The following is a 136,022-nucleotide window of genomic DNA, read 5'->3' as shown; positions in this document are numbered from 1 at the left end:
TAGCTACCACACGTCAACATCAGCTCTGATGTCCGGCACAGCTGGTTTCATTTTTGCATGTTAGCTTCCATTTGCAGGCACACTTTGCAAAGTTGCATGTCAATGCTGCAATAGAATTTTCTAGTCTCCTTTATTCTCCTATACTCTATAAATATCTCTTCTACCTACATAATAGCCAAAAATTTTATTTTTATAGCTAATAAAATAATCAGACACATTGATGCACCTAAATGAATCAAACATTTTGTTCTAATACAGCATAATTTTTTAAAAGATTTATTTTATTTGAAAGTCAGACAGAGAGAGAAGGAGAGACAGAGAAACAGATCCTCCATCTGCTGTTTCACTCCCTAAATGGCCACAACAGCCAGGACAGGGCCAAGCTTCCCAGGAGCCAGAAGCTTCACCCGGGCCTCCCATGTGGGTGCTCAGGCTGTCCTCTGTCGCTTTTCCAAGAGCATTAGCAGGGAGCAACTTTGGAAGTAGAGTAGGGACTTGAACCAGTGCCCACATGGGACGCCGGCACTGCAGGCAGAGGCCCAACCCACTGTGCCACAACATTAGCCCCTATCACAATGACTTTTTCTGTAGAGAGTGACCTCATACTTCCGATGAGTTGCTTTTTCAGGATAAGCTCCTTGTAGAGGGTGGGAGGTCTGTAGTGTGCGCACTTGGCTAGGCTGGACTGCGGTTCCGGGAACTCTCCCTCCCATGGGTTTCTGGTTAGGCTGGACCCCAGGAGAGGTTTGGAGGGCAAAGTGACACCCACACACATTGTCACTGGTCTCGTCTCCCCAGTATATGTCCTCCTTCAGCTTCTCCAGCCCCTGGTCCCCACGCGTGGGGGTTCAGTTCGGTGGTGGGGCCGTGACTCCTACAGCCTTCACATACTCATCAGCAAGGTCATGGCGACCAGAACGACAGAGCCGCACGCGTTCTCACGGGCTCCGGCACAGGCTGGCGAACCCCAGCGCGTCCTCGCGCTTCTCCCCTGACGTCTGTCATCCGCTCCCCACGGTTCTCACTGAACTTCCAGTTCTAGCATCAGGCGCGCAGGCGGCACCTGTCGAAGAACCGGTGAGGAGCCAGGTCACCACCTGCAGCAGGTGGGCCCCGGTAACAAATCCCTAATGCACATTCCAGTGGGTCTACTCGGAACTCCGAGTACCGCAGCATTCGGTACTGAGAGCGGGTCTAGAGAGAAAGCATTCTGAAGGACAAGTTTCCTGAATTGGTCTGGGTTTCCGGAATTGGTTCTCCGATCTGATTAGATGTGAAAGCACTGATGACCCCGTTTCCTGGAGTTAAAAAGAAAAAAAGGGCTCTGGTAGTGCATCACACGCAGCAGCAAAGCAGCTACGCAGGCCATCATCTTCTGTCCTTAAAGCCAGGGAAAGCAAGCATCCTGACGCCCAAACATTTGCTACCAGAGAACCCAGCTGGGAGCGATTTCCCCCCTTCCCTAATGCGTAACGGGAATACAGATTCTCAGCGACTGGCAGAATCCTCACGACGTTGATTCTCAGGCCCAATAGAGTGAGAGTCGAGCAGGAGCCATGGGAACCGCACCACCGGCCAAAGCAGGAAACCGCGGGACACTGCACACTGGAGGACGTCCTACAGCAAGGACTGGAAAGAGGAAGGCTGCGGATGCCACCACCTCCGTGGCCTGTGCAGGAGTGGAGCTTGGAGAACGACCCTAGACCATCGGAAACTTAACTGAGAGAAGACACCAGAGCAGCTGCACTTTCAGATGTGGCTTCGCTGCTGGGGCCAAGCAACACGAACCCTGGCACCTGGCTTGCAGTGGGCAGGTGTCTTTTCTCTAATCCTGTTTGCAAAACCCATCAGAAGCTGATTGGTTTTTGTTGGTAAGGCCAGAAGCCAGGAGCAGAGCCGTCTCAATCTCAGATGGTACCGGACGTCTGCGGATGCAAAGGACTGGTCTCCTTCCCCTCACTGTCTCCAGCCAAGTCCAGCCCGGGAGCTGCTGCCAGAGAGGCCTACGCATTCTGAGCTCTGCCAAGAAAATGCCTGCCCAGTGCCCTGGAGACCTGCTCCCTCCCTCCGGGCCACAGCAGGAGCTGTTTTGTTTTTAACCACAGGTACTCATATGCAAAGCATAGTGCTACTATTTTCAAAATTAGGTACATAATCTCACAATGTCAGTCCTTCTGCAACCAGCTCATTTTGCAGTATCTACAACGATCTGGACAGACTCATTCTTGTTCACTCCTGGATCTACCGTGAAAACAGACCACAGCTCATGTCTCTTCTGACGGCAGGCACTGAGATCCCCATCATCTCTGGTGCCCTGTAACGCTCAGAACAGTCTTACACACATCTCCTTGTGCACCCATGCAGAGTTCCTCTTGGGCAATGGTTCACAAATTTCTTGGATATCAGAATCCCTTTACAAGGCTGGCATTGTGACACAGTGGGTTAAGTCACCACCCGCAATGCCGGCATCCCATATGAGCATCTATCCAGCTTCCTGCTAACGGACCTGGGAGAGCAGCAGGAGTTGGCCTAAATGTTTGGGCCCCAGCCCCCCATGTGGGAGACCTGGATGGAATTTCAGGCTCCTGGCTTCAGCCTGACCCAGTCCTGGCCATTTGTAGCCATTTGGAAAGTGAATCAGCAGATGGAAGATCTCTCTCTAGCTAGCTGGCTAGCTATCTCTCCCTCTCTAACTCTGCCTTTCAAATAAAATAAAAATAAATCTTTAAAGAAAGAATCCTTTTGCAAACTTAAAAACTGAAGAGACCAAAAAGCTTTTGTGGATGAGAGATTTAAACACAAAAAAAATTTTAGATCTTTGTATTAGTGGATTTTTGAAACAATAAACCCATTACATATTAACCTCAGTAGCATACTTTATGAACAATATCTGTATTCAGAAAAAAATTCAGCAACAATAGAAGTATTGTCTTACATTTTTGCAAATCCTTTTCATGTCTGACTTAATAAAAGCTGAATTCTCTGTTTTTCTTTATCTAATCTGTTGGAATATCAAAGCTAAAGAGCCTCTGGAAAACTCCACTCCTTAAGAAAGGGGAGGGAAGATAAAGACCTCATATCACTATGCAAATGGTTGGTGCTCCTGGGCCCACTGAAAGGTCCACACCCGGAGACCAGCTGTAGGCTGTACACCAGAGTCGCACGGCTGGCCCACAGGATGTGCACACGGGCCTACTCACTGGATGCTTCCAAGTGGCTCCTACAGCGGCCCTACTGACACTTACCTTCCAGCTCCCCAATCTGACCAACTCTTCGATTTGGCAAGCTTTTTAAAAACCAGACCACACAGTATTTTTTGAATGTTTGGGTAGGAAAAGATGGTCATTTCATTCCAAGTATTGGGTCCTTGAGATATCTCTATGGGGAAAAAAACGTTGACCTCTATTTTTGGCATCAGCAATGGAGGCGCCAACATGACATGGAAGAATCTGCACTCTGTCATTCCACTTACATAAACCGCAAAAGCAGGCCAACTAGGTGATAGTGTTAGAAGTCAAAATAATGGGGGGCCGGTGCTGTGGTGCAGCGGGTTAACGCCCTGGCCTGAAGCGCCAGCATCCCATATGGGCGCAGGTTCTAGTCCCGGCTGCTCCATTTCCCATCCAGCTCTCTGCTATGGCCTGGGGAAGCAGTAGAAGATGGCCCAAGTCCTTGGGCCCCTGCACCCGTGTGGGAGACCCGGAAGAAGCTCCTGGCTTCACATCGGTGCAGCTCCGGTAGTTGCGGTCAATTAGGGAGTGAACCAGTGGATGGAAGACCTCTCTTTCTCCTCTCTCCCTCTCTCCCTCCCTCTCTCCCTCCCTCCCTCCCTCTCTCCCTCTCTCCCTCTCTCCCTCTCTCCCCTCTCCCTCTCTCCTTGCCTCTCCTTTCTGTGTAACTCTGATTTTCAAATAAAATAAATAAATCTTAAAAAAAAAAAAAGAAGAAGTTAAGATAGTGGTTGTTTGGAGAGGGGAAGTTGCGGGTGGGGAGAGGCTGAATAGACGTGGCAGGTCTTCCAGGGCCCTCGTAATGTAAGCATCGTGACATCATTCTTAAAGCATCCGGAAGACACTGGGAAATATGAGCATAAACAGGATAGCAGATGCTACGGATTGATCAGTGTCAAATGGAACGGTGACAGGACAGTGATGTGGAGAAGGTCCCTGTGCTTGGGCTCACTGAGAAGTGAAGTACTGCCTTTGTTCAGGCCGCCATGATCAAAATACCACCAAGCGGGCCGCTAGAGCAGCGTGTATTTCTCACCGTGCTGGGGCTGGCAAGTCCAGGACGCAGGCACCAGGAGCTCCAGGGTTTGGTGAGGGCCGACGGCTACCTGCTCCACGCGTCCTCCCACGGCTGAGAGAGAACAGAGAAGAGGAGAGCCAGGCCTCTCGTGTCTGCCTCCCAGGTCACTGGTCCCGTCCTGAGCCCCCCACCCTCACGACCTCGTCCCCGCCCACAGACCCCAGCTCCAAACGTGCGTGGTAGTGGTTAGGTCTTCAACACATCAACGGAGGGGCACACACACACACACAGTCCACAGCAAACATCATGGAGGCTGCCACTTAGGCGCCGATACTTTGATCACACACACAGCGCACACACAACGGGAGGAAAACACGTCAAAGTGTTACAAATTGCCAGATCCAGAGAGACGAGATACAGAGGCGCATTGAACCTTTCTTTGACTTAGTCTGCGTGAATGGAAATTTCCATAAAGAGATAAAGCTGGTCTTTGAGTCCACGCAGGCTGCTGTCACCAAATACAACAACGGGCAGGATGCACAGGGTCAGAAGCCACTAAGAGGTGGGGGGAGGGGTCACAGCTGACACCCCCACAAGCCTGGTAACTGTGATGGGGCTCCCTCAGCCTTGCCAGAAGCAGCCCAGGGGAGCAGGCAGGGTGGGGTCCAGTCGCAGTGGGGGTGGGAAGAGAACAGAAAGGAAGAAAGTGAAGCCAGTAAGCGCAGGTGCTGCCTTGAAGAACTTGGGAGAAAGGACAGCAAAACCCAGAGCCTAGCGCTCACCTGGAGGTTGAGGGCCAACAGCGCCAAGGAGCACACGATTTCACACATTTCCTATTTTGTCCGAGTTCGTGCAGTTACTCTACTGGAGGCTGTTTATTTCAGGTATCCAGATGGGCACTGGGATGCAGTGGGTGAAGCCACGGCTTGGGATGCTACATCTGTCTCAGAGCCAGCTTAAGTCCTGGTTACTCGGCTTCCAATCCAGCTCCCTGTGAACGCACCCTGGAAGACAGCAGATGACGGCTCAAGTACTTGGGTTTCCATCACGCTTGGGTGAGACCCAAATGGACTTTCTGGTTCCTGGCTTCAGCCTGGCTGAGCCCTGGGTGTTCCAGCCATTTGGGGAGTGAACCAGCAGATGGAAGATCGATCGATCTCTCTCTCTCTCTCTCTCTCTCTCTCTCCCTGTTATTCTGCCTTTAAAATACCTAAATAAACAAGTAAGTCTTAAAAATACCAAGTCATCACAAATGTTTCTGATAGTCTCCATTCCTTGCCTACTTTGGAAGCACACACATACACACACACATGTGTGCACACATCCCTCAGGGCGCACGCATACACATGAGTTTGCAGGCACACACACTTCCAGGCACAGCCTGGCACACACGCACAGACAGCTCTGAATAGCCAAGCAGAGGCCCTTGGGGAGAATGGTTGCCTGGCCAGTCTCTTCATTCCAGACCCTCGGGCATCCCACCCCAGACCACAGCACACAGAGGGGCTGGACCTCAACGATTTGATAGAAGAGGGCCCCCCGTGCAGGGACTGGCTCAGACACGGGATTCTAGAAACGGCCAATGACACTTGACAAGGACAGAAAGTCAGCAACACTCCTCGTCTTACTGCTTGCTGATTTTATTTCTTGCAGGGAACTGTGAAAGCAGATGGGCTGGCAAACCCCACCCTCAGCAAGGGAAGACAGAGGTGGGGGTGGGGCTGAGGACCGGAGGGCGGGGCTGAGGATGGGGGGGTGCTGAGGACTGGGAGGGCCTGAGGCTGAATCGGCAGCAGCGAGGCAGAGCCATCTTCTTCCTGGGCTTTACTTCCTAAGGAAGGCGCAGGCTTCCAGGAGCGCTGTGGGACACAACAGAGCAGTGGAGTCAGAAGCTCATTTCTTTTTTTCATCAGTAAGTCAGTTTTGCACATCAATACATCACGAAGATTTATTAACAACATAAACAGTTCCCTCCGCCCTTCCCCATGAGAGTCGGTGCTGGCCACACTGAGCCTCCCTGCACACACACACACACACACACACAGATCCACCTGGCCCCGCTCTGGCCTCGGGCACAACCACCCAGCCGACCCGTGTCTGACGGGATGTAGCATCAGCCCCTCAGCTCCAGGGATCATAAGCGATCCCGTAACTCCTTCCGGAATGTGAGTGGTTAACGGCATCTCCCATCTTCACCCGATCCTCTCGGCAACTCTGCTCATCTACGCCTTCGTGCATTTGCTCACACACACTTGCTGAGCCCTGGGAGTCTCTGCACTCGCATCTGAGGACACAGCACAGGCCGGGCCTGCCTTCCAGGGGCCCTGGGCTCTGCAGCAGGCTCCAGCCGCAGCTCTCCAAGTGGGGTCCTCTCCTGCCTCACACTGACCCGAGATGCTGATGAGCGCATCACAGGGCTCCTGCGCCATCCGAGGCCTTGCCGGGTGGTGGTGGTGGGCTGTCCTGTGCATTGTGCAGCGGCAGCTCTGGCTCAACTCAGAAATTCCAGCAGCACCTCTAAGTTGTGAGAATCGGCATGGCTCCTTGGGAACTCCGTGCCCAGCCCTGGACCAAGAGCAGCCCCGGGCCTGGGGGTCCCTGGGCGAGGGTCCGCGAGCCCGGGTGAGGGGCCACAGAGCCTGGGCAGTCTGTGTGTGCTGCAATGTGGGAATCCTCACCAGGAGCCTTACCACGCTCTGCGGATCATTTAATCTAAGGATTAAACGACTGCCAATTGCTCCTCCTCGCTCTTTCCCTACACCTGCTCTCCTTGATGGTGGGCGTCCTCCCTGGTAACTGCCCCAAAGCCAGATGCTGTCATTTCTCACTGTGTTTGTGAGTGCACCTGCTCCACTCCACTGAATAAACCGGAATCGATGTCATTATCAGCTTGACACAACCTTAGCCTAGTAACACACTGCTTGGTTTTATTCTCCAATTCTTACACCTGGCCAGTGAGATTGTAACTTCCTGGGGTAGAGAGATCCGACAGTGCCTCAACACTGGAACGCCCGGCTTCATTCCCGGGTGGCCCTCGGATCTCCTCATCCACCCGTGGTGGCTCCTCAGCGATGCCCCCTGGGTCCACTTACGAGAGCTCGAGCAGCGTCTCAGATGACCGATGGCCGCCACATACTGGGGTCCCAAATATTTTTCATATGTTGTTCTGCCTTGGAGCCTGGCCAGACACTCCGTGTTGTCATTGAACAGAAGGTTTGGGGAATCGGACTTGAACAAGCAGAACTCTCCCAGGCACCTGGCTCCATTCTTTCCAAACTTAGCCTGTGTGGAAAGGGCGGATGCTAAGAGCGTAGCTGAGGCAAACAGGGGAGAGCGTGGGCTGGCGGAGGCCAAGGGCCTTTCTCTCAGCCAGTACCAGCCTGGCGATGACCGTGGGGCAGAGGAGTCGAGTGCCGGAGTCACCCCATTGCCCTGGTGACTGTTCCCCTGCCGTGCTCCTGGGGACAGGCCCAGGCTCCACACTGCTGCTGGTCTCACCTCCCACCATCCCCCCCTCCTAAAATTGTGACCTCTCTGCACAGACCTTCTTCCAGGTAACTGGGTGACCACTGACGATTTGTGAGATCTGCCCCAGAAGTTGACCACCTGGAACATTCTCACAGGCCAGCCTCCCCAGGGAGGCCACGTGCACGGGGAAACCAGGCTCTGCCACAGAGCAGGAGGTAGCCCCGGGCCGGTCACTCAGGCTCCCTTACCCACGTCTGCTGTATATCCAGGACCCCGGTGTGGGTGAGCCAGGAGACCAAACACTGTGGTGATGGCACCTCACTTCCCAGCACCGGCAGTCGTGGTAAGGGCTCGGCCAAGGACCAGTTACTGTGCCCACTGTCGCTACCCCAGGGCTGCTGGCTCATCAAGCACACCTGTGTGGCGTTTCCACACAGACAGAGTCCTAACAGCAGATCCAAGATTTGAAGAACATTTTAGGATTTTTCCCCACCACACTCCCAGAGAGTGCTCAAAATCTATGGAGCAAGTTCCGGCTGTCTCATTGTTGGGCCTTGTCCAGAACACATTCAGGCTGCCCAGGCCTGGGGAACAGCTTCAGAGTAAACCACTCTGACCGGAAGCTGTGCCTGCAGGACTCGGCCACCTCCCCGTTTGCCTAATAACAGCAGAAGGGAAAGGCCAGGCCCCTCTGCAGAGGACTCGTCCAGGGGCGCAGAGATCCCAAGGGGAAGTGAAGGCAGCCCGGGAGAGCGCACACTCAGAGGCTCCCAGTTCCCGCCGGGACGCTGGGCAGGGCCACCGCTCCGTGCTGCCCCCACCTAGCCAGGGCCCACGCAGGGACGAAAGCGCGCGAGGCCAGGACGGCGATACCTGCTGCTCCAGCAGCACCTGCTCCAGGCGCTCCACCTTGTCCTTGCGCGACACCACCGCGTGGCTGGGGGCCATGGCCAGGTGGCAGTTCTTGGCCTCGGCCACAGGCCGCCGGGTGCCGTCCAGGCACAGCAGCTCAAAATCCTCCTGTTTCAAGTGCCTGGCCCAGGGCTCCGGGTTCTTCCCTGGTAAGAGAAAGCAACATCAGCACCGAGCGCCCTGCTTGGTCGGGGGTCTTTGCTGGGTGGAGGGAATCATCCCACTGGCTGCTCAAAATGGACATAAAATGCCCCCAAATCGCCCCCATGTGTAGCAGGTGGCGGAGCAATCTAGAATTGGGTCTCTTTTTTGTTTTCTGGAGGACAGAGTGAAGGTTCAGACCCTGGTTGGTAGATGCCTCCTGTCATCTGTACCAGCCCATGATTTTGTCCCCGCCAGGAAAGCAGCGGAAGATGACCCAAGTCCTTTGGCCCCTGCACCCACGTGGGAGACCCGGAAGAAGCTCCTGGTTCCTGGCTTTGGACCAGCACAGCAAAAGAAAAATGTCAGGCCACCTTCCAACTGCAAATCTGAACACCAGGATGTGCTATGATGCAGAAACACTGCTCTGTGGCCCTACCGTTGGTGTTCTGCAAGACAGTGACAGCTTTTATGAATGCAACATCTCCAGCATTTTCAGCCAGGCATCTAGAATGTTCCAGAAAATAAACACACCATCAGATAATAGAAACTATTAGAATTTTCATAAATATTTGTAATATACATCACAAATACCATCACAAGATAAAATATTTCCAGGAATTCAGAGTTTTTACATAGCAGATTAAACAGAAATGTCCACTTTCTGTCCTTTTAAAATCCTAATAAAATTATATTAATGAGAATTTTTTTAATAGCCGCACACCCAAGAAAGAAAGAGAAAGAGGAGATGACAGTGACAATGTTCAGAAGTTAAAGAACAAACGGACAAGCCGGACCTGACCCCACAGAGCCGAGAAAGCCATCGCCCAGGCTGGAGGTGGCGGAAGCCCGGAAGCGAGCCACTTGTACTGTGGGCAGTAGCGCAGCACGGCACAGCAGTCAGAGGCCGGAGCCCGTGTGAGGCGCAGGGCAGGTGCCCTGGCATTCCGCTCACGCAGAAAGTGCACAGCGCCATTTTGTGGGATCTGAGCCACACTGTCGGCTCAGAGCTCAGTAGCTGAGGGCAGAGGCGCAGCACTGAGAACCGAGGGGACTGAAAACTCTGTGTCCCGCAAAGTCGCAGCAGAGCCTCTGTCCCCGCTCAGCTATGGAAGGCCGGGCGCCACGGCAATGCCCCCCCAGCTGCAGACCACAGGATGTTGTCTCTGGGGAATGTGCAACTGAGGAAATACCCTTGATCCTTGGACACCCGCAGTGAAATGACTCAAACCGAGCGAGGCCAAGCGCTCGCCAAGAGCACGACACGGAGCCGAGAAGCAGCGCCAGGGCTTCGCTGCGGCTGGCAGGGCTCCCCCGCGATGCGGACCAGCAGCGCGAGGTGATCAGGTACTGGAGGGAGACCCTCAGATACGGAGAGCAAGACCACTACGACCACTACACAGAAAGCGTACAGAGACCACACAGGGAAGAAAACTGAAACTCTTCCAAGATTGCAATTAACGCCATCAAAGAAAGCACAGCATTTGTAAAGTAAGGCCAGAAAACTCCAAAACAGGACACTCAGAACACAAAACGTTATTTGAAAGTAAAAAAAAAAAATCATAAATTCATTTAAATGATATTTAGAGTATTAAACTCAGCAAACATCCCAGAAACCAGAAGATAAAGAGCAGATAATTTAAAAGATGATTCTTCAAGATGGTCCACAATTGAAGAATTAAAATATAAACAGAAAACAGAGAAAAGAATAGAAATTCAAAATAAAAATTCTCAAAACTGCTCCACTTCAGTTTCCAGATAAAAAGAACCCACACAACGCCCACTTTAAACTTTCCTGACCCGTGACTCACACATTTGATGGAGGCCTCTTCTAGTTAGCTTTTAAGATTTTCAATACGCAACATTCTCTTTTTATCTTTCTAGGCTAGACCCGGATTTTTATCTTCCATTTCACCAATTCACTTTCTAGCTGTCTGATCTGTGAAACTTATCAAATACGTGGTTAATTTCAATTGCTGTATTGTTTTTCCTTTCTAAAAGTTCTGGTTTTTTTTTTTTCCTTCTTAAAAACGCTAATTATTTGCTTTGGTAACTTCTTTCTGCTGTGTGTCTGGTCAGTAGCGTCATGATTACTCTGCCCTGCCATTGCATCAAACAGTATTTCTGAGCTGTCCTTGTGGACCAGCCCAGAGATGGCGACCTCAAGAAGGTTCCTAAAGAGACAGCCTGCGACCAACTAAAAATAAGCTATCGAGGAGTTAAGAATTTCTGGATCACCCCGGGAGACACAGTGTGAACTGGAAATCCACGCAAGAACGCGCGTGCTTTCCGCTTCTCCGGGACGGCCCTCCTCCCTGTTGGCCTCAACACCCAGGCAACGTGAAGCCCTGGGGGTGGAGGTGGACGGAGTTCTGGTTCCCTCTGAACCAAAGGGTGCCCGCAGCCCTTGGGTGCGGTGTATCAGAGCAGGTGTCGTCAGTACAAAGTGGCCTCCCCTCACTCTGACCCCTACGCCCCATTGGATCTTCCTCTGACCACGCCCTGTACCGTGCCAGTTATTCGACGCCTCCAAGAACAAACGTGTGCGAAGGCGTCGTGTGCACGTAAGCCAGCAGCTTTGCTTATTTTCAGTGACAGAGTTGAACAAAGTAGCCTAAAGCTGTCATTTCCCACAAGCAGAAATTCTGTCCAAACCCCGGGGAAAACGTTTTCCAACACAGACGCAGTCACTCGGCCAAGCCATGAATCATCGCAAAGGGAGGATAAAGATGTTTTCCAACTCAGCGCTCCAAAGCCAGCGACTCCCATTCGCCACTTCTCAAGCAGCTGTGGGGGCTGTGCCCTGTTCCAACAGAACCAAGAAAGCGGAGGGCACAGGATCCGGGAAACAGGCTGCGTGAGGTGAAACAACAGAGGGAGCCTCCGGAGGCCGGTCGCGGGGAACCCCAGGGCCATGCAGGACCGGTGGCCTAGAGCGCACCCCTCAAGGACTGCAGGGGACCAAAGGCCTTCACAGCCAATGAGGATGCCAAGATGGCCCCCAGTGCCTGTGAGCGCAGACTGGTACCTGAGCAGCAGGCCGTTTGGAGGGGAATTAGTGAATGACAATTTGGAGATGAATTAGTGAATTCTGTTCCAAGCAGAGAACGTTTTAAAAATTCAGACACCCACGAGCTGCAGAGTAAGTAAAAAGTCTATGCCATAAGGGAAACACAGTCCTATCGTGCCACATCCGTAATCTGAGAATAGCGTTGGCAATGAACGTGACCACTGTGTGTGGTGTGGCCTGGAGGAGGCACGGGGGGCAGGAGGGAGCAGACGGCCACAGCCACAGTGAACAGAAAACAGCTGGGAGTCAAAAATCAAGAACCAGCATATGGGGTGTCAGAAATACAGGGGTACATGAGACTTCCGGTTCCAGTGTTCAGCTACTTTGTTATAGATTTCCCCCAGCACATTTGAATAAGACAAAGCAGCATCTTCTAGCACAACAGAAAAGTCTAAGTGTCTCCAGGGAAAAAATGCCTCGCTGCCGGTCTAAGACGGGACCCACAGAACGCTGCACTTTGCCACTGTCATTCTCAGGTACACAGCGCCATCTGGTGGAGGAAGCTACCCCTGGCAACTGGAGGAGAACGGACTGGGAAAACCTGAGCCCTACACAGCCCCTGAGCCACCCCGCTGAGAAGCAAGGCCCAGCTGCCAGCAGCTGCCAGGGCGGGCTGTGGGCAGTCATTACTGTTTGCTATGATCTTCCACTTCACCACTGGAGAGCAACACTGCCAGACTGCTTTCTCTTTGCCACGTCTAAGGCCAATGTCAAAGATGCACGTGAAAACGTCCCGCACTGGTGACCTAGGAGACCGGAAGGGGCCATGGCTACAGGAAGCTGACTTGTAGAAAGCACGTAGGGTGCCACAGACCCTGCCCGTTCGATTCCAACCGTGAGGCCAGGCCGCCGAGGCCCACAGCAGGTGAACAGCTCAGGCCTCTGCAGGGGGGAGGTGAGTCGGCCCCGTGCCAGGCTCCACTCTGCAGTGGTGGCTGTGATGCACCCCCCAGTGGTGCTGCCCACTTGCCAACCCACAGGGTGACCTCACCGGCCACATGCGACTGAAGGACCAGGGACACGGCCCTCTCCTGGCGGTGCCGGGCCACACGCTCACCTGAAGGCGCCGTTGTAGCCGTAATACCTCTCGTTGCCGTTGGGCACACACTTCTCCTCGCCCCTCTCGTTACCAACACACAGAGCGCAGAGTCTGGATCTCGGGTCAGAGCCGGGGGCGCAGCTCTGACTGAAGAATTCATCTGGAGAGAGAAGCGTGGGAAGTCAGCCCTCGCGACCCGAGTCGGCGCACGCGGCCTGGACCCGATGGCTGACACAGCCCTGTGGTTGGGCCCCAGCCAGGGAGAACGGAGCGCGAGTGTCAGATGCCAGCCTCCTGGCGACTCCCTTGTACCCCTTCTCCTTCCTTTCCTCATCTTGCACACGGAACACAGAAGCAGGGACCAGCTCCGCGGCGGCTGGGATGGGAGCCCGAGGTGCCCTTGAGCGTGGAATCCATCCAGGGCAGTATGTCGTCACCAGCTAGCTCAGAACAACCAGCTCTGGACTGCACGCACGTGACAGGGAAATAAACGCCGGCTTGTTTAGGGGCAGCTGACCCTACTCTAACTCGTTGTGTGATCTCACCCCAGCAAAGAGGGAGTGCAGAGGTAACAAGAAAGGCCTGCCCCATTGAGCTCCTGTCACCCATTGTCATGCCCCCTTTAGTCCCTGCCCCTGGAATAGCCGCTCTATGCCAACCTTGGGAAAGGCTGGGGAGCTTCCCGCCCCTACAGCCTAGAGTCCCCTGTGGGCACTGGGGGAGGGGCAGCATCCCATAAAAGCCCCATCCACCCGTGCAGGACAACCCTGCCCCAGGAGACGTCTGCAGGAGAGAGCTGCAACAGCAATGTGCTGTACTCCTCACACCCCCAGCCCACAGCTTACGTTGAGTCAGCGGGGAGAGGGCTCCCAAGTTAGGCTGAGCCAGCCCCCTTCAGGTCTGATTTGGGGTCTCGTGCAGCGCAGAGCAAGGAGTCAGCTCTGTCAGTAACAGAGCTCACCTCTCAGGAGGCAGGCAGGTGCCTCCCCGGAGCCGGGAAGCTGCCTATGGGGGATTTGGACCCAGAGCTCCAAGAGGCGGGGAGAATCCTGCACCCGTTCCTAGGGTACAGGAAACGGGCTGAGAGCCCAAGGTCTCGTCTTGGAGGGGGTGAATGGACCTTGAACAGCACTGGGTGGGAATCTCCCAGGTCAGCCGTGACTTCTACCCAGACTCAACAGCCCACAGGCAGCCTGCCAATACCCTCCACTCCCTTCCCTGGACTTCCACAGCACCACGCCCCCACCCCCCACCCCGGGGTGCCCGTCCACAGCATCCGCGGCACACCTTACCGAACCTGCAGGAGCCTGTCTGGTTGAAGAGCAAGCCCACAGGGATGTTCCAGCCCGCGGTCCTGCCCACGGCCGTATGGCAGGACTTCCTGCCCCTCAGAGAGTTCCAGGTGATGTCAGGGTCCGATTTCCTCACCACCGCCACGGCAAGATACCCTGGCACAGCGCATGACAGACAAGCAAGGCTGAGTGTCCGGGAGCCAGACCCAGGCCAAGAAGCACCACGGGGCAGCCACACCCCAGGTGACCAGCCCTGGCTCTGTAGACTGTAAAAAGCCTAAGCTGTCGCCCCTATACTCGGATTGCATGGATCTGAGCTATGAAATAAAATCCTAAGAAAAGCTGATCTTTGGGGCTGGCACTGTGGCACAGCGGGTAAAGCTGCTGCCTTGTGAAGCCAGCATCCCATATCGGTGCCAGTTCAAGTCCCAGCTGCTCCGCTTCCAATCCAACTCCCTGCTAATGCACCTGAGAAAGGAGCGGAAGATGGCCCAAGTGCTTGGGGCCCTGCACCCACGTGGGAAACCCAGAAGAAGCTCCTGGCTTCAGCCTGGCCCAGCCCCGGCCATTGCAGCCATCTGGGGAGTGAACCAGTGGATGGAAAATCTTTCTCTCTCTAATTCTGACTTACAAATAAATAAATAAATTTTTAAAAAAATCAAAGAAAAGCAGATCCTTTAGTGATGGCCGGGAAGTGTCCCTGGCAGCCACACAGTGCCTGTGCTGCAAACCAGCAACTCCCCTTCACCTGCCAGCTACAACACAACAAGCACCCAGCGGCAGGTGGGACCCACCGTGCACAGGGCAAGCGCAGTGACAGCCACCAGCCCAATGGCGGTGGATGCAGGCCCGCCCTGTGCTCAGTCCAACCCAGCCCTGCACTGAGGGGACTTCACGTGGGTTCCGTCCAGGGAGAGAGGCACCCGACAACAGCCCCTGGGGGCAAGCACTGCACCCCTTCTAAAGAGCGGCCACCAGCAGCCCGGAGCACCTGATTTGGCGCAAGAGCCCAGGTTCAAAGCCGAGGTCTGCCACAATATCACACGTGGCTGTGACTGAGATCCTGGGTGCTGGGGGAACCCGCTGGGCCGCTGCTTCCACATCCACAAAAGATGGGAGTGACGCCCCTCCTCCTACATGGTCAGGACACAGTGCGGAACTATGCGAAAGTTCTCTGCCGAACGGCAAAGTTCACACAAGCATCGATTCTGATTATTCCTCGATGAATTACTTGTATTTCTAAAAGTACTTCCGGCTCCTACAGTTGCATCTCTTTCTGTAAGTTTTTCTAAGTTCTATTTATTTTCATTTTATTTGAGAGAGATGGTGACTGACCTCCCACCCACTGGTTCATTCTCCCCAATGTCTGCAACACCCAAGGCTGCACCAGGCCAAAGCCAGGAGTCCTGAACTCAGTCCAGGTCTCCCAGGCGAGTGGCAGGGCCCAAGCACTTGGGCCATCACCTGCTGCCCCCCAGGAAGCTGGACTGGAAGCGGAGTATCCAGGACTCTAATCAGGTGCCCTGGTGTGGGATGTGGACGCCACAAGCAGTGAGCTAACTTCTCCACCAAATGCCCACCCCACCTGTGAGTGTTTTAAAGTCCCCACCACCTCCTCCTTCAACAAGAACGTGACCCTGAAAGTGACCAATTCCAACTCACCTTCCGATCGTCTGTTCACACAGTCAGAGCTGACACCTTCTCGGGATACTGAAAGAATGAATTCAAGCAAAACATCATCACTCAGATTTATTAAGAAGCCATGAACTTGAATTTCAATGACGCTGAATCAAATCCAAGGAGACCGTCCCAGCAGTTCCATGCAAAATAAATGAATCTATCAGAGTGTTTCAAAAAGCTCATGAAAATACTTATTATCGTTCGATTCAACTGTTTGAACTTTTTTGATGTACCCTCATAGGTGTTCACCGGCTGGAAATTACTCAAATACCCGGCCACACCCTCATGGAAGGAAAAGGTTGGCAGAGTCCCAGGGTAGGATGATCTACAACAAAGGGGTTGAGTTGTCTCCAACTGCACATGTGGGTGGAGACCCCCAGCAGACAAGCGAGCCAGAGAAACCAGACCCTAACAAAAAACATGCTGTGAGACTCCTCTCACGGCACGTCTCAAAGCAGGCAGAGCCGATCCTGCACTGTTGAAGTCGGGAGGGGCAGTATCCCAGCAGGACGCCAGGGCACTTCTGAGACCTGCTGTGTCTTCATCTGGGCGTCAGTGCACGGGGACGTGCGGTCTGTGAGATGTCTGGGCAACACCGCCCCTTCTGCTGACTGCTCTGCTGGAATGTGTCATCTGTCCATCGTAACTCCTCCACCCGGATCCACGGAGCAGGTTCCTCCTCCCGACTACCATCCCGTGAGCCAGAGGAAATCAACCCCAGCGGTCATTAAGTGCACTCACTTGAATTCTCCGCCAGGACGGGCACCAGCCCACACTTGCCCGCGGTGTAGATGTATCCTCCATCCAAACTCATGGCGTCAGCGTCTCCCTTCTGCAGAGACAAAGCAGGTCACCGCGCGGCAGCGAGGCTCTCTCCTGCTCTGCCCGTCTCTCCAGAGCTGGCGGGCCACCTGCTGTCCCGGTGCAGCAGGACTCAAAGGAAACACCACGTCCACTGCCGACCCTCTGCCGGCCCCCCTTGCTGTCTGCTTTCTGTCCGTTCAATTGGAAAGAGTACAGGTTGCCTTAACTATGTCCTCAAGGACTCAGGACAGCTCCCACTGAGGGGACAAAGGGGGACAGCTGGCTGCTCGAGGCTCAGCCCGCTGCCACCACACTCCGCGAGCCGCGTGGAAATCATCGCACACCGGGCTCCCTCCCCTGTGAACGAGCCCCCTCCCCACACAGGGGCGTGGTCTCACCAAGCCCAGAAAACTCCCTCTGCAGCCCAGTAATCCTTTCTTCACAATTATATTAAAAATGACTGGAGATGTGGCCAAAGATTGCCATTCAAAAATGCACATCGCGGGGTTATGGATAATAGCAAAGTCGGGGGCTGGAGAACAGGGTCTTGGCTACACTGAGCCATGTCCACGAAGAAGCTATCTTGAAGCCACTTAGTAATACGTGGTTGCCAAGAATAAGGATTCACGTGGGAAGATGCCCATGACGCACACGCCCGGCAGAAGCTACCGAACTGACGCAAGCCAGCGTCACTGTGTGCCTGACCCAGGACACGCAGGGAAATCCTGGCCTGGATAACAATTGAAACGTGGCTGCCTCTGGGTGCAGTCCCACATGGATGGGGGTGGGGAGTGGGGTGCAATACCAGATCCTTTTCCAGTTCTCCAAATGGCCCTGAATCATAGGAGTGCAAAGCTCAACTTAAAACTGCACCTGTCATCACCAAGCTGGCTCCCCCTGAGCACACCGCTCCAGGCCGGTCCGGCTTCCCCACACCCCGCCGTGGCCTCTGGGACCCCCCAACTCCACTTTGAGCAGGAGCCCATGACCTGGGTGGTCTCAGGAGCACCCGGCCCCGAATCTGGCCACCACATACCCTGCACAGGCCACCTACCAGGATGAGGGCGATGCAGTCCTCCGTGGTGGGTGCCACGGCACAGGCCACGCTGCCCTGGCTCAGGCGGCTCCACTGGCTGCACTTGTGCTGCTCCTTGCTGCCCACGGCGCACCACACGACCAGGGACTGCCGGGCTGCCACGGCCATCTCCGCTGCCGAGGGATGACGCAGGTCAGCAGGGGCCCCGAGCCCCGCCAGGGACCCGGGTCCCTCATCATGGAAGCCCAGGCTCCCAGGCAAGCCTTCCCTTGGTCAGGGGTAACCCATGCTGGCTCCTCGCCAGCCTCTCCTGGCCTGTGGCTCCCTTTGTTGCAAATTCCCATTCCTTTGGGTTCTTTCCCTGGCTTGCCACCCCACCCAGTATCACTCCTTAATGTAACAAGGAGCCTAGCACCTGTGTCTTGAGGCCAAAGCCCAATGACACAGAAAGCAGTGTCCACCGCAGGAGATGGCCTGGGAGAGCTGGACCCATCCTAAGGCCTCAAGTCTCCATCATGAACCACAGCGCAGTCCCTGCTCCACCCTGACCCCCGCCAAGCCCCACTGCGCTGTCTGCAGCCAGGTTCAGGGCCCTGCCCAGGGGCACGCACCACCAGCCTCTCGCTCCCTCTGGATTCCCACTCGATTTCCCACTCAACAGAGGCCAAACTGATTTTTCTATCAGGGCTGGGAACACACACAGGTGCATACCGAAGCAGTCTCTGACTGGGACGCTCTTTGCGAGACCCCTCCCCCAACTGCCTCGACTCGGGCAACAGAAGACACTCACAGCCCCATCAGGCCTGCCCTGGTGTAGCCCCCACAGTGGCAAGAAGACACAGACAGTCGTGTGCCCACCCCAGAGCGGGCCTCGCTCACCACACTCGGCGGTGCCACCAAGGACCCTGCCTGCCGCCCACTTACTTTTCCCCAGGTTCTGGATGGCAGTGACGTAGCTGTAGCCAAGGTACAGCCCAGCGTCTATCTTCTCGGGGACCCTCAGGAACCCGATGGCGGAGTCCTTGAACAGCAGGTCCTTCTGCCCTGCGGGGGAGCCGAAGAGCTGGAACGACTTCGACTTGTTCTTCCCAAACCTTTCCTGATTACGGAAAAAGAGAAGGGCGGTGTTGCTCGTGAACAGGGCATCCTTGGGATGATTTGAACTAGGGCGGGAACCTTGGCAGACACCTGCCAAGCTCAGGTGTGCCGAGCTCAGCTTCGGCTTGGGCTCTGGAACATTGCTGCGACCAGGCCCCCTAGGGTCCTAGGAGCTGGCTGCTGCCCCCTGCTTCTGCAGCAGCCCCTAAGGTACTGTCTTGGCAATGCCAGAGGGGTCGTCCCTGTAGCTGCTGTCCAGGGTATGGCCCAGGCAAGCAGCCGGACTAATCAGACAATCATCTGCCATGAGGCTATGGGACTTCTTGGGTGACAGCAGGTGTGGAGGACAGGGGCAGGGTGGTACCTGCGCCTGGCGAAGAAACTCCCAGATGGCATCTTCCCTGCCATTGACACTGCGGGCCACAACAGCGTGGGAAGGCACTCGGGCCAGGTGGCACCGCTCGTACTGGTCCACCGGCCTCCGGGTGTTGTCCGGGCAGAGCAGTTCGAACGCGTCCCTTGCGGCCTTGTCCGGCAGGTCCTCTGGGGGCCAGAGAGGTGGCAGGGGACTCAGGAGAGCCACTCTTAGCAGCACCCATGAGCTCCCCTTCTCACCGTAGAGCCTGAGCTGCCGGAGGCGTCCCACCCAGGTAGTGAGCTTCCCCCAGAACTCCCAGAAAAGGAAGCACAGTGGCCAGCCAGCCTCGGCCAGCTGAGGGGTGACCACTGGGCCAATCACCCCCGGGTGCATCTGCTGCCTGGTGAGCCAGGGAGAATGAACCCCATGCGTGTCCCGGGCAGCTCTGCAGAGGGTGGCAGCCAGTGGGTGCTGCCCCACCCACGTCTCCGAAGGGAGTACCAATGACAAAAGTGTTAGGGCAGAAAACACAGTCAAGTCACCTCCCAGCACTGGGTCTATCAAAAGAAGGGAAAAGAACGTTTATGTAAGTGAATCCAGCCAGAGTTTGGAAATGTTCACCAATGTTAATCTATATAAAGTGCTTCAGAATATATAGTAATATAATAATCTCTTACTAGGGTGACCTTGATGTCAAAATCAGAGGAAGAAGAGGGAAATTCCTGGGCCTGTTTTACTTATGACCAGAAATGCCAAACTCCCATATTTGTAAGATTGTTATTACATATTAGCTAACTCAATCTAATGGTATTTTTTTTTCTTTGACATGCAGAGTTAGACAGTGAGAGAGACCGAGAGAAAGATCTTCCTTCTGCTGGTTCACCCCCCAAATGGCTACCATGCTGTGCTGATCGGAAGGCAGGAGCCAGGTGCTTCTCCTGGTCTCCTATGGGGTGCAGGGCCCAAGCACTTGGGCCATCCTCCACTGCACTCCTGGGCCACAGCAGAGAGCTGGCCTGGAAGAGGAGCAACCGGGACAGAATCCGGCACCCCAACCGGGACTAGAACCCGGAGTACCAGCGCCGCAGGTGGAGGATTAGCCTAGTGAGCCACCGTGCCGGCCAATCTAATGGTATTTTAAGACACTTATAAATCAGGATTAAGGTTTATTGGTTTACTCCGTTAACGAAAGAATGACGGAATGTGGGAATCACCACACTGATGGAGTAAGGAGGAACACTGTGGATCCTCTCCACCTTGGCAGGTGCAGAAAAAGCAGGTGTGTGCTCAGCATCTATCTGTGTGGTATTTTCTTTTGTTTCAGAAAAATAGTAATTTAGGGTGTTTGGTAAAATTATTGAACTGAATAAATTCCATTGATTGAAATGTCTATAGCAAAGTCCACCAAAGGAAGAAAACTGGTGGCGGGCACTTGGCACCTTGGTTCGGCTGTCACCTGGGATGCCCACAGTCCTCATCTGAGTGCTGTGCTGGCGTCCCGGCTCCACTCTCCACCCCAGCCTCCGACCACGTGCACCCAAGAGGCAGCAGGTGATGGCTCAAGTGCTTGAGTCCTTGCCACCCACTGGGGGACCCAGACTGTGTTCCTGGCCCCTGGCTCAGGCCTGGCCAGACCCAGCTACTGCAGGCGACTGGGGAGTGAAATAGTAGATGAGAGCTCTCCGTGCATCCATTTGTTTCTCTCTGCCTGTGTCTCCCATTACGTTATAATCTGTAAATTACATTAGAAATTGTTCATGGATCAATTTAAATTCAATATGATTCCAATCAAAATTAAAGTGTGAATCTTTTCAATAAAGTAATTCTAAATTTTTAACCAAGAAAGTTGAAAGCAACACCAAAGTGAGAGAAAGAGTTTTCTCTGTCCAGAAAGTGAAATCTCACTCCAGCCTGGATAATGAACAAAAAAATGCAAATATATCAATGGAACAGAACACTTCAGAAACTGATCCCCACATAAACCAGCTGCACACATCACCCGGAAGTGGTTCAGTTGCTACCACCCAGAAACAGGGCAAAGTGCAAAAGCCAGGTCCACACCTGGCTTGCAAGGTAGGGTTCATACAGACAGGTGTGTGGGCACAGGGTGGAGGGACCTTTAATCTTGACACAGGAAATCCTTATGATTTGGAGTGAACACAGACATCTTTAAAAGACTCCAAAACATAAATTGATTGGGAAAAAATGATGGAGTTGAGCCCATCAATAATAAAGATTTTGGGGCCGGCACTGTGGCATAGCGGTGCTGCCACCTGCAGTACCGGCATCGCATATGGGCGCTGGTTCGTGACCCAGCTGCTCCACTTCCGATTCAGTTCTCTGCTATGGCCTGGGAAAGCAGTGAAAGATAGCCCAAGTCACTGGGCCCCTGTACCGGCATGGGAGACCTGGAAGAAGCTCTTGGCTTCGGATCAGCACAGCTCTGGCCGTTGCAGCCAATTGGAGTGTGAACCAGCAGAGGGAAGACTTCTCTTTCTTTCTCTTTCTTTCTCTCTCTCTCTCTCTCTCTCTCTCTCTCTCTCTCTCTCTCTGCCTCTCCTTCTCTCTGTGTGTAACTCTGACTTTCAAATAAATATTAAAAAAAAAAAAATAACCAAGATTTCTGTTCTACAAAGGGTGCTGTGGACAGAATCTTGGCTGAGAAAGAACCTTCCTAATGCCTAAAACAATCAATTATATCAAGAGAGAAAGACTCCTACTTCACTCAACAAGGCATGAAACAGCAGACAAGGTCATTGTTTATAAAGCCAGAAAGGGAAACCCAAAGGACTGAGCCACTCACGGGATGGCACAGAAATGCAAATTAAACCACAAGGGTATCTATTGCTTCGCAGCCACGATTTTAAACCAAAGTAACAGCAACAAAGTCAGAAACCCCCAAGCTGAAGTCAGGAGAAAGTAAGAACAGGTGCAGAGGTGGTGAGAGCCGAGTTTTGGGATGCGGTGGCCTCTCGGTGGGGGTGCGGCTGAGGGTCACACAGCGGGCTGTGCTAGGGAGAAGGGCATCCCCGGGCTGTCGGTCCCAAGGGTGACAGGGCAGGACAAGCTGCTGGACATGTGGCAGGGGACAGCCCTGGGCCACTGGAACCACACAGCTGCCCCAAGCCAGGGACCCAGCTCTGATGCCAAATGCCTCTGGGGAAGCCTGGTTTTCCCAGGGGAACGGCTGTGAACACAGAGCCCAGCTACTCACGCTCCGTTTTGCAAGCCCACATACACCTCTGGGGGATGCATGTGATGCGCCTTGGCGCAGACGTCACCCCAGAGGGAGAAGGCAGGCGGGAGCTTGGGACATCATTAGAAATATGAAAGAACACAGAACAGCTGAGCCCTGTGGGGCACTGCGGTTCGCTCCACGGTCAGAATTAGCACGAAAGCAGATCACAGGGGCAGAGCCGTGTTCTTACCAAACACCGTAGTCTCCCTGATGAAAGCCACATCTCCGGCCCCGTCTCTCAGACACCTGTGGAAGCAGAACGCCCCAGAAGGTGAGCGCCGCAGTCCCTCCCTGGCCCTCCTTGTGCCCCACCTGTGGGCCAGCGGCCCTGACCACTCCACTTCCAAGGGCAGCAAGGGTCTATGGGAGGAGGGCTGGGGTGCTAACGGGAGACCCCTGACTTCTTTGAGCGAACAGAACTTTGTTCTCTGCAGAGAGCGTTTCGAAGCAGAGAAAGGCGTGGAACCCCAGACACGGGGCTCTCTCTCGTAAGAATGAGGGAGCTGGGGAGGCCCCCTCTCTGCAGGGTGCCCGAGGCTGCGTGGGAAAGGGGGTACTTGACCTTGGCTGAGAGGGCACCAGGCAGAGCCTACTGTCTGTCTCTGGTTGGGCGGAGGGCCATCAGCCTGGACACTGTGGCTGTCCTGTCCCACACGGACATCTCATGACAAGTCCATGTCTGTGGTTAGGGGAGGGGACAGGAACTAGCAGGAGAAGTCCAAGGCAGCAGAGGAGCAGAGCCAACTTCAAGGTTCTCAGGGAAACAGAAGTGGCCGCCGGATGGCAACTGCCCACCAGGCTGGCGTAGAGGCAGGGGGCCCAGCTGGAGCCAGCGTCTGTAGGACGTGGCCATGCACTCCAGGTCCCCCAGCTCTGAGCTTGGTGGCAGGCTGGGCTCTGTAGCAGGCCTGGGCCCCTGGGTAAGGGCCAGGATGGCTCACCTGAAGGCGCCGGAGTAGCCAAAGTATGGCTCCAGGGAGGAGAAGGCACAGTGGTTTGGGCCCCTCCCTACACACAGCTTGCACAGGTTGGGGAAGCGCTGTCCGTCTGCCCCGGGCACACAGCTGCTGGAGAAGAACTCGGCCACAGCTGTGGAGAGCAGACAATGGCTGGAGCGTGAGTCGGCCTGGGTCGAGACATGCCCTCCCCCTAGAATGCATCCCCTGAGGCCCAAGGGAGCCCACTGCAGCCCTGCAGGCGGCCTCCGTGTGAGGACAGCAAGTGCAGATACCCCTGCTGAGAGCAGACCCGCGGCCACTCGGGTCTGCCGGTGCCAAGGGCCCTACCGCCACCCAGCTCAAACTGGTTCACCCCACCCCCACCTGGATTCTTCCCCCACGGTCGCCCGTGGGATCCCAAAGTGGCCTGTGCTTGCCCCCAGAGCCCCCGGCCTGAGACTGCCCTCTGTCCCCGGCCAGCTCACCAGCACTAAGGGGCTTGGGGGGCCCCGTCCAGTTCAAGAACGGGCGAAGCGTCCCTATGGGGATGTTCCAGCCAGCAGTCCGGCCAAAGCCCGTGTGGCAGGACTTCCGGCCCCGGAGCTGGTTCAGCTGGAAGCTGCTGCCCTTCCTGGCCACGGCCACGGCATAGTAGTGGGTCTGTGGCTCTGCAGAGAGAATTCAAAGCTCTTAGCCCAGACCAGAAGGAGAACCACCCCACCGCCACCCCCGAACAAACCCCTGGTGGGAAAGGGACAGCAGCAGTGACCTTCACCTGGCCCAGGCAGTCCAGCCACTCCCTTCCCTGACCCACACACCCGTCCACTCAGACTCCACGGGGCCCAGGGCCAAGGCCAAGGCCACCTTTCCACTGGGCTCCCAGGGAGGACTCACTCGCTTCTGTCCCGTAGACCTCCACGGCGACAGGTCGCAGTTTGTAGGGGGCCTGGCTGGCTTGGAACACCAAGCCGCTATCCAGGGTCATGGCATCCGCCTTGCCTCCCTGGAAACAGAGGCCAGAGCACTCAGGCGTTCCCTGCCCGCAGCCTTGTGGAGCAAGTTTTCTGCAGGCTGCTTCACTCATTTAAAACTGCACGCCCGTCCTCACCGCCCCCCCGAGCCTTGGCTGACTTTATCGGCTGCAGAGGTTATGGTCACACAGATGCGATGTGATTTATTAAATAATCCCTCAGCACGGGCCCCTTCCGACTTTGGGCTCCCAGGGATGCCTTTGCTTTTTCCCTTCTGCCTGTGTTCCTGGAGACAAGCCCACGGGGGCGGAATCGACCAGGCAATGAGCCCGGCACTCTTCACCACCCCAGCCGCTGCAGCCCACCCCGACCGTGCACACGGGCGAAGCACCCACAGCTCAGGTGGTCATTCCACGCACTGTGATTGCTCTAGAAAATGCCGGGGCCAACACATCTCTTAAATCTGATTCCTGAGTTTGCATTCTTTTTAAATTTGTATTCCTTATGAATTCCCTCTCACTAATTGCCCCCCAAGCACAGACTCCTGACCTCAGCTCTTCCTTTGGTCCTCACTAGAGCACCATTTCCTAGGGAAGAGGACTGCTCCCCACTTCCCAGCGCCCAAGCAGCAGCCCCGGGAGGTCGTGGGGAGCACGGTCCATTGTCTCCCGCCGACAGGCGGCGCTCACTCACCGCGATGGCCTGGATGCACCCCAGGGCGGTCGGCTTCCGGATGCAGCTCAGCGGCGGGCCGCCTTGCTTTCTCATGTTCTTCCGCAGCCTGGAGCATTTGGCTGTCTCTGGCGGGGACTTGGTGCACCACCGAACGCTCTTCCTGGGCGCAGCCGGACACAGTCCTGGGAGAAGGGCAAGGAGGCAGCGCTCAGCTGTGCCCGGGGGCGAGACCGCCACGCCTTCCAAAGGGGCTTTTCAGCCGTTCGCCACGCTCACGGGGCTGGGATCCTCCGTAGAGGGGACAGCGCACCGGCTTCCTGGCCCTAAGAGCAGGATGATGACCTCTCTACCCTGGTCATGGGATTCTTCCACCTGCTTTGTCCCACAGGAACCAGCAAGGGGTCATTTCTCCAGTTTTACCAGCGTGGAAACTGGCTCTGCAGAAGGCGTGGAGACTTGCACTGAGCGGGCCTCTCCAGCGAGCTGTGGCCATCGGCACCTCCCCAGAGAGCGCTAAGAATGCGGACCCCCACTCCTGGGAGGCCCTGACCTTGAGCTGCAGGTGGGAGGGGAAATATCAGTCTGGTCCTGGCCAATCCAGCTTCCAGAAGAGAGGGGTGACGGACACCCCAAGAGAGGACTTGGAAGAAGCGGCTGGAGGGCAGGGTCAGAGACACACTGCCACTCCCCGGGGTTGGGACTGCAGGATTATGGTGCTGCTACCCACTGCCCCCCTCCACTGAAGAAGCCCCCAGCCCCAGAAGACCCCCTAATCCAGGGAGAGGCTGCAGGGCTGTGAGCCGGTGGGCTAGGGCCCTATCCTAGCCCTTCCTGGCCTTTGGGAAGCACTCAGCAGTGCTGGCCATGCCCTGGGAGACACTCTGCCCCGTTCCTCCCCAGGCCAGCAGGCGGGACGTCCCCACACCCTGGCCGCTGCCCTGGCAGCCTCCCAGGCTGCAGGCTCAGGGCTGGGCATGCACCAGCACTCACCCAGGACCCCCAGGAACAGCAGGGTGGGGAAGAGGAGCCTCATCTCTGCGTCCTGAGGCGACTTAGCAATGAAGGCTCTGCACCTGCACCTGCCCTACGCCCCTTTATCGGGGGCTTGGTGACCGCAGAGGTTTCGCCCTGCCCTGTTGCCCAATGGGCATCCCCTTCCCTCTCCGCCCTCCTCCCCCCACCACCACCACCCCAGCCCTGCTGCCAGTTCTGCTTGTTCCTTGAGGCTCAGAAAAGCCCTTGGGGGTGGGGAGGAGGGGGCTGGGTACGTGGCCAGGACTCCACCTCCCCAGAGGAGACCCAGTCCACTCCCCACCTGCAAGTCTGCCCTGCTCTGCCTGCTTGTGGAATGTCCTTTCTCATCCGCTCATCTGCAGCACCCCTGCCTTCTAGAAGCAGGACACAGAGCAGAGGATCTTGACCAGTGGTGCCCTTGACCTGGGACATAGTAAAAGTCATAATTTTAGTAAGTGTCATGAATTTCACATTTGGAGGAAGCTGCTTAAGTTCAAAGGTAGAGTCCGGCTTCTGAGACTACATCTGGTGGGTACACTCCCATGATGCACAAGGGCTCGGCGAGAGGCTCCCTCCAGGGCATGGCCACTCGTCCTTGACCAATGACAAACTAAACGCCCACTTCTGCAGGGGTGCCCTGGAGTGGGGTGCCTGGGCACACAGAGAGACAGGCTCAGGACCCCAGGAAGAGCCAGGCAGCCTGTGAGTCTGGATGCAAACTCAGCGCAGGTGACCCAGTGAGCGAGCAAGACACATGGATGCCGAGGGAAACCACAGCCTCCCAGACGGCAGGACTGGCAGGTGGTTTGGCCCATGTATGACTCTCAGAGCTGTGTGTACTAAAAGCCTGGCCTTGATCCTCTGCTTAGACTCCTGGGTACTGAACGGCATCCCCTGGTGCAGAGGGGCAGTGCCCTAGGGAGCCAGCACTGCCTGGGACAGGCCAGCAGCAGGCACCTGGCCTGGAGGAGGGAACCCACCTGAGTCTGAGCGGAGACCTGAGAGGCTGGGGGCTGCTCCGCCCCCACACGTGAACCCTGCCAAGGCCGAGGTGGGGTCTGATCAGGGGTCCTGCGTCCCTGGCACAACAGTGCAGTCTGAGATTCGCTGCCAGAATCCCCAGCTGGGTTTGGGGGCAATAAATCCAGGGTCTCTCGTTGTCTGGCAACAGGGTATTGCAACAGTGAAAGTGGCTTTCATCAATAATTGCAATCAGCTCTTACAAAAATCCTGAAGAAATACAAAATTGACAAACTCTCAGGAGTGCTGCAGTACCTCTGTCCCTAAATTAGCAACCAAGCCTTGCCCGTTCACGGTCATAAACAAACTGAGAAATACCACCAACATGCTTCTGTCTGGGAACACAAATTAGAAAGGGCACTGAGTCGGGCAGTCAGAGGCCCCCAGACCTGCTCGTGTGTGTCACAGTGCTGGTGAGGAACACAGCATCTGGGGCTACAACCAAGAGGCTGAACTTCAGGGGTGCCCTGGAGGCATGCCGGGGGTAGGCAGCCTATTTTCCTGCTGTCCCTGCTGGAAATGGCCCAGCCCCAGCTGTTGCAGGTATTTGGGTGTGAACCCGTGAGTGGAGCAAGCCCCTGCCACTCTGCTCAGATCCGGCTTCCCGGAAGGCAGCAGGTGGCAGCTCAAGTGATTCTGTTTCTGCCACTCATGTGGGAGACCCGGATGGAGTTCCCAGCTCTTGGCCTCAGCCTTCCAACCATTGTGGGCATTTGGGAAGTGAACCAGAGGATGGGTGTCCTCTCTCTCTCTCTCTCCTCTCTCTCTGCCTCTCAAATAAATATATCTCTATTTTTTTTGAAAGGAAGAGAGAGAGATCTTCGATCCACTGGTTCACTCCCTCCCAAATGGCCACAATGGTTAGGGCTGCACCAGGCCAAAGCCAGAAGCCAGGAGCTTCATCTGGTCTCCCATGTAGATGCAGGGGCCCAAGGTCCTAGGCCATCTTCTGCTGCTTTCCTAGGTGCGCCAGCAGGGAGCTGAATCGGAAGTAGGGCAGCTATGGCTGAAACTGGTGCCATACGGGCTGCTGGTGTCGCAGGCGGTGGCTTACCCTTATATACAACGCCAGCCCTCAAATAAATATTTTTCAAAAATCAGATGAGAGTTCATTATAAACAATAATTAACCAGGAAATTTGGTTCTTTCCATGGCATACAACATATAATACCAGAATTTCAAAAACATAGCCTAGCCATAGGCTGCCTACAAAAAAATTTGCTAAGGGGCTGGTGTTGTGGCACAACAGGTTAAACCACTGCTTGTGGTGCCAGCATCCCACATCTGAGTGCTGGTTCCAGTCCTGGCTGCTCTTACAACATTCTGAAAAATATTTAAGTAACCCACAGAACAGTAGGAAAAACACAACAGTGAAATGTAAAAACAGAAAAAATGAAAATTGGCAGACTTAACACATCAATAACTATATGAAAGATTAATAGCCCAAATACCACAATTAAAGGACTGAGATTAGAGGCCGGCACTGGGGGACGGCGGGTTAAGCCACTGCCTGCGACGCCAACATCCCAGTTCAGACTGCTGATTCGAGTCCAGGCTCACTTTAACACTTTTAGCTCCAGATTAAACTGACTGTGACTTTGTCTCATTTGACTGACAGCAGTTCTGTGCATTGAAACAGGTGGACCGAGGGCTGCCTGCGGTCACACCGTGGTGAGATACAGAGATGGACCTGGTCACCCTGCTGTCTCTCTGTAGCACCTGGGAACGCTCTGGGAGCTCAGGAGGTGAGGATGAAGGCCCAGGGGTAGGCTCGACTGTTGTAACACCTGCAGGAAGGCAGACTGGTAAGGACGAGCCCCTGCTGTGGGCTGGGTGCTGGCCAGCCGCACATCAGACATGAGTGGCCTGATTAGACCAGACACGTGGGCTCAGACACTACGATGCAGCCACGCTCACACAGCTGGCGAGTGGCAGATCTAAAACCACACAGCTGACCCCCAGGCCCCATCCAGAGGTACTTGTCACTCCTTTGCCCATCATCCTGATGAGAGAGGCGGAAAATGACAATGATGGGTGGGCAGCTCCCTGCCTCTCCACCAAGTCCTCCCACAGCCCCATCCCAGAGACCACGAACTCCAGAGAAGGACTGTGGGGAGCAATTCGGACTAGACTGTTACTGGAATTAAGACTTATTCTATGCATCTGCTCTCCCACAATATGGCGCTGGGAGAGAAGAAAGAGGCTTCTACACAGCTGCCTCCAGTTCAGCCAATAAACTGTAGGACTTGCTCCTGATTGGAGAGCAGCGTACTCGGCGTGTGGGCAGCCGAGTTAGGATTGGCGGAGGAGGACTATAAAGGAGGAGAGAGACGGCATGCACCAGGAACATCTAAGGGGAACATCTAGCTGAAGGAACACCTGTGCAGCCCCCGAGAGAGCCGGCCGGCGGTGTGCTGCTCCCCTGCGGAAGTGGGGAATGTGGCCAGGGGGAACTGCCCTTCCACGGAGGTGGAAGGGACAGTAGCCAACCCGGGAAGAACCAGCAGCAAACCCGGGGAGGGCCGAGCAGACGAAAGAACAGCGCAGGGTCCTGTGTCGTTCCTCCACGAAGAGGGGGAGCGACAAAGGACCTTAGCATGTGGCCCTTCGCTGGCCCCTTGAACAGAATGGAGGCCCAGGGGACTCTGGCCCGTCTCTGGGGTGGGGGCAGGGGGCTGCCACCAGAAGGAAGCTCAGCTGAAGGGTGACAGGCAGGAAGGAGAAGAGCGGCTTTATTAACCAATGTGTCATCTTGCCAAATGTTGCCCAAGTCCCCAAGGAGCCGCAGAGACAAAGAGCTTCTGTCTGCTTGGATCCCCCCTCCTCTTCCCGTTTCTCCTCCTCCTCGCTCTCCCCTCCTCCTCATCAGGACCCCCTGCCCTGCTCGTATCCCCTCTCAGTCCTCTGTGGGCTACTCGTCCCAATGACCTGCCGAGCACTGCCCCCCCACCGCCGCCCGGGGCTCAGGGACCAGGAGAAGCCCCTTGGGTCTCAGGTCTCTTCCGCAGCTCTGACATTCCAGTTCTCCTGGGCGGGGAGTGCGTGTCCCTGGCAGAAATCTGAGCATCGTATGTACGGTACAGTGAGCAACGCACCGCAGCCAGCCCCGAGGAGGGGCCTCCAGGAAGGAGCCAGCCGTGGTCAGCTTGGAGGCCAGCCATGCGCATTTCTTCCCAGAAGGAACAGGCCCTAGCCCTGGGAAGCCCCAGACAGGAAGCACCTGAGCCCACGGCCCATTTTTCTCTCCCTCCCTCGGGGCAACTTCTGTGCCCGTCACCTCAGTCCTGCAAGCACATAGGCGGTGAGCCATCCGCAAGTAGGAGCTCCAGATGGACACGCAGGGAAGTGGGCAGCCAAGGTTTTGCTCCATTTCCCTGGGCGAGGTCAGCACTGCCCCGCCCGCAGCTCCCCAGGCCCCTCCAACAGGTCCCCCCGCCCCGTCTTGTTCGCTGCAGTACACATCCTTTTCCCTACATTCATTCGTTCCCCTGACACTGGGCAGCTGAAGGCCCAGTAGGAGGTGGGTTTGGGGGCTTGGTTTGAGTCAGCTCCGGCCTGGACAGCCTGGACCTGGGCCTGTCTCTCAGCCTACCAAAGCCTCAGTTCCCCGTGTGTAATAAAAGGATGCATACGACAGGCAGCTGGCGAGACGGGTGCAGCAAAGCCTGATGTTCAGAGCTGGGGGAGTCTGACCCCATTGCCCTTCTCCCCCGGCCAGCCCTGCAGAGACCTCCCAGCAGATGGAGCGGTAGTCTTGGCCCTGACCTTGGGGAAGCAGGAACAACAGACCCAAGTAGGACCCCAGACCTCCTCCTGTGGAACAGAGCAGGCAAGCCCTGCACAGAGGCACGCCAAGATTTGAGAAGGGAGGGAGCCAGCGGTGCCCCGTGCCCTGCCCTGTGTCCCGAGGATGGCAAGCCCTGGTGAGGGCCTTCCATCACCACCGCCAGCTTCCAGCACCCTCAGGGAAGCTACGGCCTATGCTACCAAAGGGCCTTCCCTCCAGCCCCATCCACTGCCAAGGACGAGGACCAAGGTCACAGGGAGAACACCAGGGCAGTGCTGGGGGTGAGGCGGAGGACTCTGGAGTCCGAGAGTCAAAACCCTCACATGCTGTCCCCTCCAGGCCAGAGGCACTGTCCCCTTAGTCAGTTAGGCATGCAGAGGCTTGGTGTGGTCTCCAGAGGGGCCCTCGGCCCCCGTGGCCTGGGTCCTCCCTCAGCACGCCCCCCCCATTCCTGCCTCCTCCTCCTCCCTGCCCTACACCCCATCCTCGTCCTTCCGTCCACTCTGGTTCAGTTGAACCTCAAAGTAGAACCGGGGGCCTTTAGGAGCTGTGTGTCTGCAACTCCATGTGTGTGTTTCCCCTGAGTTAGACCCTCCCAGGGCCACAGGGCAGGCGAGCTGCAGTGAGGGCAGGCGAGTCCAGGGCCCCCTGCGGGGCATCCTGTCCACTCCACCTGCTGGGTGTTCCTGTTGCAGAGCAGAGAAGCAGCAGGGAGGGGGGGCCAAGCACCCCCTTTGCTCATCTACCCGCAAGTCTAAATTCTGAGCAGTCTTCCTCAGACAGCATTAACTTCAAGAAACAGAGATTGGACAAGAGTCTTGAAGTTCAGCCACCTGGATGGTCCTCTTCCAAACAGGGCTGACCACCCCCCAGCGTGAGCTGCTCCAGTTGGGGGCAGGGGGCAGGCACCAGGAGGAAGCCAAGGGCCTGGGGCCACAGGACAGCAAAGGCTGTGAACTGGTAAAGCAGTAGAAGATGTCCCAAACGCTTGGGCCCCTGCACCCACCTGGGAGACCCAGAAGAACCTCCTGGCTCCTGGCTTCAGATTAGCCCAGCTCTGGCTGTTGTAACCATTTTGGGAGAGAACGAGCAGATGGAAGACCCTTCTCTCTGTCTCCCTCTGTCTGTAGCTCTACATCTCCAATAAAATAAAATGTTTAAAAAAAAAAAAAAAACAGAGATTGACAGAGTGAATTTTGAAAACATAGTCCAGCCATAAGCTGCCTACAAAAGTTTTGCTAAGGGGCTGGTGTTGTGGCACAACAGGTTAAACCACTGTTTGTGAACCAGCATCCCATATCGAAGCGCCAGTTCAAGTCCTGGCTGCTCTGCTTCCAATCCAGCTCCGTGCTAATGCTGAATTTGAAGGTGGATTTACCTAATATTCCCACCACGCAAGCACAAAGGGATGCTTAACCCCTCAAGAGCCACGGGAACTCGAGGAAGGAAGGAAGGTCAGAGTGGCACACGGTGCGCCAATTCCCGACACTTCCTCCAGCAGCCCTCATGAGCCAGCCTGAGCCGGCTCCAGCGCAGCCCAGCCTAGGACCCGCGACGAAACCAAACCTGGTGGCTCTTTGAAAATGGAGGGAAGAGTTGGGGAAGTGGGCAATGTCCAGGATGTGTAGAAATACTGTCTTGAGGTTGCTCCTGTAACATAACTTGACCAGAAAGAGCGGACAATGATTCCCCTGATGCCGTCTCACAAGTGAGGTCTCCAAGCCCAGGAGGGGCGTGTGGCCGGCTCCCACCTGCCCTGGGTGGGGTGGGTAGCTTCAGGCTTGCTACTTCCTGCACTAGGGGTAGGGCTGGGAGTTCCCTTCCAGTGAGAGCATCCTGGGCCAGGTCCTTGCTGGGTACTGGGGTCACCTACGTGCGTCAGCCTTGGTCGCTGTCCCCAGTGACACCAGGAAGGGAGCAGGCAGGTGCCAGCCCGGGAGATGGGCACGTGCAGTGGTCACAGCGATGGAAGGACCACACCTGTGGCCAGTGCCCTGCTCGGGATGGGGTCCTGCCCTACAGCAGGCAGCGAGAGCCTCCCACCCCTTCCCTCCCCTGAGATGTTCCAGCAACCTCCTCAAGGCGGGGCTTGGCTGGAACCAAGTGGCTGGGGGCGAGATTACAGGGACCGTGTGGATCCACTTTGACTCCAAGCTGGCCACACGCTCTTCCTGGGCTCGGAGACCCCACTTGTGAGATGGCATCAGGGGAACCATCGTCCAGTGGAGCATGGTGAAGCCCCCCACTCAAGCCCTCAGCGACAGGGGCCTGTGGCTCGCCCGGCCCAGCTCCTGTGAGCCATTTTCTCCCTCAAACATGGACTCAGAGGGGCCTGCACTTTTCTCAGCACCGCCCACATCGGGTGCTGAGCCTGCACCCAGGGGCCCACGAGCAAAGCTGGATTGTGGCTGGGTGGTGACCGTATCCCACAAGAGCGGGAAATAGACATCACAGCTTCTGGGGAAGACAACGGGCACCTTCTCCAATAGGCTTTCATGCAGATGGGAGCCATGTTTATTCATGATTTTGTAGGCCACTGGCCTTGTCCACAGGTGTCAGTGCACAAAGGGGCTCAGCCAGACCAGATCTGGGCGGGTGAAATTCACCTTCAGAGAGAAGCCTTGAGAAGGGCGCACAGTTTCCTCAAAGTGGGTGACAGCACGTGCAGGCCTCCCTGCCTGGTGGGCAGCGGGGGCCGACACATAGAGGACAGGAGCCTTGGACAATGCCTGCCGGGGAAGAGCCCCCCACCTCTGCTCCTGCCACTGCAGAGGGGCGTCAGTGTTCCCGGGCTACCTGTGCCTGGTGCCTCTCCCTCCCCGCACAGCTCCCAGGACGCCCTGTGTGCAGCCCAGCCTGCTCTGTGCCTGGTGCCTCTCCCTCCCCACACAGCTCCCAGGACGCCCTGTGTGCAGCCCAGCCTGCTCACGGAGATGTGGAGTTGCCCTCCTGCAACCCACTCACCCACCTGGACCCAGTGCAAGGTAGCGCTCGCCCACAGAGCCACCGGCGTTCGCCTGTTTCCTGAGCCATCGCTTCAGGGTCTGGCAAAGTCCTGAAAAGCCAAGTACCAAGTACAGCTGAACTTGGTTTGAGAATGCACCAGCCCACGCCACCGCTGGAGCACCATCTGGCAGTGTCAGTCCCGGCAGAGGGTGCCTGGTGGGCAGTGCTGGTTGCTAAGTGCTTCCTTACCACCTCTGAGAACACAATTCCCTCGTGAACCCTGAAAACAATATTGACTGAAATACAGGAAACAAAACTGAAAAACACTGAGATTTTTATGTCTGTTCAAGAATAAGGTGAAAACAAACACACAGAACAGCACTCGTTAACCAATGACCTGAGCAACTTTTTCCCCCCGAATGAAATAATAGCTTTTCTAGGGTGGGCACTGTGGCACAGCAAGGGTCACCCACATCCCATATTGGAGTGCCTGGGTCTGTGTCTCCCCTCCTCCTCCCATCCACTTCCCTGCCAGTGCACATCCTGGGAGGCAGAAGGTAACAGCTCAAGTCCCGGAGTCCCTGCCACCCACATGGGAGACCTGCAGGAGCTCCTGGCTCCTGGCTTGCGCTTGGCCCAGCCCCAGCTATTGCAAGCATTTCGGGAGTGAAGCGCCAAATGGAAGATCTCTCTCTCTCTCCCCCTCTCTCCCCCTCTCTCCCCCTCTCTTCCTCCTCTTTCCCCCTCTCTCTCCCTCTCTCTGTTGCTCTGCCTTTCAAATAAATAAAAAATAAATTTTTTGTGTAGCCTTTAAAACACAAAGATAATAGCTCTCCCATGCTAGGAATTGCTTTCTCAATACTCTATGCGAAGTCACGATGTCACAGCTGCAGTCAACACATTTACAAGTTTACTCTACAAGACTAACATTTGCTCTATCACTTCCTTAACAATCAACAAACAAACAATGTCTTAAGACCCAGTTGGTAGCATTTGCCAATTTCCATGGCGTAGAATTTCCCCTTACGGTAAAGCGACCGATGCAGGTGGACGGCACTGAGTTGGGAGTAGGAAGGAAAGGAGCGGTATCGCATCACTATCTAAATCCCCACCTCGCAGGCACAGCAGAGATGAGTAAACTCCAGAGCCACAGGAACGCAAGGCAAGAAGGATCAGAGTGGGACAAAATGTGGGGTCCCCGACGAGTCCACAGCCAGCTCAGCACAACCTGCAACCCAGAAAAACACTCCCCGAGGCAGACGCTCAGCAGGACTGTGTGCGCCGCAAGCATCAACAGGAATATCCACGGAAGCATTGCCCATAGACGTCCCCAGTGTCCGAGGGCAGTGCCACGCATCAGTTATCACTCCCTAAGTGGGAATGCGCGGACTGCTGCTCCCCACGACTGCATGGTGAACCTCGCAGGTATAAAAAGGGGTGAGCGAAAGCAATCAGACACAGCAGAACACCTGGTACCTGTGGACTCGCTACGAGGCTCAGGAGCGGATCAGAGGAGCACCTGGGATGTTACGAAGTTAGGCCAATGTTAACTTTGGCAAGAGTGGGGCTTTGGGGGCTGGTGGTGTTTTCAAGTCTTAACTTGGTGGTGATGATGGGGGAGTGTTTGTTTTGTGATCATTCATCCAATGGATATTAATATGTATATTTCCAGGTGTGGCGGTGGGGGCTAGGGACTGTCTCCGTTGGTGGGAAATGCCTATTATGAAAATACTATGTATGGGTTTCAAACTTTTCCTGCAAAAATAAACTTTTTTTTTTTGACAGGCAGAGTGGACAGTGAGAGAGAGAGAGACAGAGAGAAAGGTCTTCCTTTTTTCCGTTGGTTCACCCTCCAATGGCCGCCGCGGCCAGCGCACCGCGCTGATCCGATGGCAGGAGCCAGGTACTTATCCTGGTCTCCCATGCGGGTGCAGGGCCCAAGCACTTGGGCCATCCTCCACTGCACTCCCGGGCCACAGCAGAGAGCTGGCCTGGAAGAGGGGCAACCGGGACAGAATCCGGCACCCCGACCGGGACTAGAACCCAATGTGCCGGCGCTGCAAGGCGGAGGATTAGCCTAGTGAGCCGCGGCACCGGCCTTCCATGACCTTTTTCAAAACCCTTCGTAGATTTGTTCTTCAGAGCCGCCAGCAGGAAGGCGTAAGATGACTTTGGCCTTGTGAATTTCCCCGCACTGCCCCAGAGCTGCCCTCTGAGTTTGGGAGGACCCGGAACACCCAGAGCAAAGCTTTCTTTGGAGCCCGACCTTCTCTCTTAAATGCCAGCACCTGCCAAAGGCTACAAAGGAGACGCCAGAGCGGGGAAGAGCCGGCTGGGAGTTCACGGACAATAGTCGTGGCTACGCAAGGCACAGGGGATAGGCATGTGAGCTGGAGAAGGAAGCAAGCAACGGGGCTGCTTCCTGAGCCACCCCTGTGAGTTGGCTACCCCGTGAGGTCCTGTGTCCCTCATGCCCATCTCACAGATCCGGGGGACTGAGGCTCCAGCAAAGAGTGAAGCCAGGGTGTCCCCCAGACAGCCACGGGTCCCCCAGGGCTGATGCTTCCTTCTCTTACCCTGGAAATTCGCCTGTCACTGCTGGGAGGGCCGTGCCAAGGCTCCAGAATGTTCTGTCCCAGAATGCTCTGCCAAAGCCCGCCCTCCTCCCGCATTGGAGCTAAGCCCGCATGATCTAAGCCTCCGTTATCACTGCTGATCAAACTCAGCTGTGGTTGCTGAAGCAGGCGCATCAGAGGTGCCCGCAGGGGGACTAAGGGAAAATCACACCAAACTCTCCCAGCTGGCGCCGCTCCGTCTCATCCCAACTCCTGGAGAAAGGGTCCCAGGAAGCAGGCCCCCAGCTGCCGTCCTCTGCTTGCTTGCCCACCGACCCCTCCAGAACGTGACAGCACCCAGGCGAGCGAGCTTTCTTCCTTTCGTTCTGGTGATCAAATCCTGAATCCAGTCTGACCGCAGTCCAGGGCACCAGCTACAGTTTCGGGGATCAGGGAGCTCGGGGTGCCGAGCCACAGGCAGGCGACCGATGGCAATGACAAGGTCAGCTGGCTGCACCCCAGGCCTTGTTCTGCCTGGTGCCGGCTGGGCTTCGGGCCCAGGTACCTGCTGGAAGGTACCATGCACTGGGGAGCAAGAGTGAACAGAAGTGAGGGTGCCTCGGCACTCCCATGTGGGAAGCCTGGGGGTGGAGGCAGGAAGGAAGGCTGGAGGGGAAGGAACTCCACAGCGTGGAGTTCTGTGGCAGCAAGGGGGGTGCCGTCTACATGCCAGTCACAAGGATGCTAAGATGACAGGTCAAGGCTAGGGGGTGGGGGCGGGGCAGAGGGCCCAAATTGCTTCCCAGGAGGGTGATGGGCCTCAAAGGAACAGGTTGAGGAGGTGCCTCAGCCCCGCAGGCTTGCTGTGGTGTGCAGAGGGCTTGCGCGCGTCCTGTGACTCGGCACAAGTGGAAGGATTTAATTTCTCAACAAGCACCATCGAGTTCAGGGAGAGTTACACAGGGAAAAGCAGGATTAGCTTTCTCGGTAGGGGGTGCTCGAGGGACATTGTAGGAGGAAGGGGCCCCCCTGCCACTTCCCGCGTGCACTGGAGTGGGGGGGGGGGACCTAGTTATTGTGACTGCTTTTATCAGCATTCTTCCTGCTTTTCATTTTCCGACTGTTGCTGGTTTGTACGAATGCACATGGCTTCGGTGGCTGCGGCTCATATCCGGAGAGCTTACGGATCTTGTATTAATTCTCACCATCTCTCCTGGGTTCTTTGGGTTTCTATGATTGTATGTGTATGTTCTCTTTTCCCAGTCTCCGTAACCTTTTCAGAACACCCCATTGGCTGCTAAAACCTCTCATTGCAAGGCTGAGCAGCTCAGTGACGGGCTACCCTTGTTGGATCTCTGCTTTTAGAGGGTGAGATTCCATTTCCCCTCCTGCATTATTTTGTCATTTTGCTGAGGGTTTTTATTAGAAACTCCTTATCAGACTAGGTAATTCCCTTCTATTTTGAGACTGTCTGGTCTTTGGGAGGTTGGTTGGTTTGCTTCCGGCCTTCCACAGCCTTTGATTTGACTGAAAGCCTTTGATTTCCCAACATTTTCGAGATTATAGTTTGGTGTGGGGAATTACAAGAATACAGTTCCTCCTGTCGAAACGTCCTTACATTCCTTACAAGCTCCCTGGAAAGGCTAAAAATTTAACTTGGTCTTTTTTTTTTTTTTTTTTTTTTTTTTTTTTGACAGGCAGAGTGGACAGTGAGAGAGAGAGAGACAGAGAGAAAGGTCTCCCTTTGCCGTTGGTTCACCCTCCAGTGGCCGCCGCGGCCAGCGCACCACACTGATCCGAAGCCAGGAGCCAGGTACTTATCCTGGTCTCCCATGCGGATGCAGGGCCCAAGCACTTGGGCCATCCTCCACTGCCTTCCCGGGCCACAGCAGAGAGCTGGACTGGAAGAGGAGCAACCAGGACAGAATCTGGTGCCCCAACCAGGACTAGAATCCGGGGTGCCAGCGCCACAGGCGGCAGATTAGCCTAGTGAGCCACGGCACCGGCTGGTCAAAATATATCTTAAAATATATGGCTAGACTCATCTTGCTAAGTTGTTTTGTCTTGTTTAGTAATTTGCTAGGTGATATTGGCTTATAATTTTTCTTCTTGACTGCTTTTAGAATTAAGTTTATACGAGCCTAATAAAACAAATGATTAAGAGTGACTTTCATTTCTATGATACATAGTGGAGGAAAAGGAATTTTCTGTTCCTTGAATGCTTTGTAGAGCCTAGACTACAACGCAGTCCACACAACCTAGTGCCAGTTTTTATGGTTTTCTTGAAGAAGCAGAGGATTGTTCAGACATTAACTCTTCTCCAATAAGTTCTAGAACTTTAGGAAGCTGTTCTTTGTCTCCAGGTTTTCAAATTCATTGTTAGAGAGTCTCCAAAGTAGAAAGACAGGTTGCAAGTCACTCATACAGTAGAGCCAGTATGAAAACTATCTTAAAAATTCCAACAAAGCAATAGAGAAGAGATAGGAGGAAAAGTCTGATCAAAAGCTTTCCAAAAGGGGTTCAAGAAAAGCTCCGTGTCAATCAGCATTGCAAAAGGACGCTCCGTCTCCACTGTAGTCAGGGAAGCCTGAGCCTCGCGCGCGCCCCCAGAAAGGCTGAGTGCGGAAGGAGGACCAGACTGAGTGCTGGCGAGGGCGAGGAGCGAGGGAAAGGCCCGCACGCGGCTGAGGAGGTGGGGACGGCAGCCCCACTCTGACACTGGTGTGTCTGCACAAGGGCCCGGCTGCGCGTGCCCACAGCTCCCTACGCCTAACGGGCAGCAGCGAAGCGGCCACGCCTTAACCACTGCACCCACAGAAGGGCACTGACGGCAGCACGCACGCCACAGAAGGCACAGGGTTGAGGAGGAATCCGTGATGGCCGTGTGGAACAGCGTAGGGGAGCTCACCTGGGTGCCTGGGAGCAAAAGACGACTCCCAGGAACACAGAGTTTGATTCCATTTGTCACACTGCTAAACCTTGGCTTATTTCAGAGAGACGCAGGGACGAAGAGGAACATCCTTCCTAGGAAAGAGAGAGACGGCCAAGGAAAACCTGGACTGAGAGGTACCCCAAGTTCATTACCATCAGACCTGCCCTTTGGTCCTCACTGTGTCTTGGACACCAGCCACTTCTTCAGCACTCTGGCATAAGCTTTATCTGTTCCTTCATCTCTGAAAACTGCCAAGTCACATACAACACACATTAAACACGTTTACGTGCTTTTCTCTTGTTATCTGTCTTCTGTGATGGGCGCCTCAGTCACGAACCTAGTAGTGGGTGGGAAAAGAAATCTGTTCTCCCTAAACTTCCAGTGTAAAACAACAGGTAATAAACACATTTGCAGAACCAGGATGTTTCTCTTCTAAGAAGAATATTCTAAGAATATTCTTCCACTCATATTAATGTTCATAGATAATGTTCTATGTAAATAACTTTTGTAAAGTATGTATTAATCTGTAAACATCATCTAAATTTTCAAATAGGATATTTCCACAAAGATGAACATTCTGTAGAATCTTTTGTATTTTTATATTAATATGAATAAGTTTAATAGTGTCTCTACAAACATGTTCAAATATATTTGTATGTAATACATTACATATGTAATACATATATGTATAATATATTTTCACTTTTTTATGTATGACATGAAGACAAGGCTTTTACATACGATTGCTTTTACTGAAATAAAATGTACATAAATTACAGACAGTCTATTTGTGTGAAAGTTTCCCCTTCCCCCTTTCAAATATAGTTTCCATTTGGCTACCTATAACATGGACCTTGGCATGAAATCAAAGTCCAGAATCAACCAAGGAGTACAACTCATAATCTAAATTGCATTTTTAAGTCTTAAAATAAACCTACAGTTCACTTAAGGTTCAGTTAAAGTGACCGATTTCTCGTCGCTCTAGGTTCCTCTGTTGACCTGCTTCTCAGCGAAGCAGTGCCCTAGAGCTGTCCCTCGGGGTTTCAGACGCCTCTGCCTGCCTCACACCTGCAGCACTTAAACCTCTGAGCCCAGGGCTGAGCCCTCAGAGACAAAACAGTGTCACTGTGACCCTTTCTAAACGTGAGCCCTGAAGACCGACCTGCTCTTAAGATGAAAGAAAATTAAAATCCCCATTTCAAACACCAGCTTAACGTCCCCAAACCCCGACTGGCTAGATCCCATGTGGCTACTCAGACCCCATCATGCATGAAATTTAATTCTTGAGTCACACCAGTCACTGCTCAGAGCTCAAGAAGCTCGCATGCCTGGCAGTTACTGCACTGCACAATGCAGGTCCAGCGTCTCCTTCACTGCAGAGAGCTCTACTGGTTGGCACTGGGCTGGACCACAGAGGAGAATCCGCACACCTTTACACGAATTTACATATATCCCCCTACTTAGTCACAGAAGCTACTCCTCTAAGCTTATCTTGAAAACAGTAAGCCACCATTTGCAACGATGGCATCCCATATACCAGCACTGGTTTGAGTCCCAGCTGCTCCACTTCCCGTCCAACTCCCTGCTAATGGCCTGGGAAAGCAGTGGAAGATGGCCCTAGTGCTTGGGCCCCTGCACCTGCGTGTGAGACCCTGATGGAGTTTCTGGCTCCTGGCTTCGGCTTGGCCCAGCCCCAGCAGCTGAAGCCATTTCGAGTGTGAACTAGTGGATAGAAGATCTTTATCTCTCCCTCTCTCTCTCTGTCACTCTACCTTTAAAAAAATAGATAAATCTGTAAAAAAAAAAAGACCCTAAGCCACTAAGCCACGTCCTGTTTTTGAGTGTTTTAGCACAACAGAATAGTATAAAAATAGAGACTTTGTACAAATTCCACACATCCTGTGATGCAATGTAGGCGTCAAAGACTTGTAATGAACCCCTCCCTTGCCAATCTAAAACAGCCACGAGGCCCCCTTTGGCCCGTAGCATCTTTGCTAGGGTCACAGACTCTGGTGGTGCCCACAGGGGAGCCTTGCTGGGGTCTCCCTGTCAGTGTGAAGTCATCCCCCTTGTCACACAGGGCCACCTTTGGGGAGAGAGCCCTAAGGACACTGTCTTTACTCTGAGGTGGGGTCTGGGATGGCAAGATGACCATCCAGGCATGCTATCCCACACTTCCCACAGTCAGCCAGGCCCATGCCTGCTCAACTAGGGCCACCTACACTCCACGTGACGCCAGTTCTACCTGCAAGGCCCAGATGATAACTGAAGTCTCTCCCAAGAGCCAACATTTCCCAAACGATCATTTAAAACATATGGAAATAGCCATTTGTACAATTATTTCTCAGAGAAATAATGCATTAAAATTGTTTCAAAATTACAATGTTTCATCTGACTATTCCAACATAAATGCTCTTCTCACAGCACTTTTATCCCTTGCTTCCTAAAAAACAACACATTCCAGTTCAGAATTTGGTCTTTAAGTTATAAATCTTAAAAATATATTTTCTAAAATATTGAATGTGCATTATTTGGAAACATGAATATGCAAATGAGTCTATAAACATCAACATATAAATCAATTATCGATTTTCCAGCTCATGGAGAGATTCATCCATCTGAAACTTGACAGCTGTGACAGCAGTTTCTAGACTTTGTCTTTAAACACAAGCCAGTAGTGCTGAACGGCATCACCCAGACTCGAAGATTTGAAACTCCACAGGGTGCGAGATTCTGCAGTCTTCTCATGGGTGATGTCAAAGCTGAAGGCTGAAAGATACCTTGGTGGTATAGCTGGGAACAGATTCTGCAACAGAATGAACAAATATATCCAGTCATTCATCATTTCATCAGGACGTGTAGCTACAAGCTACGGCCTATGTCAGTACACAAATCATTGTGTGGTAAATGCAAATTAATGTATGGTTATAAATGAGTCATTACCATCAAGTCAACCATTACAAACACAGAGGCAAGCTTCAGCAATGTTTAGATCTAAGACAGGATCATTAATTCTCATTCTTCCGCAATCTTTCCAACCAGCTCACACCGCTGTATCAAGATCTTGGAAGCTATGCAACCTACAGCTGATAAAGTACGAAGAGACGGTCAAGAACCTGGGAGTGCAGGCAGCAGGGAGGCAGTGGGAAGGACTTCGGTTTAGCTGAGAAGCCTGGGCAAATCCTAAGTAAGCAGGATCCTCCTAAGTAAACCTCTCAGCCTCGCTCCTGGCACTGGGTACTGCCCCTCCCTGTCCCTTCACAGCCAACGGTTCTCAAAAAAAAAAAAAGTTCTCAAAAAACCCAAACTAAATGGGCCTACTCACTGATCTGTAGATGTTCCTTGTTTTATATGAGATTATGTTTCCAAAAGTTGAATTTAAATGGAATTTTGAAATGGAATCTAATTTTCCCATTAACTTAGAATACTATTTTGTTGATATGCTTTAGTTTAAAAAAAAAAAAAAAAAACTCATGCCCAGTAACACAATTTCAACTTTTTAAAATTCATTTTCCCAACCTCTCGGCCAAATAATTGATGATACAGCAAGCATTCAAGTGTACCAGGAAAATTTGATATTTGAAGGAAATGTGTCATTTCTGCTTTTTTGGAGAGTGAATGGACAAATAATTTACAGAGTAACCTGCCCCCCTAACCAGTTCCCTTTTGTTGCATAAGTGAGTGGAATTCTCCATACTGTGTTAAATAATTTCAAATACGAGTTACCCACCTCTTTCTTTCAGATCTTCAATATAAGCTTTCATAAATTCCTTATCAAAATGCTGGCGATCCCGTTCGGTCTCCAGCACTTCATCACCTTCTTGACATTGGGTCTTTTCAATAGGATTGTCCATCAGGCTTACATACCTGTTTAAGAAAGTACAGAAAACACCACATTTTCACCTGGGCATTTTTAATTGCAAAATTCCTCACCTAAGAAGTCAACCTTTCAGGGCCAGCACTGGGGCAGAGCAGGTTAAGCCACCGTGTACAACACTGACATCCCAAATGCGCACTAGTTCGAGTCCTGGCTGCCCTGTTTCCAATCTAACTCCCTCTAATGTGCCTAGGAAAGCAGTGGAACATGGCCCAAGCGTGTGGGTCCCTGCACCCATGTGGGAGACCAAGACAGTCAGTCCCTCCACGGTGGTTTTACCCAGCAACTGCTGACAAGCAGATGCTATGCAGAGAAAAGTCGGCCCTTGCTAAAGCAGCCTCCTGGGAAGATTCCAGAGAGACCCCACACTGCTAATGAAGTACCACCTTGACAGTAGACTCCATTTTGGAGCACTTGAGACTCCATTCTGGGAAGGCGCCCCCCGCGCCGTGAGACTCTGGTCTCAAACTATGATCTAGAACAGTTGGACAATAGCAGTTCACTACATCACTCATGGCGGAGCATAGAAACCCCCTAGCATGATCGCTCAAGCTTGGAAGTGGATAGGCTGCACGTGGGTTAATGATAAAAATCTAATTTGTCTATGTCCTACATATGATTAAAACCAATACCTGGATTAATGTCAAGATTATAATTGGAATTGTTAAGATTGTAACTGGTATTGTCAAGATTATAATTGATACTAGTTTCGCATAGGTTTTAGGTCAGCTTGACCCCAGTAACCATGTATTCCCCCTGTTCCTAGCAACCATGAATTCCCCTCCCGATTTTGTGGTTTTTGCCTTTACAAACCCTGTTGCTTTGGGCTTTAGGGTCGAGAGTTCTTTAGGGCATGAGCCCACTCTCCACCGCTGGCAATAAAGGACCATCAAATTTTATCAATGTGTGGTGCTCCTTTGTTTACACTCGCTCAGGTACAACACTGCAAACAGCCCCAAATGCTCTCAAGGTAGAGGCGATGGGAGAAGCCCCAAAGCCCCATATTCTGGCAGGATGTGCTGTGGGGAGCAATCCGGACTAGACTGAGTTACTGGAATTAGGACTTATTCTGTGCATCTGCTCTCCCACAATATGGCGCTGGGAGAGAAGTAAACAGCTTCCGCACAGCTGCCTCCAGTTCAGCTAATAAACTGTAGGACTTGCTCCTGATTGGAGGAGAGCAGCGTACTCGGCGTGTGGGCAGCCGAGTTAGGATTGGCGGAGGAGGACTATAAAGGAGGAGAGAGACGGCATGCACCAGGAACATCTATGGGGAACATCTAAGGGAACCCGTGCAGCCCCCGAGAAGAGCCGGCCGGCGGTGTGCCGCTCCCCTGCGGAAGTGGGGAATGCGGCCAGGGGGAACTGCCCTTCCACGGAGGTGGAAGGGATAGTAGCCAACCCGGGAAGAACCAGCAGCAAACCCGGGGAGGGCCGAGCAGACGAAAGAACAGCGCAGGGTCTTGTGTTGCTCCTCCACGAAGACGGGGAGTGACATAATGGTGCCGTGACTCGGATATGAAGCCTAGGCAGGGTCCTGTGTCGTTCCTCTACAAAGAGGGGGAGCGACAATGTGCTACCAGGGAGCCAGCACCCGCTGCCTGGGAGCTATTTTAGGGGAGACTAGAGCTGGAGCTTTTCAATGTCACTCGCCTGGCAGAGAAAAGTGATCTCATTTCTCATGCAGATTGGCGGCTGTCTGTGCCACATTGCCATGAGTGGATTTTCTAAGCATGGAGCAGTTCACAGGTGCATTTAAGAAATCCGAGGGAAGGGAGAGGGTTCACTTAGTAACAGTGGGCCCACCAGGCCAGCAGCCGTGGGACTGCTCGAGAACACATAGGGGCCCAGGCATGCGCCTGCTACGCAGGCCACCAGTGGGCAGCTGCCGTCCACAAGTCCTCCAAGCTTCAGCGCCCATGCCATTGGCCCCAAACTTCAAAATCCCCTAAAGAGTTGCCAGAATGTCCATGAACTTCGACCAGGTTCTCAGGGCGCAAGAATCACGTGATCTGGTTATGAGACAGGTGCCTCGCTCCTGACCGGTGCCAGACTGGGTCTCCGCCGGGTCTACTCACTTTAATGGTGTGGACGAGTCACAAAGAGCAGTTGGAACCTCCACCAAATGGTCCCCACTGACGACTATCAAGGCGAGCTTCTTTAGGTTAAGCAAGGCGTACGGGAGATAGGTCAGCTTGTTTTTATACAAGAGAAAGCTCTGCAGTTCTTCCAGCCTAAGAAGAGGAACAGGGTCAAAACACAAAGATGGCTTCACGCTGAGAAAACCAACACGAATCACGAGTGGCTTCTCACGGGAGAGTCCTGCTCAGTCAGTAGGCAATGACCTTGATGACAACAAACTTTCTTACTTTATTTTAAATAAATGCAGGCCGGGTGATGCCATTTTTTGTTTTGTTTCGTTTTTAGCTTTTAATGACTTCACTGAGAGTCAAAGACATACGTAACAGCAGAACCAGCAAACTGCACAGCAGCGGCCGTGAGGAGGAGACGCCCTCCCTCGCGTCTCTGGCATTTCGGAGTTGCAATGAGACTAATCAACTGTTGGCACCATATTCCCTTCTGTGTTTTGGGAGCACAGTGATTCTTTACCTATTATGTTTTCCCACTTGAAAACACAGAGAAAACTGCACAGTGAAAAGGAAATGAGCGAAATGTTCCGCTTTCCACTGTAGCCTAATTCGTGACCCCTTCCTGCAGGCTTTGCTAATGGCCATTTGCAAAATGCCTAATCCCACAAACATTGCGTAGTTTCCTGATGGTTAAATTAAAATAATTCCCACTTACTCTCATAAACCCAGAAAGCATGGACAAACGCCACACTACTGGGGTAGAGGAGCGCCGTACGACGCGGTATTCAGGCCTAAGCCACGCTGACCTCTGTGTCTCAACAGCTTTACTTGCACTCTTTTTTTTTTTTTTTTTTTTTTTTTTTTTTTTTTTGACAGGCAGAGTGGACAGTGAGAGAAAGAGACAGAGAGAAAGGTCTTCCTTTGCCATTGGTTCACCCTCCCTTGATCAAGAAAATGGTGGATTCCAGAAAGTCAGAGATTGTGTTTTGTTGACCACTTTAAACCCAGCCCACTCTCCAGGCCTGTCATCCAAGAACCTAATTCTCCTAACACTGGTAGGATGATTGAATAAGTCAACCAGTCATGCGTGATTCAGTATAACTGGTTTTAAAATTAAATAGCAACAATGACATAGTTCAAAACCTTACTAACCATATCAGTTTTCTTGATAAACAGCACAAGTGTGTGATCAATCACTAAATGGAACTGATATTCCAAGCAGAAAGTGATAGGTTTCTATCTTACATGTAATAAATATATTTTTCTGCTTCTGCAGGATAAAGGAAAGTTAATAGAGCCATTCTGGCAGAGTATGAAGCAAATTCATTCATGGAAACAATGAAGACAGGTACGAGTTGCATAGAGACATGTACAGTGTCTGTGGGATGCAGCTTGGAGACGGTCTTATTCTGTAAATCCTTGGAAACAATCAACTCTGGAGAATTAGTTGCTTTCCAAGAACTGTCCCTTGATTATGGGACAATGTGAACCGTGTGTAAGGCACCAGTGACGTATCCATACCCCTCACCTTCAGAACGCAGGTAGCTACCTGTCTATGTCTTGTGGCAGGTCATTCAGGTTGTTGTTGCTGATATCAAACCACTGCAAATTAGCCATCCGCAGGACACAGATCGGGACGCTGGAAAACTTGTTGGCGGAGATATCTACAAAGGTAACTCGCTTCAAATTACTTAACTAGAAAGAAAACAACAGAGTATTCTAAGAGTGGAAATTAGATTCAACGAATCATCTTAGATGGAGGTTTTCTCCCCCAAGGCATTTCTACGAGTGCTCATCTGTGCAAACCCAGGTCAGCAGCCAATGCAACTGGCAGTGATGCTGGGTGTCATTCGCCAGCTGTTGGGTGTCATTCCCAGGCTGTCTGCCCACTGTGGCTGCTCCTGAAGTTGTATCTTCACAAACAGGCAAAGCAATTTTAGGTAGCAAGAACAATGTGAAAAACGTATTCAATTTGCAGTGCTGCATAGCACAGAGAACAAATGGCTCAACTGCCCAACATCGTGGTCGGGTCAGCAAAGACCGCACATAATGGACTCTGCATTGAGTTCCTGAGGCTCCTGGACAGGCGGAACAGCAGGGGTGGAGACTCTGGGTAGAAGAACAGCATGCAAAGTCACAGGGAAGAGCGGGAGCGTTAAGAGTAGAATGACTTGGAAGAGACCGCATGAACCAGTTGTGGTGAATCTTAAGGAGGCTCACATTTGAGTCAGTAAAGTGATATGTCAAAGGATCAGAACTCTCTACTGCTTTCTCTTATGGCCATTATCCTTTTTAACATAGTCCCTGAACAGTGTGGGGAATTATAATCTTATTTACAATGCAAATATATGAATATGAAATAGAGCAGAAAAAAGTGTCTAATATTTGGACTTGACTATAGAACCTTAGCAGTGACCATGAAACACAGAGAGAGTGACCTTTTAGTGATCTGGTTTGAGAGTCCATGAATAAAATCTGTGCTATCAAAAGGCATTTCCAAAATGGTTATGAAGTGTGGAGTCAATTGCACCAACAGGCAGCCTACTGAAATGCAGACAAATGCGGAGGCAGTCGGCTCACACTACAGTCTGGCTTGCTCTAAATCCCATTCCATGTTGCCAGGTTTGCTTTACTGAGACACAGGCCAAATTCATCCAGTAGGCACGTGCTAATTTGCCCTTGTTTGGAATTTGCAAAAATGAATATGAAGACAGTAACGTGACAGGGAACAGTTAGCCAAGAGAGATGTCTTGGATGCCTACAGTTCAGTCCCACCTTTCTGACTGTGTTGCCAGAGTTATCAGATCAGCAGAAAAATGAAGAGTGAATTACCATTCGCCTCCCTTCTTTCTGCCTTTTACAATAAATGCAGAAAATTCATTTCAGACTGTAAAATAACTGAAGATATTTAAAAGAAGTAACTTAGAGTTATATAAAAAGTAGAATAAGGAAAATCACATAAACATTAAATCAGTAAAGAGAGAAATTACTTTCATCCACAATAGTTCCTTAGAAATGTAGAAATAGTGAAACAGGTTGTATGAAAGCATTACTTGTGGGGAGCAACTCGGACTAGACTAAGTTACTGGAATTAAGACTTATTCTATGCATCTGCTCTCCCACGATATGGCGCTGAGAAGGGAGAAACAGCTTCTACACAGCTGCCTCCAGTTCAACCAATAAACTGTAGGACCTGCTCCTGATTGGAGGAGAGCAGCGTACTCGGCGTGTGGGTAGCAGAGTTGGGATTGGCGGAAAAGGACTATAAAGGAGGAGAGAGACAACATGCACCAGGAACATCTATCTGAAGGAACACCTGTGCAGCCCCCGAGAGAGCCGGCCGGCGGTGTGCCGCTCCCCCTGCGGAAGTGGGGAATGTGGCAGGGGGAACCGCCCTTCCACGGAGGTGGAAGGGACGGTAGCCAGCCCAGGAAGAACCAGCAGCAAACCCGGGGAGGGCCGAGCAGACGAAAGAACAACGCAGGGTCCTGTGTCGTTCCTCCACGAAGAGGGGGAGCGACAATTACTGTAAAACATTTCTAAGAAAAATTAAAGATTTACATAAATGGAGAAACATTTTATGTTCATTGATTGGGAAGCTTTTTCTTGATTTTATTTGAAAGCCAGAAAGGAGGGGGGGTATCTTCCATCTACTAGTTCACTCCCCCAAAATACCTACAACAGCCTGGACTAGGGCAGGACAAAGCCAGGAGCCCAGAGTTCCATCCAGATCTCTCACATGGGTGGCAGGGACCCAGGTACCTGAGCCCTCACCTGCTGTGTCCCGGGTGTGCATTAGCAGGGAGCTGGATGGGAAGTGGAGGAGCTGGGACTTGAAGCAGGCACCAGGAAACAGGATGTAGGCTTCCCAAGCAGCAACTTAGCTAACTGCTGCACCAAATGCCAACCCTGGAAAACTTATTATTACTAAGGTGAAATTCTCCCCAAAATGCAATTGGTAAATTGAATGAAATTCCTATTGAAATTTCAGCTTATTTTTATTTTTTAAAAATTGTCAGGTTAATCCTAATATGTACATGGAAATCCAAAAGATGTAGAATAGCTAAAATAATGTTGAAAAAGGAGGACAAAGCTGGAGAACTTACATTGTGTCAATTTCAAAGCTTATTATTAAGTCATGGTAATCAAGACTTAACACAAAGAGAGACAAACAGAGCAATGGAACAGAACTGAGATTCCAAAAATAAATCCTTACATTTATGGTCAACTGGTTTTTCCATCAACGTTGCCAAGATAATTCAATTGGGAAAGAACAATCTTTTCAATAAAAATTACTGAGAAAATTGTATATCCACATCCAACAAAACCAAAACCATGAACCTAGACCCTTCCCTCACTCTGCACATGCTACAATATGAATGAAGAGTCTCAAAAACATGCTAGCCGGTGCCGCGGCTCACTAGGCTAATCCTCCGCCTTACAGCGCCGGCACACCGGGTTCTAGTCCCAGTCGGGGCGCCGGATTCTGTCCCGGTTGCCCCTCTTCCAGGCCAGCTCTCTGCTGTGGCCCGGGAGTGCAGTGGAGGATGGCCCAAGTGCTTGGGCCCTGCACCCCATGGGAGATCAGGAAAAGCACCTGGCTCCTGGCTCCTGCCATCGGATCAGCGCGGTGCGCCGGCTGCAGCGCGCTGGCCGCGGCGGCCATTGGAGGGTGAACCAACGGCAAAGGAAGACCTTTCTCTCTCTCTCTGTCTCTCTCTCTCACTGACCACTCTGCCTGTCAAAAAAAAAAAAAAATGCTAAATTTGGGAAGCCAGAAGACCATTGTCTGATTCTATTCATACGAAATCTCCAGAGAGTCATGCGATAGAGACATGTGGTTTCCAGGTGCAGGGAGAAGGGGCAGGGATTAGCAACAAGCTGGCGAAAGGGAATTATTGAATGGATGGAGAAATATCCTAAAACACAGTTACACTAGACTGCATACTTACAATGGGTGAATTTTATGGTACATAGGTTACACCTTAATAAAGGGGGGGATAGAGAAGATGACAAAAAGACCAGCAGGGAGACTGCTGACCCAGTCCGGGTGGCAGACAGCACCGGCTTGGGGCAAGGTGGTCGTGGAAAGGCAATGAGCGGTGGTCAGATGCAGAACAACTCCGAAGAGCATGCCCAGTAGGATGTGTGTACAGATGGGATGTGGGCACCGGGGCAAGAGAGGTCAAGGATGAGTTCATTCCATTCCAGCCCAAACATGCGGGTGAAGACTGGGCAGACTGGGGGGTGGGCAGCCCTGTGCAGGCCATCGTGGCCTGGGCTGAGCACCACTGTGCGGCACTTCCTGGGAGGAGACGGGCGCTACAGCCGCTTCCCCGCATGCAGGGAGTTCAGGAAAGGGGAAGAACACCCCTCTGGGCCCTCGCCAGCAGCGACTGTTTCTAGCCCGTCGGCTGCCAGCGGCTTTGTGTGGCGCTTCTCTCCCTGCGGCACAAGTTTGCTGAATTTCATTTGGCAATAAAAATGTTTCACTTTTATCGGCTGTGTATAATCAGAAAATATTTACAATCATTTGTCCATGAATCAATGCCAAGAAACTACAGAACATTTTTAAATTAAAAGAGTTCTCAAGGCCTAACTGCAACACTACTTGAGTCATTGGGAAGTTCTGAGTATATAAAAACTTCTCATCTCTTTTTTCATTTCCAGCTTTCATCACGCCGGATCAATGAATCAGGATCCACATTACAGGTAACAGGCATCATCCATGAAACAGGCATTGAATAAAAATCTCTCATGTGGAGCCGGCACCGTGGCTCACTAGGCTAATCCTCCACCTTGCAGCGCTGGCACTCCGGGTTCTAGTCCCGGTCGGGGCGCCGGATTCTGTCCCGGTTGCCCCTCTTCCAGGCCAGCTCTCTGCTGTGGCCCGGGAGTGCAGTGGAGGATGGCCCAAGTGCTTGGGCCCTGCACCCCATGGGAGACCAGGAGAAGTACCTGGCTCCTGCCATCGGATCAGCGCGGTGCGCCAGCCGCGGCGGCCATTGGAGGGTGAACCAATGGCAAAAAGGAAGACCTTTCTCTTTCTCTCTCTCTCTCACTGTCCACTCTGCCTGTCAAAAATAAAAAAAGAAACCAAAGATCAAAATAAATTTTAAGAAAAAAAAAAAATCTCTCATGTGGGACCAGCGCTGTGGCACAGCAGGTTAAAGCCCTGGCCTGAAGCACTGGCATCCCATATGGGCGCCAGTTCTAGTCCTGGTTTCCCCTCTTCCAATCCAGCTCTCTGCTGTGCCCTTGAAAGCAGTAGAAGATGGCCCAAGTCCTCGGGCCCGTGAACCCATGTGGGAGATCTGGAAGAAGCTCCTGGCTTTTTTTTTTATTTTCTTTGACAGGCAGAGTGGACAGTGAGAGAGAGAGACAGAGAGAAAGGTCTTCCTTTTGCCGTTGGTTCACCCTCCAATGGCCGCCGCGGCCAGCGCACCACGCTGATCCGATGGCAGGAGCCAGGTACTTCTCCTGGTCTCCCATGGGGTGCAGGGCCCAAGCACTTGGGCCATCCTCCACTGCACTCCCTGGCCACAGCAGAGAGCTGGCCTGGAAGAGGGGCAACCGGGACAGAATCCGGCGCCCCGACCGGGACTAGAACCCGGAGTGCCAGCGCTGCAAGGTGGAGGATTAGCCTAGTGAGCCGCGGCGCCGGCCCACTCCTGGCTTTGGATCGGCACAGCTCCAGCCATTGCCGCCACCTGGGGAGTGAACCAACAGTTGGAAGACCTCTTTCTGTGTCTCTATCTTTCTCTCTGTAACACTGTCTTTCAAATAAAATAAAATAATAATAATAATTTTAAAAATCTCTCACATGAAAACAGGACATTTTGCATCATTTTCCCTCGGAAGCATTTCTAAACTTAAATTAAGGTCTCAGCCTAGTAGATTTTACGACGGGGTTGGCACTGTGGCATAGTGCGCTAAGCCTCCACCTACAGCGCCGGCTTCCCTTATGGGCGCCAGTTGGTGTCCTGGATGATCCACTTCTGATCCAGCTCTCTGCTTATAGCCTTGGAAAACAGAAGATGGCCCAAGTGCTTGGGCCTCTGCACCCACGTGGGAGATCCGGAAGAAGCTCCTGGCTCCGGATTGGCCCAGCTCTGGCTGTTGCAGCCCTTTGGGGAGTGAACCAGAGGATGGAAGATGACCTCTCTCTCTCTCTCTCTCTCTCTCTCTCTTTCTTGCCCCCACCCCCCACATCTGCAACTCAATCTCTCAAATAGATAAATAAATCTTTTCTAAAAAGACTTTATGATAGACAATATAGAGCAACTGAAATATTAGGAAAATGTGACGCAGTAGAACGGATTAGGGGGTGGGCGTCTGGCCCAGTGGCTAGGATTCTGTCATCCATGTCGGAGAGCTCGGTTTAAATTCCCGCAGCCAGTGTCCGCTCAAGTGGTCGTGTCCCTGTCATCCATGTCAGAGACCCAGAGCGAGTTCCTGGCTCCTGGCTTCGGTGGGCCTAGCCCCAGCACAGTGGGCACTGAAGGAACGAATCAGCGGATGTGAACTGAGCCCCAACCCCTCTCTCTGCCTCATGCACAGAGAGACAAATAAACAAATACCGATGGTGGATTTCATCCTCTAGCCCTTCTTCCGCACATCACAGACCCCGCCGTGGCGTGAGTCAAGTGAGAAGGAACTCGCAGCAATGTTTATTTCTTACCTCGAAGGGCAGCTCGGTTAGGTCTAGATTTCCAGAACAATCCAGTCTCTCGAGGTGCTCACAGTCCCCCAGTTCTGGAGGAATGCTCTTCAGATGGTTGAAGCTCACGTTGAGTTCTCTCAGGTTCTTCAAGCGGCCTGTCACGAGAAACAGCAAAGCGCCACCGAGGGGGTCCTTGAAGAGCCACGCGCAAAGCTCACGCGTCCAGCGTCTGCGTCAGCGACGGGGAAGGCACTGAACGCAACCCTGCCAGTGGTTTCTGAGCATCCTAACTAAGGTCTGCTCCCCCACACGAGCATTTTGCTTCTGATCATGGCATTGTGTGGGTGTCGGGGGTAGGCGGAGGGGAGAGGCGATTGATTGATTGATTGATTGGTTATTGATTGATTTCTCCTTGCTCTTGAATTGTGTGGTCCTCTGTGAAACCATAGGCAGGGTGAGTGCAGCACACCGAGTGCAAACTCCTTAGCAGTAACACGGCAGAGGCAGTGTCAGGCAATGGGGGGACGTGTGGCACAGCTCCCAGGAGGCCGTCACCAGCCGTGGCCTCCTGGAGGGCTCTTAAGTAAGCTAAGGGCAGGCTTTGTGGTGCCGCGGGTTAAGCTGCCATTGGGATGCCTGCACCCCATATGGGATTACGGGATTTGAGTCCTGCTTACACTCCAGCTTCCTGCTGCTGTGCCCGCTGGGAGGAAGCAGCTGATGGCCCATGAACTTGGATTCCTGTCACGCATGTGAGAGACCAGGATGCAGATCCTGGCTCCTGGCTCCTGGCTCCTGGCTCCTGGCTCCTGGCTCTGGTCTGGCCCAGCCCTGGCCGTTGCAGCCATGTGAGGAGTGAACCAGAGGATGGAAGATCTCTCTCACTCTGTCTCTACCTCTCTCTCTCTCTGTAACTCTGCCTTTCAAATAAATTTAAAAATCCTTTTAAAAAAAAAGAAAAGAAAAGTCCCTACACAAAATATTGCTCACTCATGAAACTTCTAGTCTCGGAGCAGTGACAAATGTCTGTGTGTACTGCAGGGGGAAATCACCCGGGCGACACTGACGTAGGCAGCCGGGGACACTTGAGACAGCCCCGCCCTGCAGCTTTGGGGTGCACAGTTGGAGGGAACCCAGTGTTTGCAGTGCCCTGGCCATGACAGATGAGAGGCCTGGGGATGCCCACTGAGGGACATACCGATCTCAGCTGGGAGATGGGAGATTTGGTTTTTTGGCAGATCCAGAACCCTCATTGCTTGAAACAGCTCAATATAGGCAGGAATGATCTGAATCAGAGTATTGCTTATGTGCCATTCTTTCAGGTGTGTCTGCTCCTTCAACGAGTCTGGGAGCTCCTAAAACAGAGAGAAAAACATTAATCCGGCTTGTTCCTCAGCGGGCACAAAGTCATCTAAAGCAAAGCATGTAGGGGCCGGCACTGTGGCATAAAGCCGCTGCCTGCAATGCCAGCATTCATAGGGGTGCCAGTTCGTGTCCTCGCTGCTCCATTTCCGATCCAGCTCCTTGAAAACTAAACCAATGCTCCTGGCTCCTGGCTTCAGCCTTGCCCAGCCCTGGCCACTGTGGCTACTTGGAGAGTGAACCAGTACATGGAAGATATCTGTGTGTGTGTGTGTGTGTGTCTCCCTCTTTCTCTCTCTCTGTAACTTTTTCAAATAAATAAATGTCTTTAAAAAATAAATTAATTAAATAAAGCCAGGCTTCTATAAAACCCAGGATGCAAGAAGGCATATATGGGAGCACTGGACTTAACTCCCTGAACTACAGCCATTTAAAAAAAAGAAACCAAAGTCACTGCATTTGTCATTAATTTTACAAGAGCAGATACTTCCAACTCAATGACATTACTAAAATATACCAGACAAGATACCAATATACATATTCATATAAGTCAAATACTAAGTCAAAATTTTGGACGACCAGGCTCAAACACATATTCACAGTAGTCACATATTTATAACATATCAGTTGACTATCCTCTAAAAACAAAATGTCATTTTATTCAATTGTGAAATTTAGGCTACATTTCCTTTATCTGTAGTTGCTTTCAGAAATACTTGATAAACACCTAATATTTGCTATACTAAATTTTCCAAATGTAATAGAGAAAGAGCACCAGAAAGACAGTCGGCGGGGAGTGCTGAGGTCCAGCCCAGCCTCCGCGGCCTCAGGCCTCCTCGGGCTCTGGAAGTGGTGGGGAGGCCCCTGGGCCCCTGAGCATCCGTAAAAGCACAGGCAAGCACTGACACCTGCGACCCCCATCAGATGGGGGCACTCTCTCCACCCTGCCCTCTCAAATAAATCAGCTAGGAGAGACGGAGGGCGGGCCCAGAGAACCAGGTCCACCGAAATGGGCAATATGCAAGTTCCCCTACCCACGGCTCTTCCCCAACACACAGACCAGACTCCAGCTGCCCGCGCCAGCACTGCCCCACCAGAAATGCCAGATCACAGACAGCCCCGGGGATGCCTCCCCAAGCCTGGCAGCAAGTTGGGGGAGCAGGAGGCAGGATGCCATTGCAAACACCCCAGGAAAGAACAAGGGGTGTCGCTGTCGTGAACGGGGAGAGGGGCGTCTCACCAAGGAAGAGGTTGTCATTCAAATGGAACTTTTAAGTGGCAGAGTTAATTTAAATGTCTGGGGCAAAACAGAATTAAGCCGCCAGGGGCTCAGCTGCTCAGCTTTGGGGGGATCCAAGCCGAGCCACTGCTCTTCCCAGAGCCACCCCACATTTCCTGCAGAGAAGACCAGAGAACCCACAGAAGGGACACCTTCCCCCACACCGCACTGGGAAGCTCTCCAAAGGCCGGAGCCCTCACCAGGCCAAGGGCGAGGCCCAGGCTCGGGTCGGCGGTGGACAGCCCCAGCCAGCTCTGCAGCGAGACAGAGAAACACATGGACTCACCTTCCAGTGCTCCCCTGAGAGTTCTAACACAAACGGACTGCTCTGCTTGCCTCCGCCCTTGGCGAGCGACCGCTGCCTGATGAGGGAGTTCCTCTCGATCCTTTCTAGAAGCCTCACGCTGGTGTCCACAAAGCCATTCCTGCAGTACTCGGCCTGCGGGATGCCCAGCCGCCGGCACTCGGCCACGTAGTTCCACTCCTCCTTTATCCTGCAACAGCGGGCAGCGGAGGCCACAGTGACCCTCCTGGGCCACCACCTGCCGGGAGGGGCGTCGGCCCACCTGTGGCCCTCTCGACCCCCCACCCCTTTGTGAATTATCAGTGACTTTGATTAAAAAAGTCAACGAGGTGAGATAGATGAAAATTCCTGGTGAAGTCTCCACTAACATTTCTTATTCATTTGATTAATTACAGTTTCCTTTGTGATTATGCTATGGTGCCAACCTACGTTTTGTTTTTTGTTTTTTGTTTTTTGTTTTTTTTTAAATGCAGGGTCACAGGAATTTGCTGACCTCTCAAGGCCATCAGAATAGAAACAGAGAACAGCCCCTGTTTATAAACACCTGACTTGGGGTTGGCGCTGTGGCGTAGCAGGTAAAGCCGCTTCCTGCGGCACTGGCATCCCATATGGGCGCCAGGTCAAGTCCCGGCTGCTCCTCTTCCGATCCAGCTCTCTGCTATGGCCTGGGAAAGCAGTGGAGGACGGTCCAAGTCCTTGGGCCCCTGTACCTGTGTGGGAGACCCAGCGGAAGCTCCTGGCTCCGGGCTTTGATCTACCCAGCTCCAGCCATTGCAGCCATCTGGAGAATGCATCAGCGGATGGAAGACCTCTGTCCGTCTCTCCCTCCCTCCGTCTGTAATTTTACCTGTCTCTTTTAAAATCCTTTTTAAACAAGTGTATTATAAATTTCCATCACCCTGCCTTTCAAATAAGTCTCTGAAGTATTACTGTAGAGAGACTGATCAGCTCATCTCATTCCTCCCTGTGCTCCTCGCACTGTCTGGAGTACACAAGGGGTCTCCAAACATTCACGAAAAATGCGTATTATGGGAAACCTAGCGTGGGATTCGAAATGTTTTACACCAAAAGAGACTCATCGTTTCACTCCGTTTTCCGTGGGCTCTTGGAAGCTCCCGTGCTTGCAGGTCCTGATAACTGCAGGTGGTCACTGTGGCAGGGATGGGGCGTCAGCCCTGCAGTCCAGCGGGCAGGGCCCCCACAGTAAGGGATCCCAGAAGGAAGGCACCTTCCCCGGCCCCCGGCCTTCCCTGCGCGGATCCAGGAGCCCCCGGCGGGGACAGGCAGCACCTACTTCTCCAAGGCGCTCTTCTCCAGCCGCTCCGCCTCCTTCTTCTGCCACGCTTTGTGCCTCCTGACCCGAGTTTCCCACAAGGCTCTGACGGCGGAAATGTCAAACACGACCACTTTATGTCCCATCGTGGGAGCATGCAATTACCTGTTTAAAAAATGCACGGGTCAGTTTCATGCACACCCTGAACACATACAGCCTCGACGTGAGCTCTGAAATGAGACTGCTCTGTGGCTCCCTGAGCCCACAGGCATTCTGCTGAATTTACTAGAATATGCAGCTAATCATCCCAGCAGGTGCACTGGATGGATAGAGTACACACACGCGCATGCACACACAGGAACACACCTTGCACATTTCTCTCACCCTCAAGGAGAGCAGCAGAGTGATACTTTCTAAGCTGTGTTAACCTTATTAAAAACCAAGGCTCGCTCAGGCTGTGTTACTGTTATTTTCCACTTAAGGATGACCGGAAAAGTCTTAGTCATAGAACTTTCTCCTGCAAACGGTGAAGCACTCTTTCTTTCCTCTAAGTACAGGACACAAAGAACACAGCCACGTTCTCCTCCACCCTCCTCCCACCCTCTCCTCTTAATCAAGCTGACCCGATGGCTTCCTCCACTCCAGGGTAGACCTCCAGCCCCCTGCCCGCCACCGCCTCCCCTCCCCTTATCATCTGAAGCTACACACCAGCTCTGTTAACAACCAAAGTCGGCTGGCGCCACGGCTCAACAGGCTAATCCTCCGCCTAGTGGCGCCAGCACACCGGGTTCTAGTTCTGGTCGGGGTGCCGGATTCTGTCCCGGTTGCCCCTCTTCCAGGCCAGCTCTCTGCTGTGGCCAGGGAGTGCAGTGGAGGATGGCCCAAGTCCTTGGGCCCTGCACCCCATGGGAGACCAGGAGAAGCACCTGGCTCCTGCCTTTGGATCAGCGTGGTGCGCCGGCCGCAGCAGCCATTGGAGGGTGAACCAACGGCAAAGGAAGACCTTTCTCTCTGTCTCTCTGTCTCTGTCTCTCTCTCTCTCTCTCTCACTGTCCACTCTGCCTGTCCAAAAAAAAAAAAAAACCACACACACAACCAAAGTCCCCATGGAGCCCCAGTCTCCCAGTCTCCCACCTCCAGCTGACCACATTCCCTTTGGAACTGGGTCATTTTCTCTTCTCATAGCTGACCTGCCATAGAGCTTTGTACTCTGGATTCAGACCCTTACCACACGTGTGATTTGCAAAACTTTCCTCGCATTTCTGTCTTTTCAGTTTCAGATTCCATCCTTTTGCGTTCCACCTAAATATGTGGTTATATGTTATCCGAGATACTGGGAAACACATGCTGTTGGATCTGAGTCCGTCCTTTAATGGGCGTGTTGGGGCCGCTTCCATGTAACGTCATTATGGATGTACTGAGCTCGGGTCTGCTGCCGTATTTGCTCTCCACGATCCCTTTTGCTCTCCTCCCTCACATCTTTTCTTGGTGTTACTGACGGCAGTGTTTCATTCTACTTTCTCTAGTGTTTTTGACTATGTTTCTTTGTGTAGTTTTGTTTGCTTTGTGAGGGTTTGTTTTTGGTTGTTGGTTTTCTTGCTTTTTTGTAACGGTGGCCCTGGGAAGGTGTACACTACCTTTCCAGAGACCCCTTAGGAACAATATGTCACCTCTTGGAGAGAGCTGTCGAAGGCCTCCCCCGTGTACCCCCATCTTCACACTGTGGTTGTCTTCGTGTGTTCTGTCCGGGCTACATTTGTGGCTTCCAACTGTCCAGTTAAAGACCTCGCAAGGAGCAGCAGCCCACTACATGTACTTCGTACGTGCTGTGTCGGCTGCTTTTCCCAGCTTCCTATCACTCAGGGTTCCCACTGGTGTTATTTCCCTGTGTCCAAAAAACTTCCTTTTACAAGTAATTCTGTAGGAGGTATGCCGATAAAGTCTGTGTTCCCGCTCTTGGAGTATTTCGTTCTCACCTCCATTCCTGGTTATTTTTATCAGACTCCAGATTCCGAGTTCACACTCTTTTCTCTCAGCACTTTAAAAATACCACCACTGTCTGCTGGCATCATGGTTTCTGTTGCGAAATCTGTAGCGATTTGAATAGCATTCTCAACTAGGCGATGCATCATTGGTCACTTGTTACTTTCAAGATGTTTTCCTAGGGTCAGTGGTTAAGTGGTTTTCTTTGGCATGTGCTGAAGCCACCACTCAGGATGCCACCATCCCAAATGGGAAGGTCCAGGTTCAAGTGCCAGCTCTGCTCTCCATTCCAGCTCACCCCAGGAGCCAGCAGGTAATGGGTCAAGTAGCTGGGTCCCTGCCACCCAAGTGGGAGACCCAGATCAAGTTCTAGGCTCTCAGCTTTGGCCTGGCCCAGTCCTGCTGTTGCAGGCATTTGGGAGATTTTTCTGCTTCTCTGAAATCATTTCAAGCAGATAATAAAAATTTTAAAAGATTTTAGTCTTGGAGCAAGTGTTGTGGTGTTGCGGGTTAAGCCCTCATGGGTGCCACTTAGAGTCCCAGCTGCTCCACTTCTGACCCTTGATCCCTGCACCCATGTGGGAGACCCAGCAGAGGCTCCTGGCTCTTGTCTTCAGCCTGGCCCACCCCTGCCCATTGTGGCCGTTTGGGGAGTGAACCAGTGAATGGAAGACCTGTCTCTCCTTCTCTCTTTCTGTAACTATGCCTTTCAAATAAATAAGATACATCCTTAAAAAAAAAAATAAAGGCCAGCACCATGGCTCACTAGGCTAATCCTCAGCCTGTGGCACTGGCACCCCAGGTGCTAGTCCCGATTGGGGAACTGGGTTCTAGTCCCAGTTGCTCCTCTTCCAGTCCAGCTCTCTGCTGTGGCCTGGGCAGGCAGTGGAGGATGGCCCAAGTCCTTGGGCCCTGCACCCACATGGGAGACCAGGAGGAAGCACCTGGCTCCTGCCTTCAGACTGGCGCAGCGCACCGGCCGTAGCAGCCATTTGGGGGGTGAACCAACAGAAGGACAATCTTTCTCTCTGTCTCTCTTTCTCTCTCACTGTCTAACTCTGTCAAAAAATTAAAAATTAAAAAATTTTAAAAATTAAAGATTTTAGTCTGTTTTTCTTCAGAATAACTACGATATGCATGGGCATGAGGTCTCTGTAAGTCTGCAAGAAGCTAAGCCTCAGCCTAGAAACAAGAGGTTTAAAAAAAACAGCCAGTAATGGAGAAAAACTAAGAAGAGACGCAGTCAGTGCAATCTCCCTGAGGGAATCTCTGCGCGGGGCCCCGTCCTCATACAGAAGCAAACCACAGAGCCAAAGTCAAGTTAAAGGCATGTGGGCAGCGTGGGCAGCCCAGCGGCCGGGGTCACGGCCCAGGAAGGCCTGCTAGCTGTCTGTGTGTGTGTGTGTGCGCGCAGCCTAAGCATCCCCCAGACTCTGCTGCTGAAATTCTGTCACTCCCTTTGGTCAGTAGCCTCTGCACTCCCAGCCTCACGGCTCACTCCTCTCCATGCATTCACTCACGTGGAGAAATGCAATTCAAGTTCCCATCTTGGGGAATGGCCTATATTTGATCACGTGAACAAGAGAAAAATGACATAATCATTTTTCAGAAATTCCAGGAATATCAACACTTTCATTGCCCAAGTCCTTGACATCTTTTTAAGCAGCTGTAAATTATTACGACACTTGGCCGGCACCGTGGTTCTCTTGGCTAATCCTCCGCCTGTGGCGCTGGCACACTGGGTTCTAGTCCCTGTTGGGGTGCCGGATTCTGTCCCGGTTGCTCCTCTTCCAGTCCAGCTCTCTGCTGTGGCCCGGGAGGGCAGCGGAGGATGGCCCAAGTGCTTGGGTCCCATGGGAGACCGGGAGGAAGTACCTGGCTCCTGGCTTCGGATTGGCGCAGCGTGCGGCCATTAGGGGAATGAACCAATGGAAGGAAGACCTTTCTCTCTGTCTCTTTCTCACTGTCTATAACTCTCTCTGTGTCTCTCTCTCACTATCTAACTCTGCCTGGCCAAAAAAAAAAAAAAAAAAAAAAAAAAATGACACTCAGTATGTAGGTGGGAAAGAACACATCCTGTCTACCATCGAACCATGTTCTCCACCTCCCCTGAGTTGTGCAACACGAAAGAGGTTCTGTTCTTCAAGAAAGAGGACTTAAGCCAGGGTCTTGTCTGTAAGAGGGAGTTCTGCTTGCAAATGTGTGCAGCAAAAACTGGAGACGCTAAGAACCGCGGTGATGAGTCTGCGAGAGATTTACACGTAACCTTCAGAGGCGCTGGGAAGCTCCGGCTAAGCTCTAAGTGCCAGCTCCAGCCCAGCCGCTGGCAGCCTGAGCAGGACAGGGCTGCGGCCAGGTCTCTGTGGGCAGCTGGACAAGTCTGACGAGGAGGCAGGTAGCACCCTGTGTGGGTGCTGAGACTGGGAAAGGGACTTCATCATAGGAGTCTGGGAGTCAGTTCGGGCAGGGAGGAGTCCCTCCATCCTGATTGGGAAGCAGAGAGGAGGCAGATGTCGGGGACAGACGCAAGCATCACTCAGCGGCTCAAGGAAGAGACGGTCTCCTGGCAAAATCACAAAGCTGACCTCTGTGTAGAGAGCACTCCGGCCAACGCAATCTTTCAGGCAAACACCTGAAATGTCGTTTCCTACACATTAACTAACTGTCGGACTCGCCATGCTGTACGTCACCAAAGCAGGAAAGAGGAGCAGCCATCTTGACAGATCCACCCCGGGAAGCCCTCAACACAAATAAAGCAATAAGCGGCCTTACAGAGGAACCATGGCGCCGGAGGAGAGGTTCTCTCACAAAGCCAAGTGCAAAGCATTAGCCCGCGTCTCCTCCCGGTGCACAGCCCAGACTCATGGTTCCAAAGCCTCTGATCCTGGTCCCGGCTATGGAACAGAATTGCCAGGCTAGCACTCAGGCAGCCCACACACCTCCCTAGACCTGAGCTGCACTGTCCCCTGTCCCCGGGCCCAGAGCTTCTTCCCAAGAAAACACCGGCGACCACGAGGCCTGCCTCTGCACACTGCGAGGGAAAGGACACTGGGCCAGAGACTGCCGCCAGGCCCCCTCCCCTGCGCCCAGGGACGCCAGGGGCCACCCTGTAGGCTCCCTGTGGACATGCCAGCCGTCAGCAGATTCGCAAAGTGGGAAGGAAAATGCCCATGGGAAAACCTTTTTGCTTTCCTGCCAAGATGGGCAAATGTTTTCAGTAAAGGGTGAGACGGTAAATACGTTGGGCTTCACAGGTCAGTGGGCAGGTCACAGGTCAGTTACATAACCAGAGTGAAAACTCCCAGCCGGTCCTCCCCAGTAGCCAGCAGGCTGCAGGCCCAGCTGCCACCTGCCAGAGACAGTCTCAGGACCAAAGCGGCTGGCCCGAGCGGGAAAGGCCTGGCAGGTGTGGTGAGCAGAGGGTGGGAGCCTGCTGCACCCAGCTTCACTCTGTTCCCCAGGGCCCCCCGGATAGATGCCTGCGTGTCCTCCTCTGCCCGGGCATCTCAGGGGACAGCCGGCGGGAGGCAAGGTCACTCCCCAGCTGGTATTCCACCACTTGGTGCCTGCCAGCCACCAGCACTAGTCTCAGAGTGTGGAGAGCAGGCAGAGTGGCCTTGGGCTGCAGCCAGTGGCCAGGCAGATGTGGAGGGGGCGTTGAGCCCGGTCCCCAGCCTGCCCCAGCAGGCCCACGTGCCCCTCAGACTCGGGTACCAGCCCTGTGGGTTACCACTTGCTGATTCTGGCTGTAGCAGACAATAAAACAGGAAATACTTTTGCTTTGGTGGACTTGACTATTCTAAGCTACACCCATACGTTCGTTCACATTCTTTCCTTTAATAAATTGGCGCTCGGGGGTGGGAGGTGGGGTGGGCGGTGCTGTGACACAGCAGGCTGAGCCACCGCATATGGCAGCAGCATCAGAGCCACGGTTCGAGTTCTGGCTGCTCTGCTGTCCACGCAGCTCTCTGCTAACACACCTGGGAAAGCAGCAGAAGATGGCCTGGATGCTTGGGCCCCTGCCATCCATGTGGGAGACGCCGACGGAGCTCTGGGCTCCTGGCTTCGACCTGGTCCAGCACTGGCTATTGCGGCCATTTGGAGAATGAAGCAGCAGATGGAAGCACTTGCTCTCTCTCTCTCTCTCTCTAACTCTTTCAAATAAATAAATATTTTTTAAAAAACACATCAGAGCTTAGTTCCTCTCCCCTGAGCGTGAGTGGAGCCTAAGGATACTCTCCTATTGAAAGAACATGAGGGGCCGGTGCTGTGGCACAGCAGGTTAACGCCCTGGCCTGAAGTGCCCGCATACCATATGGGCGCCGGTTCAAGTCCCGGCTGCTCCTCTTCCGATCCAGCTCTCCGCTATGGCCTGGGAAAGCAATAGAAGATAGCCCAAGTCCTTGGGCCCCTGCACCCACATGGGAGACCCAGAAGAAGCTCCTGGCTCCTGGCTTCAGATCGGCACAACTCCAGCTGTTGCAGCCATCTGGGGAGTGAACCAGAGGATGGAAGACCTCTCTCTCTCTGTCTCTACCTCTCTCTGTAACTCTGATGGAGGGTGACTTCCCAGGCTAGAACCCAGCAGTACTGCTCACTCACTCGCCCGCCCGCTTAGCTCACTTACCCCGGGGGACATCAGCCTCAGGATCCGGGCACGCTCTAGCGACCCTGTGGAGAAGCTGCGCAGATGGGAACAGGGGCCGCCCACCAACAGCCGTGTCAGTGGCTGCAGCCAAAGCCGCTCCTGCAGTCCCGGCAACTGTCTGCCCGCAGCTCCGTGAGACCCTGAGCCAGAACCACCCAGGTAAGCCACCGAGACTTTGACCCTCAGAGACAGAGGGATAAAATATGTGCAGTTGTGAGCTGTCAGGTTTGGGGTGATTTGTTAGCAGCAATAAATCACGCAGACTGTGGAGAGTTAAAGTAAGAGGCGCGTCTAGAGACCAGCCTGACGCTGGCGTCCTTGGTAACGCCGATGCTCTCAAGAGGCAGGAGGCCTCCACGTACCCCCACAGGGTCTGTCCCTTCCTGGGCACCCTGAGCTCCCCACCTGCTCCGTCATTCCCCAGAGGTCACTCCTCGCCCTGTGCCCACCATTCTGTGCACACGCACCTACGTCTACACCCCCCCACACACTCATCCACACCCAGGGACCATGCACCCAAGTCTACACCCCCTCCACACTCATCCACACCCAGGGACCATGCACCCATGTCTACATCCCCACACACACACCATCCACACCCAGGGACCATGCACCCACGTCTACACCCCCACACACACTCATCCACACCCAGGGACAATGCACCCACATCTACACCCCACACACACTCATCCACACCCAGGACCACACACCCAAGTCTACACCCCACACACACTCATCCACACCCAGGGACCATGCACCCATGTCTACACCCCCTCCACACTCATCCACACCCAGGGACCATGCACCCATGTCTACATCCCCACACACACACCATCCACACCCAGGGACAATGCACCCACATCTACACCCCACACACACTCATCCACACTCAGGACCACACACCCAAGTCTACACCCCCTCCACACTCATCCACACCCAGGGACCATGCACCCACGTCTACACCCCACACACACTCATCCACACCCAGGGACCATGCACCCAAGTCTACACCCCCTCCACACTCATCCACACCCAGGGACCATGCACCCATGTCTACATCCCCACACACACACCATCCACACCCAGGGACCATGCACCCAAGTCTACACCCCCTCCACACTCATCCACACCCAGGGACCATGCACCCATGTCTACACCCCCACACACACCCGTCCACACCCAGGGACCATGCACCCACGTCTACACCCAAACACACCCATCTACACCCAGGGACCATGAACCCACGTCTACACCCCCCCACACTCATCCACACCCAGGGACCATGCACCCATGTCTACACCCCCACACACACCCGTCCACACCCAGGGACCATGCACTCACGTCTACACCCCCCCCACACTCATCCACACCCGGGGACCATGCACCTATGTCTACACCCCCCCACACACTCATCCACACCCTGGGACCATGCACCCTCGTCTACACCCCCACACCAATTCACACCCAGGGACCATGCACCCACATCTATACCCCCCCACACACTCATCCACACCCAGGACCATGCACCCACATCTACACCCACACACACTCATCCACACCCTGGGACCATGCACCCAAGTCTACACCCCCACACACACTCATCCACACCCAGGGACCATGCACCCACGTCTACACCCACACACACCCATCTACACCCAGGGACCATGAACCCACGTCTACACCCCCCCACACTCATCCACACCCAAGGACCATGCACCCAAGTCTACACCCCCACACGCACTCATCCACACCCAGGGACAATGCACCCACATCTACACCCCACACACACTCATCCACACCCAGGAACCATGCACCCACGTCTACACCCCACACACACTCATCCACACCCAGGGACCATGCACCCATGTCTACACCCCACACACATTCATCCACACCCAGGGACCATGCACCCATGTCTACACCCCCACACCAATTCACACCCAGGGACCATGCACCCAAGTCTACACCCCCCACACACTCATCCACGCCCGGGGACCATGCACCCAAGTCTACACCCCCCCACACTCATCCACACCCAGGGACCATGTACCCACGTCTACACCCCCACACACACTCATCCACACCCAGGGACCATGCACCCAAGTCTACACCCCACACACACTCATTCACACCCAGGGACCATGCACCCATGTCTACCCCCAACACACACACAGCCACACCCAGGGATGGCACAGAGCTGGAGGGTGTGCACTTTTCCCACCGCTAGCGCCCCTGCTGCCTCAGTTGTGCAAGAGCCCCCTAGCTGCCAGCCTGGCTGTCCGTTTACCCTTACTTGCCGTCCACCCCATGTTCCACTCAGCGGTGAGCATCACCTCCCAGCAAGAACCAGGTAGGACGGCCCCCGTCTCACTCCTCCATGCACCACCTCAGCCTCCACCCCAAGCTTCTGCCCCTCAGAGCTCAGCACCTGCTGCTCCCTCCCCTCATCCCCTGAACACAGCCCCGATGTCTGCCTCCTCTGCCACCTGTTCCTCCCTCTCCCTCTCTCCCTCTCTCTCTTTCTCTCTCTCTCTCTCTCTCGCCTTTTCACTTCACAGCACTCAGTGCAAGCTGAATTGCTTGATGGCTTTCCATTCTATTTCATCTGTCTCTGGACCAAGCCAGAGGAGCAGCCCCGCAGGCAGTTCCATCAACACAGCTGCCCAACGCCGAGCAGGCTGCACAGCCCCAGGCGGGAGGAGCTGGAGGGGCTCGCTGTCCCCTCATCCAATCCCCCCACAGAGCTGGGCAGAGCTGCGGTGGCAGGCTCCTGCTTAGGGCCTCGACTCAGAGGCCCAGCGAACTGACCCTTTACCTGGTGTGCATTTCTGCCCTTCCTGCAGACCCTGAACAACTGACGTCCCCATGCACCTGTTACTTGCAGAAACACAGTGGAGGTGCTGTCCATGCCTCCGAGTTTCCTGTGTGCACAATGGGCAGTGTCTCAGGTCCACACAGCACACACGGGACAGGACAGGACGGCTGGATGAGCCAGAGAGTAGGGCGCCCTGGTGGTCCCTGTGGGTGGCCCCACAGGCCCGTGAGGAGGAAGGGGTCCTCTGCACAGGTGGGGGAAGGTCTTTCTGTACCCTTCCCCAATCCAGCAACATCAGGTTCGCTCTACAGATGAACCACCTGCTCCGGAGCCAGAGGGCATGGCTGGAAAAAATGTGTCCCCTGGCACAGAGCGCGAATTTCCACTCTGAAGTCACATGCCAGGGGAGGGGGCACCCCTTGCTCACTTGGTCCTCTCCCTCCCATCCTGGGACAGACTGGACTGGTGGCTGGGGGTGTGGGGTGGCAGCGCCAGAGGAAGGACCTGGGGGAAAAGAGGTGAAGGCGGGGTTCCAGCACTCCCTGCCAGGCTTGGGGAGCGGAGACCAGGACCACCTGAGCCCGCCGAGGAGAGAGAGAGGTCGGCTCCCAGGTCCCCCATGCCCCGAGAGCCCCCGGTACCCTCTTCCCTTGGGCTGCCAAGCTCCAGGCCTTGCACAAGATCCTTCCAAGTGTGAACCCCAGGTCAGGAAGACGCTGACTGGATGCAAAGGAATGACTGTAGCCAGTGGACTTTCTGGGGACACTCAGGTTCAGTAGGGACAAGGAGCCCCCAGTGACTCACAAATGCCACTCCACCCCTCCTGAGGCCGGAGCCGACCCCAGAGCCACTTCTCTGATAGACACCTCCACGTAAACAGGGGTCAGATCTTCAAGTGAGGTCAGCGTAGCCCCAATGTTTCAGCCGAACCCTGAATTAAATTACATTTTCCCCAGGGACAGCTGATGATTTTTTTTACCATAATTTGTTAAAACAGAAAATCAGGCACGGGAGGTGAGGGAACAGGTAGGATTAAGAGAACAGCGTCTGAGTCAGGCTGGAATCCTGCCTCCTGGGAACGTGGCCTGCCTGGGTGTTCTCATGGGGACACAATGCAACAACAGTACCAAGCTCACGGCCTTGATGACAAGGTTACTGCGATCATTTGTGCCAAGTGCTTAAGAGCGTACCTGGCACCCAGGGAGGCTGAAGGAAGGGTGACTATTTAAAGAAATTAAGACCATTCATAGCCACCAATTAAATATAAGACAACGGGCAGAGAGGGCCTGAGGTTAACTCCAGGACACTCTCTGGGCGCTCAATTTTGCCAGGCCAGCAGAGGGGGCTGCAGGCTGCCTGCCAGCCACACCACCCTCCGACCCCCACCCGCACCCTGTCCCCACTCCCACTCCCACTCCAGCCAGCGGGAGGCATTTGCCCCGGCAGGTGTCAATCATGCACTTCAGGGCCCCCAAAGAGGACACAAACAAAGTTGATTTATCTCCCTGGGACAGGACCTTGGAGCTCCGCCCCGGGCGGGCGTCAGACAGCGCGTAGGGAGGAAGGCAATGACCAGGAACCGCAGCTGCTCGCGGGGCTCCTATCCAGCCGCGGGTTCGCCTGCCTCCCTGTCAGTCCCAGTCCCTGGCCCACACTGCAGATCACTGCCTGGCCCCTGGGGCCGCGTTCTGCTGGGGCTGTGTATGCGCTTGGGTCCGGAGGACCGCACGCGCCGCGCCCCCCTCCCCTATCCCCCCACCGCCAGCAGCTGCAGGTGCAGCACCAGCCGCTCCCACCTACTCCCGCACACACACCGCGGCCCCCACGATGGCCACTCACCTCCCAGGCGCGGGCGGGAGCTGACAGGGTCCTGCGGGCTGCAGTCCCGCGGCGAGGCTGTTTACACCCCTGGCCGCAAGGACGCGCGAGGCCCCGAGCCTCTTCCGAGCGGTGCGCTCAGCCGCTATATTTGTAAGCGCAGAACACGATCTGGAGGACACGCGCCGATAAACTCTCTATCTATTCGGCGTGACTCAGCCCCGAGGCGGACACCGCAGACTCGGCAGGGCGGGGCGGCCCAGGGCCAATCCCGAGCCCCGGGAGCCCAGCCGGCCTGGGAGCCCAGCAGAGCCGGGCAGGCTGGAGACTTCCCGTATACCTTCACCCTGAAAGGAAAACAGTCGAATTGCAAAATCCTTTCACTTTGAAAGCGTTTGATGACATCTGTCATTCTTGACATTTATTAATTATTGCCATTTACGATTAAACAATGACTTTAAATTGCCTACTAACTTGTTAGTAGTGCTCAAATCTTTACGAACTCAAATGAATCTTTGTGACTATGTTAACTCTTACCTCTAAAGTCTTAAATGAGCTTTTTTATTACTGAGTACTTTCATTTTTCTGTCTTCATAAATGACGTAGGCTATTTAGCAACCAGAGTTTACTTTGAGTACTGCCTGGTGTTGTTTTTTTCCTGGTATTCTGGACCAAGCAATGGAAATTGAAAAGGCAGTTTCAGCTCAGATCCTACGTAAATATTATTTCAATTTATAAGAGACCTACATATTTAAAAGCTTAATCATACTTAAGTAGGAAAAAGATCTGTCCACGAATAGGATACTGTTGTGATGCTAACATTGGAAGGGCAGTCCTTATGGAGGCCACACCCCTCACACTATAGTGTACACAGACAAGGCTGAGAAGTTTAGCAAATAAAAGAGGAATGGACGTTTGGCCTAGCAGTTAAGATCCCACTGGGGGTAGGCCAGTGCCGCAGCTCACTAGGCTAATCCTCCGCCTGTGGCGCTGGCACACCAGGTTCTAGTCCAAGTCGGGGCGCCGGATTCTGTCCCGGTTGCCCTCTTCCAGGCCAGCTCTCTGCTGTGGCCTGGGAGTACAGCGGAGGATGGCCCAAGTGCTTGGGCCCTGCACCCCATGGGAGACCAGGAGAAGCACCTGGCTCCTGCCATCGGATGGGCCGACCGTGGCGGCCATTGGAGGGTGAACCAATGGCAAAAGGAAGATCTTTCTCTCTGTCTCTCTCTCGCTCACTGTCCACTCTGCCTGTCAAAAAAAAAAAAAAAAAATCCCACTCGGCACTCGGGAAACCATACCCACCACCCAGCTCAGTGCCCTGGTTCCGGACTCCACTGGCAATTCCAGCTTCCTGCTAACGTGCACCTGGGAGGCAGCAGGAAATGGTGTAAGTGATTGGGTCCCTGCCACCCACTGAGGACCTGGGCTGAGTTTCTGGCTCCTAACTTCAGACTGCTTCAATCTGGGCAGCTGCAGATGTTTGGAGAGTAAACCAGCAATGATAGGAGCTTTCTATCTCTCCCTCTTAAACAATTAAATAAATTTTTAAAATCTAAATAATCCAAATCAAACTATAACTCTATGTAGAAAAACATACAAGTTACTGGAAAAATTAAATAAGACCTAAGTAAATCTTAATGGACTAGGAGACTAATGCTAATTCCAAGTCCTCTTTAAAGAAATAATAGGTGCCAATCAAAATTCCAGCAGAAGTTTTTGAAATTTGGAAACTGACTTTAAAACTACATGCAAATATAAATGCCAAGGATGGCCAAAATAATCTTGAGTATGAACAAAAGGAGATTTATTGTGCCAGGTATCACAACTGTTAAAAAGCTACATTAAAGGACATGGGAAAATATTAGGAGCCAAACAGACCATCTGAATATAACATGACATAGAGAAACAAATTCACAAACACACTAACAATTGATTCCTGATGGAAAAGGCTGGTTACGAGAATGACCTTTTCAATAGATGGTGCCAAATCATCGAAGCATATGCTATGGCATACTACACAGCAATGGAAATGACCAAACTTCTACAAACAACCTGAATAATTCTCACCAACATAATGTGGAGCAAAAATAAGTATGCATTTATAATTCCATAAAGTTCAAAACTATAAAAAACAATTTAGGCTATTAGAAATCAGAAGCTGGGGGCGGGATTGTGATATAGTGGGTTAAGGCTCTGCCTGGAATACTCACTCCCCAATCCAGCTTCTGCTATGGCACACCCTGGGAGGCAGCCAGTGAGGGCTCAAGTACTGAGTCCCTTCTACTCACGTGGGAGACCAGGATGGAGTTCTGGGCTAGCCCTGGCTACTGCAGGCATTTGGACAGTGAACCAGTAGATGGAAGATCTTTCTTCCTGTCACTCTGCCTTTCAAATAAATAAAAATAAATTCTAAAAATTGAAAAAAACAAAATCACTAGGGCCAGTGTTGTAGGGCAGTGGGTTAAGACACCACCTGCAAAGTCAGCATCCCATATGAATGTGGGTTCTGATCCAGCTCCCTCCCAGCTAATGCATCTGGGAAAGTAGCAGAAGATGGTCCAAGTCCTTGGGACTCTATACCCACGTAGAAGAGCCAAATGGAGTTCCAGGCTCCTGGATTAGGCCTGGCCCTGACCATTGTGGCCATCTAGGGAGTGAATCAGCAAGTGAACAATATCGCTCACTCTCGTTCTCTCTCTCTGTAATTCTGACTTTCACATAAATAATCTTCTTTAAAAATATACAAACGAGAAACTAGTTAGCTTCATGGTTGAGGGAGAAGGTGGTGAGGTGGTGATCGTAAAGAGGCACCAGGTGAGTTTCTGGGGCTCTGGCGGTCGCGTGCTGCTACCCAGGAATAATTCATTCACACGCAGCTCTTGTTATTTGTACACTTTCATGAATGCATCCTTGACTTCCATAACAGAATTTAGAAGTGTTTATATTCATTTTCCATTACTGTATAATGGATCCTCACAATTTCAAGGCTTAATCCAACACCCATCTGTCATCCCACAGCTTCCCCCGGTCAGAACTCCAGCCTGGCTCAACTGCGACACCAGAGCAGACATCTCGGACATCTCGCTAGACACCTCTGAGGGCAGCTTGGGTGTGACAGTCCCCACCCCTACCACTGCAAAACCATTAAGAGCTGTAAAGAAGGCCTCCATGTAATCTAATCAAATCCACAATCCACTTACACAACACTTTTAAATGAGTTCCTCGCCAGGTCTTGTGAAAACCAAGTGGGACCGCAGCTGGAGTCCTAGGAGTCCGGCAGCTGGGGTCCATTGGCCCCGGCCTCATCTGCGGGGCAGCAGGAAGTGGCTGTCCCTCCCTTCTGATCACATCACAGTGACACTTGGCTTTGATTACTAGGCTTGCTTGTCTTATCTCAAGTGAGAGGGAGCCCAGATTTGGCAATCTCTGTTCCCCACACCTGGCTTTGGCAGAATGGCCGGTCAGGAAATATCTGCCGAATTTCACTGGAAAGGGAAAAACTTTGATGAGGAAGAATTCTAAATCACAGCCATATCTCAAAGTCCCAGACGTGCCCTGCCCTAACAGGATCCCAAGAGCCAGTGCAGCTAGAGTACCTTGTCTTCGGTGGACTCCCTTGGGTAAATCACCCTGAATTCCACCTGTCAGCCAAGGGCGGACTCTTTGTCTTCCTCCCCTCCCTGTGGGGGATGGTACTCTCTGTCCCTCCCCTCCCTGTGGGGGATGGTACTCTCTGTCGCATTTCCAAGTCCATGGTTGGAGAAGCCAGTTGTTTTCCTGGGGTGCTTCTGAAAGACCTGGCCCTCCCCCACCGCGGGGTTTAGACTTGAAGTCTGCCATGGACTGGGCAGGTGGGGTGAGATGTAGCCAAATGGCTATCAACAACTCCTCTCAGGCCGGAGCAAGACAGAGGGGGAAGGAAGGGTTGGTGAAAGCCAAGCAAACAAGCACTGGTAGTCCAGTACTGATCAGGTGTGGCTCAGCACAGCCGGAGGCCCAGACGGGGAGCCAGTGTGTGCAAGGGCTCCCCAGAGCAAGGGACATCTGGGCTGGCTCACAAACGCCACCGAAAGTGCCCTGTGAGAAGCGCCAGCTAAGTCACAGAAAAGGAAACACATTCAGCCAACGAACACAGCAAGCAGCGCAAATCCAAACTGTGACAAAATGCTGCTATTTTTCACATGTAGAATTAGCAAAACGAAGACGCCTCTTGCAGCCAGAGCTGACAAATTCATGGGAGAGAGAAGACTGGTGCAGCCCTTTTGGAAAGTAATTTGGCATCTTCCACGCTTTAACCAAGCAATTCTGATGTCAGAAATTTACTGGGTGGATGTGCTCATACACGTTCATCAAGCTAGATCTGTGTACAAGGAAGTATGCAAAATGTAGAAACATCCCATCTCTTCACTGGGAAAATAATTTATGATCGATCTATAAAGAAGAAAACACGATGTACCCCCTGCCCCCAGGAACCACGGAGCCCCTGCCTGAGCCCCTCATTCCTTCCAGTGCTGTGGTTTATAGCTGGGGTCTATGTTCCCCCTGAGACTGCAGATTTCTGAAAGCAGGAATCCATCCATCTACACCCCACACAGAGACCTGTGGCAAACACCGAACAGGTTTCCAGCTACTGTTTGTGAAGTTCAACAGTGAAAACAGAAGGCCATTAACTTGTTAATGAATGAGCCAGGGCCCGCTGGGTGGCTAACTGATACCAGCGGGAGTGTGACCCACTCAGAGGTGGTTGGACGCTGAGCTTGATGGGATTAAAGAGCCCACACCCCCATCCAGTCCAAGCCCTCCGCTGCAGGGTGCAGCACATCCGTACCCGGATTCCCCCAGCCTGTCCTCAGCTCTCTCCCGCCTTTGGGGTTGCCTGCATGTTCAGAGGTGAGATGCAAGGTGCCCCAGAAGCCCTTGGAATTGGGCTGTCCCCTTGACACTGTCACTGCACAAATGGCTGTTCTGATGAACTCTTCAGTTGGGATTTAATTCTATATATGCTCAACCTTTGGAACAAGGTTTAATTGGCTTTTTTTTTTTAAGATTTACTTTATTTATTTGAAAGGCAGAGTTACACAGAGAGAAAGAGAGGGAGAGACAGTCGCTGGTTCACTCCCCAGATGGCCACAATGGCCAGGGCTGGGCAAGGCCAAAGCCAGGAACCAGAAGCTTCCTCCAGGTCTCCCACATGGGTGCAGGGGCCCAGGCACTGGGGTCATCTGCTGCTGCTTTTCCCAGGCCATTAGCAGGGAGCTAGACTGGAAGTAGAACAACCAGGACTCGAATGGGTGCCCATGTGGGATGCGGGCAGTGCAGGCAGCAGCTTCACCGGCCATGCTACAACACCAGCTTCCTAATGGTAAACTCAATCTCATTCTCCATATTAGTTTTCTTCCTTGAATTTCAGACCTTGGAAGTCTGTCCTCTGATTGTGATTTTTTTGGTTCCACTGTCCTTGGTTGGTTGGTTGAATGGTTTCAAGTCAAGTGCTTATTTGCATGATTTTAAACACACATCTCTCTCCGCCCCATTATTTTTAATTTTTTAAAAATTTATTCCTCTAGGAGGCACTGAGACGGAGAGTCAAACAGACGGAGAGAGCTCTTGTGTTCTGCCTCACGAGGCCAGGCCTGGGTTGGGGCCAGAAGCCAGGAACTCTGTCCAGGGACCCATCCCTGCTGCCTCCAGGATCTGTTTGGCAGCAACTGAAATCAGGAGCTGGGGTGGGTAATGGAACCCAGGCATTGAAGCACCAGGCCAAGGGCCAACCTGCCCCAGGCAGTCCCAGACCTTGGAAAGCCAAGAGAGTTTGTTTGGTTGAAATCTTTACTTAATATACGCTAAATTGATCTTCTGTATATAAAGATATTGAAAATAAATCTTGATGTGAATGGAAGGGGAGAGGGAGTGGGAGAGGGGAGTGTTGTGGGTGGGAGGGAAGTTATGGGGCGGGGGGGGGGGGAGCTATTGTAATCCAAAGCTATACTTTGGAAATTTATGTTCATTAAATAAAATAAAATATATATATATATATATATATATATATATATAAAAGAAACTCAACCAAAAAAAAAAGAGAGAGAGAGAGAGAGTTTGTTTTTCACTTTCAGCTTCAGTGTCCTTCCTAAGGGAGGAGGCACACTTCGGGGACTGAGAAATCCCCACTGCCCGACACCCCCCAGTCCTGGGCTGACCTCAGACAAAGCAGGGTTGACCTCTGACAGAGCAGGCCCTGCCGGCCGCGGACGGCCTGCACCTGTTTCAGCATCGGCCTAGCAAAGGTGCCCGGTGGCCATCCTGGGGGCCTATCTGCAGCCACAGCAACTCCTTATGTTAATTACTGTGCTTCTTCCTTCTGTGTCTGCACCACGGAGTGGGGTCCCCAGGGCCCAGTCCCTGTCCGCAGGCGACCTAGTGGTGGACACATGAAACACCCGCGACGTCTGCAGCCCTGGCGACCCCAACCCCAGGCCGGTGCTCGAGCCACAGTGCTCTGCCCTTCCCCTCCCTCCCTCCTTCCCTACCCCAACATCTCACCAGCCGCCTCCTGCACTCTGTACTCTGCACCTGCGGGTAGCGGAGAGCTTTTCCAGTGGCTTGGGGTCTCGAGAGAGAAGGAATTAGGTGTGCGGAAAGTTGGCATCCTTGGGTTTCTGCTGACTCAACCCGGCCGTGCCAACGTCGCCAGACTTGGGGCCTCGGTTCCCCAGCTCTGGAAACGAGGGGGTGACTTCCAGGGGTCTTAGTTCAGCTCTAAAATTCCCACTGCAGGCCTGTTAGCCAGGGAGGCAGCAGTGCAGGGGGTGGGGACGGGCTGTTCCCAGTTCTGCCACACAGCCACCTCCGCCTCTGTGGAGAGGACAGTTAGAGCCCCCGGTGGGCTTGGTTGTGAGGTCCGTGGAGTATCTACACCGCAGAGGATTTCCTGGCCCACCAATGGACCCTATTAATGAACGTCTCCTGCAGCCCCAGGGCTCCCACAGTCCCCCTGTGAATGCCAGGGTGGGGCCTGCAGCTTCCAAGTTAGAAGATCCCACCAGGCGGGGCTGAAGCATGACCAGGAGTAGCCCCCTGCCGTCCCACCGTGGCTCCAAGGGCGCCCTGTCCCACAACAAAAATAATTTTACTTTTCCCAAGATCAGGTGCAGAAACAAATCCCAGCAGGTCAATTGTCCTCACATAGATAAATGCCAGTGCCTAAACAACCTCAGATGGTGCCAGTTGGTTCACTCTCAACCCAGTGAAGAGCCCTGGGTGGAAACCGGGCTACATAAAAACAGCATGTGTGTGTTGGCTACAGTAGGTAAACATTAGGCCAGTCAGAACAAATGAGATTCATGAACTGCACAGGGACGCACCAAAGGGACACTTGTCTGATGAGCAACACGTGACTCCTTGGAATTTGGCCTTAATTCTTGGAGTCGGGGGCGGGACCATGAGGGGGCGGAGGAGATGGTCCTGTGGAGACAAAGTCCAGGGAAAGTCTGGTGGCAGGGCTGGAATGGCCTCTGGTTTTCCTGCAGCAGCCCCTGGCCACACACTCACACCGCCCGCCCGCCCCGACCCTCGCCCGGGCGCCTGGCGCCAGCTCCGGCTTCCTTGCAGCCTCTGCCCACAATTCAAGTCCGCCTGGAATTCACACCAAGGCCGGGAACCCTCAGGAGCTGCTCCGTACCCTGAACCTCTGCCTTGCCCTCCCACCCCTAACCCCTCCAGGGCTGAGCACAGCCGGCCTCGACACACCTGTCTTGGGAAAACAAAGACGGACACTTTGAGAAATGGAACTTGACAGTCAGCTCTAGACCCCCAGAGAGAGCCACACAAGGTGCTTCCTGGGCCAAGCAACTACGGCCCGGCTCCCACTGGCCCCCGCTGCATCCCGAGGTCGCCGGCTTCCAAGAGTAACTGGCTTGCCGCCTTCTCCCGAAAAGGGGAAAGTTGGTGCTGTTAGCGCAGCTGGGGACAGACTCCAGGGCTGGGTTTGACAAGCCTGTACCTTTGCCTTTCTCTCCATTGTTTCAGTGGCTTCACCACCTCTCACCCGGACCCCCGCAGGTGTAGTCATTGTCCCAGGCTGCACCTCCCCGCTCCCCGCCCACCGAGGTCCTCTCTGCCACGCCCAGGCCTTGTTAAGGAAGGAAGGCCCCCCGGGAAGTCTCTAGCTCAAAGTCAAAACATTCACCCCGGCCGGAGACCCCCGGTTTCCCAGGACGCTCTTCTGGGCTGCTGCGTGTAAAACCGTCTAGGGGAAAGTGCGATTCTCATCAAGGATGGTTTTCCTGTCGCTATTTGCATGTCAGGAAATTAATGTTTTTCCTTGGGGCACATTAGCAATGGCTATGCGTTGAAGTCATGCAACATTTCCCTCCTCCCTAAATTGTTCTAAGCTGTGGACCGCGGGAAGATGGAGCGCCTCTCTTCCAGGTATGCACTAACCTTGAACGTGAACTTTGGGGTAGGTGAGGTCGCCAGCTTGGGGAGCCGTGGCATGCGGCTCTGGGTTTCAGTTCGCCTTGTTCAAGGCTTCTCCTGAAAGGCTCCAAGGGTCACTCAGGTAGGTGCTTCCTGCTTTGCTGGGGGCTCTCGTGTAAACAAAGGCCAATATTGAGACCAAATTCAAAATCTACTTCCGCAGAGGCTAATAATGGCCAAAACGAAAAAATTTTTTTAACTTGAAAATTGATTTAAATGAAGCATTTTCTAACACGTGGTATAATAGGGGATGCCACACAGTCATTTTAACATTGCTTAGTAAAAGCTACATGTAGAGGGAAAAATATACGCAATACAAAACAGGTGCTTGAAGATTTATACCCACTTGGAATTTCGAAGGCAGGAAGGCAAGGCCTGAGAACTAACAGTGTGTCTTGTGAAGAGTCGGCTACTGGTGACTTTTGTTTACATTTTGGGTTATTGCAAGAATCATTCGGCCAGAAGATAAAGCAAAGCAGTGTTCCACAATCTCTCCTTAGGGGCCTGTGGCCTCCCCGTAATGAGTGGGCCCCGTGAGAAGCTGAAGGTTCTATTTGCTTTGTCTTACTCATGGCCGTATCATGTCCTCCTGCCAGTGTGATTCTGATCATGGCCATTTCCAACGCGCTGGACCTGGGATTCGCGCTGGACCTAGGATTCGCTGCTGGTGAGAGACAGTTTGTTTTCACTGCTCACGGCGTCACGCTGCCTGAAATAATAGACTTCACTTTTTTCCGTTAAGGCTCGGACCCCCATCGGGAGCTTGCACGCCAGCCCCGGGGGCACCTGGCTTCCAGGAGGAGCAGCAGCCAGTCCCAGGAGGAGCCTGCGGTCCGGCCCCGGTCGTCCCACTTCGTGTCCTCCATGCGGATCCAGGACAGTAAGACCTACCTGCCTGGGGCCCCGTCTGTCTCCCGCGTGTGTTTCAGCACGATTTCACCTGGGGGGGTGGGGGGAGGCACTGATGCTGGAGCTGGGTGGGAAATGGCCAAGATCTTGGCAGGGAAAGTGACACCTCCTGGTGTACCTCACCTCCCTGGAATGCACCTGACTCCACTTCACGCTGGGACCCGGGGCCACCACTGCCGGCTGGTGCCTCTCTGCCGAAAGGCACCTGTAGAAAACGGCACGGCCACCGCCAGAGTTGCATTGGGGAGACCCCGAGGCCAGGGCACCGCCGGGACCTGGGACGCTTCCCTCCCCCTCCACTCTTCTCACCTTTCAGGTAAGCAGCAAAACAAAAGCTGCTGTCTGAACGGCGGAACCTGCATGCTGGGGTCCTTTTGTGCCTGCCCGCCCTCCTTCTCCGGCCGGAACTGCGAAGTGCACAGGCTGTGAGCCCCTGCCCGGGCAGGGAGGGGCGGGGCGGGCGGGGCGGGGGCGGCAGGGCCAGGAGCTGAAACCCATTCCTCCTCAGGAACTGTGGGCGCGTTCCCCACGACACCTGGCTGCCCAAGAGGTGCTCCATGTGCAAGTGCTGGCAAGGCGAGCTGCACTGCTTCTCCCAGCCCTTTCTGCCTGGCTGTGGTAAGCAGACGGCTCCCCGTCCCCCCGCCCCAGCCGGGGACTGCCTCCTGCAGGGCTCCCTGGTACCTGGGCGTCCTGGCTAGCCCTCAGGCCTCTCCAAGGGAGCTGTCTCAGGTCTGTCTGACAGTTTAGCCTGTGGCCATCTGTTGAGGAAGATAAAGAAGGGCAGACTTAGTGACTTAGACACCGAGGGGCTCCCTCTCACTCTCTCTTGGGCGCAGAGTGGGGTGGAGGGAGCCACCATCTGAACCCACCCCAACCACAAACTCCTGGGGTCCTGGCCCCGCCCAGCAGGCTCCCGTGCAGCCCCCCTGCTGAGTGATCTCAAACCCCTTTTTGCTCTAATGGTTTTTGCTGACTTTGGGGAATCTGGAGGAGGCAAGAAGTGGGTGCTCTCCTGACTGCAGTCTGGGTCCCCCCAAGCTCAGAGCTTCTTCTGCTTCTGACCTTGGACGATGTTACGCATTCCAGTCCAGGAAGCAAATGAAATGAGTACAAAGGGCCGCCCCGCCCCCAACAACCCAAACAGGGATTGTGACTTGGCAGAGGGTCAGCTGTGGGCCCAGCATAGGTATTAGGTAAGTGGAGGCTGAATGATTGGATGAGTAGGGACCCTGTTTTCTTCCTGGAGTTTGGGGTCCCGATAGTGCTGTCTTCTCACACCCTCCTCCCTACATGTGAAGGCGCCACCTGCTGGTGTTGTTCCCAGGTGAGAGAGTGCAGGGAAGAGCAAGTGAACAATGGGCCCGGGGCAAATAATTAATGTTTATCTTATTTATTTGAAAGACAAAGTGATAGAGAGAGGGGTCTGCCGGGGACAGAGATCTGACATCCACGGGTTCACTCCCCCAAAAGGCTGCAAGGACTGAGGCTGGGCCAGGCCAAAGCCAAGAGCCAGAAAACCCCATTCAGATCTGCACATGGGTACAGGGGCCCAAGGACGTGAACCATCCACTGCTGCTTTCCCAGGCGCGTTAGCAGGGAGCTGGATCGGGAACAGCAGCCGAGACTCTAACCAGAGCTCACGTGGGATGGCAGCTTGGCAGGCGGCGGCTTCACCTGCTGTGCCACACCACCGCCATGGCAACTGCTGATGAAAGATTTTCAGGAAGTCAGGGTTTCTTGTAGTCGGAGCTGTTGGACCCGTGAGCTCCCCGTCCTCGTCAGATGTGGGGTCCTGGCTAGCTTCTGGCTCAGATAAGCCACAGGGTGGGCAGCCGGATCCAGCACAGCTGGGATCTCTAACGACCGACTGTCTCTCCCTTGCAGAAGGCCGCGTGGTGGACAAGCACCCCCTGGCTGCCAGGACTCCAGCATCCTCGCCAGCGGTGTGTCCCACTTGTATGCTAGCTGGCATCTGCCTCGCTATACAGAGTTCCTATTAATCGACATTTGCCTCGTCTGGAAACACAAGTTTAGGTGTCACACACGTCACCACCACTAACAGGCTGCTGCTCCAGCATCCTATCTGGAAGATGATCATTTGTTAGTTACCGTCAGATACTAAATACATTTCCATGATGATCCCTAACACTGCCCTCCACTCCAAACTGCTTTACAAAAAAGCCAACCCTACCTACACTGTACCCAGGTCCTTTTTTTTTTTTTTTTTTTTTTTTTTTTTTTTTTTTTTGATGCATGCAAGTCTATCAAGTTCTTCTTAGTAATATTTTATTTTAAACAATTATCTCTGTATTTAGGTTGTTTAAGGTTAAAGTTAATGGGGAACTGAACAGAAACTTTTGAGTAGAGCTTATCAAAATCAAGACAGTGAAGGTCTCTTTTTTTTTAATTATCTATTTATTTGAAAATCACAGTTATAGAAAGAGAGGGAGAGACAGCAAAAGATCAGTCTCCCATCTGCTGGTTCATTCCCTAAATGGCCGCAACGGCCAGAGTTGGGTCTGGCCACAGCCAGGAGCCAAGAGCTTCTTCCAGGTCTCCTACATGCACGCAGGGGCCCAAGCACTTGGTCCACCTTCCACTTCCCAGGTCATTAGCGGGGAGCTGGATGGGAAGTAAAGCAGCCGGGATTGGAATCCACGGCTATAGGGAATGCTGGCACTGAAGGTGGCAGCTTAACCCGCTATTGCCAGCCCTGACGAAAGGCAAAGAAAGAAAGCCTGGGCCGGCGCCGCGGCTCACTAGGCTAATCCTCCGCCTAGCGGCGCCGGCACACCGGGTTCTGTCCCGGTTGTCCCTCTTCCAAGCCAGCCCTCTGCTGTGGCCAGGGAGTGCAGTGGAGGATGGCCCAGGTGCTTGGGCCCTGCACCCCATGGGAGACCAGGAAAAGCACCTGGCTCCTGGCTCCTGCCATCGGATCAGCGCGGTGCGGCGGCCATTGGAGGGTGAACCAACGGCAAAGGAAGACCTTTCTCTCTGTCTCTCTCTCTCACTGTCCACTCTGCCTGTCAAAAAAATAAAATAAAAAAAAATAAAAAAAAAAAAAAGAAAGCCTGGTTATAGGGAGGAAAGGGAGGGAGGGAGACAGGATTGCTGAGGTAGTGAGAACCTGCATGCTGGCTGGGAGGACTGCGAAAATAGGAGGAAGTGAGTAGAAGAGACATTGGAAAAGTCAAATGGAGTGTTTGATGATTACGTACAGGTAGACAAGTTAAAAATGCTAACTCAGGGCAAATTTCCATTGTCTATAAAAATATAAGCCAGGGACTCCTGATTTTTTTTCTCAATGCAGTAGAAAGAACTCTCTAGAAATTTGTTATGTAAATTTGACCAACAAGATTGCTTAATAAATTGTTTTCTTTTGACTTAGCAATTATTTTAATTATTGTAGAAGAGGAAAATGTTCACAACATATTTTGTTGTAAACCAAGTGGTAAAACTAAGTATTGCAAAGTCTGTTGTTAAAATACATGGTGTTGGGTATGCACGGTGCAAACAGGAAATACAGCGACTGAGTGTGAACAGTTTCTAGGTGGCGAGATGCCTGGTGCTCCATGGTAGCAGCTTCTCCCTCTGTGCGCTTGGTGTGTTTTCCAAATCTTCCATGGTGAGGATGGGACAAGCTCATCTGGTTCAAAACTGAGGAGCCCAGAGGAGCCCTGGGCTCTGGGTGGGCGCCCGGGCTGTGTTCTGGCTTTGAGGTGTGTGTGTGTGTGTGTGTGTGTGTGTGTTTCTCTGTTTCCATTATTTGGGTATTACTTGATCCACAGTTTGTTTTCCGCATAATTCCCTGCGGATACAAAATTCCAAGTGGATGGAGTTTTTTAAAGTTTATTTATTGGAAAAGCTAAGTGATAGATCTCCTACTGCTGGTTCACTCCCTAATGAACTCACAGCCAGGGCTGGGCCATGTTGTCCACCCCTTGGTCCATTTTTTGGCCATGCCCAAGGGAAAGAAGGAAGTGGGGTGTGGTCAGCAGAAAGATCAAGGAAAATGGAGGTGGGCAGGCACACACAGCAGCGGCCTGGCCACTGCGACATGGGACCCATATCCCAGTCTCTGACTGGATCAAGACTCTCCCAGTCACGATAATTAGCAGGGAACTGGACCAGAAGCGGAGCAGCCAGGACTTGAACAGGCACCCTTACAGGTTGCCAGCGTTGCAGGCAGCGGCTTAGTCCTCTGTGCTGCAACGCCAGCCTCAAGCAGTTGTCTTTGTGTCTCCCTTATGTTTTCATGCACATTTTTGAACTATAGAAACATTTGGGTAACAAACAGACCACATTTGCCGGGTGAACCACTGGATAGAAGATGGATCTCTCTCTCTGGCTCTTGTCTGTCTCTCTCTCTCCCTCTCTCTCTCTGGGTCTCTCATGTTTCCTTTCAAATAAATATTAAAAATTTAAACAGATAAGTCTTAAAAAGGACTCTGAAATCATCATGTGTTCACACTGGAGATGACTTCACAACCCTTTACCCCACAGATGAGTACAAGGAGGGCTCAGAATCAGAGGGGACTTTCCATGGCCAGAGCCCCAGGGGAGCCCCGTCTTAACTGGCCTCTGGCCCATCCAGGTACCACTGTCAATCTGGCCACGACAGAAGTGGCCGTTAGTGGACAGGACAGAGTCTCGGGCCCTGGGGCGTCTGAAGGCCATGGAGAAGCCTGGAGGGAAGCGGTGCCGGAAAAGCAGAGGCCCCGGGTCTGACCATCAGCAGCTGCTATGTTCAGGCCACAGCCGTCTTGGCCTCCACACAGAGCCCAGAGCACAGCCCACCCTGGGGCCAGCACAGACGTTTGCTTACTATCCCCGGGTGGCAATGTGGAGGACGTCTCCCAGCCCCGAGTCCCTTTAGTTCCAGGCTTCTCCCTGAAGCCGGCCTTGGGCTGGCCGGACACCTGCTCTGCCACCGCTACTGACTCCGCCCTTCCCGAACTGTCGCCCTGGGAACCTCAGGACGTGCCTGGGCAGTCGGGACGGGGCTCAGCACCTCACCCTGAGCGTCTGCAAAATCGCCAAACCGTCCCTTGCCCAAAATAATTTCCCTGAAAGTACTGCCAGAGAAATGTCGCCTCGTTCTCATTTTTCCTCAGAGAATGGCATGGAAGACCGCGGTGAAAATGCCACCATGATCCGGGCGGTTCTCGGGCTGGGCTGCACCTCCCAGCCCAGCAGGCACGGCTCGAGCGTCCGAAGGGAATGGAATACGGAGCCGATTTATAAAGGGGTTGGGAAAGGTCACACTGAGAGAGACACACACCCAGGTCTTGTCAAGTTTGCAAATCAGCCTCTGCCACGCTTGATTTTAAATGAGGTCCTTGGAGCTGAGTGCCCAGGGGACAGATGTCCAGTCCCCCAAGGATCCATGCATCACCCAAAGGCACTCACAGCCTCGGGGGCGGGGGGGAGGGCGCTCCGCTCAGAGCTGGCAAAGGGTACTTCTGGGAGAAGCTTGCGTTCCTGGTGCTGTGTGTTTGTGGTGGGCAGTAGGTAGCCCTGCCGCGGTCATCCTGACCCTGCCAGGGTTGCCTAACACTGGGGGTCTCTCACCCTCCACGTTCCGCCTTCACTCTGCACAGCCCCCCACCCCCACCCCGCAGGGGCACCTCTGCATGGGGGACTTCCTGTGCCTTGGTCCTTTTCCACCTTCAGGGTTTGCACCTGCAGGATCACAATGGTGACTCAGCATTTTTGACTGTTAGCCCCCGAGGAGCCTGGAAGGCAGGAGTCAGGCCTGGCAGACCTGGGAGAGGACACTCAGCTGCTTGCCACCTTCGCAGTCCCCGTGCCCAGGTTTTCCAAGGTCACAGCCACCCACAGAGGGTGGGATAAAGGATGCAGCCCCCTTGTAGTAGTGGATGTGACGTCCAGGCTTCCTGCAGATCTGGCTCAGTCATCCGGAGACCTCCGTACTTCCGGTGAGCGTCTTTCACAAACCAAACAATGAGATGCCGTGGTCGTCAGAGTGGCCTCCTCAAAGGTTGAAATATTTGCAGTCAGGTCTGTCCTCAAAACGGTGGGGGTGGGGAGGGCACCAGTCTTGGCCGTGTGCCGTACTTGGCGCTCACACTGGGTTAAGGACTTTGAAGCAGACTTAACTGGATTCAAAAGCCACTCTGTGCCTTACTATTACCAATACTTCACATAATAGCAATAATTAGTGGGTTAAGCCACCGCCTGCAGTGTCAGCATCCTGTATGGGCACTGATTCGAAACCCGGCTGCTACACTCCCGAGTGCTTGGGCCCCTGCACCCATGTGGGAGACTTGAAGAAGCTCCTGGCTCTTGGCTTCAGCCTGGCACAGCCCTGGCCATTACAGTCATCTGGGGAGTGAACCAGTGGATGGAAGATCTTTCTCTCTCTTTCTCCCCTTCTCTATTTCTGTAACTCTGCCTTTCAAGTAAACAAATAAAATCTTTTATTTTTTTTTTTTTTTTGGACAGGCAGAGTTAGACAGTGAGAGAGAGAGACAGAGAGAAAGGTCTTCCTTCCGTTGGTTCACCCCCCAAATGGCTGCTACGGCCGGTGCACTGCGCCGATCCGAAGCCAGGAGCCAGGTGCCAAATAAAATCTTTTTTTTTTTTTTTTTTTTTTTTTTGACAGGCAGAGTGGACAGTGAGAGAGAGAGACAGAGAGAAAGGTCTTCCTTTGCCGTTGGTTCACCCTCCAATGGCCGCCGTGGCTGGCGCGCTGCGGCCGGCGCACCGCGCTGATCCGATGGCAGGAGCCAGGAGCCAGGTGCTTTTCCTGGTCTCCCATGGGGTGCAGGGCCCAAGCACCTGGGCCATCCTCCACTGCACTCCCTGGCCACAGCAGAGAGCTGGCCTGGAAGAGGGGCAACCGGGACAGAATCCGGCGCCCCGACCGGGACTAGAACCTGGTGTGCCAGCGCCGCAGGCGGAGGATTAGCCTATTGAGCCACGCAAATAAAATCTTTAAAAAAGAAAATCTTGGTTCTCCCCCCAAGCGAGAGACTTGAGCCAGTGCTCTGATACAGGATGCTGGCGCTGGTGTCACAGGCTGCGGCTTAACCCCCTGCGCCACAGCACTGGACCCAGAAAGCCTTCTTGGTTATTTGAGATTCCTCAAACTTTATTGAGGAAGCCACTAGCAAGTCCCTTAAGAAAAAGCTTGTAAAATTAAGCTTAAGAATTGCTACTTCCCACGGGCTCACAAAAAACCTAGCTGATCTGCAAGTATGGAATATCATTGCCTCCACTGTTTGCTTCATGGAAGAAGGATTTACAATTTTCCCACTTTGAATTTTGAATCAACAACCTGAATTTCCAAATTTTAATTCTGTTACTAATTTATTTTTCTAAAGATTCATTTTTATTTATTTGAAAGGCAGAGGCAGAGAGAGAGAGAGAGAGAGAGGTCTTCCATCCATTCCTGTATCAGAGCACTGGCTCAAGTCTCTTGCTTGGGGAGAGAACCAAGATTTTCTTTTTTAAAGATTTTATTTGGCACCTGGCTCCTGGCTTCGGATCAGCGCAGTGCACTGGCTGTAGCAGCCATTTGGGGGGTGAACCAATGGAAGGAAGACCTTTCTCTCTCTCTCTCTCTCACTGTCTAACTCTGCCTGTCAAAAAAAAAAAAAAAAAGGATTTTATTTGTTTACTTGAAAGGCAGAGTTACAGAAATAGAGAAGGAGAGAAAGAGAGAGAGAGATCTTCCATCCACTGGTTCACTCCCTAAATGGTCACAATGGCCAGGGCTGAGTTAGGCCAAAGCCAGGAGCCTGAACCTCCACCTAGGACTCCCGTGTAGGTGGCAGAAGCCTGAGCACTTGGGCCATATTACACTGCCTGTGGGGAGCAACTGGGAGCAACTCAGACTAGACTAAGTTACTGGAATTAAGACTTATTCTATGCATCTGCTCTCCCACAATATGGCGCTGGGAGAGGAGGAAACAGCTTCTACACAGCTGCCTCCAGTTCAACCAATAAACAGCAGGAGCTGCTCCTGATTGGAGGAGAGCAGCGTACTCGGCATGTGGGTAGCAGAGTTGGGATTGGTGGAAGAGGACTATAAAGGAGGAGAGAGACAACATGCACCAGGAACATCTATCTGAAGGAACACCTGTGCAGCCCCCGAGAGAGCCGGCCAGCGGTGTGCCGCTCCCCCGCGGAAGTGGGGAATGTGGCAGGGGGAACCGCCCTTCCACGGAGGTGGAAGGGACGGTAGCCAACCCAGGAAGAACCAGCAGCAAACCCGGGGAAGGCCGAGCAGACAAAAGAACAGTGCAGGGTCCTGTGTCGTTCCTCCACGAAGACGGGGAGCGACATAATGGTGCCGTGACTCGGATATGAAGCCTAGGCAGGGTTTAGTGTCGTTCCTCCATGAAGAGGGGGAGCGACAACTGCCTTCCCAGGCACATCGGATGGAAGTGCAATCTGGGGTGCCGGTGCTGCAGCATAGCAGGTAAAGCCACCATCTTCAGTGCTGGTATTCAATATGGGTGCCGATTCAAGTCCCAGCTGCCCCACTTCTCATCCAGCTCTCTGCTGTGGCCTGGGAAAGCAGTGGAGGACGGCCCAAGTGCTTGGGCCCTGCACCCACGTGGGAGGACCCAGAGGAATCTCCTGGCTCCTAACTTCAGATGAGCACAGCTCCAGCCATCTGGAGGAATGAACCAGTGGATGGAAGACCTCTCTGTCTCTCTGTAACTCTTGCAAATAAATAAATAAATATTCAAAAAAAAAAGATAAGACTTTCCGGATACAAAAATGTTTGAAATTCATGCCGAAGAGGGGGTTTCAAAAAGTTCATTTAAGATGGAGTACAATGAAAAAACCTTGCACACATTGCAAATATTTTGCACCAAATAAATATATTTGATTTCAATTTTCCCAAGAAGCTTTCAAAGTGCCCTGGTCCTGTAACAGGGTGACGGTGACGCAAAACTAGAATTTCCCAGAAGATATAACGTAGCAGGTGTGGTTGTAGGTTAACTCGCTTGGCTGCTTCGAGCAGGAACTGTTCCTTTGGAATAAGTAAGTTATTGATATTGGTCTGCTCATCCGGCTGTAGCCGGCATGTTTCTGGCCTCTGTACTTCTGCTTGCTTGCTTGATACTGGTCAAGGCCACCAGGATGTGTTTTTCTGTCTTCAAAAACTCCCCACAACTGCAGCTCGGGGCTGTGTTCTCCGGACTTGCTCTGTGAGCCAGGCAGCCGCCAGCTGGCCAAGGAAGACTCCGAATTCAGTCTGCAGGGAAGGTCTCGCTGTTTCCATCTGTGCGCCCCGCAACAGCCCTCCGCCACACCGGTGTTGCCCGCAGTGTCGACACCTGTCAGCAGCACGCCCGTCCTGTTGGAGCCGGCTTTGATTATGACCTGACCGTGTGTGTGTTTCATCCCAGATGTTGGTGCAAAGCCACCGCGTGCTCTCTGAAAGGGCACCCAGCGCACTTTCAGCTGAGAAACCTTCTGGTTTGACGCCTTTTGCTGGAAAACCGGCCCTGGCGCCCGCGGCCTGCTCCCCAGGGAGGAGGGACTCAGCAGATGGTGGCCTGTCATCCCCAGCTCTATCCCTGGCTTAGCGGCTCCAAAGAGCACCGCGCATCACTAAGTCATCCTGTAAGGTGACCCTGAAGTGTGACTTGTCGCACCGAGGGGCGGGGACAGCTCTGGCTGACGCGGGGGGATTTGTGGGTGCCCCTAAGCCGGAACGTGTTCTAACCAGCAGCCCTGCTGACAGCCAAGTCATGGCCTGCGGGGCCTGCCGGTGGGGTGGGTGGTGGGAGTCAGCCCCGGGTGGGGATCTCGTTCGTCGGGCAAAGGCCACCTTGTCCCTGGAAGGAGAGCTCTGTGACTCTGCTAGGAGCTTGGCACGATTCACCTTGCCAGCTGCAGCTTTCCTGTAAGTCCTCCACTCCGCCTATAAAGGGCTGAACCCGGGGATCCAGGGCCAGACCATGGCCTTTGCGAGCCCCGGAGCCGAGGAGCCGAGAGCGGCAGCGCTGAGCTCCCTCGCAGCACATCAGGACGGCAGCAGGTTCGCCTCCAAGGTAAGGGAGTTGGCCTTGCGCGTGCTGGGATGGAGGTGCACCTGACACCCTGGAGGGGAGGACGAAGGACGGACTCCTGGCTCACCTACCTTGCACAGCTCCTGGGATTCTCCTTTCCCCTCCCGAGGGCCGTCTTTCTCGAATCTGCCTGGAAGCTACTTAGAAATCCTCATCAGGCTTCCGTACCTGGTTAATACGGTTAAGCGATGCATTCAAAACGAGCGAAACTGTGAGATGGCAGAAAGCAGTGCCAGCGCTCACCTGAGGAGACCCGGCTAAGAGGACATGCGGGGCAGACCGAGAGACCCAGCTAAGAGGACAGGCGGGGCAGACCGAGAGACCCAGCTAAGAGGACAGGCAGGGCAGCCAGGGAGACCCGGCTAAGAGGACAGGTAGGGCAGACTGGACGGAGCACACCTGACCCGCAGGAGCGCGCGCCCTCACGGGCTGGCCGTCTCTGGGGCTCCGGCCGCAGGTGTGGCGGCTGCAGCCTGCTGCCGAGCAGCCCGGCCTTCCTATTCCGAATCAGAGTGTCTTAAACTGGAGTTAATCCTTGCAGGAGTCATCTGGGGATCGGGGTAAAGTGCGGGCTTGGATCCGAATCTTGTTCCTGAGGACTTGCACACTTGTCCCGACTTCCAGGTGAGGCCAGTGCTGCTCCAGCAGTCGGGGAGCAGGGCTCAGTGGCGCTCTGGAGGCAGGGAATAATCTCTGAGCGTGCAGCGATCCATAAGAGGTCAAAGAGCATTCTCCCAAACACATGCCAGCGGCACTGGCCTCACCCGGAAGTCGGGACAAGTGTGCAAGTCCTCAGGAACTTCATTTTGGTGAAGTCCGATCTGTTAAGTTCTTCCTCTCGGCTTGGGCTTTTGCTCACCGGCCTGAGAGCGCGATGCCTAACCCCGTGTCATGAAAAACCTCTCTCCCTTCTCTCCTACGAGGTCTCGGGTTTTACACCACACTCACACCCAGGAGCCATTCGGAGTTGGTTTAGATCCGGGCTTAGGCCAATGCCTTCTTTCCCACATGCTGACGCCCTGTTGTTCTCTTGAGCAAACCACGCTCTCTCATGGCCCACGTCTGTTTCTGGACGCCCCGGCTCCGTTCCCCAGCCCCCCGTGTCTTTACAGCTTTATAGCGACTCTTGCAATCAGGCCGTATGATTCCCTCAACTTCATTCCTGCTTTCATTCACGGTTTCAAAAGTGGTGTAGCCGGCTGGCGCCGCGGCTCACTAGGCTAATCCTCCGCCTTGCGGCGCCGGCACACCGGGTTCTAGTCCCGGTTGGGGCGCCGGATTCTGTCCCAGTTGCCCCTCTTCCAGGCCAGCTCTCTGCTGTGGCCCGGGAAGGCAGTGGAGGATGGCCCAGGTGCTTGGGCCCTGGACCAGGAAAAGCACCTGGCTCCTGGCTCCTGCCATCGGATCAGCGCGGTGCACCGGCCGCAGCTGGAGGGTGAACCAACGGCAAAAGGAAGACCTTTCTCTCTGTCTCTCTCTCTCTCACTGTCCACTCTGCCTGTCAAAAAAAAAAAAAAAAAAAGTGGTGTAGCCACTAAGTCCCGACCTTTCCCTATAAATTGTGGAATCCACTGCTTGTTTCTCTCTGTTGCTCAAACTGCATACTTTCTATTGATCAGTCTTATTCTCCAACATTTCCTTTCTGCTGTGGTCTCCTCCAGGGAGTTTTTGTTTTTTTGCTTTTAAGATTTATTAGAGAGAGGTCTTCCATCCACTGGTTCACTCTCCAATTGGCCGCAACAGCTGGAGCTGTGCTGATCTGATACCAGGAGCCAGGAGCTTCTTCCAGGTCTCCGACGCAGGTGCAGGGGCCTAAGGACGTGGGCCATCTTCTACTGCTTTCCCAGGCCACAGCAGAGAGCTGGATTGGAAGTGGAGCAGCCGGGACTCGAACCGGCACCCACATGGGATGCTGGTGCTACAGGCATCAGCTTTCTACACCACATCACCAACCCCCTGGTGATGATTTTTTTTTTAAAAATGTTTTTCATTTAGTACATTTTTCAGTTCTAACGTTCCTATTTTGTTCTCTACATTACTAGTATTCTCATCACTATTATTTACTGAGACTTGCTGTCTTTCCACTCACTTTCAGAGGGTTTGCCCTTATCCCTCAGAGTATTTCCATAATGGCCATTTGAAGACTTATATAATTACGTATGTGTGGCCTCTATCGCAGTCACTTCTGTTTGCTCACTGTAGTTGAGATTTTCCTGGTTCCTGTTTGGATGTGTTTAACATTATGCTGCCACACTCAAAGGCCAGCTGATGACCCCAGGGAACGTTGGTACCTTTGTTTCAGCAAGAAATCCGTGTGGCGAGGTTGAGGCCTCACGCTCCAACCAGCCCAGCTTTCCGTGAGCAGCCGTCCAACATCAGTTTTCTTTCCAAAGCCTGAGCAGGGCCGTTCCGCACAGGTGTGTGCCTCCCAGGGCCAGTCTGGAACCTGAACCTGGCATTCAGCTCTTTAAAAAAAAAGTTTTTGCTGTGGGGCTGGCGCTGTGGTGCAGTGGGTTAACGCCCTGGCCTGAAGCCCCAGCATTCCATATGGGCTCCGCTTCTATGGCTGGGAAAGCAGTGCAAGATGGCCCAAGTCCTTGGGCCCCTGCACCCACATGGGAGACCCAGAGGAAGCTCCTGGCTCCTGGCTTCGGATCGGCGCAGCTCCGGCCGTTGCAGCCAATTGAGGAGTGAACCAGCAGATGGAAGATCTCTCTCTCTCTGCCTCTCCTCTCTCTTTATAACTCTGACTTTCAAATAAATAAATAAATCTTTAAAAAAAAAAAAGTTTCTGCTGTGTGGAGTCCGGTCCACCCACACGTGCACCACTCAGGCGCCGACCCAGGAGTTCAGGAGCAGCTTTCCAAGTCCTTCCTGGGGTCCTCCCTGGGACTTTCCAATTCCTTGGGCTCCTCCTTTTCAGGCCTTTGGCCAGCAATCAGGTACTCGAGATACCCAGCTCAGCGGCTCGCTTGCCGTGGCTGCACCGTGGCTGCAGGACAAAGGGGTTATGTGCCAAGAGGGCTGGAGAGGCAAAGAGCAGCCAGGGCCAGAGCCCCCGAGGAGAACCACAGCTCCTCCTGCCAGGGTGCAGTTCCTGCCCCCAGGGTTTCATGCCCCTGCAGGTCGGGCCACTGTTCAGTTTTGTTGCTGCAGCCACACTGTCCTGACTTCAGAATTTTCTGGAAAAATAAGTGGTTCTCCCATTTTCTGAGCACCAGGAGTCTACCGTGTCCCTGCAGCCGGAGCAGTATGGATCCTTCCTTCATGCCCCTCTGTGGGTTTCTGACTACCTTCAGTCTACACTGAGGCCGCCAGAGTAAAAATGGAAAATCAGTGCCACTCATTGTAACTGGAATTCTGGGCTTCCCGAGACTCCAGCCACTGGGCAGTTTTCAGAGTCCCCACCCAGCTGCACTGTGCTCTCTGCCCAGGTCTTGACACAAGTGGAGTGCACTTCCTCCACCTGACCTGGAACTGGGACCCTTCTGAGCTGGTATAAGCCATGATCACAAAGAAAAGGTTTCTAAATGCACACGGACACTCCCCCCCCAAACCCACACACACAAAGGGACACGAGGACCAAAGCTCTTGCCAGGTGGTCTTCTGGGCACAGTCCTACGTGGCCATCGTTCAACCTTGAACCAAGTCTGCCCTGTCATCTACGCACTATGCAGCCCCAGCCCCAAGAAGCAGAATGCGCAATATGACAGACAAGCGAGGAAAGCCGACACTTCCTTGGGGTTGGCACTGGTACTGACCTGCTGGGTGGAGGGCGTCAGAGCCCGTCTGAGACAAGCAGAGGGCCAGGACCCAGCTGGATAAACTGCAAGACTTTTCCCTGTGACCCAATCTGATCTTCAGGGAAACTTGCAAGAGGAGGTAAGCAGACCCAGCGAGCCCAAGCAGAGGGGACCGCGCGTCCCTGCAGACACAGGTGTCGTGAGCGTCGGCTCTCCAGGCACCCTTGCATCAGAGGTCATGAAACCTGCATGGATTTCACACATGCACGTGAACACACTTACATGCACACACACCTCAAAGCACCTTGCTCTGGGTGTGTCAGACGTGGAACCTTTCTCTGTAACAAATCCCTCTAGAAGCAGCTTGAGGCTTCTAGACTCTAGACTTCTAGACTGCTGTCAGCAGTCTGAAGCCCGCCTTCCCCAGTTACAGGCAACTTCGGACACTCCTCCTCGCCTCCCGCGTGAAGTGAGGGAGTCAACACCCACCGCATGGGTTTCTTCCGACAACCAAGCGGACAGAGGTGCACAAAACACCAGCACACGTTACCTGCTGAAAACAAGCTGAGAAATATTATTTCTATTAATATTTTTAACATTTATTTATTTACTGAGAAAGGCAGGGGAGAGACAGAGATCTTCCATCCGTTGCTTCACTCTCCAAAGGGCTGCAATGGCTGGGGCTGAGCCAGGTTGAGGCCAGGAACCTGGAACTCAACCCGAGTCTCCCTGGTGGGTGCAGGGGCCCAAGCACTTGGGCCATCTTCTGCTGCTTTCTGAGGTGCGTTAGCAGGGAGCTGGATTGGAAGTGGAGCAACTGGGGACTCGAACCAGCGCTCTGATATAGGATGCCAGTGCCGTAGGCAGCAGTTTAACCTGTTGTGCCACAATGTGTGCCCCAAGAAATCTTTGAGAGGAGGAGGGACAAAGGCATTTGCCAGCGACCTGTGCATGGCACACCTGTTCAGGGACACACCCCAGCCAATGTGGGGGGCTTCTGCATTCACATCTCCCTGAATGCAGACAAGGACTGAGCAACCAGTGGGAGGTGAGCCTTGCTGTGGCTGCCACACAGGCTCTGCGGCTGGCCAGCATCCCCACCTGCAGGCTGAGGGCCGAGGTTCTGGCAGGCCCCCGCAAGCCACAGAGCCGGAGCCACGGAGTCTGCAAGGGTTGGGCTGTTCTTCTCGCTTCCAGGGCATGAACCACCAGTACGCCCGCCGGGAGGTCTTCTGCCGCAACTCCTGCCACGAGCTCAAACGCTTCTGGGAGCGGGAAATTGGCAAACAGACTTACTACCGGGAATCGGAGGAGCACCGTCTGGGAAGAAGTGCACTGAGAAGGTGCGTGGCTGCCGCGTCTACTTCTTAAGATTTGGGTTTTAAAAGTGGACTTCACTGCGGCAAAGCGGGTTACCCCACCGCCTGGGAAGCTGGCATCCCATAGGAAAGCGCTGGTTCGAGTCCCAGCTGCTCCACTTCCTATCCAGCTTTCTGCTAATGGCCTGGAAAAGCAGTGGAAGATGGCCCAAGCACATGCCACCCATGGAGACCCAGAGGGAGTTCCAGGCCCTCGCTTCAGCCTGGCCCAGCCCTGACTGTTGCAGCCATTTGGGGAGTGCACCAGCAGATGGAAAATCTCTCTCTCAACTCTGCCTTTCAAGTAAATAATTTTAGAACAGCACATTTCATGTTGTACGGCAGTTTTCAGTTCTCAGCAAAACTGGAAGGTTCAGAGTTCGCACCTGCCCTCGGTGCCCCCACAGCCCACTGCCAACATCCTGGCCAGTGGCACCTTTGTGAGAGCCACCAGCCTGGAGGGAGACTTTGTTTTCTAAAATCAAAAACTGACTTTCCCAGAAGAATGTGGGATGGGCATCTTAAAGGGTTTAAGTGTGTTCATTGTCCTCGCACATAGTATCTTTAAACTATTTATCCATTTATTTATTTGAAAGGCAGAGCAACAGTGAGAAGGAAGGAGGGAGGGAGACCGTCTTCCATCCGGTGACTCACTCCCAGGCCGAAGCCAGGAGCCAAGAACTCCATCCATGGCCTTCTCTGCTACTTCCCAGGTGGTTGGGGGGGTGGGGGGAGGAAGTCAGCGCCCTGGAGGCTGTGGAGACGGACATCCCGCCTGTGTTCTGTTCTATTTTTAGGCTCAGGGAAGAATGGAAGCAGAGGCTGGAGACGAAGCTGAGGCTGAGGAACAGTCCCGACGAGACGGAAAAGCAGGCGAACGTTGGCTGAGAGTTCCCGGCTGCACCGCCCCCAGAGGAGCCAGGGCCCCGAGGTCCTCGGCTAGGAGCCGTCCATGCACATCGCCGAGTCCCTCTGCTATGCCCAACAGATGTCACTCACGCCACTGCCACCCCACCTGCAGGGGGTTTACCTGCAAATCTCTCCCAGTGCACGGTGGGAGTTAGCCCCCGAGCCACCTCCCTGCCTTCTTCCAACCGTGGCTGGACAGCCAGTTTGCTGTCAAAACCCCACGCACCTCCCGTTTCCATAGAATGCCCACCCGTCTGGAAATGCAATCATTAGGCTCTAGGCATACCAGGCGGTGTCCTAGCTTTGTGGCCCTGCCACTCACGCTCACGTGGCACAGCAGAGTCGCTGCACCAGCTCACCGTGTCCAGGAAACTCGCGTCACATAATCCTGTCTCGTTTTCTGAGAACAGAAGCGCACCCATCTGCAGAACAAAGCCCTGTAAGTCATCATCCTCATTGGTTTGAAAACAAACGGCTCTAATCTTCTTCCTTCCTCTGAGCTTAATTGGCTTTTTCAAAAACACCGATGCGGTCCGTATCCTTTTACTAAAACCCAGTGCTTGGCCTTCTTTCCAGTGTTTTAGCCTTTTTTGTTTGGTTTTTCAATGTTAGCTTGTTAATCACGAACTTTAGGATTCGTTGCTTTATCTAATGTTTTAAAAAGAGGTGTTCATTTACTCGAAACGCAGAGCTGACAGAGAAAGAGAAGGGAAGGGGGAATCTCCCATCCTCTGCTGGGGCTGCTAAGGGTTACCGTGCCTGCTGCGGGGAAGGCAGGAGAGCTCCTTTGAGTTGAGGGTGTGAAAAGACAGGATCTGCCGGGGCGGCTGAGCAGAGGGGAGCAGGGCACCGCACCGTCTGCCCACCCGGGAATGCTGGAGGGAGAACCGGAAGCAGCCGCCTGAGTGTGCCCCCCACCCCGCCTTGGTGTCCGGGGGTCTTGGGCTGGGAGGGGAAGGATGAGGACTTGCAGGGCAAAGGCAGTTCTGCATCCAGGCGGCCACTGTGATCACTGAGTTTCAAGCACCCGCTCCTGACCACAGGACAAGCGGCAGGTGGGAGCCCTGGCTCCCCTGGGCCAGCCAGAGTGGCCGCAACGCAGCACAGCACCCCGACAGCCGAGCCAAGGCGAGGCCCCCGCAGACGGTCACACTGGCCAACCACCAAAGCCAGGCAGCGCCACAGAGCCTTCTAAAGGGCAAGCGATGGCGAGTGAGCTTTGTGCCTACTGCAGGGGACTACTGACACTCAGCAAGAGCGCCCCCTCGTGTTGAGTACAGCAAGTGCTACAGCACACAGCACAGCCCACCAGGGTGGCAACCACTGGACTTGTAATGGGCAGGGATGGGTTCTGAGAGCCCGGTTTCCTGTGTGTGGTTACACCCTGGCATCCCCAATCTGGGTGTGTCTCGACACAGTAGACACGGCCCAGTCGACATCTGTCATCAAATGCAAACAGGACATCCCAAACAGGAGTAAGCTAGGCACCCCCAGAACCTCCCACGTGCGTGAAAGATTCTCTCTCATTCTCTCTCTCTCACACACACCCACAGTACAGCCATCCCAGATGTGGAGTCTATGCAACCATTGGGGCACCCTGGGGACTTCATTCAGTACACTGAGGACCACCCCAGAGGTCAGGGAAGGTGCCCAGAGTGGCTGGCAGCCAGGGACACACCTGCTGAAAACTGTGAGTGGAGGAAAATGTCTGCCCCCAAGCAGATTTAGGGCGCCTGCCCTGGAGACCTTGGCCCCCAGTGCACCTGTTACATTCCCACCAACCAGCGGCCATGGGCCTCCAGCGTGGTCCGGCTCCTGAAACAATCAGCGGAAGATGGATTCCCAGCCTCCACTGGGACAAACGTGCTGGCAGCAGAAGGCACAGGCCTGTCGGCTCTGTCCGTGACCCGCGGGGACAGCCATAGAAGGACAGCTGCAGACCAGTCCTGTCGGACACCCCGCAGGCCCCATGCCCCACTCCCAGGGGAACTGCTGGGCGCCGACTGCCATGCATGCCTTCTCTGGGTTCAACCAATCCCCCCGCACAGCCAGGGGGGCTCTGCCTCCCCAGTGGTCTGCTCCCTGCTTCAGGTCCCTGAACACAGCCAGCCAGCCAGGCAAGGTGCCACACGCAGCAATAGAAGGGGCCATGGGCAGCTGCCTGGGGCATTCCTAGGACACTTCACGTCCCCTGTCACCTCCAGGCAGCAGGTGCCATCAAAAGACAAAACGGACTAAAAACAAAACAAAACCTGACAAAATAAGCGGGCTCTAAATTTGGCAACACCCCAGAAAAGCATCTCTCAAATATACCGTTTAATTATGAGGGGAGGGGGGATGAGAACAGGCCGCCCTTGACCCTGGCCACGCCACTTGCCTTTCCCATGACCCCTCCCCACCTCCAGGCTGCCTCTGGAAAGCAAGCTTTGTCACCTATGGCGCAGGGGGTGGGGGGTGGCCCTCAGCCACCACCTCTCCCGCCTCCTGGCTACGCCTGCTGGATTGGGCAGTGGTCAGGAACGAGACCACTCGTGGTCCTGCTGGGATGGCCCACGGTGACCACCCATGGAAGGACCCAGCTGGGGAGGCCGGCCCTGGGGTGTGGTCCCACCTCCACAGCAGGTGGTTTCCTGGCTCCTGAGCCCCACTGTCAACCTCCTCACTGCCCAGTGCGAAGGACCCCAGCAGCTGGGAGGGCTGTGCTGTTGGGTCTGAGGTAGACGTGGCCACTCTTGGGACTCCCCTGGGGAAATGTGCAGCCCCCCCAGGCCACGCCCAGAGGCGCCAGTGCAGCAGGTGTGGGGTGAGGCCCACTGACCCCAGGGGGGCCGGAAGTGCAGGAGTGCAGGGCACGAACGCCTGGCTGTGCTGCAGGAAGGGCCCAGAACAGGCCACACGGCTGGACGCTGGCTGTCCCTGGCGTCCTGGGATCCTCACCCCACAGCGGCTCCACTCCTGCACAGGGACTTGCTTGGGGACGCCATGGGTCTGACAGAAGCAGAGCCTGCGGCCTCTCCAAGCAGCACATTTGGTGGCACCAGCCAGGGCGAGGGTGTCTGCTCCCTTGGGAGGCGCCTGGCCAGGTGCCCTGTGGCTCAGGTGTTACGGGGCTCTCCCAGGGCCCGCTGGGAGGTCACAGGGCCCCTGGGGCTGAGGTCGGTTGTCTGGTGTGGAAGGCACATCTAGAGCTGGGGCAGGAGCCAAACTCGCTTTCCACCCAGGGCACACTGCAGGCGGTGGGTCCCGCTTGTCTCCCAGGGAGGCACCCAGTGCTCTGCTCCGCCCCCCCCCCCCCCGGTCCACACTGCCTGCTGTCACTCACCCTACTGGCCCTGCAGGTCACCTGGGCCACGCCCCCTGCGGAGAGAAACCGAGGCCCAGCAGGAACTGGCTCCCTACCAGAACGCCTACTTAAACAAAGTGCTCCCTCCCACAGGGGTCCCAGGGCCCCATTCCCTGTGGGTCCTGAGCGGAGGGGCTGGCTGGCCAGGACGGGGGCTGGCCCTGCGCAGGGAGGCCCACAGAGGTCCCAGGTGTGTGGCTCACGGGCCACTGGCAGTGAGGCAGCCAAAGGACGGTGACGCGGCCCCTGGCTCCGGCACCACCCTCCGTGTCGTTGTGGAGGGACTGCGGCCATCCTCACCACAGACCGAGCAGGTGGGAGCCGGCAGAGCTGGCGGGGGGGGGGGTCTGCCCAGGGAGAGGGCTGGCTAAACCAGGCAGTGCCGAGCAGCCGGGAACCCGACCAGCGGCGAAAGGGGAATTGCAGCCCAGGACGAAATGGGACCTCAGGAGGGCTCCAGAACGCGGCGAGGTCAGAAACGGAAGTGGAAGGTCCCCAGAGACCGCCTCCTCCACTGCCAGGTGGCTCCGCGGCGTGGTAGCACGGGCGCCAGCTGCTCCTCACTCCCATCCTGGGAGCTGCCGCAGGAGGCCGAGGGGGAGACCACCAGCTCCAGGGCCACACCGGCACCTTGGCCCTCACTCTAGCCAGGCTGGGTGTCGCTGCTCCCGTGGGTCCCGGCGGCGTGGGGCTACCAGTGCTCCCTGGGGTCCCAGGGGCCCGGCAAGCGGTGCTGCCGCATGTCTTCTCTCTGGATGTGCTCATAGCAGGACTGGCGGGAGAGAGAGGCGGCTGGGGCCGGCTCCCCGGCACCCTACACAGACTCCAGGGCATCCCTCCCAGCCCACACTGCTGCCTCTCCAATGCCGCCCTCAGCCACCGTCTGCTGGGTGAATGGGGTCTTCCCTCTCCCGGGGGCTCGGCGTGCAGCCTGGAGCAGGCAGGGCCCCAGAGTCCCCAGGGCTGGGATGCACGGCGAGCCCCCTAACATGAGCAGAAGCAGGGGTACCGTGAGGCCCCTTCCCACAGACACACGTGAGCCAGGCACCTGAGCTCCTCCCCACAGTGGTGTCCGGGGCAGGGAAGGGGCCCGCCCCCCCCAGGGGGGGGTCACCACCTCCGCCCTCACCTCCAGGGCCGTGAGCAGGAAGTCGTAGAGGCCCCCTATGTGGCTGGGATCCATCATGTCCCGGATTAGGTGGATCTCAGCTCCCAGGTGCTGAATTCTAAGGAGAGCGGGAGAGAAGGGGTCTTTGCGGCCAGGCCCGGCACAGCCAGGGAGGGGCCCGGCTCGGGAGGGCTGGACACCGGGGTGTCTTTGCTCGGCCTCTGGCACACAGGATGCCAGGTGGGACCCTCTTCTCCCCGGCCTGCCTTTCCCATCGGTACTGAGAACAGTTCCACTGTAACTAGGCACTCCCGGGCCTCAGAGGCTGCCTTGGTTAGGGGTGGCGGGTGCAGGGTCCCAGCCTGCCCGGGACTCACCGGGCCCGCGACACCACATAGATGAGCAGCGGCAGCAGGTCATCCATGGGCAGCTTGTGCTCCTGGCCCAGCAGCCGCGACACGGTGGCCTCGATCTCCCCGTACGTCCGCTCCAGCACCTGCAGCTTCTCCCAAGGGCTCACCGTGGTGCTGCGGTAGGAGCGGAGCGGGGCCCAGGCTCAGGTCCAGCGGGGGGCCCCGCGCCCCTGCATCCTCCCCCCTTCTTCCCTCCCCAGGCCACAACTCACATGATCTTCTGCAGGCACTCAGTGGCTGACAGGAAGCACTTGTCCTTGACCAGGGAGTGCCTCTGTGTGGGAGGGGAGGTGGCCGGGTGAGGCCGGGGTCTCCAGCACCCAGGCAGGCCCTGAGCACGGAGTGACCCAGAGCAAGTCACAGCTCTGCTGCGGACCTCAGTTTCTGCAACTGTAAAATGGGCTGAATGGGCCCAGGAGGTTGGGAGGGGCAACATGGACAGAGCCCAGCATGGCAGCAGCCACTGGCCCCCCGGACACCCCCACTCCGAGCGCCTCCGTCACTGGGTCTCAAACCCTAGGGCTTCCTGAGCCACAGCCTCCCGGGGCCACTCCCTGAGGTTCTGTTTTCTTTTTCAAACACAATTCATTTTCATTTCTTAAAGGCGGAGAGCAAGACCTTGCATCTGCTGGTTTACTCCCCAAGTGCCCACAACACCTGGGGCTGGGCCAGGCTGAAGCCGGGAGTCAGGAGCTCCCTCTGGGTCTCCCACCTGGGTGGTAGGGACACAAGGACTTGAGACGTCACTGCTGCCTCCCAGTGTGCATTAGCAGGGAGCTAGATCAGAAGCAGAGGAGCTGGGACTTGAACCAGACACTCCAGGACTTGGATGCGGTGACCCAACGGCAGCTTAACGCCCACCCACGCTCCTGAGTTTGCCTCAGCAGATCCTTCCTGAGCTCCAGAATCCGCGTTTCCCGTAGGTTCTAAACCAACGCTGCACGTGTGCCGGCTTCACCCGACAGCAGCCCTAGGCAGCAGCTCCAGTGCGGCCTCTCGTGCAGAAGGGGAAACTGAGGCACAGCCACGCAGCCAGCAAAGGGGCAGAGCCCGGTCCTTGCCCCTACACCCAGGGGTCAGAGCAGCACCGGATGCTGCGGGCGACCTTCGGGCCCCAGGGCTCAGGCCTCCCACTCCCTGGGGCAAACAGGTGAGCCCTCCCACCTGATTGCTGGTGAGCCTGAGGTCCTTCAGCGGCCACAGGTGCCTGCGGTTGAAAAGTGAGACGAGAGGTTTTGTCGGGATGAGCGCAGGCTCCGAGAAGAGAGGGGAATTCCCCGCCCCGCCGCGTCCCCTGCGCCACCACACCAGTCCCCCAGTCACTCCATCCTGGGAAGCAAACAGGCCTGCGGGGGACCCCTGAGTGTGGAGCCTGAAGAGGGGGCCCCAAAACAGAAGCTGCACTTGGCTGAGGGCGGCACTGAAGCAAAGGGGCCAGGGGTGAGAGCCGGGGAATCGGTCCTGCCCGGTGAGCCACGGAAACACCAGAGGCTGCAAGGCGGGACAGGGACTCCAGGGGGCAGCACTGAGGCAGCAGGAAGCCAGGGGCTCAGTGCAACAAAGGGGACCCAAGTGTGGGGGGGGGGGGAGCGTGCCTACCCCCGTACCAGAGGCAGGGGCCACCCATGGAGTCAATACCAGGGATGCCGAGGAGAACGGCCCAGGACGCGCCACAGGCCTGCCTGACTGCTCCCGGGACAGTCCTCAAGCTCCCAGTGAGGGCCTCCGCTGAGGAGCTGGCAGGGAATGGCAGGTCCCCGAGGGGATGGGGCCTCTGCAGGGGGAACTGCAAGAGAAAGCTGCTTCCCTTCGCTGTGCCGCTGGGCACCGACGGCAGGGCTCTGCTGCTGAGACACCGAGTGAGCCCTGGCCGGGGTGGCCGGGGTGCGGCGGGGAGGGCGGCTTACTTCTGCACTTCCAGGAACTGCAGCAGCTTGGCATCGGGGAAGAGGCTCAGGTTGGTGATGCCCTGGCTGTAGAGGCCGTCCTCGGGCTCGTGGAGCAGCAGGTAGAGCGTGAAGAGCTCCGAGTAGAAGCTGGGCAGCACGAGCGGCAGCATCACGCTGTGCACCTGCAGGTCCCTGGGCGGGAGACGGGACGGGCTGGGGTCGGCAGCACAGGGCCCGGGGTGGGGGTCGCCTCACGGAGCCACCCCTGAAAGCCCCCACGGAGCTCCCAGTCACAGCGTCCCAGCCCGCAGCCTCCCCTGCTTCCCAGAAAAACCCTTCCCCAGCCTGCTCTCAGCCGCTACTCACTCGGCCAACCGATGGGCGCCTTTCTCCCTCTACCCAGAACCAATTCTGCAGCTGGGGTACAGCTGTGACCCCCAAGGCCCCAGGGGGCCAAGCAGCTTGTAGCAAAGCTCAGGGAAAAGGTCTCCCTGAGCCCTCCCTTGCTGCCAAGGGTGCCGCCAACCCCCTTCCTAGCCTCCTGCAGGGCGGGGACAGCAAGGCCTCTCTGGCCAGACACTCGCAGGGCTGGGGCAGATGGACGTGGAGCTCCACCCACATCCTGCCCCGTGGGACCTCAGGCTTGGCCCCAGCCAGGCCTCCGTTTCCCCATGGTGCAGGAGCGAGAAGGCTGGGATGACACAGTTAGAACAAACAGATATGTTCCAAGCGTGTGGCCGCGCCAGCTCCCTGGTTGCTCCCAGGACAGAGGTCACAGGTCACTGGGATCCACTAATGAGCAACACACAATGCTTGGTCAACAGCACGAATGCCCCCCCACCCCGCTACCCCCGAGAAACACAGAGTTAGAGGTGCCTCGGGGCCGCTCACCGTGTCTCGGTGTCTTCCTCCTCCAGGGTGTGGCCCCTGCGCTGTAAGGCGACCCGCAGCAGACCCCTGAAAGCCCACGGGGACAGCGATGGTGCGGCCGCCCCCACAGGGACCAGAGCTCCACCCACACAGTCCCCTCAACCGCAGCAGCTAGAGACGCGGAGCCAGGAACTCAGCCGGGGACCTTGGTGCCGCAGCCATAGCTCAGCTGGGGCCTGAGTCACACTCAGCTACAGGGGGGTCATGGGTCAGCCCAGGGCCCGGCTGGGGCTCAGCCTCCAGCTGTGGGCCACATCGGGCCCTCTGGAGCCCTTGTGCCCAGCAGCCGCACCCTGACCACCCCTCCCTGGCTTTGTGGAGTTGGCCTTCAGCGGGGCACCACCGCTCTGGGTGCCAGGCGGAGCTGATGCCAGGGGAGGGGGCACAGGGCAGCGGACGTCACCTGTAGGCGGCCCAGAGCTCCCGGGCGTGCTGCTTCACCTCGTCCTGGGCCAGCCCCTGCAGGTGCTTGTTGGCCCCGATGCCCACGTACGTGGCCTGGAAGGTCAGCATCAGCGTGCGCAGCAGCTTGCCCAGCGGGTGCAGGGGGTGGCTCAGGGCCTGGGCCAGTGGGAGGCGGGCAACAGAGACGCTCGGGGCCAGGTCCCTGGGAGTGCGGCCCGCCCCACGGGCCTCCCAGGGTGGACCTCAGAGGCCCTCCACGGACAAGGAGGCGAGGGGCTGGCCCTCACCTTGCTCAGGTACTGCTGCAGGGCCTCAGGCTGCCGGTGCCGCAGCAGCTCGTCCAGGGTGTCGGCCACGCTGCCCTCACTGTCCTCGGGGTGCGTCCTGGGGCACACGTGACACACAGGTCCCTCACCTCGCCAGGCCGGCCGGGCTCCCAGGGACCCTCCCCCAGCCTGCTCCGCCCCACGTGCCCCAGGGCCTCACCTCGTGCAGCACAGGTACTCCTGGGACCTGCGCAGCTCCCGCGAGCTCTGCACGTGGAAGCCCAGCATGGCCTCCTGCAGGTCTGCGGGGCAGCCAGCAGCCACGAAGTCCCGGAAGGGGCCGTAGACTCCCTGCCAGCGGCTCTCCACCGGTAAGGCGTCCAGCCCCAGCTGCCTACAATGGAGGACATGGGGGACAGGCGGGGTAGACAGGGCAGCGTGGGCAGGACCACGTCCAGGTCCCAGGAAGGGGGGATCAAGGGGGTGTGCTGGTGGCACTGACCTCCCAGGCTCTGGGAGACAGAGGCAGAGAGGGGACAGAGAGATGACCCCAAGATGGGCCACCGAGCGGGGCTCAGAGGCCTGGAGAGACAGAGGCAGACAGGAGGGTAGGTCTGCAGGGCACAGAGGGCGTGTCCTGGCCAGGAGAGCCCAGGGCCCAAAGCTGGAGCTGCCCCTGCCATGATGTCCAGCTCTGCCTTCCCCGGTGGCCAGTCTGTCCCTCTAGCTGATCCCAGAGTGGACGCTGTCTCACACACCCAGCCCTCCTGCAGGGCATCCCCCACTTGCACCCCACTCCCAGCACATCCCAGTAACCCCTCAGCCTCGTGACAAGCCGCCCCCCCGGACGTGTCACCCACAGCAGCCCCTCTCTGTGCGCCACCCGGGCTTTCTCAACAGACGCAGCAAGAGCCCCCCCTCTAACTCTTTCCAAGGAAGAGCTCCGTCCCCACAGGGAAAGAAGGCTACCCCGCCATGCCCCTCGATGGCGACAATGACTCCACTCTGCAGGTTCCCTTCGTCCTGGGCTGCCAGGGAACACACAGCCATGCTAATGTCAACCATAACCACATGGGGCCTACTGTGCAAACACCTTTCCAATGTCCACTCACGCTTTTATTTTCTATTTGTGAGTGTGCATTTGGTTGGTAAAGTCTCCTGTACCCTTTACCGAAAAACAAAGCAGGCTTCTAAGAAGAGAGACTACGTGCAGTTTAGTCTCCGGTTTTCTGGCCTGTGCAGTTATCCCCGCGTGGGCCTTGCTTTCGAGAGTCCGCAATGGGTGCTGCGTGCCCTGGGCCTCCTGACGGGGTGTGGAGAGGCCCCTCGGACGAGACCCAGGTCGCTGGGGGCAGAGACACAGGTGCACCCCCGACAGCTCCGGAAGCCCGGGCCACACCGGCCAGGCGCTCACCTCTTGCGGGTGCTGCTGGGGTCCGGCGGGACAGCAGCTGTGTCCAGTACGCCTTGCGTGTGCAGTCCTCTCCCCACCCCACTGCCGAATGTGCCCTCCAGGGTGAAGCCATTGGGGAAGGTGACCTTACCCTGGAGCCAGGAGGGGAACTGTCGGCAGGGGCCATGGACTGACAGGTGTGTCAGGAGCCACCCCTACCCCCACCGGCCAGGAGCTCACCTCTGGGTTGGGCAAGAGGGGGAGCAGTGGAGAAGGGACTCCCAGGGAAGGTGGGGGGGGGGACAGTTGTCCCTGGGAGAGCTGGGGGTGGGGAAGAAGGCAGGGGGAAGGGCGAGTCCTTGCTGCATGCGGCTGTCCCATGCATGGCCCTGCCTCCCCAAGCCTCTCCCACTCTAGGCCAGGGGAACCCTCCAGTCATCAGAAAACCCAGACGGCCTGCGGTTCCCCTTAAAGACCCAGCAGCGTCCCTTTGCTAGGTGGGCTCAGGCAGGGTGGTGACTGCACAAGGCATGGGGTGGGGGAAGGTGGGGATGAGGGCCACATGTGCTGAACGAGGGGACCCGGCCAGGAGAGCAGCAGCACCCCCTGGATGCAAGCAGGCTCACAGCTGCACGGCGGGGAACGGGGGCTGCCCCCATCCTCCTCCCCCCTGGGCCGGAGGCCTGGTAGGGTATGGATCAGTGCTGGGGGGGAACGGGGGCTGACCCCACTCTCCTCCCCCCCCCAGGCCCGAGGCCTGGTAGGGTATGGATCAGTGCTGGGGGCCCTCACCTTCCCCACAAGGCTCAGGTCCCTGGTGAAGGTGCCCTCGTACAGGGAGTCGTCCTCAGACAGCAGCACGCCGGGACCCTGGGGACAGAAGCAGGGGAGAGTGGGGACGGTGAGTACAGCGGGGCCCACAGGAGGGAGCTGGCACCCTCCCCAGGACCGTGCCCAGTGTAACCCCAGTCCTTGGCCTGCTGCAGGCACCTCCTGCCTAGGTTTTGCTCAGCCAGGCTCCTCTTTGGGAAGAGCTATTTTTGTCTGAACCCTGCTTTGCCTGGTCAGGCTCCCTTGCCATGCTGGCTGCCAGGACACTGAGGGCCGGGTGGGATGCGGGGTGTGTTCCACTTATTTCTGAATCTGGCTCGCAAGTGTGAGAAGGGCCCGGTGTGCTGCAGAGGCAGCTGGGAGGCTGGGAGTGGCAGGAGGCAAGAGCTGGGGTGCCCGGGCTTGGGGGACCCGCGCTGCCACTCTGCAGAACGTGACACGGGCAGGTTCTCGGATCCCTGAGCCTCCGCCACCTTACACACTTAACCATCACTAGGGACAATGACATCCACCTGCAGACCCAGGGAAGAACCGACCAGATCAATGTAGCAGGCCCAGCCCAGAGCCAGGCTTCTGGCCCGGGAGGTCTCTAAGCATCTGGTACTGAGGCTACTGCACCGTCATTCCCACCACGCACTTCACTGAGTATATGGGGCAGGGACTTAGCCAAGGCCAGGGCAGGAGGGCAGCAGGGCCGGGCTTCCGTCCCCATTCACCCCCGACTGGCCTCATCTTAGCTTCAGCCCCCCCACCTCCCACGCCCGCAAGCAGGAGGGGAGCTCAGGACGCACGCACCACTATCTTGTCCGCCTGGAAGCTGCCCTGGTAGCAGACACCTGCCTGGGTGACTACGACCCCCGGGCCATGGCGCTGGTCGCCCTGCCACATGCCGATGTAGCGCTCGCCCCTGGGCAAAGAGGGGCCAGGGTTGGATCAGAGTCACTCCCGGGCACCTGCTGGCATGGCAGGGCTAGGGGAGGGGCAAGCGAGGGAAGAGTGACAACGCTCGAATCCACTCAGGGGAGGTGAGGTCAGGACAGCCAAGTGGAGGAGAGGGATGGAGTGTGCCTTAGGCAGGACAGGGCGGGAAGTTGGGGAAGGTACCTCCTGGGAGGGTTCTCACCTGTCCCCGTCCTCCTCGACGCCATAGCCGCTCCTCTGGCCCCTCTCCCAGTGGCCGGTGTACCTGAACGTCTGGGGGCCCTGCGGCGCACTCTCCAGGACACCGAAGCCGTGCCGCAGGCCCGCATGGAAATAGCCCTTGTACACCTGGTCATTGCCGTACCTGGTGAAGGTCACAGCCAGCTGGCCCGGCCCTGCCGACCCCCGGCCCAAGGGAGGGCCCCACCCGGAGCCGACTCCGCCCCCACCCCCGCCCCCTCTGAGGGCCACTTACTCACAGATGCCGTAGCCGCACATGCTGCCTGCCGTCCAGTGGCACTTGTAACAGTCAAACTTGTCCTCGGAGGCCTGTGGCACCAGGCGGATGCCAAAGCTGCCGGCATGGCCGGGTGGCAGTCAGGGCCAGGGCCAGCACCCTGTGTGGCCCCAACCGGAGCTGCCCCCAGGGCGTTCCTGCGAGGGCCTTCCCAGCTGCCAGGGCGACGCAGGTGCCCAACCCTGCTTCTCCCCAGGGCCCCTCTCCGTGGCAGCCCCAGGCACCCCGGGGCCTCCGGTCGTCCTGCTCCCCAAGCTGGGCTGAGTTCTATCCCTTACTCAGGGCCTGCACCCCCTTTTTATACAACAAGAGGAGCCTAACCAGACGGTCTTAGAGCTCCTGCTGGGGGTCTGGGAGCGTAGGATGGGGCCGGGCAGGGGGGCAGACACCGCTCTGCCCGCCACCCCCTCCGAGCACCCCTGCCAGCCTTACCCGTGCTCCAGGCCCTGGCAGAAATCGCCCACATGACTGCGCCCGTCTGGCCACTTCAGGGTTCCCCTGCAAGCATCCACGGGCATCAGGCCCACCGTCCCTCCCTCAGCCGCCTCGGCCACACTTTCAGAGGCCCTCTCTTCCCTCACCCCCAGGCTCCCCCTTGGATGGGACTCTGCCCTCCCGACAGCTCCGAGACCCTCGCCGTACCCCCAGGAGGCCCCACCTGCCTTTCTCGAGACTTGGCACAAGTGCACTCAACACAAACCCCAGAGAGCCTGCAATCGTCTAGGTTCCCTTTTGCCCTTGGCCAGCAGGAGGCTCAGAGCTAAATGCTAAGCTCAGGCTACGTGCCAGTCAGTGAGGCTCCTCTCTTCTGACGAGGCACTGTTGTCCCACACTTTGTTCACAAGCCTCCTCAAGCTCTTTCTGGAAGCAGGCTGGTAAGAGTAAGGGATGTGCCTGAGAGGGCGATCTCTATGCAGCCCACCTGCGCTCAGGGTCTCCATTTTCCCAGCCACAGTGTGAGATGGGGCACACGCTCTCTAAAGGCCTGCCGGCCTGCAGGGTCACACAGACCCATGACCAAGGCCAGGCTCGCCCTAGAACCTGCCTGCAGACTTGCTAGGGCACACCAGTCACCAGGCTCAGCATCTCTCCTGGTGACGTGCAGACAGAACGTGTACAAGCCCCGCCCCACCCCAGACAGGGTGCAGCGGTGACAGTTTGCCTCTCCCCTCCAAAGCCCTGGGGGCTTGTGGCTGGCCTTGCTCAGCGTGTCCCCATAGGGACCACGGCAGGCATGGACTGACCCTGTCCAGGAGGGCTGGGGGCAGACTCCGCAGAGTCCACCCACCACCCCCAGGGAGCCCCGAGGGGTGGGGGTCCGGCCCGGAGCCAAGTTACTCACTTGCCATGGGGCCTGCCACGCTGCCACTCGCCCTCGTAGGTGGCACGGCAAAACCGGCCCTCGGCGCAGAAGGTGTAGGCTCCGCAGCGGTAGGCGGGGGGCTCCGATGACTGCAGGCCAGCCCCCAGCACAGGGAAGTCCTTCTTTCCCCGCAGGGCCTGGCACACAGCCCGGGTCACCTTCCACTGCCAGACCGCCTGGTGGGAGTGGACGGAGAAATTCAGGACAGCTGGCTGCCAGGGCAGCCCCTGTGAGAAGCCTTCTGGGGCAGCTCTGGGTCCTTCTCTGTCCCCCGAGGAGGTGGGCACCTCCGACTGCTCCTAGGACCCTGCTCCTGGCCCCACTGAGATCCCCACCCCCTGCACAGGGCCCGTCCAGAGGGGCTGGACGAGACCTGCGAGCAGGGATCAAGTCAGGCTCCGGTTCTGGCTTCCTAGAGGGGCCCCCCACTCCCTGGGGGATCCTGACCCCTGACCCCAGTTGCCCGACAGCCACCACGCAGCTCGGCCCCGCTCACCTGGCCCTGGCGGTCCTTGGCACAAAGAGAGAATGCGTCTTCAGGCGTGAGGAGGTGAAACGCACACCTGGGCAGACGGAGGCGGTGGGGAGGCCCCTGCTCGGTCCGCGGGCAAGGCCCAAGCCGGGGCCCTGGGCTGGGGGCAGGTGTCGGGGGCGGAGGGCGGGAGTCACTCACCCATCCCGCCCAGGATCCACCCACAGCAGCTTCAGATCAAAAGTGTGGACACTGTGGCCCTGGAAGAAGAGTGGCACAGGTGTCATCGGAGCCCAGCCCCGCCCCTCGCCTGCCCTCTGCCCCCGAGCGCCACCCTCGCCCTCGCCAGCGCTGCAACCCCTGCGCTTGCCTCACTCTCCCGCTCAGCGCCTCTGCTCCTGCAGCCCCTGCTCCAAGGGTCAGACCCGACACCCCCCCCTCTAGGACACGTCCACGTGGTGACCCCCACCAGCTGGGGTGGCCCAGGGGCCGCTCCGCAGTCCAGGGGAGGAGGAGCGGGCCCAGCCCGGGGACCAGGGGTGTATGAGGAGCTCGCCACGATGCATCCAGACACGAGGGCAGGCCCAGCACTGCCAACAGTGGGCCCAGGGGCAGGGCAGTATCTCCAGGGCCTGGGGTGAGGAGGGGAGGGGAACTCAAACAGAATCAGAACCAACCCCCTGGCCAGGCTGGGCCAACACCCGCTGCCCCGGCTGTGAGGAAGCTCCGGGCCAACACCCTGAGGGGCACAGAGGTCAGTGCTGGGGACGTCACAGGGGCAGCAGGCCAGCCCCCCACCCCACCCGGGGCAGCCCAGCCCCATAGCCCTGCTCCTTCAGGGTCAGCTCTGCCTGCCTGCCCTCCCCCAACCAGCAGCACCCGCTTCCTGTCCCCACCTCCTCCCCAGCCCATGTCTGCAGTCCCAGCGACTTGTCCCTTTCCTGCTCCTTTTCCGGCCAGACCTCAGAACCCCACTGCAGCCCCAAGACCTCGGGTCAGCCCCACCCTACCTGCAGCAGCACCAGGGCGTCGTCAAAGAGCAGCACGCGCTCGGCCCGCAGCGGGGTGGCCGTCACAGGCACGTCGTGGCTGTCCTGCAAGAGCCGGCGAGCAGGGGTGCACAGCACGTCCTGGGGGGTGGGGGTAGGGGACCCGGGGTGATCGCTCAGGCACCCTAGCCTGAATGCCACACCCCAGGTTCCTCCAGGATGCCTCCTTGGGTGGGCCTGGAGAGACCCCCAGAGCAGAGGCACGCACTGGGGCTCAGAGGCCGGGAAGGGCTGTTCCCAGCCCCCTCCCCACCCCACAAGGTGGCACAGTGCCTGTCTCCTGGAGCTGCGCTTGGTCCTCTCCCACAGCCCACCCTCGCAGGCCCTGTCTCCCCCGCTTGCTCTCCCCAAGCTCCCTCTGGGGACACAGGGACTCTCCTGGCAGGGGCAGGACACGCCGTGCAGGTGGGGCTGCGACATGAGCCAGGTCAGGACTGGCCCCGGAGACGCTGAGCTGACGAACCAGCATGGCTCGACAGAGGCTCTGCCCAGGTTGGCTGCCACCCCCTTCCAGGCGGGGATCAGACGGCCAGCGGCTCAAGCCACACAGCAGCCCCAGGCCCCGACTCACCCTCAGCCGGCTGCTCAGGGTGTGCCACAGGCCCTGCGTGGCCACAGCCTGGTCCACAGCCTGCCGGAGGAAGGACTCGAGGTTCCCAAACAGGATGGCTGCACGCACCACCAGCTCCCGGGCAGGGTCACGCTGCAGGATGGGCAGCCGGTATGTGTGTGTGACCAAGGCCAAAGCCAGCCCCTCCCCCCAGCCAGCTCCTCCGCTGCTGGGGGAAGCGGGGGTCTTGGAGATGCTCCCAGGGGACACCCAGTGTCTCCAGCTCGGCCCCATGGCCATCATCCTCACAGCCAGGATCCCATTCTACATCTGCTCTCCGGGTCTCTGCTGGCCCACCAGGGTAGGGGTGTGAGCCCCTCGGCCCCCAGGCATGGCCAGCTCCTTCAGGGCTAAGGCCCCCATTTCTGCCCTCCCTCGGCTTCCCTGTAGAAGCTGCCCAGCACCCACCTCCCCGATGGCGCCGCTGAGGCTCAGTAGCTGGAGCACACACTGCTGCACGTGGTGGGTCAGCGGCTGCCGGAGGGCCTGGACCAGCACCGTGCCCACCGAGCCCTCTGGGCTCACGCCCCACAGCAGCTGCCGAAGCGCCTTCCGCTGGCCCCGCCAGTACTCGCTGCAGGGGGAGGAGGTCCGCATGTCGCCTTTGCCCTCCCTCCTCCACCCCTGCACCACCACCGCCACCACCACCTCCCTGCCATGATCACTGCCCCAGACCCCAGGGCCTGCCCCAGCCCAAACCCTGACCCGTGTGTGTGACAGCCAAAGCCAGTCAGAACTACAGAGCCCGTGCAGCACCTCGGGCTGACCAGACCACTGTGACAGTCCCCCTGCCTTCCTGCAGGGACCACGGACATTGCAGGTGTAGAGGGCTGCCCTGGGCACAGCTCATGCTCACCTCCTCCTCTTTGCTGCCTTCTGAAAAGCCTGCACCACCAAGCAGTTCGTGTAGGACTCGATGTACCTGCAGGCAGTACAGGCGACACCCTGAGAGCAGGGCCCCCAGCTTCGGGGTCCTCCGATCCCACCCACTGGGCAGCTGTAGCCCTGTGGTGGCCTGGCTCTGGGCGCTGGCGACCACAAGTCCCGGCCCAATGAGACAGACCACATCACGGTCTTTCTTCCTAGGGAGGCCCCAAGGCTCAGGCCCCCGGGCTAACATCTGGACATAGGCAAGCCCCATGCAGGTGAGCAAGCCCCAGGCGAGAACCACCAGCCCCAGCCTGAGCCCGCCGCGGCCGAGGTCAGCCCCGTGTCGGCAGCCTTACTCCATGTGTGCCTGCAAGACGCGGTCGGGGTCGCGCAGCAACAGCAGGGACTGGAGGCCGGCAGAGTCGGGGTGGCGCAGCCTCTCGCGCAGTGAGCACAGGCTGTCCTCCGTCACTGCGCAGAGCTGCTGGGTGCTCCCGTGCAGCTGCTCCAGGAGCTGCAGGCACCCTGCACCCTGCAGCTCTGAGAGTTCTGAGGCTGGGGTAGGAGCACAGTAGAGGGGTGAGCGGGAGAGGGGGCATGGCCCTGGAGCTGCAGCAGGGTCCTGGGAACGGGACTGGTGCCCCCTAGAGTTCAGCAGGGGAAGGGCGGGCTGGGGCAGAGGGAGCAGGTGTCCAGCTCCTCACTGAACAGCCACGGCCTGGCCACCACCAATTCCTGCTGGTCCCTGGCTCCCGGCCCTGGCCACTTCGGGTCCACAGCGTGGAGCCTGCAGGACCAGGATCCGTCCACTGCCGTTTCACAGGTACAGAGGCCCTGAGAGTGGCCGCCAGGGAGGTCCAGGCATCCGGCCTTCTGGTCGGGCTTCTCCGGTGGGTGCAAGGTGAGAATTCAGGCATAGGGCAGTCTCCAGGCCTGGGCCACGCACAGCCAGCTCTGGGCTACAAGCAGGTTCATGGCCCGGGCCCTCAGGGTCCCTTGGCGAAGGGAGCAGCCAGCCTGGGGGCCAGGGCCCAGTTCTATCAGAAGATGCTGATGCCAAGTGTGACCACTCCCATTTAAGGCTGAGAAATCTGGGGCTCTGAGGGCCCCGTTCCCACATCCCCTGGACTGCCTGGACTGCCTGGACTGCCTGGACTCACCGGCCGAAAGCAGGGGCTGGAGGACAAGGCTGTTGATGTGGGCCAGGGCGGCTGAGAAGCCCTCCTCCAGCCGCAGCAGGGCTGACTCCTCGGGGCTGCACATGGCCAGGGTGCCAGACGTAGGGGCTCCTGGTGGGGGGACACAGCTCAGAACCAGACAGCACTGGTGGGAGAGGATCGGTGCCTGTCTTCTTGGACTGGGCTCCCAGAAGCAAGGACCATCGGCACCCACATCAGAGCTGAGCAGCGAGCCCAGCAGGTCATCCCAAAGGGGAGACCCCGGGCTGCTCTCTGCCCCTGCCCCTGCTCTCTGCGCGGGCCCGCTCTGGGGGCTGGAAGAATGGGAGGAAAGGCTCGGAGCTGCCAAGGGGCACATCGCCTTCTCCCCAAAAGGGCAGATGCTCTTCAAGCCCAGCTGGGGGCAGTCTCATCCCTCTGCTCAAACACGCACCATGGATCCCACACACCCAGGGTACTATCTGCGCTCTAGCCAGGCCCCCTTCTTGACTTCCTCAGCCCAGCGAAGGCTCTGGAAACCTGGACACAGAGGAACCCAGTGTTGTCCTCAAGGCCATGGCTCAGGGGGCTTCCTGCTGGAGCCATGGAGGATGGAAGAGATAAGGAAGAAAGGCCATGCACACAGGCAGGGGAACTACAAGGGCCCGGCCTTGGAGGGCGGTCCACCAAGCAGCACCCTAACAGGGCAACAGAGGTGCCTGACTACCCCAGCAGGCCACAGGAGCTGTGGAGCATGCGAGAGCCAGGCAACAGTGGGATCCAAGGGCAGACTCTGGGAGAACTCGGTGTCAGGTGCAGAGGAGATGGGGCCGGGCACTGAGAGACACAAGTCAGCATGGGGTGGGGTCTGGACCCTCCCTACCCCTGCCAAGGAGCCTTCTCAGTGTAGGGTGGGGCACTGGGTGGACAGGGGAGCTCCAGTCTTGCATCCCCCGTCCCGGAGTAAGCGACCTTCTAAGCAGGGAGGAGCACCTGGGAAAAGTGTCCTGACAGCAGGGAAGGGCAGTGAGGGGCCTGGGCTCAGACCCAGCCCCGAAGCCCAGGCCCTCCCCCGTCAGACCCAGCCCTACAGCCCAGGCCCTCCCCCGTCAGACCCAGCCCCAAAGCCCAGGCCCTTCCCCGTCAGACCCAGCCCCAAAGCCCAGGCCCTTCCCCGTCAGACCTGTGCCCTCAACCGCCCACAGGACCTGACCAGAGGCCTCACAGCCTCCGGGCCATTTCCTTTCTGACTCCTTCAGGCTCTGGGCGCAGCCAGGGCCAGCCAGGTGTCCCAGGCAAACCCGATGGGCAAGCGGGAAGGGTCCTACCCTGCTCCGAGGATTCCGGCAGTGCCCAGCCCTGTGCAGGAGCACAGGAGGGAGGCGCCTGGGAACTGCGGCCAAGAGGCCAAGAGCGCAGGCCCAGGAATTCCTGCCCCACCTTTCCCGCCCTGCTGCTTGGGGAGCGGCAGGAAGGGGAAGCCGCCGGACGCCCAGCTGCGGCCATCTCCCCCCTGCTGGCCCGAGGCGGCCCAGGCCCTGGGCACATGGCGGCGGCAGGGCAGGGGCAGACCGGGGCGCCCAGCAGGGAGTCCCCAGAAACCCAGGGACTAGAGAGGCCCCTTGAGGGGTGACCCTTCCACCCCCAGCTGGTGGCCAGCTGCACTGAGACCAGGATGCCCCAGGGTTGGAGGCCATGGTGGGCCAGGCTGGGAGGTGCAGACTAAGAACCAGTTCGGGGCAAGTCGAAGAAACACTGCAGGAAATCACCAGCACCCCTACCCACCACCACACCTGTGCCGGGAGCTCTCTGCCCCCGGAAAAAGCCTCTCCCCTCAGAGCCCTCCGTCCGCCTGTCCCAAGGCCTGGAACTACCCACAGTTCAGCTGCTCCCCCCAGGAGAGCTCCTGCCCTTGGCCGCAACCCTGCCCCTCTCGGGCTGTCACTCTTTCCCATGCGAGAGGGTCTGAGTAGATGAGAGCTTTGTGAACCACTGGTCACCCCCTAACAGGGCAAACTGATGCAGGGGGGCTTTCTTAGGGGTGGGCGCTTGGGCCCCAGGTTCTCCGCCCTACAAAGCAGCCTGAGACAGACCCAGGTTGCCAGGGGACCCCTAACTCTGGGGACCCCTCCAGGTCAGTGGCCCTAGTAGGATGTGTAACCCCAGGGAACGAAGTCACACAGAGGAGAGGCAGAAGGTGGGCGCTGCAGAGCCAGTGGGCGGGGCCTGGCTGCAGTGGGGTGGGGGGGCTCAGCAGGGGCTCAGTCTGCTCTGGTGTCTCCCAGACAAGGACCTCTGAGCCTTCATCTTGGAAGCGAGGAGGAGGGTGGAAGGCAGAGGTGTGGCTGTGAGCGTGCCTGAGTGTGTGGCTGTGCAGGGCAAGAGGAGGGGTGCTAAACCCGGACAGAACAGGGACCAGCAGGAGCACCCCCCCACACCCCCCAGTCCCACTGGCAGAGGGCAGGGCCTCCTCACCTGCTCCCTGCGTCCAACTCACAGGTTGATTAACGGCAGGTTGTACAGGCGGGGAAACGGAGGCACAGCATCCCCAGGGCTCACACCCAGCCTCTGGCTCCCAGCCCCACCTGCCCCACCTGCGCCAGGTAACTCAGAGGCTGGGTGACTCACTGAGGCACACAACGACTTCCCGGCAGGGCCCAGCCTCAGAGCCTTGCCCCAGACAGCTCTGGTGCTCCGCGCGGGGCGTGGGGCAGGGTGAGGACGGACTGGCCAGTCACTGCATGCCCAGGTGAGTCAGCCATCTCACCTGGAACCAGACCTGCTCTCTCCCCTGCCTTCCTGGCCTCTGTCTACACTAGGGCCCCCCAGGGCACGGTCACTGCCTCCCTCCACCACCACCCCAGGCCTGGCCCCTCCGCCACACCCCGTCATGGCACTCACTCCAGTATTTCCTGGTTCTGCTTGCTGTGGAGGCTTTTCCCTGGATGCCCTAAAGGTCCCCTGGGCGGCCAGCATGCCCAGTGGTGGGCGGTGGGGACAGGGACCGCCGGGGCTACACGTGCCCCCTCCCCACAGTCCCGTCCCACCTCCCCCTCAAGCACCCCTCCTCCGCTCCCTAGCCGAGGCTTCGAGCTCCCCCGCCCCCACCTTATCTCCGCCGCACGTGTCCCAGCTCTTTCCTCCCTCTCCCTGCCACTCACAGGAGTTTCTGTTCCAGCCGCTAGGCGAACAACGCCACCCTCTCGGGCTCTCGCTCGGGGCGGCGGCACCTCCTCTCCCGTGGGTGCGGCCCCGCGGCCCGGGGAACCGCCCCTGCACCGCCCCAAAAACCCAGAGAGCCCACCCACAGCCGCGCGACCCCTAGAGCACCCTCACCTGCGCCGCGCGCGCCCCGCCCCGCCTCGGGCGGGGGCCTCACGAGGGTGGGGCCCGGCGTCCGTGCGCCCCGGCCAGCGCGGTCTCCTCGGGGTGCCCCTCGGGCACCCTGCCGGTCCTCAGCGCTCCGTGGCCACGGCGGGAGGCGGGCCGGCCGGCTGGGCTGGAGGCGGGACCCGGGCCTGCGTCCCGCCCGCGGAGCGCGGCGTGGGGAGGCAGCCTCCGCTTCCGCGCGTGGCGCGTTGTGCAGTCTCGGGCCTTCCCGCCCGCCCCAAGTTACACGGGGACCGCGCAAGCCGAGCGCTGGGCGGATCGGTGACGTTGGAAGCTGGCACCCCGGGCGGCCTGTGACCTTGGAAAGCTGCCTGCCCCCACGCCCGTGTCCAGCAGGGTGCTGTGGAGCGTAAAGCCGGCTGCGCCAGGGCCGGCGACCTTGGAAAGGGTGGGGGAAGACATTGTCCTCCTGGGTCCTCATCCTCCTCCAGACCCAACCCTGCCCTGCCCTCCATGGCTGCCAGGGCCCCTGGCTGTGACCTCTCCGGGCCCAGCTGCGCCAGGGCAAACGCCTGCTTCCCTGGTGCCCACTCCCTCCCTGCCCGACCAGGGCTACGCTGGTGGTGTCCTACCACCTTCCCTGAGAAGTCAGCCAGGTGCATCTGCCCAGGGTGAAGCAGAGGGCTGGGCCCCCAGGGGCCTCCCGGCATTGTGTCCACCCTTAGGTTCTGGACATTGCTCCCACCCCATTCACAGCCCTGGTGGCCTGTGTCACCCTGTGTTACAGGCACCTGCAGCACAGCCAGGCAGAGCCAATGCCCCTCGTGTGGAATGAACTGAAGCGTCGCGTCCTGAGCAGGCCTCCCAGGTCTGCCCTATGGGGCAGTGGGAGGCAGCAGAGTGTTCCAGAAAGAAGCCAAACCAGGACCCTGGGCAGTACGTGGGCTCCAGGAGTCCCAGTGCCCCCGCTGGTGGAATGGTGCCACCTGCCCCTCCCTCGCTGGAGGTGGGGCATGGCAGGCTGGAGTGGCTCTTTCCAAGGATGAGCAGGGTTTTATCAGATCTGTGATCCCGGGGACATGGGTGTGGGCTGGGGCGGGAGGGCAAGGGCCGGAGAGTGGCCACAGTGCCCAGGAGCAGGTGGTGTCTCCAGATGGGACGGCAGGGACAGGTCTGACCTTGTGCTAGGTGTCCAGGGGCTATTCCCTCCCCGCTCTGGCCTCAGCCTCCTCACCTGGACAGGTAGCTGAGGGAAGCAGTGCCGACTAGGCTCAGGCAGGAAGGGCAGGGCTCCCCTTTGGCCCCCTCCCCAGCGTGCACACTTCCTGTTCGGCCATATCTAGGGAGATGGGAAGGCTGACTGAGCTCTGGGCTGGGGGCCAGCCTTGCCCCACTCACTGGGCAAATTCACGCGCATTGCAAGCCCAGTTTTATTATCTGCCCAATGGGGCAACACCTGTCCAGCTTCTTTCCTGGTTCATGCTTGGCTTGGGGCCAGGTAGGGCCTCGGGACCTCTGGTGGTGCCTAAGGGACAGCCTCCCCTGGGGCCAGCTGCCCTTTGCCCTTGGCCACAGTCCCACCCCAGATGCACACACTCCCTCACCCCTGCACACACATGCGTTTCCACGGCCAGGGACACGGCCCTGTCTGCTGGGGGAACCGGCAGGCAGGGCCTCTGTTGCACAATCCTAGGAGTGGCCCTGTATGCGGGCACGCGTGCAAATCAGGTGCCGGTCCACGGGGAATGCACAGTCTGTGGCTGACGTCTAGGGCTCTGGGGACACAATAGCCAGGCACAGAGCCTCGTGCAGGGTGCCCACACACTCTCATGTCCACCAGTGCCTTGGTACACAAACACTCAGTTCTGACCCAACCCTGGCTCGGCCCCAGAGCTATTCTAGGCCAGGCCTAGGGCCAAGAAGTTCAGGGACGGCCGCTCCCAGCAGGCCCCAGGCACTGTGTCACAGGCTCAGACTGTGCAGCCCCCACCCCCACTCCTGGCTGCATCTGTACTGCTCTCAATGCCAGCCTGCCCGTGTGCCTGGGGGCTTCTCCACGGTTTGCCCCCAGCTTCCCTGGTGCCCCAGGAGAGAAGTGTCCATGGGCTCCCGTGGCTGCTGCTCATGGCCTCCCCATAGCCTCCAACCCCAAGGCCCTGGAGGCTGCACTGGTCCCCACAGGAAACCCACTGAGCTAAAAATAGCAGAGGAGGGAGGGACAAACAGGGTTGTGCAGGCCAGCACCCACGTCCCCCATGGAGGGAACACTGCCTTCCGGGGAGCCACGCTCCCCCACCCTAGACCCAATGAACTCAGCTGGGAGCAGGGTGCGGGGGTGTGGGGACCCCCCCAAGAAGCAGTACTGGACAGCTCAGAACACTGAGCTGGAGACCCTGGTCCCCCTGTGACCTGAGGGCCACCTCCTCCCGGGGCTTCAAGTCCACACCAGCCAACAGGAGAGGAAGTTACAGCCATGCTTGTTTCAACGTGGTGCTCAGTACTGGGGATGGAGACCCAGGTGCAGGAACCAGGCGTCAAGTGAGTGAAGTATTGTTCTGTTCTTCTAAAACTTCCAGTGTGTTTGGGGACAGATGTTTGGCAGGTGGTTAAGATGCTGCTTGGGGAGTCTGCATCCCATATCAGAGTGCCCGGGTTCAAGTCCCAGCCCCTCCATTTCTGATCCACTTTCCCGCTAACATGCACCCTGGGAGGCTGCAGGTGATGGCCGAAGTACTCAGGTCCCTGCTGTTTCTTCCTCTCCCACCCCCACCCTTGCCTAGCGCTAAAATAAATAAAATAAAAATCTTTAACTTTATTTTTTAAGGATTTATTTATTTGTTTGAAAGGCAGAGTTACACAGAGAGAGGGAAGCAGAGATCTTTCCTCTGCTGGTTCATTCCCCAAATGGCCACAACGGCCAGGGCTGGGCCAAGCTGAAGCCAGGAGCCAGGAGCTCCATCCGGGTATCTCACATGGGTAGCAGAAAACCAATACTTGGACCATCTTCCGCTGCTTTCCCAGGCACATTAGCAGCGAGCTGGATCAAAAGAAGAGCAGATGGGACTCGAACTACAACCCTTTTGGATGATGGCATTGCAGGTGGGCAGCTTAACCAGCTGTACCACAATGCCAGTCCCTTACATTTTGCTTATTTATTTAATATAGTAATAAGAAATGCAGAAAGAGAGACAGGCAGACAGTGAGACAGACTGACCCAGAGCACTCCCATTCACTGGTTCACTCCTCAGATGTCTGCCATGACCAGGACAGAGCCAGGAACCGAATCTCCCATGTTGGTGGCAGGGACCCAAGTGCTCAAGCTGTCAATCCTGCCTCCCAGTGTTTGCATTATCAAGAGGCTAGAATTGGAGCAGAGCTGGGACTTGAACCCAGGTACTGGGTGTGGGCACCAATTGTGGTTTAACCAGTAAACCACCTGCCCACGGGTTGTTTGGTTTTTACAGAGTGTAATACTACAGTGCATTTAACAACAGAGACAACCATACTCATAGCAATGCCACATTTAACAGCAGGCTTGTGATGGGCAGGCGGCCTACACCACCCCCACTCCTGGCTGCATCTGTACTGCTCTCAATGCCAGCCTGCCCGTGTGCCTGGGGGCTTCTCCACAGGTAAGGGATTGGGGCGCAGGGGGGTGGGCAGGCATTCACAGAACCCGTCTTGTTCCAGAACTTGAGAGCCGCTTTAAGCCTTAACAACTTCAGAAGTTATAAAACATGAGCCTACCCATCGCCGAGAGATATCGTGTGAAAGCTGAAGTACATTTTCTTCACGCTGTGAGTTTTGAATGACAGCATTGATTTTTGCTTCAGCCGAACTTTACCGTCATCAGACAATGAAAAGGGAATTTAAATCATTAAACTTCCTTTTTTTTTTTTTTTAAGATTTATTCCATTTACTTGAAAGACAGAGTTACAGAGAGAGTGAGAGATAGAGAAAGAGCCCTTCCATCCGCTGGTGCACACCCCAAATGGCCAGACCAAAGCCAGGGGCCAGGAGCTTCTTCCCAGTCTCCCATGTGGTTGATGGGTGAAAAAGACAATGAACTCTATGGGGCCAGCACTGTGGCATAGCGGGTAAAGCCACCGCCTGCAGTGCCAGCATCCCATACAGACACCAGTTCGAGTCCCGGCTGCTCCACTTCCTATCCAGCTCTCTGCTATGGCCTGGGAAAGCAGTAGAAGATGGCCCAGGTCCTTGGGCCCCTGTACCCACGTGGGAGACCTGGAACTGCTCCTGATTCCTGGCTCCTGGCTTCGGATCAGCACAGCAGTTGCAGCCAATTGGGGAGTGAACCAGCAGATGGAAGACCTCATCTCTCTCTGCCTCTCCTTCTCTCTCTGTGTAACTCTGATTTTCAAATAAATAAATAAATCTTAAAAGAGACGAGAGAGAGAGAAAGAGAGAGAGAGAGAGAGAGAGAGAAACAATGAACTCTACAGAACACAAACACACCCCTCCCCCTGCCTCAGCCTCCAATGGGAGCCCAGGGAGCCGGGAAGGAGAGCTGGTACCCCAGGTCCATCCCTGCAGCACTGTGGGTGCTCTGTGCCGCCCTGTCCTGCAGTCAGGAGACAGAGGCAGAGAGGAGCAATGGTTTGTGCAGTCTGGCCTCTCTGGCCCCATGTCCTACGGTGACCTTGCTGCTGCTCAGGGTAAATTTTTTTCCCTCGCCTGGCCTGTGGCTGGTGGGCTCAGGGAGTGAGGGCGCAAAGCTGTGGGAGTGCGCTGGGCTTTAGTGGAGCTGCTGTTTGCTTGCCTGGGGGTGGAGGGTGGGGGTTGGGGCGGCCAGCCCCCGGTGAGGGTTCCTCAGTGGGTCCCCGGGGCCAGCCACACTGGGCCAGCAGCTGTCCTGCCTGCTGCCCCACCCCAGCCCCGTCCTGCCCAGGCTCGAAGCTGTCTGCAGCAGGCCCTCTGCTCCCTGCTGCCGTCTGCCTTGCTTCTTGCTATCTATGGCTCCTCCAGGCCAGAGCGCTTAGCGGCCCTGGCCCCTGAGGGTCCCCAGTTCCAGGGGCTACTCTTGCTGGGGGGGGGACCAGGTGGCTCCCCCCGGGCAGGTCTCCCCAGCTGTCCCTGGTGATGCAGATGCCAGGCTGCCTCTCCCTGCACCCGGTGGGCAGATGAGTGATGACAAGGAAGGAGAGGCGGGAGTGAACCGGGGAGTCTCCCCACTCCCCTCCCAGCTCCAGCTCCTCACCCTGGACCCTCTGCACCCTAGGTCACCACGGCTCAGCTTGGGTCAGCTTCAGGGAGCGGCCAGGGCCCCTGCTCAGGCTGACCTGAGTCAAGTCCCAGCCTACCCTGTCCTGTGGGGCACAGGATGCTGGTTCCTTCAGGAACCTTCCACAGCCCCTGCAGCTGGCATCTCTGGCTGCACCAAGCCCTGCTCCCCCACCCCCACCCCACCTCCCGCAGCTCTGGTGTCCAGAGTGACCAGAGCTGCCTCTGGGCAGGAAGCCAGGCCAGAAGGCCCAGGACATCCCTGAGCGCCTGTCGCCATGGCAACCTGTGCACTCTGTCCGCCCCCCAAGTCCAGTCCATTTTTCAAAGACTTCAGAATGGGAAGGGCCTGGGAGACCGGCAGAGGCCAGCCCCTCCCCTGCTCCAGGGAAGTGAGGCCCCAGTGGGGAAGGGAGGGGGCCCTGTTGACTGACGACCAGACCCCCAGCTCTGCTCCTGGCACCCCGGGGGTCTGCAGCCAGCTCTCCCTGCACGCGGCGGGCCCCCATCCTGCTGGGAGGGTGGGGGCGGGCGGCACAGGAACCCGACACCCACGATGAATAAATGATGCCCGCCTGCTCGCCAGCCCGCGCCCGGAGCTCGCCGCCGCCGTCACCGTCACCGAGAGCCACCTGCCTGGCAGGAGCAGCCCGGGTCCCCTCGGCCACAGCTGCGGGAGCGCCGCGAAGATGGCGCGGCTACCGCCCGGCGCGGGGCCCCTCTGGGGGCTGGGCGGCGCCGCGGCCGCGCTCGGGGTTTGCCTCGCGGGGGTCGCCGGGCAGCTGGTGGAGGTGAGGCTGGCGACGCGGGGCCGGGGGCTGGGGGTGCGCGCTGGCTTTATCCCTTCCTGGAGCCCTGTGTCACCCTGCCAGGACATTTGGCCCCCACTCCCAGGGACCCTAATTTCTCGAGGGAGAGACCCACCCTCACCTGGGGGTTCCCAGTCTAATTGGGGACATACTCCCCTTGCTGCAGGCTTTCCTTTCATGGTGGCCCCTGGCTTCCTTGACCTCTAGTCTAAGGGGGGAGGGGTGTGTGTAGACTGTGACCCTGGGAAGCAGCCTCTGCTCCTGACATCCCCAGACCCCGCCTGAGGGGAGGGGCATAGCCTTGGGAAAGAGGTCAGAGCACCCCAAGTCCGGTTGGCCGCAGCAGAATGAGGAGCCTTTAAGGGAGCGGCCAGGTGCAGCCCTGGGACCAAGAAGGCATGGGAGGGGCGGGGCCCAGGGAGTGGGGGCTGACCTGCGCCTGGTGATCTCGGAAATCAGTGGAAGGTTTTGGAGCAGGTGCCCCTGGTGATGAGATCTGGTCTGGAAAGGGGGGAACGAAGGGGAAGGGGGAGGAGAGCCGGGAGGAGCTGGGTGGTCAGGAAGGGCCAGGGTAGGCCATCTGCAGCCGCCCCGCCGCCTCTGCACCCCACTCCCACTGAGCCTGAGAAGAGGTGGCCATCAGATCTGGGGTGCAAAGGCAGAGGGAGAAGGCCCAAGAGCCAGAGGCAGGGAGATGTGGGGACAGAGTAAGCAAGATAACAGAAACACAGGGGCAGGCAGAGGTGCCCTGGAGAGCCCTCGAGGGAAGGGGTGGGTCCAGGGGACGGGAGGGGAGAGAAAGGACAGAGTCATGGGGACAGAGTGACACAGCCCTGGACCGAGGGGGGCCTGAGGAGGGCATGGGGACAGGCCCCCGCACCCCAGTGAAGCCTGTTCCTGCTGCTGCTGACCAGGGGGCGTGTCCAGGAGGCAGGGGCAGAATCAGGTGTCAGCTCCAGTGTCCCTGTAAGTGTAGACAGGCTGGCTGGAGCCCCGTGGAGCTGCCTGGAGGCCTCGGGTGCAGACTGGAGCTGGCCTGGGCGCAGGCAGAAGGCTGGGACAGGGGTCAAGTCCGTTGTGAGCCAGGGATTCTTCTCCCCCAGGGGATGTGAGCTCAGAATGGGAGAACTTGCCTCTGGTCCAAGACTCCAACTGTGGGCCCTGTACACACAAAATGTACCCAGCCCCACACATGCGTGCCTGACCCATGTGTTCCCCACGTGAACACATGCTGAGGACAGGAGCCTTCTTGTCAGTGTCCCCATCAGGTGGGGTGCAGACAACCCCCCCGAGGCTTCTGGAATGACCCATTCCTCTCATAGGTGGAGAAACTGAGGTCCTGCCGCAGCTCCGCCAGGGAACCCTGTACCCACAGCAGTGCACACTGCTGGCCCCCTGCGAGTGCCCCCCCCACGCTGGAGGGTGGTGGTCGTCAGGTGGCTTAGGAAGGGGCCCAGTCTGTGTTTAAGGACCAGGGTGAAGCATCATGGCGGGTAGGGGTGTTGAGGTAGAGGTCGTGTCTGTTTCCAGGACAGCCAGAGGGACTCCTTCATGTCCCCCCCCCCCTTAAGTGAGCCAGGGACAAGGCCTTGCAGAGGTCACGCCCCTCTCTTGCTCTGGGTGTTTAACCCCTCCCTCCCCACAGCCAAACTTGCAACAGACAAGGTCATGTTCCTCTCTGGTCAGGCACAGGTCCTGCTCAGATTCCACAGGGCAGGCAGTGTCCCCTCAGGACAAGGCCACTAAAACAACAGGGAAGAGCCATGTCCTCTTTTATCTTGGGGTATGACCATGTCCCCTGGAGGCCTAGGACAGGATAGTGTCGTCTCCTACCCTGAGTCTCTCCTAGAAGCCCAGGGCAAGACCAGGCCCCCTCATACATGGGGCAGATCTGTGCCGCCTGGACGCTGGGGCAGGGTCATGTACCCTGAGTCCTGCAGAGCAGGGAGCCGGCAGTGCCCCGCTCAGGTTCACAGCAGAGCACTTCTATGTTTTGGCCTCCAGGTGTCGCTGCTGCACTGCAGGCAATTTATCTAGTTCTGTCCTGACCTGATGACTGTGACTCCCAGTAGCGCAGACCACTGTGCGAGGTTACCCAGGGGAGGTCTTCACTGACTGGAGGGGCTCTGGGGCCCTGACTCCTACCTCCACTCCCAGACCCCACTGGGGAGCCAAAGGAACAAAGCCAGTCCCAGTGTGGTCCTGGGCTGCCTGTGCCTCTGGCCTTGGTCCTGAGACCCCATCTACCTGCATGGGGCCCGGGGCTGGAGTGGGAGGCCCTGAGCCTGGCTGGGACTGGTCATCCAGACTTGGCTTCCCCAAGCATCAGCCACATGCCCAGTCCCAGTCCCCAGCTCTGTGGTCTGGGGCCCTGCTCGGTCCTCTCGTTCTAAATCTGGAACTTTCCGAAGTCTAGGGTGTTGGCTGTGAATGTCTAGGACACTTGATTAGAGGAGATGCAGAGATGCTTGGCTGAGACCTGGGTCCCCCTTGGCCCAGTCCCAGCCCACTGGCCTCTGCCTCCTTGCTCACCCCCCTCTCTCCTGCCCCACAGCCCAGCACGGCTCCGCCCAAGCCCAAGCCACCCCCGCTGACCAAGGAGACAGTGGTGTTCTGGGACATGCGCCTGTGGCACGTGGTGGGCATCTTTTCCCTCTTCGTGTTGTCCATCAGTGAGTAGCTGCCCCTGCCTTCTCCGCCCCAGCGCAGCGGGCGCACAGCACCCCCCGCGGGCTCCCAGCGGCGATTCCGGGCAGCGCGAGCTGGCCAGGCACCCGCAGGAGGCCCACGGTGGTTTCTGGCACTTCCTGGTCCACACAAAGTCCCCACGGAGAGCTGATGGGACAGTGGTGACCCAAAGTATTCTGCCGGGCCTGGGGAGGCAGCCACAGGGCAATTATGGTAATTACAGGGGACTCAGGAGGAGGAGGAGGACGTGTCATTTTCCCCTTCGTGCCTGGCCTCCTGATGCTTTTCCTGCAGTCGAGCCAGCTTACAGAGCCCACGCCCAAGGCCCCAGAAAGGCCGCCCTCCACCCGAGAGGCCCCAGATGCCCGGCAGATGTGGCTCCCGGGCTTCGAACCCAGCCTCGTCGGACGCCATTTCCCCGGGAATGACTCACGGCCGTCTCAATTAAAAGCAGGAGGTCGGTTCCTCTGCTGGGGTCTTCTGCGTGCAAAGTCACAGCAGAAATGAGCTCAGTCCCCTCCCCCCACCCCCACTCTTCCTCCCTGACACTGTGGGAGTCTGAGCCCGAGAAGGGGCCAGAAGTCACGTGGAATGCGTGGCAGAGGTTCCCACGGGCAGGGGTGGAGGATGGGGATGCGGGCCGTGAGTTGAGAAGAAACCCACTCCCCATGGAGGCTTCCTGGAGCGGGCCTCTCCACTACAGCCGGGAAAGGCAAGGCCGGCAGGGGTTCGGTATGAGCAGAGGCTGGGGCTACCCACTCCACACATGGTCCCAGGTAACCCCCAGCAGGCAGTTCCTGGGGGCTAACGTGCCGAGGTTCTGGCTGGAGCCTTCCTGTAGGGCAGGGCGGCCCCCACAAAGGGCCAGTCCAGATGTGAGGGCCCCAAGCCACATGTGTGACATCTGACTTGCATGTGCTTCTCCTGCCACCAGAAGTGCCCCCCGGGAAGGGAAAATAACCCCCCAGTCCATGTGAGCGGGAGGCTGCATTCTGTTCTGAGCAGAGGCCCAGAAGCAGTGTGGCGCCCTAGTGGAGGCCGCTCCCACAGGTGCCCTGGGAGGGAGACAGCAGGCAGCACCCAGAGCCGGGGCTGGCTGAGGCCGCGGCCCTTCAGGGGCCACAGCAGCAGTGCAGGGCGCAGCTCGAAGAGCAGCCCTGGGGCTCCCCAGGAGGCAGGAGTTACTGTGGCGCCTCTGCCGGGCTCTGCTTGACCGGAAACCGAGGAGGAGGTGCCCACGGCCTGAGCAGACGGCTGCACAGCTGCACACCCCAGGAGGCACCCGGACATCCCCTCAAGGACCGCGGCCCACCGCTCACCTCCCGTTGCACAGCCCGTCTCCCGGGACAGCACACGGCTGCTGCATCCCAGTCTGCCTGGGCCTCTGTGGTGGCGCTGATTGCCCAGAACCCACAGGCAAAGGGGCTGGGCTGCAAGGCTGCCCCTGGGGGCCTCCTTCAGCCCAGGATCCCATGTCCCAAGCCCCCGCCTGGGTCCCGGAACTCAAGAGCAGCAAGCAGGCAGGCTGGGAGGGGCAGTGCTGGAGGGACAGTGGGGTTGAGCCCGGCCCTCACCGCCCGCAGCTGCCCGCAGGCTCCCGTTGAAGCTTCAGCCTCCATGCAGCCTGGATGGGCACGGTCCTGAGGAGATGTCTGGTGCGTGTTGGGGTGTGGGAAGGGGCTAGGGGAGGCGCCCCAAGCCAGCAGGGTAAAGGTCAGGGGCCAGTCTTGGGTCTCAGGCACACACACAGGGGTCTGGAGGAGACCAGAGTCCAGCCTTTGGGGTAAGAAAGGCATGCACGTACACCCAGACCGGTGTACACCGGGTGCACTCCCAATCCTCCCCTCGGAAGCCCAGTCCTGTTCCCGGCTCTGGCGTGGGGGCCAGCCCACTCACTCCCTCTCTTTCTCCTGAGGGCCTGGGTGAGACCAAACAGGACCACAGTATAAGACTTCAAAAATTGATGTGGGGGCCGGCGCCGCGGCTCACTAGGCTAATCCTCCGCCTAGCGGCGCCGGCACACCGGGTTCTAGTCCCGGTCGGGGCGCCGGATTCTGTCCCGGTTGCCCCTCTTCCAGGCCAGCCCTCTGCTGTGGCCAGGGAGTGCAGTGGAGGATGGCCCAGGTGCTTGGGCCCTGCACCCCATGGGAGACCAGGATAAGCACCTGGCTCCTGGCTCCTGCCATCGGATCAGCGCGGTGCGCCGGCCGCAGCGCGCCGGCCGCGGCGGCCATTGGAGGGTAAACCAACGGCAAAGGAAGACCTTTCTCTCTGTCTCTCTCTCTCACTGTCCACTCTGCCTGTCAAAAAAAAAAAAAAAAAATTGATGTGAAATGAAGCTACCAGATGTTTATTTTGGTGCAAAAATTTTTTGAAATCCATGCATCTTTTTATAATAATACTCATTTCCCCATAATCCTTCATAAGCATGGATTTTGATTTTTTTTTTTTTTGGCACCAAAATAAACTGAGCTTTTTATTTTATGTTCTGTGAGCTCTCGGAAGGACCCTGGTATTTATCTGAAGGAGTACTGCCCTGGCTGCACCAGATGAACTCAGAGGGCGCTACAGCCCAGGCTACACAGGTCTGACCCGTCCTCCCCAAAATAGCCCGTTTGTCCTGCCCGCTCCCGTCTGCCCCGGGGAGGCTGCCAGGAAGCTATGTCATCTGATTTATTATAGGAAGCAGCTCCGTCCCTTCCCCTGGGGCTGGGGTCAAGGTGGTCAGACTGTGGGGGCCTTAGAAAAGTAAACCCCGGGCCAGCCAGGTCCTGGCAGCCCTGCCCTGCCCATCAGAGGACAGGCCAACTCCACGCCTCGGCCCAACTGGCGTGGGCGCAGCAGCCCTTGGCCGGAAACCCACCGCGGGAATAACTCCGTGAGGGGAACGCCCCGGGCCGGGTCTGGGCCCTGTCACAGCAGGCTCCCTCCCAGGCCGGCAGGAATCCTCGGGGAGGCTGGGGACAGTCACGTCCGTGAGTGTCTGAGCCAGCCCGGGCCCAGCTCTCTGGAGCCTGGGGAGGAAAAACGTGGATGCCCTGGGAGCAACCCAGAAGCCTCTAGGGAGCTCCAGCACGAGTCAGGATGCAGCCCGGGGCCTCCCCTGCTGGACCCCCACCCCAGTCAAAAAGACCCTGAGGACTGGGGCTGGCTGCACGGCTCACAGGGCCAGGGCAAGATGAGAACACAAGGCCCCTTGTGTAAGCATTAAGCAGTTGTAAAAGCTGGCAGCAGAGCATTAAACCAAGCACAAACCTGTCTGCATTCAGCACCTATGCATGAAGTCAACCCTGCTCCAGAAGCTACCTGGGACCCCAGACCCAAGGATCCACGGGGGGTGGGGGGGGCACTCAGAAGAGGATGGAGGTAGGCCAGAAGTTTGGGTGTCATCTCTCCAATGTCCGAGGCCTGCCCAGACTGCTTCCCAGAGACCAAGCCTGCCCAATCGTCCCTCCAGTTATCACCCTGTGCTGTGTCTTCAACTGCCGTGTGCCACGGACCCGGAAGGAGATCGAAGCCCGGTACCTGCAGCGGAAGGCAGCCAAGATGTACACAGACAAGCTGGAGACCGTGCCACCCCTCAATGAGCTCACGGAGATCCCGGGAGGTGAGCAGACCCTGGCCAGCCCCAGCCACTCTCCGCGCTGCCGAGCCAGCCAGTTTCCTTGGCCCTGCTGCCTGCAGTCAGCCTGCTCTCAGGCTCAGAGAGGGGAGCTGCCCAGGCCCAGGAGACCAGAGCTCAGGGATTGATCGGAGTGAGGATAACACAACAGGAGTCCACTCTCAGTGGGACAGGCAGGCGGGACCTGGGCAGGAAAGGGCAGGCCCCTGGAGGCTGCTGGGCCCTGGTCTCACGGCCTCTTCCCCTCCCCACAGAGGAGAAAAAGAAGAAGAAGAAAGAGGACAGTGTGGACACAGTGGCCATCAAGGTAGAAGAGGACGAGAAGAATGAGGCCAAGAAGAAGAAAGGGGAGAAATGAGGAGCACGCCCTGCAGGCAGCAGCTGGGGCTCGCAGGCCCTGGAGCTCGAGTCCGGGGACTTGGACTCAGCTCATGCGAGAACCGAGGGCGGTGGCCAGAGGGGAAAGCAGAGGCCCACAGCCAGCAGGTGCCTGCTGGATCCCACTGCTCCTATGCCCTCCCTGTGGGCACTGTGCTCAGCACAGGTGGCCTGGGCCACCCTGCAGATGCAGAGCAGCCGCACACTGCGCTCCCTGCCCACGTGTGCCTCGGCCCCACCCACTCCTCAAAGGACAGCAGTGGCCGTGGCTGTGTGGGATTCTGAATTGAACGGTGGGGGTGAGGCCGCCCTCAGCCTAGCTGTGAAGAGGGAGAGAGGGAAGTGGGAAGAGGGGGACACTGGGAGAGCAGGAGGGCTCAGATTGGGCCAGGCAGCCGCTGTGAGGGGCGGGAGACTGCCCTACTCTTGGCAGGGGGCGGAAAAGGGTTCCAGACCAGAGGAGTGAGCAGAGGGCTGAGACGGGTGGACCTGAGGCAGCAGGGAAAAGAGCAGGGAAGAGACCCCTGGCTGCTGGGGTGCATCGGGGATATCTGAGAAGCCACGGGGACCCGCAGCTGTGCTGGTAGCCCTTTCGACGCCTGCTGGGCTCACGGCAGGGAGTGGGTTCCACCAGCCTTCCACCTGCTGAATAAAACAGCGTACAGCTCCCTTCTGCCCACTCCCTGCCCACCACCTGCAAGGAGCTTCTTCCAGCCAAAGCCAAAGGCCCCAACGTCAGCGGGGCCTGAATGCTAGTAGAGAGGAGATGCTGAGAGGCGCTTCCAGAAGGCCTGGAGCAGAACGTCACAGAGGTGCTCAGAGGAGGAGAGGCGGCCAGGAGCCTGCTGGGACACAGCCCTGAGTGCAGGGGAGGGGAGGGCCTTCACTCACTCTCATACACACACACACACACACACACAGGTGCCCTTACATAACCACACATACATACACACGTGCATGTTACATATACACACTTTCACACAATCACACACATGTACTCACAGTCACATACACTCACATAGTGACACAGAAACACACAGGTGTATTCACACACGCACTCTCACATACACACTGACATACGTACATACACACACTCACACACACACACACAGTCCCTGGGGTGTTGATGCGGTAGGCGGCCGAGCGATGACGTTCCCTCCCTGGCTCATCTCCCAGCATGAATTAGGTGAACCCGAGACAGAAGCAGCCGCAGCCCCTGGCTCCCCTGAGGCAGACCTCAGGCCTATGGAGGACAGCTGCCTGCTGCTCCCTCGGCTGCCCCAGGCCTTTGTGCCTTTGTGCCTTTGTGCCCAGGGCTGGGAACTCAGAACCGAGTCACACGGGTGCCTGGCCTGGACCCAGATCACAACACAGGGACGGATGCCCAGGCTGACGTGAAAAGGAGCAGAGGATCTGAGAGGCCAAGACACACAAGGTTGCCCACGGAAGCAGCTGGTTCTCCAGCACCTCTGCCCACTAAGTCCCGCCTGTGGGCTTCTCATACCACAGCCACTCTACCCATTCAGGCTCAAACCCTCCTGTGTGGCCAGACAGAGACAGCGCATGTCCAGAGGGGCAGGGGCCACTTAGGGTCACACAAGACAATGGAGGGGCAGTCCAGTCCTGGGCTCCATCCACCTCCAGCCCCCTGCCCTGTGGCCTCCACTAACCCTTGGTGGGCTGGTGTGGCTGCTGACAGCAGGGATCCTGCCTGGCCTCAGTGGGCACCTGCCCTGGGCTCCAGGCAAGAGCAAAACTAGAGGGTCAAGGTGCCTTACAGCTCTTCGGAGTAACAGGAGGTGTGTCCCAGCCCCTGGCCAGGAGGTAGCCAAAGTCCAGGACAGCCTGACTCCTACTCCCCTCCCAGGCAGTCAGAGCTTCACTCCGCCCCAGCCTCAGGTTGCATCCTGGCAGTACTTTCCAGACCCTCCATCATCTGACCCCAATGTCCCGCTGTCCCACAGTAGCCAACCCGAGTCTTTTCATGGACATAGATCTTAGGGGCCCTGCATTTTTTTTTTTTTTTTGACAGGCAGAGTGGACAGTGAGAGAGAGAGAGAAAGAGAGAGAGAGAGAGAGAAAGGTCTTCCTTTTGCCATTGGTTCACCCTCCAATGGCTGCCACGGCCGGCGCACCGCGCTGATCCAAAGCCAGGAGCCAGGTGCCTCTCCAGGTCTCCCACGCGGGTGCAGGGCCCAAGCACCCAGGCCATCCTCCACTGCACTCCTGGGCCACAGCAGAGAGCTGGCCTGGAAGAGGGGCAACTGGGACAGAATCTGGTGCCCTGACCAGGACTAGAACCCGGTATGCCGGTGCTGCAGGTAGAGGATTAGCCTACTGAGCTGCGGCGCCAGCCAGGGGCCCTGCACTCTTCAGCAGTCCCCCACACCCTCACCATCCAGATCACTTGCCTCCCCCCTACAGCAGACCCAGACAGCGCAGGCCTCCCAGGCCTGGGGAAGAAGTGAGGCGTGAGAAAGGGAAGCATTTAATTGAGTGCCTAGTTTCCGCCCTGACCCACAGGGCTCTGAGAGCTGCACCTGCAGCACCCCGGGCAGAGGGCAAGGAGGGGCCTGGGGGGGGGGCGTGCCCAGGGACAGCATGCAGAGTGTCACACAGCAGTGAGGAGCCCAAGGGGTAGCACCAGGGCCAGGAGCAGGGCCCTGGAGGGGGCTGGCGGGCCCTGGGGCTGCAGGTTGTTGAGGGTGTCCCAGATCCACTGATGGTATGAGGAGACTTGCATGTAGATGGGCGGGGCCTGTCTCTTCTCACAGCCTGCACCCCAGCTCGCCATCCCCAGCAGGTACCATGCACCCCCCGAAAGGCAGACCAAGGGCTCGCCAGTTTCCTCCTGCGGGGACCCGTTGGAGATACAAGGGGTCAGAGCCCAGGTGAGGCCTGTCGGGGAGGGGACTCAGCCCGAGGCACCCCCCACACCAGATCCTCCCCAGGGTCCCCTAGGGTCCTCACGGCTGAGAGGTGCTCCAGACCCAGGGCTGCTCCGTCTCCCACGTCTTCAGTGCCCACCGCCCAGCCCCACCTGCCAGGTGCCGTTGGAGGAGGGTGAGCAGGGCGAGCACTCACGTAGCAGAACTCCTCCCTGCTGGTGTCCTCTGCACACAGCATCTGGGGGTTGACGATCCGAACCAGCTTGGGCGTCCTGGAGAACTTGTGGTAGAAGCTGTCACAGTCCTTGGTGCTCAGGACGGTGACTTCCTTCTCCTGAATGGTCCGGAACTGGGGCCACGTGCCTGTGAGACAGGGGCTCCTGCTCAGGCCTGGCCTCACCGCCGCCCACCGCCACTGTCCTGTCAGCAGCCTTGTCCCCTGCCCCCAGCCCCTCACCAGCCTCTTGGACGTGTCACCAGCAGCATAGAGCCCTCCTTGGGCACTGCCCCCACAGCCTGGCTTTCCTGGACCTGGTCTCCCCTCCTGCAGAGTCCAGCCCACTGGGTCCCCCACATCTCCCCACACCCCTTCGGCATCCCTCTCAGTGCCTGGCCAGCCTCCCTCAGGCCTCATCCCTCCTGTTCTTCAAGCCCTCTGAAAAGGCCTCCCCGCACCCCACCTCTCCCAGAACCCCCTCCATGGAGCCAGGTGTGGGCCCTACCCCTGCCCTACCCCAAGGGTCTCTGTCACTAGCCTGAGCTCCTGGGAGACAGTGACTCCTGACCACTCCTGGCTACTCCCAGGAGATGGCACCGTCACCCCCATTCCTCCCAGGGTGTTCCCTGAAGGAGGTGGGCATTCCAAGGCCCAGCAGGAAGCAGAGCCCTGGATGGGCCTGTTCCTGAACTGCAATGGCAGGAGACTGAGGACCCCCGAGGGAGTCGAGGACCCCAGGATGCCCTGCGTGACTCCCACCACCGGGTCTGCCGGGGGCATCACACAGACGCAGACCTGCTCCCCTGGCTTGGCTTGGCTCCAGGTGCGGGGTGACCGGCATTACTCTCACCCTCTCTGCCTTTGAGGCAGTTCTGCTTAGACACCTTGGCCTGGGCCAGGGGAGTTGGGGGTGGGGAGGGGAGCCAAGGCAATCAGGGTCCCCGAGGCCCAGGTGGCCTGGATGTGTTCACTGCTGAGACCCTTGAGGGAAGGGGACTCCAGGGATGAGTGTGACAGGAGCATCAGCACTGCCTGCCTGTGGGGGCCCCGGCCCCTCTCACAGCACCCGCCCCAGGCTGGGACGCCCCAGGCTGGGAGGCTGGGACTCACCATCAGCCTTGGAGAGCCCCCAGCCCGTCACAGTGCACACGGTCTGTTCCTTCACCGTGAAGTCCGGGCCGGGCAGGCAGATGGGCCAGACGTACTTGCTATACCGGGACACCTGCTGCAGCTCAAGGAGGCCAATGTCATTGGCGTGGCCGATCCAGGACCAGTAACGCTGGGCTCGGAACCTGCTGTTCACGATGACTTGGAGCACCGAGACTTCGGAGGTAGAGTTCGCCTCCCGGTCCAACCACGGGCTCCCCATCTTGACTGTGTAGTGAACATTGCTCCTGGGGAGCCCCAGGGGCGTCCGCTGTCAGCTCCAGCCCTGCCCCTTGCCCCTCTGCTGCCCCCCGCCCCCGGCCACCACATCCAGGCAGGCACCCACTGCTCCAGGGCCCTGAGTACAACAGCAGCTTACTGAGACAGCCTGGGGCACAGAGAAGCACACGCCCTGCTCAGGGCTGCACCGCTGGGGAGTGGCAGGGCTGAGCTGCGAAGCCAGTGTCCCCCGGCTCCCAGCTCTGCACTCTCGCCAGCCCCCTGTGCTGCTCCTTGGCAGGTGCCAGAGGCCTTAGGAATCGCACATGGCCTGGTTCCCAAACCACCTTTCTCAGCACATCCCTGGCGTTCCTGTGTGCCCCTGAGGCCGGCACGCCCGTCAGGCCGGCACCCACTCTGATCGGATCCCCAGGCGCACCTGTCGTCAGCCTGAGTGGAATCACTCAACCCCTCTGCCCTGGTGCCAGGTTGGGCTGGCTCACACGCCTGCCAATCACTTGACTGAAGGAAAAGGGGAACGAGGCAGCGGAAGCCACGGGGCTGGAAGGAAACAGCAGGGTCTGCTCCTGCGGCCCTGTGGCCGGCCTGCGGGCTGCTGCATGGGACCAAGGGGCCAGAGGAGGGAGCAAAAGGGCGGGCAGCAGTGCTTCCAGGACTGCCCCCCAGAAGGTTTCTGTGGGACACAGCCCCCACTTGCTCCCGGCAGCGAGAGGCTGAGGCTGGGACAGTGGGCTCTGCAGAGGGCACAGCTGCCGCCGCTGGACCAGCTGAGCAGAGGGACCGGGCCCCTGGTGCTCCGAATGCCTCTCCCCACCCTACCTGGGCCCCCACTCACTCGGTCAGGCAGTGGGCCACGGTCAGCACCCACCGGTAGGAAATGAGGGTACCGGCACAAATGTGTATGCCATTGGCTCGCACACTGACCATCCACGGCCAGCGCCGAGCCATGGCCTCCGGGTCTCTGAGGGTGGGGTCCCGCTCCTTAGAGAAGCCGCAGGCTGAGGAGGAAGACAAGCGCCGAGTGAGGGCTCAGTCCCTGTCTGTCCCGTGTCCTCCGCCTGGCCCCCCACCTCTCCACAGCTCTCCTGCTCCGCTCAGCAGCTGTGCATGTGTGGACGGGGGTCACCGAGCCCAGAAAGACCTCGACACTGCCCAGGTATCCCTCTCCCTGGCCCCACAGCCCAGGCTGGAGACCCCCGGTGGGGCCTTCATCCACCCAGCAACCTCGGCTCCTGCTGACCCCTCATCTGTGTCTCCATCTAGACCCACCCTCAGTGTCCCTACTTCAGGCAAGGCAGGCCCCTCTCCTGGCCCCGGTGACTCAGCAAGAGAAAGGTGAGCGATGTGCATGAGCAGGCGTGGCCTGAGCAGGAGACCCCAGTGGCAGTGGCCACATGAGCTTCTTCACCCTATCTGTCCTCAGGGAGATACAGATTCTTTATTTTTATTTATCTGAAAGGCAGAGTGAGCATGCAGGAGATGTATCAGAAGATCTTCCATTTACTGCTTCACCCTGCTAAAGCCCCTAACAGCCAGGGGCCAGGAATTCCATCTGGGTCTCCCTTGTGGATGGTAGGAACCCAAGTACCTGGGCCATCATGCGCTGCCTCCCAGGCTCACTAGCAGGAAGCTGAATCAGAAGCAGGGCAGGGGCTGGCGTTGTGGCACAGTAAGTTAATTCTCTGCCTGAAGCGCTGGCATCCCATAAATACACCAGTTCTAGTCCCGGCTGCTCCTCTTTCGATCCAGCTCTCTGCTGTGGCCTGGGAAGGCAGTCAGATGGCCCAAGCACTTGGGCCCCTGCATCCACATGGGAGACCCGGAGGAAGCTCCAGGCTCCTGGCTTTAAATAGGCCCAGCTCTAGCCATTGTGGCCATTTGGGGAGTGAACCAGTGGATGGAAGACCTTTCTTTCTGTCTCTCCCTCTCACTGTATGAAATTCTACCTCTCAAATAAATAAATAAAATCCTAAAAAAAAAAAAAATAAATAAATGAACAGAAGCAGAATAGCTGGCACTCAAAGTAGGTACTCCACTATGGGGTGTGCGGGTGCGTGCATTGCGAGTGGCTGCTTGGCCCGTTGCCACACTCCCATCCCTAGATTTAAATTTCTGTGAGGCTCTGCTCCATGCCACCTGCCTGGTCTACTCTGTGACACCAAGTGGGGGAAGGGCAGATTACTGCCCAGACCCACGCCCACTGCTGGTGGGAGCCTTACTTGCTGGAGCCAGTTAGGCAAACAGCTTTTAACGAAGACACGTACTCTGGACATCCCAGTAGTCCCACTCCTAGGTGTTCTGCAAGCCAACTGGGGATGGGAAATCAACGTCAGGATGCCAGGAGCAGGATTTTCAGAGCAAACACGGGAAAGAGAGATTCAACAGGGACAGTGCAGGGAGAAGTCCTGTGGCAGTGAAGTCAGGGGCACCGACCCTGGGGGGCAGCAGGTGATGGCTCACACACTTGGGTCCCCACCACTCCACGGGAGGCCTGGGTTGAGTTCTGGGCTCCTGGCTTTGGCCTTTGGGACAATAAGTGTTTCCAACACGGCCTTCAGTCAAAGACCGTAGCTCAAGGGTCTCTCTTCCCTGCTTGTCCCGGAGACCCCTAGGCGAAGGCTCAGACCACTGTGCTGCCGGGGTAGGGGTGATGGGAGTTGGACCCTGACCCTGGTCAGGTGCAGACTGGGTCAGAGCCTGGAGCAAGGGGAGAGGCCAGTGGCCCCACAGTCAGCCCAGGGACAGGAAGCCCACTCCTCTGCTTTTCCTGCCCCTATGTCACCAGCAGGGGAGCTCTGACTCTACAGGCCAGACCAGGCCGTGGCCCACAGCAAGTGGGTAAACACTAGGACCAGGCCGTGGCCCACAGCAAGTGGGTAAACACTAGGACCAGGCCGTGGCCCACAGCAAGTGGGTAAACACTAGGACCAGGCCGTGGCCCACAGCAAGTGGGTAAACACTAGGAGAAGAGGAAAAGTCCTGGGGCCGGCGCTGTGGCATAGCAGGTAAAGCAGCTGCATGCAGTGCCGGCATCCCATATGGACACCGGTTTGAGTCCCAGCTGCTCCACTTCTGATCCAGCTCTCTGCTATGGCCTGGGAAAGCAGTGGAAGATGGCTCAAGTCCTTGGGGCCCTGCACCCACGTGGGAGACCTGGAGGAAGCTCCTGACTCCTGGCTTCAGATGGGTGCAGCTCCAGCTGCTGCAGCAAATTGGGGTGTGAACCAGCAGATGGAGGACCTCTCTCTGCCTCTCCTTCTCTCTCTGTGTAACTCTTTCAAATAAATAAAATATACCTTCTGCCCCCACTCCTCCTGCCCCTTCTTCCCCAGGCTCTTCTGCCCGCATAGATCCAAAGGCCTGAAAACCCCCCAGCACTCTCCTCGCCCCCGTGGACACCCCGGTACTCACAGGGTACTCCCTGAATCGGAGTCACAGGCACGGCCGGGGGGATCGGGGCCTGCCGGGGAGCTCGGGGCCCGCAGGGGTCGTCCTGGGCAGCAGCCGCAGACACTCTCCCTGAGGCATCGCCCGTGCCCAAGCACCCTGCAGAAGGACACAGGGTGAGGGGCGGCCGGACGCAAGCCCGCGTCGGGGGGCGGAGGGCGGGGCTCACCTGGGGGTCTCTGCAGCAGCAGCAGGAGCAGCAGTAACAAAAGCAGAAGGGCGTGGACACGGCACGGGGCAGACGTCCAGGGCTCCATCCCGGGAGAGCAGCGACTGCGCCGCCCAGCTCCTTCCGCCGGGGCGCTCCTGGTGACCGTCCCAATGATGGCGCCCCCCACGGGCTGCCCGCCGAGGCCTCCGGGCGAGTAGGTGATGGCGCTCCTGTGCCCGGCCCGCGCGGGCGCCCCCTGGCGACCCCCTTCCACGGCGCTGCGGAGGTCTGCGGTCGAGGCCACGCCCAGCGACCGTACTCCTTCCCTGCAGGATTCCGGCCTCTCTCACCCCACCCTCGGCCAGCACCCAGGTCTCTCCGGCACTGCGGCCCACTGCCCTGGACTCGTCGCTGCTGTCCCCTCTCCTGCAGTGCAGGGAACCCAAAGCCCTGGGCTGGCGTCCGAGCGCAGCGCAGCCCCACCTTGCCAGCCCAGAAAGCGCAGGGGCCCTCGCCCAGGGCACTGAGATGAAGCAGGTTAACGC

At 56.5% G+C, this 136,022-nt stretch overlaps 7 protein-coding genes and 1 long non-coding RNA gene across 23 annotated transcripts; 3 read left to right on the top strand and 5 right to left on the bottom strand.

Moving 5' to 3' along the window:
- Positions 1-5,872: 5,872 nt before the first annotated feature.
- Positions 5,873-26,115, bottom strand: LTF (lactotransferrin). The gene is made up of 17 exons (XM_008260521.5): positions 25,959-26,115; positions 24,987-25,150; positions 24,217-24,325; positions 23,808-23,990; positions 23,326-23,473; positions 22,575-22,630; positions 19,153-19,331; positions 18,615-18,789; positions 17,709-17,863; positions 16,592-16,682; positions 15,833-15,880; positions 14,171-14,326; positions 12,897-13,038; positions 9,209-9,276; positions 8,590-8,774; positions 7,341-7,530; positions 5,873-6,107 (listed from the first exon to the last, which is right to left on the bottom strand). The coding sequence occupies exons 1-17, from the start codon at positions 25,999-26,001 to the stop codon at positions 6,073-6,075; spliced, it is 2,127 nt and encodes a 708-aa protein (XP_008258743.3). The 5' UTR covers positions 26,002-26,115; the 3' UTR covers positions 5,873-6,072.
- Positions 26,116-39,809: 13,694 nt separating this feature from the next.
- LRRC2 (leucine rich repeat containing 2) lies at positions 39,810-68,607 on the bottom strand. 2 transcript variants are annotated; one of them, XM_002713304.6, is made up of 9 exons: positions 68,356-68,607; positions 57,092-57,235; positions 55,780-55,987; positions 54,051-54,207; positions 52,871-53,007; positions 46,739-46,884; positions 45,178-45,333; positions 42,953-43,089; positions 39,810-42,028 (listed from the first exon to the last, which is right to left on the bottom strand). In XM_002713304.6, exons 2-9 carry the CDS (start codon positions 57,214-57,216, stop codon positions 41,979-41,981), a joined length of 1,116 nt encoding a protein of 371 aa, XP_002713350.1. In that variant the 5' UTR covers positions 57,217-57,235; positions 68,356-68,607; the 3' UTR covers positions 39,810-41,978. The 2 variants fall into 2 exon arrangements, with proteins under 2 accessions (XP_002713350.1, XP_089162539.1); XM_089306413.1 differs by lacking the exon at positions 68,356-68,607 and adding an exon at positions 66,573-66,843.
- Positions 68,608-75,791: 7,184 nt separating this feature from the next.
- On the top strand, positions 75,792-79,940 carry CRIPTO (cripto, EGF-CFC family member). 2 transcript variants are annotated; one of them, XM_008260522.5, is made up of 7 exons: positions 75,792-76,008; positions 76,725-76,761; positions 77,406-77,476; positions 77,552-77,689; positions 78,035-78,143; positions 78,227-78,336; positions 79,606-79,940. In XM_008260522.5, exons 2-7 carry the CDS (start codon positions 76,742-76,744, stop codon positions 79,719-79,721), a joined length of 564 nt encoding a protein of 187 aa, XP_008258744.1. In that variant the 5' UTR covers positions 75,792-76,008; positions 76,725-76,741; the 3' UTR covers positions 79,722-79,940. The 2 variants fall into 2 exon arrangements, with proteins under 2 accessions (XP_008258744.1, XP_017199266.3); XM_017343777.4 differs by lacking the exon at positions 76,725-76,761.
- A 6,617-nt stretch (positions 79,941-86,557) lies between these two features.
- Positions 86,558-88,448, bottom strand: LOC149124381 (uncharacterized). Of its 2 annotated transcripts, XR_016214871.1 has the most exons (3): positions 88,173-88,448; positions 87,845-87,941; positions 86,558-87,055 (listed from the first exon to the last, which is right to left on the bottom strand). It is a non-coding gene; the product is annotated as an uncharacterized LOC149124381 (long non-coding RNA). The 2 variants fall into 2 exon arrangements; XR_016214870.1 differs by lacking the exon at positions 88,173-88,448 and having other exon boundaries at positions 87,845-88,143.
- Positions 87,046-94,352, top strand: FAM240A (family with sequence similarity 240 member A). 2 transcript variants are annotated; one of them, XM_008260528.5, is made up of 3 exons: positions 87,046-87,755; positions 92,714-92,859; positions 93,672-94,352. In XM_008260528.5, exons 1-3 carry the CDS (start codon positions 87,663-87,665, stop codon positions 93,760-93,762), a joined length of 330 nt encoding a protein of 109 aa, XP_008258750.3. In that variant the 5' UTR covers positions 87,046-87,662; the 3' UTR covers positions 93,763-94,352. The 2 variants fall into 2 exon arrangements, with proteins under 2 accessions (XP_008258750.3, XP_069906083.2); XM_070049982.2 differs by lacking the exon at positions 87,046-87,755 and having other exon boundaries at positions 91,046-92,859.
- Positions 94,353-96,084: 1,732 nt separating this feature from the next.
- Positions 96,085-114,979, bottom strand: ALS2CL (ALS2 C-terminal like). 9 transcript variants are annotated; one of them, XM_051852523.3, is made up of 26 exons: positions 114,657-114,973; positions 111,324-111,452; positions 110,520-110,718; positions 110,150-110,215; positions 109,702-109,867; positions 109,255-109,386; positions 108,645-108,764; positions 107,836-107,894; positions 107,659-107,725; positions 107,142-107,338; positions 106,232-106,297; positions 105,758-105,856; positions 105,485-105,646; positions 105,157-105,268; positions 104,323-104,400; positions 103,552-103,682; positions 102,358-102,531; positions 102,159-102,255; positions 101,870-102,027; positions 101,428-101,493; positions 100,555-100,728; positions 99,812-99,854; positions 98,860-98,921; positions 98,612-98,761; positions 98,256-98,352; positions 96,085-97,898 (listed from the first exon to the last, which is right to left on the bottom strand). In XM_051852523.3, the coding sequence occupies exons 2-26, from the start codon at positions 111,424-111,426 to the stop codon at positions 97,818-97,820; spliced, it is 2,859 nt and encodes a 952-aa protein (XP_051708483.3). In that variant the 5' UTR covers positions 111,427-111,452; positions 114,657-114,973; the 3' UTR covers positions 96,085-97,817. The 9 variants fall into 9 exon arrangements, 7 of the variants coding, with proteins under 7 accessions (XP_051708483.3, XP_051708484.3, XP_051708486.3 ...); XM_051852524.3 differs by lacking the exon at positions 114,657-114,973 and adding an exon at positions 114,482-114,616; XM_051852526.3 differs by lacking the exon at positions 114,657-114,973 and adding an exon at positions 114,222-114,360.
- Positions 114,980-118,116: 3,137 nt separating this feature from the next.
- On the top strand, positions 118,117-128,057 carry TMIE (transmembrane inner ear). Of its 4 annotated transcripts, none has more exons than XM_089305566.1 (4): positions 118,117-118,282; positions 123,255-123,372; positions 126,846-126,995; positions 127,265-128,057. In XM_089305566.1, the coding sequence occupies exons 2-4, from the start codon at positions 123,321-123,323 to the stop codon at positions 127,366-127,368; spliced, it is 306 nt and encodes a 101-aa protein (XP_089161692.1). In that variant the 5' UTR covers positions 118,117-118,282; positions 123,255-123,320; the 3' UTR covers positions 127,369-128,057. The 4 variants fall into 4 exon arrangements, 3 of the variants coding, with proteins under 3 accessions (XP_089161692.1, XP_089161691.1, XP_002713361.3); XM_089305565.1 differs by lacking the exon at positions 118,117-118,282 and adding an exon at positions 118,305-118,447; XR_016214328.1 differs by lacking the exons at positions 118,117-118,282; positions 127,265-128,057 and adding exons at positions 119,901-120,682; positions 125,884-125,973 and having other exon boundaries at positions 126,846-127,000.
- A 1,803-nt stretch (positions 128,058-129,860) lies between these two features.
- LOC100349241 (serine protease 50) lies at positions 129,861-135,815 on the bottom strand. Its single transcript, XM_051852713.3, has 6 exons — positions 135,496-135,815; positions 135,291-135,425; positions 132,715-132,877; positions 131,604-131,887; positions 130,473-130,639; positions 129,861-130,239 (listed from the first exon to the last, which is right to left on the bottom strand). Exons 1-6 carry the CDS (start codon positions 135,581-135,583, stop codon positions 130,000-130,002), a joined length of 1,077 nt encoding a protein of 358 aa, XP_051708673.2. The 5' UTR covers positions 135,584-135,815; the 3' UTR covers positions 129,861-129,999.
- Between the last annotated feature and the right edge of the window lie 207 nt (positions 135,816-136,022).

The sequence above is a fragment of the Oryctolagus cuniculus genome, chromosome 10 (genome assembly GCF_051225735.1).
Source record: "Oryctolagus cuniculus isolate XC-2025 breed Fujian yellow rabbit chromosome 10, ASM5122573v1, whole genome shotgun sequence".
Taxonomy (NCBI): Eukaryota; Metazoa; Chordata; class Mammalia; order Lagomorpha; family Leporidae; genus Oryctolagus; species Oryctolagus cuniculus.
The sequence above is the reverse complement of the archived record's forward strand: the minus strand, read 5'-3'. Positions and strand labels throughout refer to the sequence as shown.

Excerpts from the sequence above, each read along its gene's own strand:
- LTF (XM_008260521.5), bottom strand. The coding sequence starts at position 26,001 with ATGAGGCTCCTCTTCCCCACCCTGCTGTTCCTGGGGGTCCTGG. Across the intron at positions 8,775-9,208 it reads TGTCTTGCAGAACACCAACG|GGAAGAACCCGGAGCCCTGG; the intron begins GTAGGGCCACAG and ends TTCTCTTACCAG. Across the intron at positions 7,531-8,589 it reads AGGTGCTGCTGGAGCAGCAG|GCTAAGTTTGGAAAGAATGG; the intron begins GTATCGCCGTCC and ends CTTTCCACACAG.
- LRRC2 (XM_002713304.6), bottom strand. The coding sequence starts at position 57,216 with ATGGGACATAAAGTGGTCGTGTTTGACATTTCCGCCGTCAGAGCCTTG. Across the intron at positions 46,885-52,870 it reads TAACCGAGCTGCCCTTCGAG|TTAAGTAATTTGAAGCGAGT; the intron begins GTAAGAAATAAA and ends TTTTCTTTCTAG. Across the intron at positions 43,090-45,177 it reads GACTCGTCCACACCATTAAA|GTATGTAAGCCTGATGGACA; the intron begins GTGAGTAGACCC and ends TTTCTTAAACAG.
- CRIPTO (XM_017343777.4), top strand. The coding sequence starts at position 75,839 with ATGGCCTCTGGTTTTCCTGCAGCAGCCCCTGGCCACACACTCACACCG. Across the intron at positions 77,477-77,551 it reads GGACCTAGGATTCGCTGCTG|GCTCGGACCCCCATCGGGAG; the intron begins GTGAGAGACAGT and ends TTTTCCGTTAAG. Across the intron at positions 77,690-78,034 it reads CTCCATGCGGATCCAGGACA|GTAAGCAGCAAAACAAAAGC; the intron begins GTAAGACCTACC and ends CTCACCTTTCAG.
- FAM240A (XM_070049982.2), top strand. The coding sequence starts at position 92,534 with ATGCAGACAAGGACTGAGCAACCAGTGGGAGGTGAGCCTTGCTGTGGC. Across the intron at positions 92,860-93,671 it reads GGAAGAAGTGCACTGAGAAG|GCTCAGGGAAGAATGGAAGC; the intron begins GTGCGTGGCTGC and ends TTCTATTTTTAG.
- ALS2CL (XM_008260523.5), bottom strand. The coding sequence starts at position 112,868 with ATGTGCCCAGGGCCTGGGCCGCCTCGGGCCAGCAGGGGGGAGATGGCC. Across the intron at positions 102,532-103,551 it reads CCCAGCAGCACCCGCAAGAG|GCAGCTGGGGCTGGACGCCT; the intron begins GTGAGCGCCTGG and ends CCTCCATTGTAG. Across the intron at positions 99,855-100,554 it reads CAGTTCCTGGAAGTGCAGAA|GCACCTGTGGCCGCTGAAGG; the intron begins GTAAGCCGCCCT and ends TTTCAACCGCAG.
- TMIE (XM_002713315.6), top strand. The coding sequence starts at position 120,581 with ATGGCGCGGCTACCGCCCGGCGCGGGGCCCCTCTGGGGGCTGGGCGGC. Across the intron at positions 123,373-126,845 it reads CCTCTTCGTGTTGTCCATCA|TTATCACCCTGTGCTGTGTC; the intron begins GTGAGTAGCTGC and ends TCGTCCCTCCAG. Across the intron at positions 126,996-127,264 it reads GCTCACGGAGATCCCGGGAG|AGGAGAAAAAGAAGAAGAAG; the intron begins GTGAGCAGACCC and ends CCCTCCCCACAG.
- LOC100349241 (XM_051852713.3), bottom strand. The coding sequence starts at position 135,583 with ATGGAGCCCTGGACGTCTGCCCCGTGCCGTGTCCACGCCCTTCTGCTT. Across the intron at positions 132,878-135,290 it reads TCCGATTCAGGGAGTACCCT|CCTGCGGCTTCTCTAAGGAG; the intron begins GTGAGTACCGGG and ends CTTCCTCCTCAG. Across the intron at positions 130,240-130,472 it reads GCAGGGAGGAGTTCTGCTAC|GAGGAAACTGGCGAGCCCTT; the intron begins GTGAGTGCTCGC and ends GGGTCCCCGCAG.